At 55.5% G+C, this 114,506-nt stretch overlaps 4 protein-coding genes across 8 annotated transcripts; all 4 read right to left on the reverse strand.

Moving 5' to 3' along the window:
* On the reverse strand, positions 13,773-26,308 carry MEIS3 (Meis homeobox 3). The gene is given in 14 exon segments (XM_021094641.1): positions 13,773-14,235; positions 16,753-16,822; positions 17,385-17,455; positions 17,560-17,631; positions 17,858-17,934; positions 19,135-19,283; positions 19,472-19,583; positions 22,058-22,207; positions 22,386-22,436; positions 23,711-23,761; positions 23,858-24,017; positions 24,270-24,321; positions 24,324-24,450; positions 26,181-26,308. Coding segments are annotated over 13 exon segments (1,134 nt in total). The 5' UTR covers positions 26,193-26,308; the 3' UTR covers positions 13,773-14,235; positions 16,753-16,772.
* On the reverse strand, positions 39,330-74,342 carry SLC8A2 (solute carrier family 8 member A2). Of its 3 annotated transcripts, XM_021094637.1 has the most exons (12): positions 74,183-74,342; positions 71,883-73,106; positions 71,459-71,512; positions 68,738-69,430; positions 62,656-63,320; positions 54,928-55,350; positions 48,841-48,944; positions 48,673-48,690; positions 47,198-47,322; positions 46,820-46,919; positions 42,692-42,970; positions 39,330-41,057 (listed from the first exon to the last, which is right to left on the reverse strand). In XM_021094637.1, exons 4-12 carry the CDS (start codon positions 69,413-69,415, stop codon positions 40,681-40,683), a joined length of 2,769 nt encoding a protein of 922 aa, XP_020950296.1. In that variant the 5' UTR covers positions 69,416-69,430; positions 71,459-71,512; positions 71,883-73,106; positions 74,183-74,342; the 3' UTR covers positions 39,330-40,680. The 3 variants fall into 3 exon arrangements, with proteins under 3 accessions (XP_020950296.1, XP_020950297.1, XP_020950298.1); XM_021094638.1 differs by lacking the exons at positions 71,459-71,512; positions 71,883-73,106; positions 74,183-74,342 and having other exon boundaries at positions 68,738-69,433; XM_021094639.1 differs by lacking the exons at positions 48,673-48,690; positions 71,459-71,512; positions 71,883-73,106; positions 74,183-74,342 and having other exon boundaries at positions 39,702-41,057.
* Positions 76,503-84,311, reverse strand: KPTN (kaptin, actin binding protein). 2 transcript variants are annotated; one of them, XM_003127264.5, is made up of 12 exons: positions 83,433-84,311; positions 82,964-83,046; positions 82,774-82,858; positions 82,633-82,687; positions 81,767-81,842; positions 81,572-81,645; positions 81,052-81,161; positions 80,891-80,968; positions 80,139-80,214; positions 79,251-79,386; positions 78,988-79,170; positions 76,503-76,923 (listed from the first exon to the last, which is right to left on the reverse strand). In XM_003127264.5, the coding sequence occupies exons 1-12, from the start codon at positions 83,653-83,655 to the stop codon at positions 76,795-76,797; spliced, it is 1,308 nt and encodes a 435-aa protein (XP_003127312.2). In that variant the 5' UTR covers positions 83,656-84,311; the 3' UTR covers positions 76,503-76,794. The 2 variants fall into 2 exon arrangements, with proteins under 2 accessions (XP_003127312.2, XP_020950299.1); XM_021094640.1 differs by lacking the exon at positions 83,433-84,311 and adding an exon at positions 83,334-83,403.
* Positions 87,183-113,157, reverse strand: NAPA (NSF attachment protein alpha). Of its 2 annotated transcripts, NM_001244384.1 has the most exon segments (11): positions 87,185-87,949; positions 89,191-89,241; positions 89,940-90,008; positions 91,061-91,165; positions 91,875-91,959; positions 92,046-92,101; positions 92,336-92,413; positions 93,659-93,705; positions 98,798-98,914; positions 101,613-101,692; positions 112,904-113,091. In NM_001244384.1, coding segments are annotated over 11 exon segments (888 nt in total). In that variant the 5' UTR covers positions 113,002-113,091; the 3' UTR covers positions 87,185-87,847.

A 114,506-nucleotide genomic window follows, 5' to 3' on the forward strand; every position in this document is an offset into this window, starting at 1 on the left:
CAGTGGGGCTCGTGCGCAGGAGCTCCTCGGGACTGGGGGAAGCGGAGACCCCATTCTTAAAAGGCGCACACAGACTTTCACGTGCACTGGGTCCCAGGGCAGAGCAAAGTCTCCATAGGAATCTGGGTCAAACCTGACTGTAGTTCTTGGAGGACCTCCTGGGAAAACAGGGGTGAATGTGGCTTGTGGTGAAGGAAGGACATTGAAAGCAAAGCTCTCAGGAATATTCAGCAGCAGTGCCTTTCTCTGGAGGTGGCCATTTGGGGAAAATCTGGCCCCACCCGTCAGAAGCCCCAGGGCAAACAACAACCCAGGTGGGATCACAGCCCCACCCCTCAGTAAACAGGCTCCCTAAAGACCCCCATCCAGAGACTAAGCCCCACCCCACCAGAGGGATTCGAATCGGCTCCACCTACCAGGGGGCAGGCATCAGCCCCTCCCATCAGGAAGCCTACAGCAAGCCCCCATACCGACTTCAGCCACAGGGGGGCAGACATCAGAAGTAAGAGAGGCTACAACTCTATTATCTGTAAAAAGGTCACCGCACCAAAAACCTATAAAAATGAAAAGACAGAGGACTATAACTCAGATGAGGGAGAAAGAAAAAAACCGGTAGTTCCCGTCGTGGTGCAGTGGTTAACGAATCCGACTAGAAACCATGAGGTTGCGGGTTTGGTCCCCGCCCTTGCTCAGTGGGTTAACGATCCGGTGCTGCCGTGAGCTGTGGTGTAGGTTGCAGATGCAGCTCGGAACCCACGTTGCTATGGCTCTGGTGTAGGCGGTGGCTACAGCTCCGATTCGACCCCTAGCCTGGGAACCTCCATATGCCGCAGGAGCGGCCCAAGAAATAGCAAAAAGACCAAAAAAAAAGAAAAAGAAAAAAAAAAAAAAAAAAAAAAAACAGAAAAACAGCTAAGCCATGAGGAGATTCTCAGCCTCCAGGAAAAAGACTTTAGACTGTTGATGCTGAAGATGATGCAAGACATTGGAAATAAACTGGAGGCAAAGATGGATAACTTACAGGAAACACTGAGCAAAGAGATACAAGATATAAAACTTAAGCAAGAAGAGATGCAAAATACAATCACTGAAATAAAAAATTCACTAGAAGCAGCTAACAGCAGAATACAGGAGCCAGAAGAACGAATAAATGAGGTGGAGGACAGATTAGAGGAAATTGCGGATGCAGAACAGAAAAGAGAAAAAAGATTGAAAACAAATGAAGAGAGTCTCAGATAACTCTGGGACAACGTTAAATGCACCAACATCTGTATTATAGGGGTGCCAGAAGGAGAGAAGAGAAGGAGGGAGAGAAGGAGACAGAAAAAATATTCCAAGAGACAATAGCCAAAAACTTCCCTCACATGGGGAAGGAACCACTCACTCAAATCCAGGAAGCACAACGAGTACCATATAAAATAAACCCAAGGAGGAACACCCTGAGACACATACTATCAAACTGACCAAAATTAAAGACAAAGAAAATCTTGAAAGCAACTAGGGAAAAGAAACAAATAACATACAAGAGAACCCCAATAAGGCTATCAGCAGATTTTTCAAAAGAAACTCTGCAGGCCAGAAGGGAGTGGCATGATATACTCAACGTGATGAAAGGAAAAAACCTCCAACCAAGATTACTCTACCCAGCAAGGCTCTCGTTCAGATTTGAAGGAGAAATCAAAACCTTCACAGATAAGCAAAAGCTGAGAGAATTCAGCAACACTAAACCAGCCTTACAACAAATACTAAAGGAACTTCTATAGGCAGAAAAGAACAAGAGAAGAAGGAAAGGAAAAAGAGCAGCAAAAACAAATCCAAAGTAATTAATAAAATGGCAATAAGAATATACATATCAATAATTACCTTAAATGTGAATGGACTAAACGCCCCAACCAAAAGACATAGACTGGCTGAATGGATACAAAAACAAGACCCATATATATGCTGTCTTTAAGAGACCCACTTCACTTCTAGGGACACATACAAATTGAAAGTGAGAGAATGGAAGAAAATATTTCATGCAAACGGGGATCAAAAGAAAGCTGGAGTAGCAATACTCATATCAGACAAAATAGACTTTAAAATGAATATTTTCAGGGACAAAGAAGGACATTACATAATGATCAAAGAATCGATCCAAGATGATATAACAATTTTTTTTTTGTCTTTTTGCCGTTTCTAGGGCCGCTCCCGTGGCATGTGGAGGGTCCCAGGCTAGGGGTTGAATCAGAGCTATAGCCGTCAGCCTACACCACAGCCACAGCAATGCCAGATCCGAGCTGCGTCTGCAACCCACACCACAGCTCACGACAACACTGGATCCTTAACCCACTGAGCAAGGCCAGGGATTGAACCCGCAACCTCATGGTTCCTAGTCAGATTCATTAACCACTGCACCACAACAGGAAATCCATAACAATTTTAAATATCTATGCACCCCACACAGGTTCACCACAATATATAAGGCAACTGCTAACAACCTTAAAAGGACAAATCAACAATAACACAATCATAGTGTGGGACTTTAACACCCCACTTACAGCAATGGACAGATCAACCAGACAGAAAATCAATAAGGAAACACAGACCCGGAATGAAGCATTAAACCAGATGGACTTAATAGATATTTATAGGACATTTCATCCAAAAGCAACAGAATACACATTCTTCTCAAGTGCACATGGAACATTCTCTAAGATGGATCATATCCTGGGCTACAAACCCAACCTCAGTAACTTTAAGAAAATTGAAATCATATCAAGCATCTTTTCCGACCATAACGCTGTATGACTAGAAATCAACAACAAGAAAAAAGCTGCAAAAACACAAACACGTGGAGACTCAACAGCATGCTACTCAACAACCAATGGATCACTGAAGAAATCAAAGAGGAAATTTAAAAATACCCAGCAGCAAATGACAATGAAGATATGACACTCCAAAACCTATGGGATGCAGCAAAAGCCGTTCTAAGAGGAAAGTTTATAGCAATACAAGCCCACCTCAGGAAACAAGAAAAAGCCCAAATAAACAAACTAATTTTACATCTAAAGCAGCTTGAGAGAGAAGAACAGACAAGACCTAAAGTTAATAGAAGGAAAGAAATCATAAGATCAGAGCAGAAATCAATGAAATAGAAACAAAGAAAACCATAGAAAAGATCAATGAAACGAAAAGCTAGTTTTTTGAAAAGATCAACGAAATTGATAAACCCCTAGCCAGACTTATCAAGCAAAACAGAGAGAGGACTCAAATCAATAAAATTAGAAACGAAAAAGGAGAAGTAACAACGGACACCACAGAAATACAAAGGATCATAAAGACTACTATATGCAACATATATATGCCAATAAAATGGAAAACCTAGGAGAAATGGACAAATTCTTAGAAAAGTACAATCTTCCAAGACTAAACCAAGATGAAATAGAAAAGGTGAATGGACCCATCACAAGAACTGAAATTGAAACTGTGATTAAAAAACTTCCAACAAACAAAAGTCCAGGACCAGATGGTTTCACAGGCGAATTCTATCAAACATTTAGAGAAGAGCTAACACCTCTCCTTCTGAAACTATTTCAAAAAATTGCAGAAGAAGGGATACTCCCAAACTCATTCTATGAGGCCACCGTCACCCTGGTACCAAAACCAGACAAAGACTCCACAAAAAAAGAAACTATAGGCCAATTTCACTGATGAACATCAATGCAAAAATCCTCAACAAAATAATAGCAAACCGCATCCAACAATACATTAAAAGGATTGTACATCATGATCAAGTGGGATTTATCCCAGGGATGCAAGGGTTCTTCAATATCCGCAAATCCTGGAGTTCCCGTCGTGGCGCAGTGGTTAACGAATCCGACTAGGAAGGATGAGGTTGCGGGTTCAATCCGTGCCCTTGCTCAGTGGGTTGGGGATCCGGCGTTGCCGTGGGCTGTGGTGTAGGTTGCAGACGCGACTCGGATCCCGCGTTGCTGTGGCTCTGGTGTAGGCCAGCGGCTACAGCTCTGATTAGACCCCTAGCCTGGGAACCTCCATATGCCGCAGGAGCAGCCCTAGGGGAAAAAAAAAAAAAATCCGCAAATCCATCAGTGTGATACACCACATTAACAAACTGAAGAATAAAAACCATATGATCCTCTCAATAGGCACGGAAAAAGCCTTTGACAAAATCCAACACCCATTTCTGATAAAAACCCTTCAGAAAGTGGGCATAACGGGAACCTACCTCAACATGATAAAGGCCATATATGACAAACCCACAGCAAATATCATTCTCAATGGTGAAAAGCTGAAAGAATTCCCGCTGAGATCAGGAACAAGACAAGGATGTCCGCTCTCGCCACTACTCTTCAACATAGTTCTGGAAGCTCTAGCCACAGCAATCAGAGAAGTAAAAGAGATAAAAGGAATCCAAATTGGAAAGGAAGAAATAAAACTATCGCTATTTGCAGATGACATGATACTATACCTAGAGAATCCTAAAGACTCTACCAGAAAACTGTTAGAGCTTATCCATCAATTTGGCAAAGGTGCAGGATACAAAATCAATACACAGAAATCGATAGTGTTTCTATATACTAACAATGAAAAAGCAGAAAAGGAAATTAGGGAGGCAATCCTGTTTACCATCTCATCCAAAAGAATAAAATACCTAGGAGTAAACCTACCTAAAGAAAAAAAAGACCTGTACTCTGAAAACTACAAGCCACTGATGAAAGAAATCAAAGATGACACAATAGATGGAAAGATATACCATGCTCGTGGATTGGAAGAGTTAATATGATCAAAATGACTATACTACCCAAGGCAATCTGCAGATTCAATGCAATCCCTATCAAATTACCAAGGACATTTTTCACAGAACTTGAACAAAATATTTTAAAGTTTGTTTGGAAGCACAAAAGACCCAGAATAGCCAGACATTCTGAAAAAGAAAAATGGAGCTGGAGGAATCAGGCTCCGGACTTCAGACTATACTACAAAGCAACAGTCGTCAAAACTGCGTGGTACTGGCACAAAGACAGAAATACAGATCAGTGGAACAGGATAGAAAGCCCAGAATTAAACCCATGCACTTACAGCCAACTAATCTATGACAAAGGAGGCAAGACTATACAATGGAAAAAGGACAGCTTGTTCAATAAGTGGTGCTGGGAAAACTGGACAGCCACATGGAAAAGAATGAAATTAGAACACTCCCTAACACCATACACAAAAATAAACTCCAAATGGGTGAAAGACTTAGATATAAGACCAGACACTATCAAACTCCTAGAGGAAAACATAGGCCAAACACTCTCCGACAAAAATGACAGCAACATCTTCTCAGATCCATCTATCAGAGTATTGACAATAAAAAGAAAAATAGGGAGTTCCTGCATGGCGCAGTGGTTAACAAATCCAACTAGGAACCATAAAGTTGCGGGTTCGATCCCTGCCCTTGCTCAGTGGGTTAACGATCCGGCGTTGCCGTGAGCTGTGGTGTAGGTTGCAGACACGGCTCGGATCCCGTGTTGCTGTGGCCCTGGCGTAGGCTTGGCAGCTACAGCTCCGATTCGACCCCTAGCCTGGGAACCTCCCATATGCCGCTGAAGCGGCCCAAGAAATGGCAAAAAGACAAAAAAAAAAAAAAAAAAAAAAAAGAAAGAAAAGGAAAGAAAAAATAAAAAGAAAAATAAACAAATGGGACCTAATCAAACTTCAAAGTTTCTGCACAGCAAAGGAAACCTAAACAACACAAAAAGATAACCCACAGAATGGGAGAAAATCTTTGCAAGTGAATCGACTGACAAAGGATTAATCTCCAAAATTTATAAACAACTTCTGCAGCTCCATACCAAAAAAACAAACAAGCCTATCCAAAAATGGGCAGAAGATCTGAACAGACAATTCTCCAAAGAAGACACACAGATGGCCAAGAAACACATCAAAAGATGTTCAACGTCACTCATTATTAGAGAGATGCAAATCAAAACCACTCTGAGGTACCACCTTACATCAGCCAGAATGGCCATCATCAAAACGTCTACAAACAAGAAGTGCTGGAGAGGGTGTGGAGAAAAAGGAACCCTCGTACACTGTTGGTGGGATTGTAAATGGGTGCAACCACTGTGGAAAGCAGTATGGAGAGTCCTCAGAAAACTAAACTAAACATAGAACTACCATTTGTTCCAGCAGTCCCACTCCTGGGCATCTATCCAGAGAAAACCACGACTCGCAAAGACACACGTACTCCAATGTTCATTGCAGCACTATTTACGATAGCCAAAACATGGAAACATCCTAAATGTCCATCGACAGAGGAGTGGATCAAGAAGATGTGGTACCTATACACAATGGAATATTACTCAGCCATTAAAAAGAATGAAATACCAGCATTTTTAGCAACATGGATGGACCTAGAAACTATCATGCTAAGTGAAGTCAGCCATACAATGAGACACCAACATCCAATGCTTTCACTGACATTTGGAATCTGAAAAAAGGACAGACGGAACTTCTTTGCAGAACAGATGCTGACTCACAGACATTGAAAAACTTATGGTCTCCGGAGGAGACAGTTTGGGGGGTGGGGGGATGTGCCTGGGCTGTGGGATGGAAATCCTGTGAAATCAGATTGTTATGATCATTATACAACTATAGATGTGATAAATTCATTTGAGTAATTAAAAAAATGAAAAAAAAGATTAACATTCAGCAATCAGTCACATTTCTGTATACTAATAATGAAATACTAGAAAAGAAATACAAAAATACAATACCTTTTAAAACTGCACCCCCAAAAAAATCAAATACCTGGGAATAAACCTGACCAAGGAAATGAAAGACTTATATGCTGAGAACCATAAAACATTCATCAAGGAAATTAAACAAGGTGCAAAGAAATGCAAAAATATTCCATGCTTATGGGTTAGAAAAATTAATACTGTAAAAATGGCCATACTACCCAAAGCAATCTACAGATTCCAGGCATCCCTATCAAGTTACCCATGACATTTTGCACAGAACTAGAACAAACCATCCAAAAATGTCTATGGAACCCCAAAAGACCCAGAATTGCCAAAGCAATCCTAAGGAACAAAAACCAGGCAGGAGGCACAACTCTCCCAGACTTGAGGCAGCATCAAAGAGCCACAGACATCAAGACGGTGTAGAACTAGTACCAAATCAGACACACAGGAGTTCCCGTCATGGTACAGTGGTTAACGAATCCGACTAGGAACCATGAGGTTGCGGGTTCGATCCCTGCCCTTGCTCAGTGGGTTAAGGACCCAGCGTTGCTGTGAGCTGTGCTGTAGGTTGCAGACGCGGTTTGGATGCCACGTTGCTGTGGCTGTGGCGTAGGCCGGTGGCTACAGCTCCAATTAGATCCCTGGCCTGGGAACCTCCATATGCCGCGGGTGCAGCCCAAGAAATGGCAAAACAACAACAACAACAAATACAGACACACAGACCAACAGAACAGAATAGAGAACCCAGAAATAAACCCAGACACCAAAGAGGTCAACTCCTCTTTGACAAAGGAGGCAAGAACATAAAACGGGAAAAAGACAATCTGCTCAGAAGCATTGCTGGGCAACCCGGACAGCCGCATGCAAATCAATGAAAGGAGCCCACGCCCTGACACCATGCACAAAAATAACCTCAAAATGGCTGAAAGACATCCATGTAAGACAAGACGCCATCCAACTCCCGGCAGAGAACACAGGCAGAACATTCTCTGACATCAACCTTACAAATGTTTGCTCAGGTCAGGCTCCCAGAGCCAAAGAAACAAAAGCAAAAATAAACCAAGGGGACCTAATCAACCTGACTCGCTTTTGCACAGCAAAGGAAACCAAAAAGAAAACCAAAAGACAGAGTTCCCGTCATGATGCAGTGGTTGACGAATCCGACTAGGAACCATGAGGTTGAAGGTTCGATCCCTGCCCTTGCTCAGTGGGTTAAGGACCCAGTGTTGCCCGTGAGCTGTGGTGTAGGCTCGGATCCCACGTTGCTGTGGCTCTGGCGTAGGCTGGCAGCTACAGCTCTGATTCGACCCCTAGCCTGGGAACCTTCATATGCCACACGGAGCGGCCCTAGAAAAGGCAAAAAGACAAAAACAAAAAACAAAAAACAAAAAAAACCCCAAAAGACAACCTACAGAATGGGAGAAAATAGTCTCACATGATGCAACTGACAAGGGCTTAATCTCTAAAATATACAAACAACGCATACAACTCAACAGCAAAAAAGCCAACAACCCAGTGGAAAAATGGGCAAAACACCTGAACAGACATGTCTCCAAAGAAGAAACACAGATGGCCAACAAGCACATGACAAAATGCTCAACATCCCTGATTATCAGAGAAATGCAAATCAAAACTGATACACCACCACACACCAGTCAGAATGGCCATCAGTAGTAAGGCCACAAAGAACAAATGCTGGAGGGGGTGTGGAGAAAAGGGAACCTTCCTGCATTGTGGGTGGGATGTAAGCTGGTACAACCACTGTGGAAAACGGTATGGGGGTACCTTCAAAATCTATACATAGAACTGCTCTATGACCCAGCAATGCCACTCTTGGGCATCTATCTGGACAAAACTTTCCTTGAAAGAGACTCATGCACCCACATGTCCACTGCAGCGCTGTTTGCAATAGTCAAGACATGGAAATAACCCAAATGTCCATGGACAGATGAATGGATTAGGAAGATGTGGTTTATTACACAATGGAATCCTACTCAGCCATGAAAAAGACCAACATAAGGCCATTTGCAGCAGCACGGATGGAACTAGAGACACTCATCCCTAGTGAGTCCGTCAGAACGAGAAAGACAAATACCGCATGATATCACTTATATCCGGAATCTGATATAGGGCACAAATGAACCTTTCCACAGAAAAGGAACCCATGGACTTGGGGAATAGACCTGTGGTTGCCAAGGGGGAGGGAGTGGGATGGACTGGGAGCTTGGGGATAATAGATGCAGACTCTTGCCTTTGGAATGGATAAGCAATGAGGCCCTGGGAACTCTGCCTGGTCACTTAGGATGGAGCAGGATAACGTGAGAAAAAAGAATGCATACATGTATATGTGACTGGGTCACCAGGCTTGCAGCAGAAAATTGACAGAACACTGAAAACCAGGTATAATGGAAACAAAAAAAATTACATAAAATAAAGTAAAAAATTATACATTTGCCAAATATACATAAAGAACTACACATATTACATAAATACATAAAATACATCAAGAACTCTTTCAAGTCAAATAATCCCTTTGTAAGAGGCAAAATACTGAACCTAAACTACAAAAAGTAGATAAACAAATGGTTAATAAGCCCATGAAAAGATCCTCGATGGTATTAGTCATCATGGTCCTGCAGTTAAAACCACAAGAAATATCACTAGAGGGGCCAACATAAAAAGCACTGACAGTCGCAGGAGCGGCCCTAGAAAAGGCAAAAAGAATAAAAAAGCACTGCCAACACCAAGACACTGTGTGGTACAATCAGAGCAGATGTGCTCGGATCCGGCATGGCTGTGGCTGTGGCCTAAGCTGGCCACTGCAGCTCCAATTGAACCCCTAGCCTGGGAACCTCCAGATGCCACAGGTATGGCCATTAAAAAAAGAAAAAAAACCTTCTGAGAAAATGGAATATTATTAGCCTCAAAAAGCAATGAAGCATTGCCAGGACACGGATGAACCTTGAAAACACCATGCTGAAGGAAGGAGGCAGACACAAAAAAGCCCAAATAATTCCATTTGGAAAAAAATGTCCAGAACAGGCACATTCATCAAGCCAGGAAGTGGACTGGAGGTTGCTGGGGATGGGGAATTGGGGGGACCACTAAAGGCTAGAGGGTTCATTTGGGGGGTAATGGAAATGTTCTAGAACTGACTGTGGTGATGGATCCACAACTCTGGGAATATATGTAAGTCATTCGGCCGTACATTTTATTTTATTTTATTTTATTTATTTATTTTTTGTCTTTTTACCTTTTCTAGGGCCGCTCCTGCAGCATATGGAGGTTCTCAGGCTAGGGGTCTAATCGGAGATGTAGCCCCCAGCCTACACCAGAGCCACAGCAATGCCAGATCCGAGCCACGTCTGCAACCTACACCACAGCTCACGGCAATGTCGGATCCTTAACCCACTGAGCAAGGGCAGGGATCGAACCCGCAACCTCATGGTTCCTAGTCGGATTGGTTAACCACTGTGCCACAATGGGAACTCCCGGCTGTACATTTTAGATGGCTGAATTTTATGGTCTGAATTCTATCCCAATATGACTTTTTTTTTTTTTTTTTTTTTTTTGCTTCTTAGGTCCACACCCATGGCATATGGAGGTTCCCAGGCCAGGGGTCGAATCGGAGCTACAGCTGCCCACCTACACCACAGCCACAGCAACGCCAGATCGAGGCCTTGTCTGCGACCTACACCACAGCTCATGGCAACGCTGGATCCTTAACCTACTGAGTGAGGCCAGGAATGGAACCCGCAACCTCATGGTTCCCAGTTGGATGTGTTTCCACTGCGCCACATCGGGAACTCCCCAGTAAAACTGTTATCACAGTTCCTGTCATGGCTCAGGGGTTAGCGAACCCATAAGCATCCATGAGGATGAGGGTTCCATCCCTGGCCTCGCTCAGTGGGTTAAGGATCCAGTGTGGCCCTGAACTGCGGTGTAGGTCGAAGACGAGGCTCGGATCCCACGTGGCTCTGGCTCTGGCGGCCGCGGCCCTAAAAGACAAAAAGACAAAAACAAGAGCAAAAACCACACACACACACACACACACACACACACACACACACACACTCACACACACACACACACCCCAACCCCCCCCACACAAAGAACTTATCAAACATCTTCCCTGGCTCCCCTGCGCCCTCTGGAGGGAGCCCAGGCTCATTGCCGGCCCCATATTCTGATGCATCCCCGCTGGACCACCCAGTTACAGGGCTGTGGATCCGTGTAATTCACAAATGGCTACAAAGCCACACAGAAACACTGCCAAGGACACATACAAGGAAGGCCCCCAGTTATAAAGACTCACTTGGCCACACAATCCCATCTGTTCACACCCCCAGAACAAAGCTATGGACCATACCAGGTGGGCCCGTGGTCTCTACCTTGACTCACCCTCCCAGCCAGACACCAAGGAGGGGATTCTACCACCTACTGAGTAGGTGTATCTCAATGTCTCAGTTCCCCAGAATTGGGGAAGCTACCGAAGAATGGATTCGGGGAGGGGGTGGGGGGCACACAGTGAGGCGGCCTTGAGCTAAAACGCTTTGGCACTTGACCTCCATGAGCCCCCCTCCCCCATGCTGGTGGGCCACAGCGACCTTTGGGGTCTCCCAGCATCGGCATCCATTCAAAGTACGTGTCCGGCAGACCCGGCCGAAAGGTCTGATTAGTTCCTTGGCCCCAGGGCACAGTGACTCTGATCAAAGGCTAGTGGTCCCTTTGGGAGAGACCGGGAGCAAGATGAACAGGACGAAGATGGGGCCTTGTACTGGAGTCCTTCCTGCAGGGGACCCACCTCACCTCATCCAAGGGGTCCCGGGTCTGTACACTGGCTCTGGGCGGCCCAGCGCACCTGCCCCAGATCCTCTGGCCCCTGCAGCGTGGGCATCGCAGTTTCCCCATTAACGGGAGGAGGCACCTCCCAACGTGAGGTCCTGTCTTCAGCCAGGCTATGGAACCAGTGATAAAGACCCACCGTGCCACCCCGTCCCACCCAGAGTCACGTAGTCACAGACACACGCGCACACGGAGACAGTTGGCCTATCTCAAGGCACAGCGGGACAGCCAGAGCCACGACACAGCCCTTCCTTCCTCCGTGACATGCCCCACTCGGAAACAGGCTCGGCGGCGGACACACTCCAGGTGGCACAGACTGTACCCACGGCCCTCCCCGCGATGGCACACGGACTCCAGCAACTTAAGCCCCTGGCCTCAGCAGCCAGCCCCCCCCACACACACACACACCCACTCCGACCCCAAGACCACCCAGCCCCACCTGGGCCACCCTAGGGACCCATCAGGGTCCCCACCTCCCTCGGCCCCCCCACCCCAGCAAGACCCTCTCACCCTCTCGCCACGCAGGCAGGCCGCCTCAGAACTCCTCCGGGTGCAGCTGGTGCCTCACGCCAGGAAGGGGGGAAGTATTTTTAGATACAATTAACCTCCCGCCCACTCCCCCCCCCCCCCCCGCAAGGCACATCCAATTGGCTTCATGAGAGAGGGTTGAGAGGCATTTTCAGTGGCCGCCAGGAGAAGGCGGAGAGGGGGGCAGGAGGGATACCCCCCTCCCCCACTTTCCAGGGTCCCAAGCGCCCCCCTCACCAGCCAGGCAGGGGTGCAAAAATTGGAGAGCGGGGAGTTCCCACTGGGGCCCAGTGGGTTAAAGATGCGGCCTTTGCTGTGGCTGTGGAGTTGGTTGCAGCTGTGGCTCGGATTCCCTCTCTGGCCCCAGAATCTTCCATAGGCCATGGGTACAGTCAACAACCACCACCACAAAAGGAAGAATGAGAGGGCCTTCACTTGAAGAGCAGGCCTCAGCCCAGGCCCAGCCCTGCCCCAGCCCCCATTACCAATCCCCCACCTGCCTTGAATAAAAGGGGAGGGTTGTTGGAAGTCCTTCCTGTTATCTAACCCTCGCCCATCCCACTTCAGTCCCCTGAAGTGTGGGGAGAGACCAACTCTATTCATAATCACTAAAACACTATCTAACCCAGATAATGGTTTGTGGTGGATCTTTCGAAATTCATAGAAATTTAAACATCTTTTAAAAATGAAGCTGGGAGTTCCCATTATCACTCAGCAGTAATGAACCCGATTAGTACCCATGAGCACACAGGTTCGATCCCTGGCCTCATTCAGTGGGTTAAGGAGCTGGTGTGAGGTCTGGTGTAGGTCACAGATGCAGCTCAGATCTGGCGTTACTGTGCCTGTAGCTTAGGCTGGCAGCTGGAGCTCTGATCCGACCCCTAGCCTGGGAACTTCCATATGCCACAGGTGTGGCCCTAAAGAGAGAAAAAAAAAAGGATGAGATCTCAAGAGGCTGTGGGCCTTTCTGTTCTCTGTTCTCTCTTGGAGTCCAACCAAGCCTCTCTTCTATGTGAGCAAACCAGACAGCCCGCTGACAGCCTTCTGCTCAATGTCCCACGTGGCCCAGTCATTCCTGTTGATCCTACTGCCAGCCAGCAGAGCCCCCTCGTTGCCCCGTGGCTGGCCACAGACAAGCAAGAGAGTCGTGTCGAAGCCACAAGAACTGGCCAGCTGAACCTAGTACACCAATCCACAGTATAATGAGCTGAAAATTCAATAGCATTTTAGGAGGTTCCCATTGTGGCTCAGTGGGTTATGAACCCAACTAGCATCCCTGAGGATGCAGGTTTGATCTCTGGTCTCACTCAGTGGGTTAAGTGTCCAGCATTGCCACCAGCTGTGGTGTAGGTCACAGATGCTGCTCAGATCCTGTGTGGCTTTGGCTGTGGTGTAGGCTGGCACCTGCAGCTCCAATGTGACCCCTGGCCTGAGAACTTCCATGGGCCACAGGTGTGGCCCTAAAAAGCAAAAGAAAGAAAGAAAAAAGAAAAAGGAAAATTAATTAGCATTTTGAACCATGAGGCTTTGGTGTGTTTGTTACACAGCAAGAGCTGATACATAAAGAAGGCAAAGGTGAGAGGATGGTAAAGAGCATCAGTTATTCCTATAATTAGTGACTCGTGAGCTGATGGGTATGAATCTTGGAAGAGACACACACTCATGTTGGTGGCGTTTTTAAGACTTTATCATTAAAAAAAGGTAGAAGACAAGAAAGAAGGGAAGTGGGGGAGGGGAGGGGGTGGCCCAGGAGGATGAAGGGAACCTCCCCCAGTGTCGGATCCAGATAACCCTCCTTCCCTGACGGCCCCAGCCCACCCCCAACCCCTTTTCTGCCCTGGGGGGCTGGGGAGCCCCAGCCCCCATCTTCTGAAGACCCAGTCTGGGTGTCAGCTTGGGTTCTGGGCAGAGCTTAGAGCAAAAGGGGGGGTGGTGCAGGGCCTGGAGGCCTTGTCTTTGTCCTTGAGAGACCCTCCAGGGGGCACTCAGGCCCCTCACGTCCAGGCAGGGCCCCAGGGAGGTAGGCGTTGAGTTGGGGGGGTGCGTAGGAGGTGGGGTCCTGAAGCCAGAGGGCCAGGCGTCGAGGGAGCAGGTATGAGCCTGCTGGTCACAGTCCAGAGCTTGGGGTCTGCGGAGAGGGCAGGAGACACCAAGTCAGGAGGCGGGGGGCATGCCGTACCCGCGCCAAGCCCTTCGTGCTGTTCCCGCCAGCCCCACAGTGAGCGGGACACACGGACGGAGACAGACAGAGACAGAGAATCAGAACAGACACGAGAGAGAAACAGATGAAAAAAAAAAAAAAAAACAGAAAACAAAAACAAAGAAGGAGACAGTGGAGAGAAAGAGAAACTAGGAGAGAGACAGAGCTGGACAGAGGAGGATTGAGCCGCTCAGAGGCGGAGACGCCGCAGCAGGAAGAAAGAGCAACTGAATGAAAGGGAGCCAGAAAGAAGCCGGGGTCTAGGACAGAGCAGGGCGGAGAGAGCGCGGGGGACCAAAGGCAGCCCGCTGCAGAGCAGGAGCAGCCTCCCTTCGTGGCTCCTGGTACCCAAGGTCCCCTGATGCCAGACCAGGCTCAGCTGTCTGTGGTCGGTCGGGCAGAGCCGAGACCCCCACACACCTGCCAGGACTTCAGCAAGCCCATCCACCGCTCCTTCCAGGCTCAGGCCCCTGGGGCCCTCCCAGGTCTCCACTCTCATCTCCCAGCCTTTCTCTGGGCTCTGAGTTCTCATCTCAGCCACCTGACTCCCAGCCTCAGCCCAGCCCAGTTCTTCCTCCCCTTTGGGGGAACCTGCATGTGTGGCCTTTGTCTATACTGTTCTGTCGTCTCCTATCTCATGCCTTTTGGTCTCCTGCTCTCAAAGTCCCCTCAAAAAAAAAAAAAAAGTTCCAGTTGTGGCACTGTGCAAATGAATCTGACCAGTATCCATCAGTATCCATGAGGACTCAGGTTCGATCCCTGGCCTTGCTCAGTGGATTGGAGATCTAGTGTTGCCATGAGCTGTGGTGTAGGTCAAAGATGCAGCTTGGATCCCATGTGGCTGTGGTGTGGGCCAGTGGCTGCAGCTCTGATTTGACCCCTAGCCTGGGGAACCTCCAAATGCCTGGGGTGTAGCCCTAAAAAGAAAAAAAAAAGTCCCCTCCTCTGGGAAGTCCTTCCTGGACCTCCTAGCTGGGGGTCTCATGCCCTCTCTGGGCTCCTCTAGTTCCTGGGTTCCCTCATCCCGGCTGTGCCCACAGTGGGTTGTCACGTCGGGAGATGAGTCTCTCTTCCCTCACTGGATTGTGAGCTCCGTGAGGGTAGGACTGGGTTGTCATGGTCACTATTGTGTTCCCAGAGCACCCAGCATGGGGCTAGGCACAGCAGTGTTCAGGGAATACGTACTGAATGAGCAGATGAATGAATGGATGCCAAACTAAGTGTGGACTTCATCCAGAGGGCGCTAGGGAGCCACAGAAGGCTTTTAATCCAAGGGGAGTCAAGATCTGATCTGTGCTTGAGAAACTCCAGGCAGCCTCTCAACCCTGAGCCTTTGCACATGCTGTTCCCTCTGCTTTTCTGAACTGGGTAAACCTATACACACGAACTCCTCTCCCCCCCGGCCTCAGTTTTCTCATCTGTAAAATGAAAATAATAATAGATTCTCTTTCTTGGGGTTTTTGTAAAGGCTAAATGAGGAGTTCCTGCTGTGGCACAACAGGATCAGCAGCACCTCTGGAGTGCTCTGACACAGGTTCAATCCCTGGCTGGCACAGCAGGTTAAAGATCCAGCTCTGCCACAGCTACAGTGCAGGCTGCAACTGCGGCTTGGATCTGATCCCTGGCCCAGGAACTCCATATACCACAGGGTGGCCAAAAAAAAAAAAAAAAAGCATAAATGAGAACATGCTGTAGACTTCAGACCTAGGAGAGTAAAAGAATGAGCCCCTTCCACTTCTACCCAGTGGACTCCTACTCATTCGTCAATGCCCTACTCAGAAGCCACTTCCTTGATATCTCAGGGACAGCTGATGATAGCTGTGCTTTGGTTTCTGATGTCTACTTCCTCAGGAGCCCAGAATCTTCTCAAGAGTTAGACACTACCTGAGGCTCGTCAATATATATATTTGGAGATGTATGGGATATATGAATGGGCCGATGAATAGATGGGTGGGTAGGTGGCTGAATGGATGGTAAGGTGACAAATGGGTGGACACGTGGGTGGGTGGATCAGTGTGGAGGTGAGTGCATGGGCGAGAAGATGGATGATGGGTGGTGGATGCATTTATGCATGATCCATGGGTGGGCAGGCAGGCAGGGAGGGAGGTGGGTGCATGCATGAATAAGTGAGTAGATGCGTGGGCGGATCAGCAGGAAGGTGACGCTGAGTGGGGACGCAGCGTGGACAGATGAATGACTGAGCGGGTGACTATACAGTTGGATGGACAGCGAGTAGATGTGCGTTTGGCTGGACGGTGGGTGGGTGGATGATTAGATGGATAAATACATGGACAGGTGCATCGATGGATGGATGGATGGATGACCTGAAGACCCTCGGTTCAGGGACACTGGCTGACCCTGCTCTGGGTGGGATGCCTCTTGGAGTCTGAGAGGCTGAGAATAGCACAACCCCCAACCCGGTGCCCCCAGACCTAAGACACTCACGCTTCTCCTGAATCCGGCCTCTACGGATAATGCCACTCTCCGTCTAAGTTCAAACTCATGCCCATTGATCCTGGAAGACGAAAGAGGAGTATGAGGGGGCCTTCACCAGACCCTCCCATGGGCTCCACCGGCCCTTCCTTCCCCAGGGGACAACTAACAGGACGGAGTCATGGCTTAAGAGGGTGCTGGTTCTTTAAGGAAAAGTAGGAGCCTTTCAATGGCTGGGCAAAGCCTGGAAGAAGCAAACTCTGGGAGGAAAGGTGGGGACCAGGATATCCGCATTTGCCTCCCGGCTCCCTTCTTATGCAAATGAAGCACAGTATTTTTCAAGAAACTAATCCCAGGAGTTCCCGTCCTGGCTCGGTCATTAACAAATCTGACTAGCATCCATGAGGACACAGGTTCAATCCCTGGCCTCGCTCAGCGGGTTAAGGATGCAGCGTGGCTGTGAGCTGTGGCTATAGCGCCAGTTCGACCCCTCGCCTGGGAACCTCCATATGCTGCAGGTGCAGCCCTAGAAAAGACAAAAAACAAACAAACAAAAGAACCTAATCCCAGAAGGTGGGGTATCTTCCTTTAGAGGAGGGGCCTGTGTTCTGGGGGCATAGTTTAGTTAAGGGAGCAGCCCTTACCTGGAGGCCTGACAGTCCCATGTGGTAGAGTCTCCGTGTAGCCCCCCATGGGCTGGCTCTCTGGACTGAAGCTGCACTCTGGCCTGCTAGGGAAGTCGAGGGGTGCAGGCTGAGCCCCAGGATGCCTGGTCCAGGCTTTGACATTCCCCAGGAACACCACGCCCTCTCTCCCCACCTTCTCCCTGTACCTGTGCGGTTGGATTGATCGATCATGGGCTGCACGATGCGTCTCCGGGCGTTAATGAACCTGGAGGAGGTCGTGGAAATGGGGGGGGGTGCAAAGAGGGAAGAGAAGAAGGGAAAAATGAACACACAGATGGAGAGCGCTGGCAGGAGAGGATGGATGTGGGGTGGCCAAGCAGACACAGGAGGAGAGGCTCCAGGGGCTTCGGGGCCTCCTTCAGCACCGCGGACAGCACCCGGCCTCCCACCCGGGGCTGGCCCCAGACGCCCCAGCCTCCCATGTCACTCACCAGTTGTTGACTTGCAGGATAGTGAGCCCTGTGTCCTGGGCGAGCTGTTTCTTCTGCTCCTCCGAGGGGTACGGGTGCTATGGCCATCAGCAAGAGTCACCCTGCTGCCTGGCTGCCCTCTGATCCCCAGGCCTGGCCCGCCCAGGTCCCCAGGGAGGGGTGGGATGGGTTGGCGAGCCCAGGCTGGGCCAGAGCCGGGAGAGTCAGCAATGTCTGAGCTTCTCCGTGCTCCCGGGAGCCCAATGGAGGGAAGCAGAGCCAAGCTTCTGGCAATTAGGCCGTGGGCACCCCCGCCTCTTCCAGCAATTAGAGGCTAATTGGCCAACACTCATTAGGGAGGTGGAGCTGGGGCTGGGGGTTGGGGGCCGGGCGACTGCACAGATGCCAGGAAAAGAGGCAAAGCCCAGCCAGGGGCCCTGAGCCCATCAGGTCCTTGCGTCTGTCTCTCCTCATCCCACTCTCCATCTTTCTCTGTGGCTCTCCACTGTCTCTCTGTCTCTCCCCCTCTGTGACTCAGTCTCCCCAGAGTCATCTTGCTCTGATTCAGTCTTCCCTGTATCTCTCCATCCCTGTCTTCATTTCAGTCTCTCCCTGTCTTCCTGTTTCTCTCTCTCTCTCTCTTTTTTTTTCTATTGTCTTTTAGGGCATGTGGAAGTTCCCAGGTTACGGGTCAAATCAGAGCTGCAGCTGCCAGGCTACACCGCAGCCGCAGCCACAGCCACACCAGATCTGAGGTGCGTTTGCAAACTACACCACAGCTGGATCTTTAACCCACTGAGAGAGGCCGGGGATCGAATATGCGTCCTCATGGATATTAGCCAGGTTCTTTACTGCTAAGCCACAGCAGGAACTCCTTCCTGTCTCTTTTTACCATCCCTCTTCTTGAGGCCGTGTGGTGCAGTGGGGAAGGCCAAACTACCTGCCCTTGAACCCACTTCTGGCTGTGAGACCTCTGGGCCTCAGTCTCCTCATCTGCAAAATGGAGCTAATAACATCGCCCACCCTCACAGGGTATGTTTGGCTGGGGGGGGGGAATGACTGACAGGTGGGTGAGGGCTTGGGGGGTTGGGGGAGGACTGAATGAGTCAAGAGCCCTTGGCGGCTCCTGGCACACAGGTAACTCGGATGGATGTTTGCTTTGGTCTGTTTCCACCTGCTTGAACTTCTTCTTCAACACCCGCCCCCTATGCCCTGCCTCAGTCTCCCCTCTCCGTGTCTCTCTGCAGACCCGGCCCTTCTCCACCTCCCTCTCTGCCCCCTGCAGCCCAGGGCCTCACCGAGAGGTGCTGGAACAACCACGCCCTCATGATGTTGGTGGCCACCTTGGGGAAGATCCCTCTCTTCTTGTTCCGCCGCCGCTCCTGGTCCAGCTCCTCGTCTTCTCCCCCAGAACTGGGAGAGGCCACGCTTGTGTCTAGTCCGTCCCCTGAGAACAGAGAGAGGCAGGCTGAGCTTGTGGACAGGGAAGGCGGGGGACAGGTGGGACCCAGAACCCGCCCCCAAGCCAGCCCCTGCCCCCCAGTCATCCTCGCCCCTCTGGAAGTCCTACCTGCTGTCTAACTCCCATCCTCAGACTGACTCCCACCTTCCCCCTCTGCCTCTCAAGCAACTCACCTTGGTCGCTGGCGTTGTCCCCACTCTGGGAGGCCAGGCCCCCGCTGGATGGACCTGGGGTCCCCAAATGTACAGACCCGCTGTCTTCGTGGTCTCTAATCCATGTATTATTCTGGAAAAAACAGGAGTGGGGAGTCAGTGCTAAAGCTTGGGGTGCAGAATAGCATGGTGGCTCAGACCACGGGCTCTGGAGGTAGGACTCCTGAATGCGAAGCCTCTCTCTGCCTTTCTTGGCTGTGTGACCTTGGGCAAGTCGCTTCACCTCTCTGGGCCTCAGTCTCCTCAACTGGAAACATGGACAACAAGCATAGCTCCCACCTCACAGAGTGAGGATCCACTGGCTAAATGCACATAAAGGAACACAGCAATCACTCAATAAAGATGAGCCTGCACCTTATCTGAAATCTTTGGGAGCCAGTGCTGTTTCAAAATTCAAACCTTTCGCGTTAATAGACAGTAAACCAGTGCGCGCGTGGGGTGTATTTCCTACCACCATCAGCACGGTCTAGGCCGTAACCTCGTCATCAAGCTCGTTAACTTTTCTGCAGCCAATTGGATGAATATTTAACTAACTGGAATAAATAAAGGCTATAAATAGCCCCTCATTAGTTCAGGTCAGATTTCACTGCTAAATGCGCTTGCCCTAAACTTATGGGGAAAAAAGCCGCAACTTTCCGTTTTTTCAGCGATTCGGAGGTCTCCGCATTGCAGCTCAGGGAGTGCGGGGCTGGGTTTTCTTTATTGGAACCCCAGCAGACGCTGAGGGAGCTGAAGATGTGTTGCACTCACCCCCGCCCCAGCTCGGGGTCCCAGGAGGCTGACCCGTCCCTGCAGACACAGCAAGACCTCTTTGTTATTTGGTCTAAGGTTCTTCCAATTGTCGGAAGGCAGATGGGGTAGAGGTGGGGGTGGAAACAGCCGCCTACTGCTGCTGAAAGCCAGGGGACACCTCCCCCATCCCCCACCCCGCCCCCAGCCCCTGCTGAATGTTCTAGACCCTGCCCTCTGCTTTGGAATCAGTCCCCGCCCCCGCTGCCTGGAAATGACCCAGTGTGGATGCGTCATCTGTGTCCTGCCGGGGCTCAGCCAGGGACAAGGCAGCCAGGAAAAGTTTCCTCCAGGCTCGGTACTTCTGTGTGGAATTTCAAGTTCAAGTGCATGGAGGGTGAGTCGGGTGCCAACTGCAAGCATCACTAGGTCTGAAGGCTTTTGTCTTTTTGTCTTTTCCCAGGGCCACACCCGTGGCATATGGAGGTTCCCAGGCTAGGGGTCAAATCCGAGCTGCAGCTGCCGGCCTACACCACAGCCACAGCAATGCTGGATCCCAGTTGAGTCTGCAACCTACATCCGCAGCTCACGGCAGCTCTGGATCCTTAACCCACTGAGCAAGGCCAGGGATCGAACCTGCATCCTCACGGATACTAGTCAGATTTGTTTCCATTAAGCCACGATGGGAACGCCAACATTTATTTTTCTAAGTTTGTGTCTGTAGTTCTAGGGGTTGGCATCCCATTTGTGGTTTTCCTGATTCCTGCGTGAGTTGGGGGGTGGCTCTGTGACTCTTTTGAGGTGGGTGACGGCCATGGAGTATGTCGGCATCTGTGTGAAGATGCGGAATATGGCGGCGCCTCTGAGGGAGTCGTAACTGATCAGCGCACGCACAGGGTGTGCGGCTGAGCGGATGGTGACTGCCGGCTGTGGGGCAGAGGGTCCTCGGGGCTCCTCTGTCACTGCTGTGTGTGTGTGCTCACATATGTGTACTCGTGGGACAGCTGTGCGCCTACGTGGCACCCACCTAATATGTGGGTGCAGGTGCCGTGTTGCGTAACTGCTGAGTAGGGGACAGTGCGACCTCTTGGTGGGTGTGTCTCGCTGGGATCTGCACGGCTGTTGGGTGATTGTTGTCTGGTTGTTTAAATCTACAAAACTGTAGTCCAGCAGCATCTGAGACTGAATGAATCTGGGGCCACGTCGCAGCTGAGTGCCGCAGTTTGTGCCCACACCTGCTGTAGTCCAACTGTTAACAGGTTAGTGTAGTGAGTGTGTGTGTGTGTGTGTGTGTGTGTGTGCGCGCAGGCACGGTGGTTGCTGTGGGTCTAAGTGTGGCCGTAGCTGAGTCCGTATGGCAGGATCTGGGGCCGCGTGGCTCCAGGTCCAGCTGTGTGCTGTCGTGTGGTCAGGGTTGTGTACTGCATGCATACGCATACTCTGAAACAGCACCGTCTCGATCAGGCGACGTGATGCTGCTACGTCCCTGGGCTGTGTGCGTTTACGTGTGCAGTGTATGCAGTTGCCCGGCCGTGAATGTAACGGTTTGTGTAGCTGTGTGGGAAGCTGCGCGGGTGTATCGGAGTCTATTGGTGGTATGTGCAGCTGTTGGGGGGGTGGGGCACGTGTGCTGTCATCCAGCGGTACTGCGGTCTGTGTAGCTGCTGCAGAGCTGGTGCCTGTCCTGGGGTCAGGCTGTGTCTGATGGTGGCTGCCTGAGGCTGGGTTGTGTGGTGTGTGTGCCCTCAGGCTGCAGCCCAGCTCTCTGGGCGTGCCTTTGGTTGCAGGGCAACGCCGGGTGCCCCATCCCGAGCCCACCTGGTCTGGGAGGCTGGGGCAGGAGGCCGGGTAGTCGTCGAGATCCTCCCTGCAGCCGCCGTCCCGGTCCTCGATGACCAGGTCGATGGGCATCTTTCCCTTGAGGCAGGTGATGTAGCGGTGACAGAAGTTGTCGCACAGGTCGTGGACCTGAGGGGGCACCGGGGTACTGGGGGGGCCACCCGGGGGCCAGCGCTGGGGTGTACAGGGATGGGGGGGCCTTCTGCTCCAACTCTGGTGGGGAGAGAGCCTGAAGGAGGGGTGGAGGGGGCGGGAAGTGGGGGGACGGGGGCAAGCGAGGGCGTGAGGGGAAGTGAGAAGCACTCACCTTCTCCAGCTCCAGCAGGTGGAAGCGGAGCACTTGAATGGCCTGTATCATCTGAAAACAGACAGAGAGGGAGAGAGGGAGGGAGGCAGGGAGAGAGAGAGAGAAGGAAGGGCAGAGGTGAAAAGAGAAGGAGGAAGAGGGGGAAGAGGAGGAGGGAAGGGGAGGAGGAGGAGGAGAGAAGCAGAGACACAGAGAAAATGAGATAAAATGACCAAGAGAAAGCAAAGAGAGACAAAGACAAAATGACAGGGGCAGAGAGAAACAGGGCACAGAGATGGAGAATTAAGGAACCAGGGAGTGTGAGATTGAGATCAGAGACAGAGAAGCAAGATGTGCAAGAGACAGAAGAGGATCCATGACAAGAGTCAGCTGAGGTATGCTATGGTAACAGCACCCCATCTTTTGCGAGCTTGCCCTCTGATCCATTTCCCCACCGTTCACCTGAAAACTACATTTCCCAGAGTCCTTTGCCAGAAGGGCTTGGCCAATAGGAAGCCCCGGTGGGAGCTGACCCGCCAGAGGAAGGGGCAAGTCTGGGCTATCTCTCCCTCCCTCTCCCTCCCCACACCCCACCCCCTTCTCTTTCTCCCTCCTCTCCTCTCTCCTTTGCAGCTAAGCGTTTTCATTCATTTTGGTATGGGCTCATTCTCCCGACTGATAGAACAGCTAACGCTTAACCAGTCCCCACTCTGTGCTGGGCACGGTTCTACATGCCTGACCCCCTTTTAACTCATTATATACTCACAACAGCCCTACGACACAGGAATTAGTACAGGCTACACTTTACAGGCGAGGAAAATGGGGCGCAGGGAGAGGGGGCTACTTTTTTTTTTAGGGCCGCACCCATGGCATGTGGAGGTTCCCAGGCTAGGGATCCAACCAGAGCTGTAGCCGCCAGCCTACACCACATCCACAGCAATGTGGGCTCCGAGCTGCATCTGCAACCTACACCACAGCTCACGGCAACGCCGGATCCTTCACCCACTGAGCAAAGCCAGGGATCGAACCCATGTCCTCATGGATACTAGTCAGGTTCTGGGCTCCTTTCTGCTGCGCCATGATTGATGGGAACTCCGAGAAGGAGCTACTACTTGCCCTGGTTCACAGAACTAGTAAGCATAGAGCTGGGATTCAAACTCCAGCCAGCGCGTCCCAGGTCTCAAACTCTAGGCTATGTTGCATCGTAAATGGGCAACGGTGATCACCGTTGGAGGAGGTGGGTCAGGTGTGCTCCTCTCTGTTCCCACACTGAACCCGAGCCTGTGGAGGGAGGACCAGGAGACCCCCTTGGAAGAGGGGGGTGTTGGGAAGGGGCCAGGTCTCACCAGATTGTCCAGCTCTGGATTGGAGGAGAAGAGGGGTCTCTCGGAGCGGACCTGGGAGAAAGAGAGAGGCCAGGGCGGGCGCATGCTGTCTGCCGCCTACCCCGCCTCACCGGCTCTCCTGGCGCACAGCCGAGGGCGGGTGCCCACCTGTTTGGCAAAGGCTGCAATGTCCTCATTGAAGGAGTCAGAGGAGCATACGTCACCGCCCGGGGGTGTGCCCAGCCCAGTCCCAGCCCCATCCCGGGGCGAGCATGTGGCCAGTTCACATTTCTCAAAGACCAGGGCCAGCAGCGGGAAGAGCGGGTGTCTGGAAACCAAGGGAAGAGAGAGGTCATGAGGGCAGAGCCAGGGGTAGGGGGCGTGGGGGCGCTCAGAAGGATGGCCCAACTGGGAGGTGGACAGGAGACCCAGGGGAAGGAGCTAAAGGGACAGAGACAGAATGAGACAGAGTCAGAGGGAGAGATACATATCCAGAGAGACCAAGAGACAGGATGGTGCGGGGCGGGGTGGGGGGCCCATCCCGAGACCCCACAGAACCCTCAGCCTTGTCCTCACTCACCCATAGATCTCATCCTTCTCTCTCCTCAGGCCATCACTGTCCAAGCCCGAGGGCGGAGGCTGGGGGGCCGGTGGGGGCCATAGGGCCCCGGGGCTCTTGTTGCTGAGGGCACTGCCTCCGAGAAGCCCGCCAGGGCTGCGGTGCTGTCCACGATGCTGGCGTAGTGGGGCAGCTCATCGTACTGGGGGGAGGTGAGAGCAGGGGAGAGCCCCAGCGAGGTGTCACACCAGCCAGAAACCTCCCTACCCTGGCACTCTGGAGATGCCCCTTCTTGCTCCAGCCGCCTGCCTGCCCTCCTGGCCCCAAGCATCCCCGCCCTGCTCCCTTGGGCCCCCAACAATGTCCCATGGAGCTGTCTGGGCGGGACTGAAGGCCCTGGCCCCAAGCCTTCGCTTGGACCTGTGGACTGTGAAAAATGTCCCATCAGAGATTCCCCATGTGTGGGCAGGAGGCTCTGGAGGAGAGAGATTGATTGACTCAGGTCTCAGATGTGAGGGGCAGGGTGGGAGGGTCTGGGATTGGCTGGTGGTAAGTGCCAGCTTCTCACAGAGTGAGGAGGGGACAGAGATACTGAGCGAGGGGGAGACATGTGGGAGACGCGAGAGATGAGAGAAAGAGAGAGAGGGAAGGCAGGATTAAGAGGGAAAAAAAGAGAAATGAAAAAAGGCAAAGGGAGAAAGAAAAGCTAAAGAGAGAGATGCTGAGATAGAGAGAGGAGAGACACACAAAGAAGGTACAGGAGGAAAAGGCAGAGCGAGATGGGGGCAGACAGGGAGAGACGGAGACAGACAGAGGGACAGAAGGGGAGAGAGAAGACGGAGGGAGAGGAGGTGAGTTTCACGCACGGACACTGCCCATGGACGCGGTGCACGCACCGTCTCCCCCGCTTCAGTTTCATCTCCCAGACAAATATGCACATCGGAGTGTGGCTTCACCACCTGTCCCATGCCACACACCATGTGAAGCCACCACGCACGCACACAGACACACAGACAGAGCCAGATGCCAGGCACAGGAATGAATGAATGAGTGAGTGAATGAATGCCTGGATTGAATGAATGAAACATCTAGCAGGCGCGTGCAAGCATGAATGAGGCAGTTAGCACAGGGCCTGGCACGCTTTCAATAAACATGCGTCGAACCAAAGTATAACTGGGCACCACCACACAAACCCACTTGTGCCAACCAGAGAGAAACCGAGAGTGAGCTTTTTGCATCCTGTCAGCAGGGAAGCACACACGCCCGCGCCAGGGAAGTTAGGGGACCTTTAAAGTCACCCAGGTCCAACCTTTTCCGTGGAGATGAAGAAACTGAGGTTCAAAGAGGCAAAGGGACTGGGGGGTGGGGGTGGAGAGTAAGCGTTCCCACCGTAGCTGGTCCTCCACCCCTGGCGGGTATACACCCAGGGCTCCCAGTGTCTCTTTCCTTCTCTCTGCCTTTCACTCACTTCCTCTTCTTCTAAGTTCTCCTGAGCCCTGAAGTTGAATCCAACTGCCCCCCAGAGTTCATCCCACATCTCGGAGGTGCTGGCATCCCCGCCACCCCCAGAGGCTCATGCTCGCCTCTTCGCCTGTCTCTCCATCCCCAGGACCACGACAGAGAGAATCCCTTGGCCCTGCCTGCTGATACCCATCTCTCCCAGCACTGTCCCCACCCCTTAACCCTCCGGGCGACTTGGAACAAAAGTAGACCAGGGAGAAGGCTTGGGGAGGGCAGGGAAGGAAGAAGGGGTAGGTAGGAGAAAGGGCTGAGATGGAGGGGGAGACCAGGGCAGGGAGAGAAGGAGGCAGAGAAAGCGCTGGTGAAGAGGGCGGGATGGCTGATGGGGGCGGAAGGTCCCCAAGGAGGAGACGGAAGGATGGGGGCTGCGACCGCGGGCTGGGGCGCAGGACCGCCCGCCCTCAGACCTACCCTCCGGGCCATGGGCTGATGCCGGCGGCAGCTCCCGGATCTCTCCAGGGCCTGGCCGGCGGGGAGGGCGCAGCCAGGGGCAGCGGCCCCAGATGGCCCGCGGTGCCGACGCCAGGGGGTGGGGCAGGAGGCTGGGTGCCCGGCCCCCCCACCCCCACCGCCGTCAGCGGCAGGCGCCGGGCAGCGCCGAGGCTCCGAGCATGGACCCCCAGCCTCCCGCCCCCGCGGGGGTCACCGCGAGAGGCTCCTGCCAGCGAGGGAAGGGGCGAGGAGGCGGGGGCAGGCCGCTCGAGGCCCCCTCCCCCGGGCCCTCCGGTCCCTCCCCCGGGGCCTGGGAGGATGGAACCAGCCCAAGAGCCACAGACAGAGCGGCGGGGGAGAGCGCGGCGCGGGAGGGCCCGGCCCGGGGCGGCGGCGTCCCGGCGTTGGCGGGCCGGAGGGATGCCGGCGGCTCCGTCTCTCCGTCTCTCCCCCTCTCCCGGTCTCTCCCTCTCTCTGTGGTCACATCCGGAAGTTCCACCGCGGAGATGCTTAACCCACTGTCCGCCGGTGGCTCGGCCGCGGGGCCGGGCGGGGCGGGAGCGTCCGGAGCCTCCTCCCCCCCTCCCCCCGTCCCCCCCCCGGGGGGGCTGCGGCCGCCTTCGGGGGCGGCTCCCCTCGCTTCCCCTCCCCGCGCCTCGTCGGCCCGGGTCCCCACCCAGCCGGCCTCCCGCTCGCCGCCCGGCGCTCGCCGCCCCGCCCCGCCCCGCCCCGCCCGCGCCGCGCCGCGCCGGGTCTTCTCCACCTCCCCCTCCCGGCCGCCCGGGTCCCTGTCTCTCTCTGCCCCTTTCCTGCCTCCCTCTCTCTCTCTCCATCTCCCTGCTTCCCTCTTTTCTCTAGATCTTCAAGTCTTTCGCTCTTTGTCCTCTGTATCTTTCCCTTGCTCCCTCGCAACTCTGCCCCACACATCCTGCCTCTCTCCCGACCGCCCCCTGGGCTCCCCCGGACCCTGCGATCCGTCCCTCTCGCCCCGCCCTTTCCCTGGTCTCTGTCTCTCTGTCTCTGTCTCTCTGTCTGTCTCCTTCCTGAGACCGATCAGAGGGAGGCTGGAAGTAACCAAACCCCATGCTGTAGTTTCTCTTCTTGCACCGACGCCCCCCCCCCAACTTTCCTCCCCTGGGAGACAAGGACGCCCCTGTGCCTGCCTGAAGCCATCTGTGTGTGTGTCCCTGGCTGTGTCTGTGTGTCTGGTTGTGGGATCATGCCTGGGGTGGGTGTGCGCTTTCTGCCTCTGAATGTGGTGACTGTTAGGTGTGTAATTGTGTGTGTGTGTGTGCATGCACACACACATGCACACGCACGTGCACGGTGCACCCCCGGAGGTGTTGCTGCCCTCCGCCCATTTTGACGCTTCCCTTTTGGAAGTTTCTTAGCCTGAAATCCCTTCAATGGCTCCCAAGGAGTGTGTGATAGAATCTCTAAAACTGAGGGTAAAAACGGAGTGCCTGGTGACACATCTGCTTGAGAGCAGGTCCACAGCTTTTCATCTGATTTCTGGCTGTCCCAGGCAGCCTATGCAACTAGTGTTCTAATGAAACAAAGATTTCTGCAACAAATATTTATTGAGCACCTACTGTGTGCCGGGTGGTGTTCTGGAGATAGAGCCGGGAACAGAAGACAACCTTTCCTGGCCTCCTGGCGCTCACAGGCCATTGGGGATGGTGTGGGGGAGAGAATGGTCCAGTAAATACATGTGCAAAGTAGAAAAAAAACCGCCTGGAGGTGTCCAGTGTGCTGAGACAAAGCAGAATAAGGACGGGGGACGACCAGAGCTGGAAAGGGCAAGACCTCAGAGGAGGGGACATCTGAGCAGCGACCTGAAGAAGGGGGGCGAGGGAGCCAGGCTGATGTCTGGGAATATTAGCAGAGGAACTGCAGGTGCAAAGGCCCTGGGGCAGGAATGTGTTTGGGAAACAGTGAGGAGACCAGTGAGGGCAGGAGGGGGCAGGGAGGCGGGGAGAAGGGAGAGACCCTCCCCCCCGGGGTTCAGTCTCTTGCTGGCTTTCTCTACAGTAGGGTCTTTATCCTCTGGTGGCCTCAGAGTCCCGAGAGGATGTAAACCAGGGTGCCAGGAGGCCTGTAAACTCCCTCAACTTGCCTGGCAAACTATGGGCATGGTGTCTATATGTCTTTATAGGGTGATGGCCCATAGTGTTCACCCTATTATCAAGGGGGATACTTTTTTTTTGGCATTTTTTGGGGGGCTGTTCCAGCAGCACATGGAAGTTCCCAGGCCAGGGGTCGGATCTGAGCTGCAGCTGTGCGCCTACACCACAAATAGCAACGCCAGATCTGTGCCATGTCTGTGACCTACACCGAAGCTCGTGGCAACACTGGATCTTTCACCCACTGAGCGAGGCCAGGGATCGAACCTGTGCCCTCATGGATACTAGTCAAGTTGGTAACCCGCTGAGACACATCGGGAACTCCTCAAAGGGGATACCTGAACCTCCCGAAGGGGAAGAGCTCCACAGAGAAATGAGGCACAGATCCAGAGAGAAGGGGACAGAAACGGGTTGAGCAGACAAAGACCCAGGGAAAGCAGGGACAGAGACGGGAGGGGGAGACAGAGTCCCAGAGAGAGAAGCGGGCTGAGAGGGTGGAATGGACCCCCACCCCTGCTGGGCTTCTCTAAGGAGATTTTTATGACCCTCATACACAGCTCGACCTCAGCCACAACCTGTATCTTGTGGAAATGAAACAAAACTGCCCAGGCACGGGGTGTGTGTGTGGGGGTGAGACAGCTGGTGCTACAGCCTGAAGGATGGGGTTAGGACAGCAGCAGCGCTTCCCAGAGGGGGAGGGCTGTGGGGGAGGGGGAGGATGAGGGCCCCGCCCCGGCAAAGCCCCTCATCCAGCCCCCCTCGCCCCACTTCCTGCATCTCCTTCTCACTCTGTCTCATCCAGGATCTCAGGCCCCTTCTTTCTCTCTGTCCCTGACTCCTGTCCTGGGACGCCCTCCCCTCGGCACACTGGCAGCCCTCCTCCCTCCAGGAACGCGGGTCCAGACCCACCTCAGTCCAGCTCTTCCCTCTCTGAGCCTCGGTCTCCGCATCAGTGGGATGAGCTACGGCTTCAGCGCTGGGGCGTGTTGGCAAAAAAATGCTTAAGGTGGAGGGTGCCAGGACTCTGGGTCCTTGGCTGAGTTGGTGTCCTTGGTGGAGTCAGGGTCCTCGCGCCAAGGGGTGCTCCCTCTGAAATTGTCCCACGTGCTGTCCCTTGGGTGATGCTGGCCCTTTAAGGAAGGCAAAGGGGCCAGAGAGAGGCTTTAATCACTGCCACACACACCCCGCCCCACAGATCGGGGTTTTGGAGCAGAAAATTAATTTAAATCACTTTTTAATTAAAGATGCAAAGCTCTCTGTGTGCGCCCCCTCTCTCCACCCCCGACTGCCCTCAGCTGAGGCTTAGGGGAGGGGCGGGGAGCTGGGGGTCTGGGACCCCAGCCTCACTTTAGGTCTTGGGGGATGCTGATGTCCCCTCACCCACGCTGGTTCTGAAAAAGAAGGGTGGCTGATCTGACAGTGCTGGTGGGGGGCAGTGAGGGTGGGGGCGAGTGGAAGGCCAATGCCGAGAAAGACAAGAAACTGGCAGAGAGAGGAGGAGGAAAAGGGGGGCAGACTGGGTTCTAGAGCCAGACAGATGGGGGGGGGGTGCCGGGAGGAGGGAGAGGAGGAAGGGAGATACAGAGACAGAGAGACAGAGAAGACAGGAGGCCGAGATGGGAGGTATTGGTTCCACTGCTCTGAGCTCTCGGTGCCCAAACAAGGAGGAGGAGCTTGGACTCTTGGGCATAAATCTTTTTAATTAAAGAGAAGAGCAAGGGGAAGATAGAAGTGTCTGGGAGAGAAACATGGGGAAGGCGAGGTACTGGACGGGGAGGAAGAGGGAGGCTGGCTTTCTCACTCTGGCCACCCCCCCCCAGGCTGTCTGTCCATCTGTCTGTCTGTCTCACACACACACAGGCCCATCTCTCCATCTCTCTCTAACCACAGGCCTCCTCTGCCGAGCTGTCTCCCTTAGGTGGGATAGACCATGGCTGGACCCTCCATCCCAGGCTGAGGAGGGAGTGGGTGGGTCCAGACTTGGCTCCAGGCCAGCGGGGTGACCTGAGCTTTCTGGTCCCACCTGGACTGCAGCTGTGAGGCGACATTTGGGCCCCTGTGAGCAGGGATCTGGAAGCATCTTCACTGCCCGTGTGCATTTCTCCCTGGGGCATGTGTCTGGGTCTCGTGTGCTTCTTGGTGGAGGCACAGACTCCCAAGGGAGCACCAGCCCTAGGAGGGGGTCTCACCCCCTAGGCTGGCCCTGCCCCTATTTTATTTTTTATTTTTATAAGCTTTTAATTAATGAATTAATTTTGTCTTTTTAGGGCTGCATCTGTGGCATATGGAGGTTCCCAGACTAGGGGTCGAATGGGAGCTGTAGCCGCCAGCCTATGCCACAGCCACAGCAACATGGGATGCGAGGAGCATCTGTGGCCTACACCACAGCTCACGGCAATGCTGGATCCTTAACCCACTGAGTGAGGCCGGGGATCGAACCCTCGTCCTCTTGGATACTAGTCGGGTTCATTAACCGCTGAGCCACAATGGGAACTCCCCCTGCCCCCATTTTACAGAAGGGAAGGGCCCAACCCACTGAAGCCTCCAGGAATAGATACAGGGCAACTCCCAGGTCTCCCCAACACCCATTTTCCCCAGCTTGGCCCCATCCTTTCAGTGGCCAGGCAGGACCTTCTGACTCACTTGGGTCCCCCCACCTGAGCACTGGTCACTGGGGCTGTGCCCACCAGGCAGCAGCCATCCCCAGGGACCCCCAGTGGTCCCCAGAGTCTGCTCTCAGAGGCTGGGGGGCCCAGGGAGTGAGCGAGGGCCGGCTCAGGGGCCCCCATCTTCTCTCCTGGTCCTGTTAGCCCTCTTTTCCATTAGCTGGGTTTGCCTCTCTCTCCTTCCTAGTCTCTCTCTGAGGGTCTGTATCTGTTCTTTTTGCTTTTTGTGGTTGTTTTTAGCCTGTGGCATATGGAGTTCCCAGGCCAGGGATCAGATCCAAGCCAACGTTGCTGTGCTTGATTTGGGTGGGGATTGAACCTGCATCCTGGTGCTGCAGAGACGCCGCCAATCCCATTTCGCCGTAGCAGGAACTCCCAAGGGTCTGTATCTGGACTGGGGGTGGGGGAAGAAGGGGCCCTCTAGGTGTGTCTTTTCTGTCCTGGGTGTCTGTCTCTCCGTCTCTGCCTCATGTGACCCTCCTTCCATTTGTTTTCCTGTCTCTGGGTCTCTTTGGTCTCTGTCTCCAGCGCCCTCTCATTTTCACTCGAGCTCCCACTCCCTCTCTTATCTCAGGGCCCTTCCCTCTCCACCCCCACTCCACCTCTGGGGACCTGTGCCCTTGGCCTCGGTCTCTGCACCTCTTGGCGCCCCCAGCCCATCCCTAGATCCCTACCCCGATGCCCAGGATGCCCAGGCCTTCCACAAACGCAGCCCCCTGCACCCTGCACCTGGCCCAGCTCCATGAGAAGGAAACATTTATCTTGGCGCCCCCTCCCCCAAGCCCGCGCCCGCCCCTCCGCCCGCCGGCCAGGGCCCATCCATCACCGGGGCTGGCGGCTCATTTGTCACCTGCTCCCTGCCGCCCCACCAAGCAATCATACCATTAGCCATGGCTCAGCAGAGGCCACCGGGAGGACCGGGAGGACCGGGGCCTGACCCTGGAGGGGGAGGGGCACAGGGCTTCGACTCCCCTCGCCCCCCAGACTCCCATTCTCGTCTCTCAGGCCTTTCTCTCCTTTTCCTCCCAATCTCCCTCCCTGTCTCCTTTCTGGGTGTCCCCTCTACTCCGCCTCCCCCCCCACTCCGTCCCTCCCAGTCTCGGGTGTGTGTCTGTCTCCCTGTCTCCGTCTCTCCCTCACTGTCCCTCTCTGAGTCTCCATGGTTCTAGGCCTCTGTCTCTCTGTCTCCCTCTGCCTGTGTCTCTGCATCTGGACCCCGCCTCACGCTGCTCCTGCCTCGCCGCCTCTTCGGCTCTGGCTTTCTCCCCTCGTATCTCCAGGCAGCTGCCTGTCTCCGGCTGTGTGTGCTGGTTGAGGGGCTGGAGGATCACTTTCAACCTGGCACCACTTCTGGCTGGATTTCGCTCCCTCTCCCATCTTCCTGAGCGCTGGCTTCCCCCTCTGTCTCATTCTGTCTCCTCCTGTCTGTCCCTGCCACCGCCCCCGCCACGTTCTGTTCTGACCCCCCCATCCCCGCCCTGCACCCCACGGCCCCTCCTCTCCACCCCCAGCTGCCCCTTGCAAGTCCATCCTCCTTGACATCTCCTTCCTTCTGCCTGGGGGGGGGAAATTGTAGGGAGAGGGCTGGAGGGGGTGGGGGTGGGGGAGGAGCAAGAGGGAGCAGAGGGAGTTCCTGTTGTGGCTCAGCAGGTTAAGAACCCGACTGATAGCCATGATGATGCAGTTTCAATCCCTGGCCTCGCTCAGTGGGTTAAGGATCTGGCGTTGCCATGAGCTGTGGGGTAGGTCGAGGATGTGGCTCAGCTCTGGTGTTGCTGTGGCTGTGGTGTAGGCTGGCAGCTGTAGCTCTGATTGGACCCCTAGCCTGGGAACCTCCATATGCCATGGGTATGGCCCTAAAAAGACAAAAGACCAAAAAAAAATTTTTTTTAAATAAAATAAAAATAGATCCTTTCCTGGAGCTCCCTGGTGTTCTAGCGGTTAAGGACTCAGCGTTATCTCTGCTGTGGCTCTATTTACTGCTGTGGTGTGGGTTCCATCCCTGGCCTGGAAACTTCCCCATGCCTCTGGCTTCTCCGGAAAAAAAAAAAATCCTTTTCTATATATCCATCCATCCATCCATCCATCCATCCATCTGTCTACCTATCTATCTATCTGTCCTATTGGTTCTGTTTCTCCGGGGACCCCTACTAATATTCTTCCAAAACCTAAAATGCTATAAGCATGTGAGACATGGCAAAGAAGCAAAAAGAACATAAGAGTTCAAAATGTAGCATCCTTCAGCAGGTGACTGGACAAGCAAAATGCGGTATTTTCCTCTGCAATATTATCCCATAAACGGAATGGAAGGAAGCTCAGATCGAAGCTACCACCTGAATGGACCTCGAAAACATGACTTATGCTGAATGAAAGAAGCCAGATACAAAAGACCACACATTGTAGGATTCCATTCATGTGAACTGCACAGAATAGGGAGTTCCTGCCATGGCTCAATGGTCAGCGAACCCGACTAGCATCCATGAGGATGCAGGTTTGATCCCTGGCCTCGTTCAGTGAGTTAAGGATCTAGTGTGGCTGTGGCTGTGGTGTAGGCCAGTGGCTACAGCTCCGATTGGACCCCCAGTCTGAGAACCTCCATATGCCGCCAGTGTGGCCCCAAAAGACAAAAAAAAAAAAAAAAAAAAAAAAGACAAAAAAAAAAGAAAAAGAAAAGAAAGAATTATCCAGAATAGGCAAATCCGTAAAGACAGGAAGCAGATCAGTGGCTGCCTGGGGCAGGGGTTTGGGGGGTGAGTGGGGGAGTGATGGCTAATGGGGATGGGGTTTCCTTTGGGGGTGATGAAGAGGGCCTGGAGCTAGATGGTGATGATGGCAGCATATGGAGGGACGCACTGAGCGAGGCCAGGGATCGAACCTGCATCCTCGTAGATACTAGTCATATTCATTTCTGCAGAACCATGAAGGGAACTCCAACACAATTTAAAAAAAAGAGTTCAAGATGTAGAGATCCACAGAAACTTTGAGACAAGAGGCAGTGGTGAGCTGGCTCTAAAGATGGCGTATCGTTTCTTGTGCCTGCTGTAACAAATTAATGTGGGAGTTCCCTTGTGGTGCAACAGGTTAAGGATCCAGCATTGTCACAGCGGCGGCTCTGGTTGCTGCTGTGGAGCGGCTTCGATCCCTAGCCTGGGCACTTCCAAACACTGTGGGTGCGGCCAAAAAAAAAAAAAAAAATTAGCATAAACTCAGTGCCTTAAAACAACATAGATTTATTCTGTCACAGTTCCAGAAGCCAAAAGTCCAAAATCAGCCCCAGTGGACCAAGATCAAGGTGTCAGCAGAGCCTCACTCACTCCGAGGTCTAAGGGAGAATCAGTTCCTCGCCTCTTCCAGCTACTGGGGCTGTGGCATTCCTTGGCTTGTGGCCACAGTGCTCCAGTCTTCAAAACCAGCATCTTCAGAGCTCTGCCCCATCTTCAAATGCCCGCCTTGTCGTGTGTAGTATTATCTCCCTCTCCTCCCCCTTCTAAGGATCCATGTGATCCCAGATGTTGCGGGATCATCTTCCCATCTCAATATCCTTAAGTTAATCACACCTGCAAAATCCTGTTTTGTCACAGAAGGGAACACCCAGCTTCCCGGAATTAGGACATAAATATATATATATAGTTTTTCTTCTGCTTTTTAGGGCTGCACACAAGGCATGTGGAGCTTCCCAGGTTAGGGGTCCAATCGGAGCTACAGCTGCCGGCCTACATCACAGCCTCAGCAACATCAGACTCAAGACGCATCTGCGACCTACACCACAGCTCACGGCAATGCCAGATCCTTAACCCACTGAGCGAGAGGCCAGGGATCAAATCCGCAACCTCATGGTTCCTAGTGGGATTCGCTTCCGCTGTGCCATGACGGGAACTTCAGGACGTGAATATATTTTGAAGGCTGTTAGTTAGCCCACCACGAATGGCCACCACCAATCCCTCCCCTCCTTCTATATCCACTCTCCACCCACCAAGAAGTGGCGTCTATTACCCTGCCCCTTGAACCCTGTGACTTGCCTCCACCGGCGAATAGGATAGATGTAGCCTTGCAGCTTTCGCAGTGCACCTCTGGAGCTCAGCCACCAGGGGGCGTCCAGGGGGAAGTGCGGTGGCCCAGTCCACCGACAGCACCCACTGCCAGCCACGAATGAGGGCACTTTGCATATTTTAAGCCCCAGACAAGCTCCAAGAGGAACACAGGCACCCGACGACGTCAGCCAACGTCACCACCAACACACAGAATCGTTAAAATCACTGCTTTAAGCCCCCAAGTTTTGGGGTGGTTTGTCACTCAGCAATAGAGAAGCTGATACACCCACAGAGACACAGACACAGGGGCGGAGGGGCAGTGGGGGGAGGGGGGCGGAGAACTGATATTTGGAAAGAGAAAGAGAAAGAGTGGAAGTGAAGAAGATGCAAATCGGGAAAGCCAAGCAGAGAGATAAAGAGAGGGAGGTGAAATTAAGGAAACGGAGGAGACAGGGTCAAAAAGACAGAAACTGTGGGAAAGAGGAGCGGGGGAGGCAGCAGTGCGCAGACAGGATACAAAAAAGAGAGAAACAGAAATTGTCAAGAAAGACACCGGCTCCTGTCAACAGCCCAGCTAGGCTTTCAGCCACCAGCCAGCCAGCCTCAACTGTCAGCCACGAGACCGAGCTATCTTAGGAGTTAGTCAGTTGCCTTCAGATAAATGCAGCCTCTGGCTGCAATTGTGAGGGACCCCAAGTCAAGCCGCAGAGCCTAAGTGAACTGAACCCAGCCACAAAACGTTTTAAGCCACTATGTTTTGGGTGGGTTGTTACGTAGCAACAGATACCCAGAACAGGATGCTTGGAGCACCAGGAAAATGTGCGCGAGGAAATTGGGGGCGTAGGGAGAGGTCTTAGGCTGGAAGATTTATTTGGAGGAAATAGGCTAAGAACTTGGGGAGCTGGTAGAAAGGTGACGGAGAGGAAATGTGGGTTTCAGAGTTTGGGGAAGGTCAGAGGATGGGGACTGGATCCCACTAAAGACCTTGATCTCCAAACAGGTGAGCAGAGGGTGTGGGCTCTGGGGCGTCAATTGCAGTGATGACGTCATCCAGCATCTGATTGGTTTTCCTCACCATCTACTCTGGGAGTTCCCTCAAACCTTTCTGCAGAAGAGACTGCTCCTGTCCCTCAACATTCAGTCTCCCACTTTTCCTTAAAAATTCTCCATGATTTTTAGCATCATGACTCAGAATTAAAACTACATTTCCCCCAGCTCCTCTGGTAGCTCAGTGTGGCCAGGTGACCCAGGTCTGGACCCTGAGCTCTAGAAGCAAGTGATACCTGGAACACCTGGGGCAAAGCCTTAAGAGGGTGGGGGAGCCGAGAACCTTTCACTCCTCTCCGTCCTTCTGGTTGGAAGATGTTGTCACAGAGATGCGCCGCCTGGGACCAAACAGATGAGGGATCGTGTTCTAGATCAGAGCCACAAGGTAGAAACAGCCCAGGGTTTCTTTTTTATTTTTTTTGGTTTTTTAGGGCCACACCCGCGGCACATGGAAGTTCCCAGGCTAGAGGTCAAATTGGAGCTGCAGCTGCCAGCCACAGCCACAGCCACAGGAATACAGGATCGGAGACATACCTGTGACCTACACCACAGTTCACGGCAACACCAGGTCCCCAACCCACTGAGCGAGGTCAGGGATTGAACCTGCATCCTCACGAATACTAATCAGATTCGTTTCCGTTGCTCCACGACAGAAACTCCCGCAGCCCAGGTTTTTTATTGCTCTCATGAAACAGAATTTCTGGGCCAGATGTGAACTGTTATGCAAGAGAGAATAAACTCTTATTTAAACCACCATTCCCTTGGATCCCTGTTATTCACATTTAAATCCGTATCTAACTGCTACCACTACAAATACAAAGGAGTACCCTAGTGACCTCATGGTTAAGGATCTGATATGTCACAGCTGTGGTGTGGGTTCAACCCCTGGCCCGGGAACTTCTGCATGCCATGAGCGAGGCCAAAAAAAAAAAAAAAGAAAAGAAAAGAAAAACTAGGAAGCTCTTACAAAGGCTTACACACAGCCACCCTCTCCAGGTTCCAGAAATTACCCCCTTCTCTTGCCCGGCAGGCCCCGAGGGGGCCCCACCATCCCTGGCCCGTCTCCCTACACCCTCGCACCTTATGCCTCGTCGACACCCCCTTTAAGACCTGCCTAGTTTACCCAGTCCAGTGCTGTCGGTGTCCTGCTGTGTCCTGCTTCAGAGTTCTTGGCCTCACAAGTGACAATGTGACCACCACTTCTGCTACCCTGTTTGGCACGTGTCCTCCACTGCAGTGTAAGCCCTGGGACAGGAGGGCCCCCAGCACAGCACCAGACGCGGGGGAGGCACCCAGTGGAAACGTGACTTAAAGAATCCCACCCCACTCACCCATTTCTTCTCCCCTGGGACTGGGATTTAACAACTGGGACTCAGGTTGGCAAAGCAGGTTCATGGGAGTTTGCATTTCTCTGTCCTGAGGCTGGCAACCGTGTGTGTGTGTGTGTGTGTGTGTGTGTGTGTAAGCTAGGAATACTTGGAAAGTGTAATTATTTCCATCTAGTGTGCTCTTACTATGTGCCAGATATTAGTCTTAAAAAAGCATGTATTTACCATAACAGTTCTCTGAAACAAGCACTGTCCATCCCCATTATGACTATTGTCCCCATTTTTCAGATGAGGAAATAGAACGGAGAAAACAAATCATTATGCTATGTTGCCTCTCACGACAACTAATTCAAATCGCTCCCAAGCCGAGTCCCCAGGAACTCCCTGGAGTCTGGAGGCGGGGCGGGGCGGGGGGGGGGGGGGGAAGAGATGAAGACGGGACATGTCCACATCCCAAGCTCTGGCGATGCTCCTCTTTCAAGCCTGGACCTTTCTCCCCCGCCCTCCCCTCCACAGACTGACCCCTTCCCGCCTCTACACCTTTTTCTCCCTGTTCTGGGCCCATTCTGCACCTCCTTCTCTGTCCTTCCTCATGGTGAGATTTGGGGCAAGTTGCTTCGTCTCTCTGAGCCTGTTTCCTCACCAGTAGAATGGGGGCGACTTTGATGACACCTGGGGGACCAGACAAAGGGGTTCCCTGGGGGAGCCCAGCACAGTGGGTGCTGCCCAACTGCCCACCAACGTTGACACCTGTTCTCCCAAGCTTCAGGCCCCAGGTGCTCTCCGATGCCCTTGCGTTCAGCACCCTCCTGCTCCACCTCTCCCCACCTCGCAGAAGAAGCCCTCTCATGCTGCATAGCTTCTTCTAGAACTTCCTCTCAAGATTCTCCAAAGCATGGTCTATGTGCTCTGGCTCAGTTTCCCCAACTCCCACCTCCTTCTCAGTCTAGATCAGCCTGACTTTTGCCTCCTAGCCCTCCCTCAACTGCTCACTTAAGGACTTAAACCCTGGGGCGGCCTCCTAGTCCTCATCTTCCTGGGCCCTGTCGACCACGCCTTCATTCTAGAAACTTCTCTCCGCTTCAGGTGCCCCCATCTCCCCGTTTCCCACCTACCTCTCTTCTCCTCCACTGACAGGTCTTCCATCTTCCCCGTGCCCCATAGGTGCTGGGGCTCCTCACGCACTGCTTTCTTCTCACATCACCCTCCCCCGCGGTCTGATGACCCTTCACTGCCAACAAACCCCGACTCTCTCAAACGCGGCCCCCTCTCCCGGGGGCTCCAGGTGACCCTGGACGACTTCCCTCCCTGACGCCTCCTCTAGATGCCCCTCAGGCACCTCACATTTCCTTCCATTTATCCCCCTCTTCGCTCCCCAAGCCCAGGAGAGACCTCACTCTCTGGGCTGGACATTTTCCACCGGGCCCACCCCCTCCCAGCCACTTGCAAGACTGCGGAAAAAGTCAACCCGGAAAGCTGCACACCCCGGCATGGGCTGTGCCCTCTGGCGGGACACGCGCGCGCATACACAGCTCCTGGCATTTCAGGAGTCTGAGAGTTACCTGCTTTCTTGAGGAAGCCCCCATCCAGCCCAGCTCTCCTCTTTTGTGATCCCAGGATATCCTAAAATGAGGAATAGTTTGTGACTGAGGGAACGGGGGCGTGGCCAGGGAGGCTCGGGGGTGGGTGGGCGGGCGTGGCCAGAGGGCAGGTCCAAGGGGCTGGCGAGGGGCGTGGCTAGCGACGCTCCGGGCACTGGGTGGGGGCGTGGCTACGGGAAGCTCCAGGCGGACCTTCAGCGCGGCAGGGGTCCAGCAGAGGATGGGGGAAGCATGGAAAAGCCCGGCTTATCTGGTCTATTTCACAGTTGCCCAAATCTCAAAGACCTCAGTAGCTCCCTCCTCCTGAATCGCAATTTCCCACGGAAAGGCTGTTTTTCAGGCAGAATTTCAAAGTTTTATGGCAACTTTTACAGAAATCACAAAGAAGAGAGACAGCGACGGGTACTGATGAGCTAGGAGTAGAGAAGAGGAGGGGGCAACAGGTCTGGGGTGTTGGGGCTGACGCACAACAGGACGGCAGGACGCTAAAAACCTGTGGGAAGCTGGCTGTTACAGGGTTGCAGGGACATCCTCAGGGTCCCAAGAAGTGGGCAGCCCTCCTCACACCCCAAGTGTGTCCTTTGGGCAGGAAACATCAACAGTAGGAAAATGCAGATGGCAAAACAACAGATGGGTGGCCTCCAAAGTTAAAAATGCCCACCCAGACCCCCTGGCCCTGGTCCCACCCTCCCACCCACCCACCCCTGGTGCCCATCAGGCAGAGATGTGGCAGCATTTGCTGGCTTGTAGCATTGGTCCTCTGGGACCCTCGGTCTCCTCTTCGAGGGTCCTGCCCGGATTGGCTGGCACTGAGGGCAAAATGAGCCTTCTAGATAGTCAGGGAAGATAGGCTGTCCTCCCTTCCATTTCCGGCCTCCTCCCCAAAGCCAATCCTCGTGGCTGGGGGAGTTTGCTGCCCTCTCAAAAGGAAAGTCTGTCATCCCCTTTTTCCCCAAGTCATGCACCCTCCCGCGTTCCCCCTCCCCCAAACACACTATGTACACACAGTGGCCCCTCCCCCCCCCAGGCATGGCTGGGCTCTCAGAGGTAGTGGAGGCAAGTGGGGGCGCTGGAATGTGAGAAGTTACAGATCCAAAGTGTGCCTCCTCCAGCTCCGGAACCCCTGGTCTTCCCTCCTTTCTCCAAGCCTCGAGAAGGAGAATGCGTGTCCTCCCAAGGGCCTGAGCCGAGAAACCAGGGAAGGCGTGCCCCCCATGAACCCCCACCCCACCCCCAGGCTGAGGGAGCTCCCTGAGGGTTGGGGGGAAGGGCTGAGATCTGTGACATCCCAGGACCATCAGCCTCCTTCCAGGGTCCCCCGGGGAGGGGGAGAGGGGCACAGGTCCGCTGGAGGAGGGGGGTCCTCTACAGGAAAGGGGGCTCATGGAGCAAGGATGGGCGGGTGTCTAGGGAGAGGATCCTGCAGAGCATCACAGGTGGGGTGGGTTCCTGCGGAGCAGCCTCGAGGCGGACATTTCTCCCGTCACAGACGGGGCTGGACTGCAGGGGGCAGCGTGTCTCGGCAGGAGGACCTGGGGCGGCTGTCAGTGGAAGGAGATTGCTTCCTAGGAGGAAGGGAGGCTGAGTCCCAGGAGAGGAGGCTGGCCCTCTGGAGGCCAAAGGAGACGCAGTCCAGCGTGATGCAGTGGTCTCGAGGGGGGAGGCCGAGCCTTGGGGGGACCCCTAGAAGCCCCGGATGTGGCAGTAGGCCTCGAGGCTGGCGAAGAGGATGTAGAGGAACCAGAGGCCCAGGAAGAGCGCGGTGGTGGCGAGCTTGGGACCGCGCGGGCCGCCCAGCTCGCCGCCGATGTGCGGCCGGCGCCGGTACAGCAGCACGGCGATGCCCACGAAGGCGAAGACGGTGAAGAGCGTGACGGAGAAGGCCAGCGTGCCGGTGCGCACCTCGAAGGGGCGGCCCTGCACCGCCCAGTACACGGCGGCTACCGACCAGGCCACGCCCAGGCCCAGGAACACGTTCACGGCATTGGAGCCCGTCACGTTGCCGATGGACGCGTCGGCGCACTGGTCCTGCAGCGCGGCCACCTTGCTGGCGAACGTGTCTGCGGGGGCGGAGAGGCTGCGGGTCAGCGGGGCTCCGCGGGCGGGGGGGTGGGTCGCTGGGCGGAGGCACCTGCTGCGCCCTGTCCCAAGGCTCCAGACCCCCTGCCCCAGCACCGCGCAAGCCTCGCCTCCCACTCCTGGGAGTTTGGGGCCCTTGAACCGACACAGGAGGCAAAGTCAGTCGCCAGCCTGCTGCCTGCCTTCTGTGGAACTTGTCTGCATCCAATGGGACCCACCATCTTACTCTCTGGAACTCACCGCCCAAGTGCCTGCTTTCCCTGGAATCCACTGCCAGGGTTTATGAAGTGCACGCCTTCTCTCTCTGAGACCCCCTCTCCCAAGGCCCGTCTCTTCACTGCTGTCTCCCACCCCTCTTTCTATGGGATTCATCTTCCGGTTTTTACCATCTCCCGCACCTTAGCTCTTCCACCTGGTTGCTTTGGGGACTGAAAGCAGTCCTGCCCCCCAGCCTAGTTTCTATTATGCCCCACCCCTTTCTATATTCTATGGAGTCTGCTGCCTGCTTTCTATGGGACTCGTTGCCCGCTTTCTGTGGGGCTCACCACCTGATTTTTGTGGAATCCACTCTGTATCCCAGGGGGCCCGCTGCCTACTTTCTATGGGACGTGCTGCCTGCTTTTGGTGGGAATCACTACCTGTTTCCCATGAACCCTGCCCGTGCTTCCACAGGCCCAAGCACCCCATTGCCACCTGGCTGGACAAGATGAAGGTTAGGTCTCACCCACATGGCCCCCCTTGGTTTCTGTCAGACACACCACCTCACTTCTCTGGCTTCCACCCATTCCCGAACGGCTTGCTAAGGCTGCACGTCCCCAGCATGGGGTTGGGGGGGGAGCAGCCCTCCCAGAACGGCTGCTTTCTACAGGACCCACTCACTTTCTGGGACTACAGCCCACCCCCTGACTCGTGGACACATGATGTGAGAAAGAAAGCTGTCAGGCTCCATGCTTGATCTCCTCCGACTGCAGGAATTAAAGTCTGGGCCACTCTCTTTCTAAGGGACCCTCCTCAGACACGGGGGAAGAGCGGGTCGGGCCATCGTGTTTCAATGGAACATACGCTGTCGTCTCTCGAGGCCTCACTCTCTTATTTCTGTGACATCTCCTCCAACACTACTCTGCCCCTCATCTTAGTTAAACTGCGATTCATTGTCCTGGTTCTTGTCACACCCCTGAGACAGAGGTCTATGGAATCTTCCATCTGGTTTCTTGGTGTGTGTGGGGGGATGAACATCTTGTTTCTATGGGACCCAGGCAGAATGGTTTTTAGGAAGGCACCTTATTTCTATGGGATGCCCCCCCGCCCCGGACCCCAACACCTGTCTCTTCAAAGCCTCGCCACCTTCTCCCTATGGAACCCACGGTCCGGTTTTTACCATGCCCGCCGTCTTAGTTCTTTGGGACATTCCACCTGGTGGAATCCATCCCCCGGCCCCTCCCCCACCTAGTTTCTATTCGAGCCACCTGTCTATTGCCGTAGGACCCGCCATGGGACCCGCCACGGTGGCTCTGGATGATCCCACCACCTGATTTCCACAGGGCCTTTCTCTTAGGCTCCGCCTGCCTGGCTTCTCTGAGACTCTACCCCAACAAGTGGTCTCCCGAGGAGTTACCGGGGATGGAAGTGCCCAGGGCCACGAAGACTACGGCATTGACAGAGTCCTTGAGGCCAACGGTGCAGCCAAAGTGGGAGGCGAGGTCTCCGATGAGGGCGGTGAGCAGGCCGATGACCAGGATGCAGACGCCGAAGCAGGCCCAGCCGTGGCAGTACTCAGTGGGGGGCACGCAGGCGAACAGAACCTTCCAGAACACCGTCAGGAAGTGCATGACGTAGTCAAAGCACGACGGCAGCCGCTCCTCCCGGGACCCGTCCTCCTCCTCCTCCTCGTCCCCTGGGGGCACACGACCCAGCTGGGGCACAAAACCATGCTTCCTTCCTCGCCTGTAGAACCCTTGTTTTGTTCAACTTCCAGAGAGCCAGTCCCATCAAATGAATTACCTTCCCAGAATCCCTTGCAGCTAGGAGAATGCATGGGCCCTGGGAAAAATAGTCACTTTCCAAGAATCACTGGAAGCTAGAGGAGGCAGGTGCCCAGCTAAAAATACTTGTTTCCCAGATACCTTTTGCTAAGGGTGGCCACATATGGACAGGCATATCTGCAGCTAGAAATATCCACTTCCTCTGATTCACTGCAGCTGACAGCAGCCATATGCTCAGCTAAAGGTGCTTACTTTCCCAGAATTCCCTGAAGCTGGAGAGAACCATATACCCAGCAAACGTTAGTCACCTTCCCAGCGCACCCTTGGGCAAGCAACGATGCTGTCCTAGGTGAAACAATATTCACTTTCCCAGAATCCCTTGCAGCAGCAGCCAAGTGACCCATTCTGGCAAGGAGACATAAACAGAGTTTCCGGAAAGCTCTAGCTTTTCAGAGTTGCTTATGCGACCTATGGTGACTGAACGTGACCCACTTTTGACCTGCAGTGACTTGTGCAATAGGAAAGTGTAAGTGAAATGTTTTGCTTTTTGCTTACTTCGCCTGAAACTGATAAGCAGAAAGCAATGAAGAAGCAAGGAACACACCTGAGTGTACCAAGCATTACATCTGGAAGGATGCTAATAAGAAATGCTGTAATCCCTGGCCAGCTGCTCAGAGCACATCAGGGGATAAAAGCCAGACAAGCCAACAAATCATGAAGCCACTTCCCCTGGTCCCACCCAATGACTCCTTGGAATGTCAGGGAGCAGAGGACAGCTGGGGGCCGTGGAGACAGAGAGAGGCTGGTAGATTGGGGGATTCAGATCGTATATCCCTTTTCCCACTTTTCTTGCCTACTTAGCTCCTTGGCTTGTTAATGAAATAAATGCTTGAATGTGTAAATGCTTTACTACTAATATAGATCGTGAGGCTTCTTTGGTTCTGCCTGTTGCATCTCAAAGAACGTTTTTGCTGCAACCCCAAGTAAAAGGGCATTGGAAACTAGAACTGGAAATCAAACTCAGCAGGCACTCTGCCTCTTCCTGCTTCCTCTTTCTTCCTGCCTGGAATACGGACTTGACACCTGGAGGTACAGCAGCTGTCTTGCAGCCATGAGGGCAACAGCTGAGAATAGGAAAAAGAAACCGAGGAGGAGCCTGGGCCTTTAACAACATTACTGAGCTGCTAACTTTTATTCCTCATCATGGCTGCATCTGTGGTATATGCAAGTTCCTGGGCTAAGGGTCAAATCAGAGCTGACGCTGAGGCCCACACCACAGCGGCAACAACACCACAGCTTGCGGTGACACTGGATCCTTAACCCACTGAGCCAGGCCAGGGATTGAAGCCACATCCTCACAGAGACAACATGGGTTCTTTACCCACTGAGCCACAACAGGAACTTCGGGGAGAGGGGGAGGCGCGGTTTTCAAAGATGCTTGAAACCAAGTCCAGCCTGTAAAGAGCTTACCATCAAGAAAGGGAGGCAGAGGAAGTACAAACGCATCTCTAAGTGCAAGTGGGACGTGATTCATCCCTAAAGGAACGAGAACCACTCTTCTCTGCCAGCACCTCACAAAGCTTTGTGCTCACCGGAAGAATCAAAAGGCATTTGTGGAACACAGTGCAAAATGATCCAGCCCCAGCCCAGATACTGGGGATAGAGCCTTAATTCAATGAGTTCATCCCAGGAAATGGACTTCAGAGCTGCCTGATACTCGATCTGTCTTCACTGTCGTCATCATGAGGATTATTCTTACTGTTGCTATGACCGCTACTTCCTCTGATGTAATCATGTGCTTTCTGTGCACCCAGGGCCTTCAAGACCGCTGTCTCGCACCCACAGTTACAGCGTCGTGCAACCCTTTTACCTTCATTAAGCCACTAGAAGGACGGTTCTGACTCCCACTGTTCTTAGAATGAAGCTCAGCCTCCTGAGACCTTGTACCACCCATTTCCTGCCAGTTTTGAGAACCTACACTCACACCCATCCCACCCTCTCCCTCTTCTGTCCACAAGCTCTCTCTGCCTCCAGGAGTTCCCCTCGTTTAAAATGTTCCACAGCTGGAATTCCTGCTGTGGCTCAGTGGGTTAGGAATCCGACTAGCATCTATGAGGACACAGGTTCCATCCCTGGCCTCGCTCAGTGGGTTAAGGATCTGGTGTTGCCCTGAGCTGTGGTGTAGATCACAGACGCAGCTCAGATCCCATGTGGCTGTGGCTGTGGTGTAGGCCAGGCAGCTGTAGTTCCAATTGGATCCCTAGCCTGGGAACTTTCATATGATGCTTGAAAGTAAAATAAAATAAAATAAAATAAAATAAAATAAAATAACATCCAAGCCCCCTCTGGACCCTGCTTACCTCCAGCCTCATCCCTGCCTGAAACAGTCACCCTCCCCAGAGGTGCCATGAGCTCTCATACTTCCAGACTCCCTACTTGGTTTCCCCTCTGCCTGGCTCCCTCCTCTCAGCTACCTCCTATTCCCACTGGAAGACTCAGATTAGAAGCCTCCTCCTCCAGGAAGCGCTCCCTGATCTTCAAGCTGGGTCAGACACCCGATCTGGGTTCCTGTAGCTCCCTGGGGTCCCCCATCTCAGTCCTGCCCACTCTGAGTTGACATTCTCTTGTGACAGGCCTGTCTTCCCCACTGGGCTGTAAGCTCTGTGAGGACAGGGAGGGCCCAAGCTTCCATGGTCATGTCTTTGTCCCCATCCATGCTCCTGCACAGGGCCGGGCCCAGAGAATCCCTCAGAAATAGATGTCAAAAGACTGTGGCTTCGTGGAGTTCCCTGGTGGTGCAGTGAGTTAAGGACCTGGTGTTGTCACTGTTGTGGCTCAGGTTGCTGCTATGGTGCAGGTTTGATCCCCAGTCTGGGAATTTCTGCATGCCATGGGCATGGCCAAAAATAAATAAATAAAATAAAAAGAGTGTGACTTCAGAGGAAGATGCCACTTTGCTTCTATTAGGACTACAACCTGTGTCTCTAGGCCTGCCACCTGGTACTTTTTCCCACACACCAATTTCTTTCCAACAAGTCTTTGTGTGTTTCCCGTTCCCACTAGCTTGGCCCCTCTGAAGGTAACCTAATGTTGTACAAGGGGCAGAAGTCCTGAGTTCTGCCCTAGCACTTTCTGGATTCCCTGCGGGACTTCAGGCCAGTCCCTCTTAGGTCTCCCCCTCGCTTTCTCCAAGACAATCTGTGAATCCAGGTGTCATCATACATGCAGCCACATGGGGGCAGTGTGGGCCTGTCTGAGCCCTAAGTTGGGGGGGCATGAGACCGGCTCAGGTGGGAGAGCTGGGTACCCTGGTGACTGTCTCCATGGCAACAGAGGGGCCCAGGCTGTGTGGGGGAGGCCATGCCTTTTAACCTGTTTCCACCCTCCAGTCACCGGAGGCCAGGAGAAAGCCTGGGCTGAGCCCCTTCCTCCCCACAGCTCTGCCTCTCCACCAGCTTTCTATGTCTCTGTGCCTACCTGCCTCTCTCTCTGACCCTCCGCGTCTTCATTCTCCACATTGTTCCTGCTTCTTCCGCATCTCTGTCCCTCCGGGATCTGGGTGCCTCTGTGTGTCTGTCGCTCCTATTTGTATCTGTCCCCTATTTTTTCCTTTGTCTTTCTGCAACTGTTTCTTGGTCTTTCTCTTTGGGTCTCTCTGCTCTCCTTCCTTCTCTCCTTGTCCATCTTTCCCTGTCTCATTTCTCTCTGTCTCCCCACCCCCTTCTTCTCTCTCCCTGCCTCTCTTCTCCCTCCCCACTTACCTGCGCTCACCGTAATTGCCTCTAAAAACTGCTCTCTCCACGAGTGGGTCCCAATCACCAAAGCCAAGTTCGTTTTCTTGATGAGTTTATCCACCGTGTTCTGGGGATGAGAGGGGGAGAGACCATCGCCCAGATCACCCCGGGCAGCTCCTCCACGAGGGGTCCTGGGGATGGGGGCTCACACCTCATGCTCAAGGGTCCTCAACCTCTGTACCTGGGTCCTGCTGGCAAGAAGGGACACGGGAGGCCTTGCTCTCCATGGTGCTAGTGGAGAGGTCCGGACGATGGCGTCAGACCTTGGTGGCCCTCATAGTGGATCCCCCCACCGGACAAACGACTCAGGCCAGACTCCAGGAAAGTGAAACCCCAGAAAATCACCTTAAAATCATATGACTCCTCAATGATGACCTCCAGCCGGCAGTTTTCCCCAAGAACCGGCTTGCCCATCTCTGCTATCCTCCGAGCCTCTTCCTCCTCAGCCGTTGGTTTCCTGTCCCCGTCGCCTGCGACACGAGGGATGGGAGTTTAGACTCCAGGGAGGCTTACCTGGGCCTGAGATGCCTCTCTTACCTTTTCCCATTGATAAAGAAAACCCTGTCTGCTCTTCTCTAGGACGGCTCCTTGCGGACGCTTCCCCAGCCTGCCCCCCCCCAACCCCCGCCAACCCATCTGACCGCCGTCTTTCCCAATTTGAGACCCGGCTCCCATGGGCTGGTCCACGAAGTTCAGTTGATGGGCTCTGAGGATCATATGGTGGGAGCTGTGTGACCTTGGGCAAGGCCTCAGGCTCTCTGTGCCTCAGTGTTCATATCTATAAAATGGGCACAATAATAGTACCTACCTAGGGTGGTTGTGAGACTTAAAGGCGTTCCTTCCTGTGAAGCGCTTAAAACAGTGCCTGGTACCCAGTAAATCATCCACAGTGTTAATTTATGATTTTCGCCACCATCATTGTCACCATTCAAGCTCTGAAAATATCCTAGAGTGTATCTGAGGTGGTGACGAGGGCGGGGGAGTCCCAATATTGATACAAATCTCTGACCCAGAACCACCTACACCTGCCTCTGGGCTCATTTATCTCCCCAAAGCACGGTGACACTTTGATCCAAGCCCAGGTACCAACCCAATCCTAACTCTCATGAGAAAGCCACCTGCCAACCTGGAACATTCTCAGAAAACCAAGCCTGAGCAAAAGATGACTTTCATTGTGTTAAGCTCCTGGGATCCGGGGGCCCTATTAGTTCCAGCGGCTTGTACTACTTCCACCAGCTAACACAGTCCTCAGTCTCTCCCCATCCGAACCCCAGATCCCAGTTCTGACTTCGACTCCCAAACTGCTCTGTCGCTACCTACAAAACTCCGATCCTAGTCCCAACTCTCACCCCAGTCTCTGACTCTGGCCCCAACTCTCACCTCAGCTCCTTCCAAGTCACCTCACATTCCAACTTCGGCGCTGACCCAAATCGGACCCCAGTTCTAACTGGATCCCGCCGCAAAGCCAGAAACCCATCTCCATCTTAACTCCAGCTTGGACCCAGTCCTAATACTGAGCCCCAAACCCAACCCCGCCCTCGCCCTAATGGGTCCCGAGCCTAATTCCCTCTGATTCCACCCCCAACCCAGACTGGCGGGGTCTTAACTTCCCCTACCTCCCCCGTCTCAGCTACAAATGAAACATGGCCTTGGCCTCCACACCTCTGTCACCTCACATTCACACAGGTCCCCCCACGTTTATCTCACCCCCAACCTGCCTCAAACCAGACCAGGGTGGAAGGATTGAGGCTCTGACTCTCCCCCGAGATCCTCCCTCCTGGGCCCCCCTACCCCCAAAGCCCAGAGGTAACTCCACTCACCTTGACTGAGGAGCAGAGCTGGGGAGAGACAGAGACAGGGAGAATGTCAGCTCGCTTCCCCGGGAAGCTCGGATCCATGAGCTTGCAGATGCTCTCACAATCACGGTTTCAAGGGCACCCCCGCCCTGGACCCCTTACCTCGCCCACAGCCCCCCCAGCACCCCTCACCTGAAATCCCTCGCTTGAGCCACTGCGGCTGGCCCAGCTCAATGAAGAAATTATCCTTCTTCTCATATTCCTCGTCATCAACTATCTTCACCTGGAGAGTTTTCCTGAGCAGGGAGACAGAACACCCAGCATGGGGCCCCCCTCCCCTGAGTCGCCGGATCACTCCCCCATCAGCCACCCAGTTTCTGAAGCATCCGCTTCATCTCAGGCTTTGTAATCTCCTTTAATCCTCACAACACCCTGGGGGAAAGGCTCTTTTATTATCCCTATTTGACAGAAATAAGCTCAGAAACAGCGGCGGAAGTTGAGTTTGTATTAAATGTCAACCCTGAGGGACCCTGATAAAAACCTAAGTTACACTGGGTGCTTCCTCTGCTCAAAAAACTCACATGGCTCCCCTCTTACCCAGAAATAAAAGTCAAAGTCATGAGCAGGGCCCACAGGGCCCCATGCAATCTGGCTCTTTTCCCCCTTCTGGCCTCCCAGCCCTTTCCTCTTCGCTCACTCACTCCAGGAACACTGGCCTCCCTCCCTGTGTCTTGAACATACCAAGCCTGCCCGTACCTCAGGGCCTTTGCACTGACTGTTCCCTCCATCTAGAACACTGGTCCCCCACATGCATTCCTTCCACTCCTCCAGTACTCTGCTCAAACTTCACCTTCTTTTTCAATGAGACCCACTCCCATCACCTTCTTTAATACTGAAATCCAGAGGTCCCATCGTGGCTCAGTGGAAACAAATCTGACTAGCATCCGTGAGGACACAGGTTCGATCCCTGGCCTTACTCAGCGGGTTAAAGAACTGGCGTTGCCATGAGCTGTGGTGTAGGTCACAGACACGGCTTGGATCCCACGTGGCTGTGGCTGTGGCGTAGGCCCGTGGCTACAGCTCCAATTCAGCCCCTCGCCCAGGAACCTCCATATGCCACGGGTGCGGCCCTAAAAAGACAAAAAACCAAAACGAAACCGAAATCCATCCCTGCCCCTGCTCCAGCGAGTTCGGCCCCCTTCCCCTCCTCTTCTTTGTTCCAGATCATCTTCTAACGCACCAGCTAATGTGTTTATTTTGTTCATGGTTTGGCCTTTGCCTCTTCACATTAAAATGTTAAGTTCCTGATGCAAATAGAGATTCTCACACTAAGCGAAGTAAGTCAGAAAGAGAAAGATAAATGCCATGTGATAGATCTCAAATATGACACAAATGAACCCATCTACAAAACAAACAGACTCACAGAGAGAACAGACTTGTGGTGGGAGTGGGATGGATGGGGCGTTTGGGGTTAGTGGATGCAGACGACTGCATTTAGAATGGATGCGCAGTGAGGTCCTGCTGCACAGCTCAGGGAACCGGATCCAATCTCTTGGGATAGAACATGATGGAAGATGATGTGGGAAGATTTTCTTCATCTCTCTGACCTTTTCTGCCTCAGTCTCTCCCCAGCTCTCTGCCAATTTCTGCTGTACAACAAAGTGATCCGGGTCACTTTGCTGCACAGCAGAAATTGCCACAACATTGTCAATCAACTATACCGTAATTAACAAAAGTAAAAAACAGGAGTTCCCACCATGACGCAGTGGTTAACGAATCCGACTAGGAACCATGAGGTTGCGGGTTCGATCCCTGCCCTTGCTCAGTGGGTTAACGATCCGGCATTGCCGTGAGCTGTGGTGTAGGTTGCAGACGCGGCTCGGATCCCGCGTTGCTGTGGCTCCGGTGTAGGCTGGCAGCTACAGCTCTGATTCGACCCCTAGCCTGGGAACCTCCATATGCCGCAGGAGCGGCCCAAAGAAATAGCAAAAAGACAAAAACAAACAAACAAAAAAAACAATGGTGTTCCCGTTGCGGATCAGCGGGTTAAGAACCTGACGAGTATCCATGAGGATGTGGGTCTGATCCCTGGCCTTGCTCAGGGGGTTAAGGATCCGGCGTAGACACAAGCTGCGGCATAGGTTGCATATGTGGCTGGGATCTGGCATTGCTGTGGCTGTGGCACAGGCCAGCAGCTGCAGCTCTGAATGGACCCCTGGCCTGGGCACTTCCATATGCCACCGGGGCAGCCCTGAAAAGATGGTAATAAAGATAAATGTTTTCAACAACAAGAACAACAAAAATGTAAGTCCCCCCAGAGCAGTGATCTTGGTTCGCTTAGGTTCTTTGTTCTAGACCCAATGCCGGGAGACCCTTGGCTTCCTGCCCTCTGTCCTGACCACGTTTGGAGGGGTAACAGAGTGCTAATTGATTTCCTCAGCATCCCTGCTGCCATGGTAACCAGAGGGTGGGAGGGGAGAAAAAGCCAGCAGTCATCTGTCTCCTTCAGGCACACAACCCACCGCCCTAGATTGCCAAGACCCACAACTCCCCAAAGCCCATAGCTCTGCCACTAGCAGCTTTTTCAGCTGTAGGAACCACAAGGCCTGGCCCCAGGACCCAGAAACACAAACACCCAGCCTACACAGTCACCCAGCAGAGGAAGCACAGCCAATCACACCGCCCACACCCACATGCCACCATACCCAGCAGCCATTCCCTATGCAGTGGCAAAATCGCACAGACCAGATGCCAATTAGCACAACACCCCCACCACAGCCTGGGTGACATCGCCAACCTGTAAGACCCCTGCCAGGGCTCCATGTAGACTCTCCTTCCTTATCCCTCACTCTTTGTGCCTCCTGGCATCTGTTTATTCTCTCCGCATTCATCCTCCTTGTCTCTCTCTGCCCATCTTTCAGCATCTCTGTGTCTCCCTCTCCATCTCTCTGACCTTCTCTGTCTCAGTTTCTCCCTAGCCCTCTGCCCCTCTTCTGTGTTCTCTCCCCATCACCATCTCTCAGTGTCCACAAAGCCGAAGAGCCAAAGTCAACACAATCTAAGCAAAAGGGTCTCAATCACCAACTAGTCATTCAACAGACCTAGTTCAACGCACAAACTCGCAGGACACGGGGACACCCATGCAAACACAGAGGCGCACAAGACAGTCATGTGGGGACATACACCCACTTCCACCATCATCCATTCCCGGTCTCAAGATATTTAAACATCTCTGTGGGTGGAAAGAAACGGCGGCCCCTTCCCCTTCAGGAGTGGGCTGGGAGCTGTCCGCGGTGCTGAAACGCCGCAATGAGGTCGGGGGGGGGGTGTCGCCTGAGATGCGCTTCTCACACACCCTGACACACGCAGACAGCTGCTGACACGTTGACAGGGCGATACACACACATCTCCAACGCTCACTCTCCCGCAGACACGCCATGATCCACTGACACACATGACTGACAAGCACATCATCTGGCGCCACGATGGACGCCAGAAGGAGGACCCAGGACCCAGAAGGAGGAGAAACCCAACCAGCGGGAGACAGCAAGAGGGACTCAGGTTAGACAAGGGCAGGACTTCCTGAGATCAAAGCAAGCAGCCTTAGGAGGATGGGATTAACAGATACACAACACTCTATATAAAATAGATAACTACGAGGATTTGCTGTGGAGCATAGGGAACTATATACTCAATCTCTTGTAACAATGAATAATAGAGAAGAATCTGAAAAAGAATACACAGGCACGTAACTGAATCACTTTGTCCTACACTTGAAACTAACACAATATTGTAAATCAACTATCGTTCACTATAAATAAATAAACAAATAAACCAACAGCAACAGCCGTTCTCTCCAGCCTGGCATTTTGTCCTCCTCGAGCCCACCCCGCTTGTTTCCTGGAAACCACACACGGCCACTCCTTGCAACCTCTGATTTCGCACCCAGTCTCTTCCTCAGCCTGTCTCCCGTTCTCTCTCGCTGACTCAAACTCTTTTGTCTCCGCAGCATCAATAGGATCTTTCCAGCAGATCCCCTTGTGGCTCAATGGTAACAAATCTGACTAGGAACCATGAGGTTGCAGGTTCGATCCCTGGCCTTGCTCAGTAGGTTAAGGATCTGCCGTTGCCATGAGCTGTGGTGCAGGTCGCAGACGCGGCTCGGATCTGGCGTGGCTGTGGGTGTGGTGTAGGCAGGTAGCTGCAGCTCCAATGTGACCCCTAGCCTGGGAACCTCCATATGCCATGATCATGGCCCTAAAAAGACAAAAGGCAAAAGACAAAAAAAAAAAAAAAAAAAAAAAAAAAAGGACCTTTCCTTCCCTGAGTCCCACTGAGCACTGAGTTTCCTCAGTGAAAAGAATGTCTCTCTTTATCACCTCTGCATCTTGCTCCTTTTAATCGCCTCCACTGCAGTCTCCCAGTCCCTTTTCCCTTCTCTTGATGGGACCCTGTCACTCAGCTTCCTTCCACATTAGGATCTACCTCGAAGTTTCCGTCAGTCTCTCTCCAGCTCTCTGTCTCTCTTGTTTCTCTCCCTGACTCTCCGTTACTCTGGAGCCGTCTCTCCCTGACTCTCTCTCTCTCTGGGTGCCTGTCCCTCTTTCTCTTGTACTCTCGGTCCCACCACCCCGTCTCCGGGTGTCTCTCTCCCATCTCTGTGTGGATGCTGCCTGGGGCCAACCCTCCAGCCCGGCTGCCTGGAAGCATCTCTAATTAGCGCCTGCCCGTCAGAGAAAGGATGTGTTTCCCTAAACGCTAATTAGCCTCCTGTTCTCTGTCTCAGGAGAAGAAGCCACAGCTGGAAGCTTGGGCCGGGGGCGGGGGACAGAGGGTGTCCAGACTGGGGAAGCCTCGTGGGGGAGGAGAGGGCCAGTGGGGCCCCGCAGCGAAGACGGCCAGAAGGGCTGGAACCAGCAGAAAGTCACCTTCCCCCAATCCCTCTGCCTGGTGGGTGTGAGAGATGGGGCCTGGACTGGTGCCCTCAGCCCCCCACTCCAAGGTCTCAACTCAAGCCAGACGGAGAGCGCGGGAGAAAGAGAGAAGGGTATGGAGAGTCCGGGACTGAAATACAACCCAGTCAGAGAGCGCGTGCCTGGGGACGGAGATCTGGAGATTGACAGAAACCCGGAAAGGGACTGCGGGGAGCGGGACGCCGAGACGCGAGGGGAGAGACCGAGCGCCGGAGGCCGAGCGGCAGAGGCTGGGAGGAGGGGAGGGAAGGGGAGCGCGGCGGGGGCGCTGCCCGGTGGGAGGAGCGTGGGCGGCCGGAGGAGGGAGACAGACGGGCGTGCGGGGGCGGCAGGGAGCGGACCAGGGAGGGGAGGCACCTTCTGCCTCCCAGGCAGGCAGGCAGGCAGGCAGGCGGGTGGGGGATGTGAGGCTGCAGGCACAGGCGGGAGAGACTCGGGCATCTGTGTCAGGGGGCGGCCGGGTGTCTGGGCGTTGACAACAGCCCTGCCCCTGGGACTGTGTGTGTTTGTATGTGCTCGTGTGTGCGTGTTGGTTGTGTCCGTGCGTCTACATATGTACGACTGTGTATGCAGCTCACCTCCTGAGACTCCATCCCATCCCCCCAAATCCCAGCTCTCCAGTTCCCCTGTGGCTCTCCCTAGCCCCCCATCCTCCTAGCTCGGTCTTTTCCCAAAGCCTCGCCCACATTCGCCTTAGGTCTCCAGCAATTTCCTCAGGTCCTTCCTCTACCCGGCAGCTCCACGCCTTTCCCTTCCCCGCCTCCTCAGACCCCCACCCCATCTTGGACCCCGCCCTCTTCCGCCGTCCTTTTCCGGGCGTCCCCTACCCAGGCCCTAGCCTTCTTCTTGGGCCTCGCCTCTTCCCTATTCCACAGACTCGCCTTCTAGTTCCACAGACGTCTTCCCACCTAGCCACCCTCAGGGCACACACTCCTCCATTCTACCAACTGAGCCCTCCACGGTCCTCTCACCAGGCCCCATCCCACTTCGTCTCCTCGCTTGGCCTTTCCTGCTGGGATCCCACCCTCCTCTACCCCAAAACGGCCCAGTTCTCCCAGGCCCCGCCCACGCCCCCTCCCAACACCTTGGCCACGCCCCGTCGCTCCAGTTTCCTCCCTCCTCTCCCTTGTCCCTCCCCCTCTCTGGGCCCTGCCCCACCTCCCCAGGCCTTTCAAGGACACGGCTGCACCAAGGTCGCACCCTTTCCCACGTCCGCCCGAGGCCCACCCACTCCCAGGCCACGCCTATTCCCCAGGCTCCGCCCCACAAGGCGCTGCCCCGCCCCCTGGCCCGCCCGCGCGCTCACATGGTCTCGTCGTCGCCAAACTCGAGCTCGCCGCACGCGTCCTCGTAGTGCACGCCGCCGCCGCGCGCCGTGCCGTCCACCGTGCGGTAGGGGAGGCGCACCGTGCCGCGCGCACCCGAGCTGCGCACAACGCGCACATCCACGGTGCCCATGCACTCGCTCACGTGCAGCAGGCGGTCCTGGAAGGAGAAGATGCCCGCGTGGTCGTCGTCCAGGATGGTGACGGTGGCCAGCAGCGGCGCCACCAGACGCCCCTTGGGCCGCCCGCCGCCGTCGGGTTCGAACATGCCCTGCGCGTCGCCCACTCGCAGGTTCAGCAGCCGCACGAAGAAGTGCTCGTCCTCCTCAAAGATGTCGTCGTCGATGATGCCGATCCGCAGCTCCTTCTGGGTCTCGCCCGGCTTGAACACCAGCGTGCCCTCACTGCGGTGGAGGAGGGGGGGGGAAGAAAGGGGTGAAGGTCGTTCAGAGGCTCAGGGTGGGCTTCCCTGAGGAGGGGGCACCAAGGAAGAACTCACAAGTATGAGGGAGGGCAGGCATTAAACAGACACTACAGAGGGTAAATGAGCGCGGGCTTCTCGGGGCAGCAGGTGCAGCAGAGGAAGAAGACAGAGTTGGTCCCTCCCACAACGGATCCGAAGAGGAGTAGGAGGGCCGGTATTAAACAGTTGGTGATGAAGTGAGGGCAGGGCAGGCTTCGCAGGGGAAGATTTAGTGGGCAGGAGAGCTCCAGGCAGAGGGAACAGCACATGCTAAGTCCCAGGGTGGAGAGGGAGCCTGGAGTGTTCCACAGCCATGCTTCCCAAACCTTAATGTGCAAAGCAATCCCCTGGGGATTAAAATGCAGATTCTGGGTCAGCAGCTCCTGGGTTTCAAGACTGCATTTCTCAGTGGCTCCCAAGGGAGGTGAATGTGGTTCTGGTACACAGACCATGCTTTAAGTAAGGGCCCAGAATTGACCTTGTCATGCTTCTTATAACCATTCTGTGCTTCCAGGTATCCCCAAGAGAAAGTCCACACCCCTTAACCTGGCATCATCAAGTCATTCAGCATACACTCCCTGAGCACCTGCTCTGTACCCTGGGCTGGGCAGTGCTGGGAACATAGCAGTGAACAAACCCTGTCCTCAGGGGGGTCACAACCCCATGGGAGAGCCATATGACAGTGACAATTACGCATCTAGTGACTTAATCATAGCTCCTTCATTCCACAAATATTTATTGAGCATCTGCCGTGTGCCAGGCACTCTTGTTAGTGTTGGAGAAACAGCAGCAAAACCTGATCAGAGAAAAACCCCTGCCCTGGTGGAGCTTCTGTTCCAGAGCAGGAGAGGGATAATGAAACATTTATTACATTAGGTGGTGATGATGCTATGGAGAAAAATGAAGGGTAGAGAGTGAGGCGAAGCAGCTGTGTCAGAGCGGTCAAGGAAAGTATTTGGAAGAGGTGACATCTGAGCAAAGGCCTGAGGGAGGGAGCCACGTGGAAGCTATCTGGGGAAGAGTGTTCCCGATAAAGAGAACAACCAATGCAAAAGTCCTGAGGCAGAAGCTGGCCCCAGAGGGTTTGAGGAACAGGTGGGAGGCCAGCATGGCTGCATCCAAGGGAGCAAGGGGGAGAGGGTGGGAGATGGGGTCACCGATGGGACAGGGATCATGGGGCCTCAGTGGGCCACAGTGAGGACTTTGCCTTTATTCCAAGTGAGATGGGAGCCGTGGGAGGCCTCCGAGGTGAACTGGCTTAGGAAAAAAAAAAAAAGTGTCATTTGTGTAAGTCTCTAAAGCACACACCAAGTGCACTATATCATGGGGGGAGGGGGATGAGACAGTGACATGTCTGGGTGAAATTCTGAAGGGACAGGATGACTGGGCTCTTCCTGACAGGGCTACAGACTTAAAAATGGTTCTGGAGGAGTTCCCGTCGTGGCTCAGCGGTTAGCAAACCTGACTAGTATCCATGAGGATGCAGGTTTGATCCCTGGCCTCACTCAGTGGGTTAAGGAGCCAGTGCTGCCGTGAGCTGCGGTGTAGGTGGCAGACGTGGCTGGGATCCCCAGTTGCTGTGGCTGTGGTGTAGGCCGGCGGCTACAGCCCCAATTCAACCCATAGCCTGGGAACCTCCATATGCCGCAGGTGCGGCCTTAAAGGACAAAAAGACACCCCCCCCAAATGGTTCTGGGATGTTAACGAACATCACAAATCTATAATTTACCCCCATCCCTCTGTGGGAGGGGCAGAAGCGGATGACAACGCCGAGGAGTGGAGGGAAGAAGGGCGGCCGTCAGCTCAGGAGGCACTGCCCATGGTGGCCAAGGCGCCCAGCTGGGTGGGCCCACCTGCTCCAAGCTGGTTCGCAGCCAGTGCCAGCCGAGTCAGCTTGGGCGGTTGGGATTCTGCAGACTCTATGCCTTGGTTCCCTTATCTGTGAAGCGGCGCTAATAACAGTGTCTACTCCTGGCCATGTTCCAGGATGGAGTTAATACAAGGAAAACACTATTTTAGGGGAAACAACCAAAGTTAGCTTGTGATATTTGCACTAGCTTAGTGGTAAATCCTAAAGCAATGAGATGTTAGGAATGAAACCTTAAGGGAGAGGAGACTGTTGGGATTTTAGCCCCATCTTTATGCAGCGGGTAACCGGAATGTCACCAGGAATGGAACACATGGGTGCCACGTGCCTCCCGCTACGAGGGACCCAGGACACAGCTTCGCCCCCACGGATTCCTGCCACGGACATCACCTGTATCGAATCCTGAGGAAATAGTAGACAAACCCGGGTTGAGGGTTGCTCTGGTCTATGGCCTGTCATCTTCAAAAGTGTTGGGGTCACGGAGTTCCCATCATGGCTCAGTGGTTAACGAATCCGACTAGGAACCATGAGGTTGCGGGTTTGACCCCTGGCCTTGCTCAGCGGGTTAAGGAGCTGGCGTTGCCGTGAGCTGTGGTGTAGGTTGCAGACGCAGCTCGGATCCTTCGTTGCTGTGGTTCTGGCGTACCCCTAGCCTGGGAACCTCAATGTGCCACAGGAGCGGCCCTAGAAATCAAAAAGACCAAAAAAAAAAAAAAAAGTGTTGGGGTCACGAAAGCCATGAAAAGGCTGAGGAATGGATCCAGATGCCAGAGATCAAAGAGACATGGCAACCAAATGCGCCAGGTGGTTCTGGATCGGATGGGAAGAGAGGCGGGGAGTGAAAACACAGCCATAAAGGGGGTTAAAGGGTGTTACTGGGACAACCGGGGAAATGCAAACATGGACTGCATGGACTGTAGACTGGCTTCTAATATGGATTCAGTATCGAATGACCAGAGTGAAATGATCGTACTGTGATGACGTGAGGGGAAGGTCGCTATTCTTAGCAGACACACGCTTATGTATGTTGATGGTCAGGCTGCCTGCAACTCACTCTCGTAGACCTCCGTGGTTATTAATATTATTATATATTACAGAGAGAGAGTGAATGCACACAGGACAAAATAGGAAGAATTAGTGAATCTGGGCGAAATTTTTTTTTTTTTTTTTTTTTTTTGCCTTTTTCAGGGCCGCACCTGTGACATATGGAGGTTCCCAGGCTAGGGGTCGAATCAGAGCTACAGCTGCCGGCCTACACCACACTCACAGCAACTAGGGATTAGAGCCATGTCTGCGACCTACACCACAGCTCATGACAACACCAGATCCTTCGCCCACTGAGCCAGGCCAGGGATCGAACCCACATCCTCATGGATACTAGTCAGATTCATTTCTGCTGCACCACAACGGGAACTTCTGGGTGAGGTTTATATGAGAGTTTGCCAGATTATATTAGCAGCCCTTCTGTAGGTGTAACATTTTTTCAAAATAAAAAGTTGAGAAGAAAAAGAACATGGGGATTTAGAAACCAGGTATCAGAATCATAGACGGCTAGGTTCGCAAGACTCACACTCCAACACTGGATGCACAAAACCTGAGAAGATGAAAATCTTAGAACCATCAAATCAAAGACTGATTGGGTTACAGACTAGAATACCAAAGTGTGGGAATTCTGGAATCTTAGAACTTTAGACCCTTAGTGTGTTGGAACTACAGGGGCTTAAATCTCAGAACCTTGGAAGAGCTGTGCAGTTTGGGGTTCTCAGCGAGGATTATTAATTTGCAGAAACTGAGACTACCCGATCACCCTAGCCCACGTGATACCTGTGGGCAAATTAGAAAAAGGCTTTCCTTCTTCAAGACACTATTTCCATGAATCTGGAAACTGTTATATTAAACACAGAAATCTACAATGCCCACTACATGTATAGAGATTTCTTGGACAAGTGGCTCTTATGCAGTGCACAACCTCAACAACTATACATGACAGCCCAGCCTGCCCAGATTGAGGCATGGACTCGCTGAAGGAACAGGAGCCAGGGCTCAGCTCGGACTGGGACCTACATGGCCTCCCTCCCAGTCCTTGATAAGCGATGCCAGGCCTGTGAATATCATTTGTGTTGGGAGAGCGGGGGCGGGTAGGAAGGTGTCAACTCTTCCCAGCTCTTAGGTTCCACCATTGAGTAGCATTTACTCCTTCACTTCAAACATCTCCTTCCTGAGGTCATTTACAGGGGAGAAGGCAGCCTCCGATCCCAGCAGGTGATGCCTGTACTCACTTCTGCAGAGGCTCCAGGCTTTGGTGGGGGCGGTGCAGACCAGAAGTGTGGGTTGAGTGGAACGCCGAAGAGGGCAGCAGACGGAAGGATCCCGGACTGACAGAAGGGGAAGGAAAGACCTACCAAAGTCCAAAGCAGTGGGAAGCCATGTAGACAGGATGGGGGAGAGGGGAGCCCGAGCTACCTGCGGTCTCTGCAGAGGCACAGCGGCAGAACCGAGGGTCTGTGAAACGAGGACCTCAGCCCCGGAAAGACAAGAGTGTGCAGATGAGGACCAGCTGCTGGTGACGGCAGAGCCGGACATCTGTGAGCAGTTCAGCCTCAACTGAGCCGGCGGGACCTGCGGAAAGCTCAGCCTTCCACATGCGCCCTCTCGTACTCTGCTTCATTTTTCTTTACCGCTCTTACTGCTCCCTGACATTTTCATGTATTGCATGTATTCTCTCTCTTTTTTTTCTTTCTAGGGCCACACCCTTGGCATGTGGAGGTTCCCAGGCTAGGGGCTGAATGGGAGCTGCAGCTGCCGGCCTACCCCACAGCCACAGCAACACAGGATCCGAGCCGTGTATTCGACCTACACCACAGTTCACAGCAACACCAGATCCTCAACCCACGGAGCGAGGCCAGGGATGGAACCCATGTCCTCAAGGATACCAGTTGGGTTCGTTATCACTGAGCCACATTGGAAACTCTCAAGGACTTTATGTCTTTTATTCACTGCTGGTCTCCACTGCCCACCCAGATCCATTTCTGGCACAGGGAGAACATATGCTAAGTGTTATTATTATAGGAGACCATGGAGATTTGCAGGTCAGTGAACAAAACATACTGTAAATCTTAATCTTTGAAAGAGTGTGGTGTGGGCTGAAGAACCACAAATACATACAGAATTTTGTGGACGCATGAGGACACAGAAGTCATCTTGTTTACTGTTTGGGGTTTTTTGGTGTCTGTTTGTTTTTTGTCTTTTTAGGGCCACTTCCACGGCATATGGAGGTTCCCAGCCTAGGGGTCGAATGGGAGCTGTAGCCGCCGGCCTACATCACAGCCACAGCAACGCAGGATCCGAGCCGGGTCTTCGACCTACACCACAGCTCACGGCAACGCCGGATCCTTAACCTACTGAGTGAGGCCAGGGATCGAACCCGCAACCTCATGGTTGCTAGTCAGATTCGTTTCTGCTGCACCACGGCGGGAACTCCTTGTTTACTGTTTTCTGTTGAGCCCCTTTAAAAAGCATCTGGCCCTAGCAGGCACAGGAGAGATTGCTGAGCAAGATCAGAAGTCTGCTCAAAGGGTGATGAAGAGACAGACACAGGAAAGAAACTCATGGGAGGTCCTGCTGTGGCACAGTGGGATCGATCGGCAGCATCTTGGGAGCTCTGGGATGCAGGTTTGATCCCCAGCCCAGCACAGTGGATTAAGGATCCAACACTGCTGCAGCTACGGCTTAGGTCACAACTACAGACCTGATTCCTGACTCAGGAGCTCCATATGCTGCAGTGAGGCCAAAAAAAGAAAGAAAGAAAAAAAAACACAGAGAAACTATGGTTGCCAGGGGAGAGAAATAAATTAGGAGCTTGGAATTAACATATATGCACTACTACATACAAAATAAACAACAAAGATTTACTGTATAGCACAGGGCACTCTACTCAAGGTCTTATAATAGCCTATAATGGAAAAGAATCTAAAAAAGAATGGATAGGGAGTTCCTGTCGTGGTGCAGTGGTTAACAAATCCGACTGGGAACCATGAGGTCACGGGTTTGATCCCTGGCCGCGCTCAGTGGGTTAAGGATCTGGCGTTGCCATGAGCTGTGGTGTAGGTCGCAGACATGCCTCGGATCCCGAGTTGCTGTGGCTCTGGCGGAGGCTGGTGGCTGCAGCTCCCTAGCCTGGGAACCTCCATATGCCGTGGGAGTGGCCCTAGAAAAAGGCAAAAAGACAAAAAAAAAAAAAAAATGAAGTCCTACTGTACAGCACAGGGAACTATATCCAGTTTCTTGGGATAGACCACAATGGAGGAGAATATAAGAAAGGGAGTGCATATGTGTGTATAACTGGGTCACTCGTCTGGACAGCAGAAATTGGTGCAGCACTGCAAATCAATTATACTTTTAATAAAAAATGAAAAATAAAAAATTGGTATATATGTATATATGTATGTATGTATGTGTGTATATATATATATATGAGTCACTTTGCTGTACACCTGAAACTAACACAACATGTAAATCAACTATATTCCTTTTTTTTGCAGCGGGGGGGGGGACACACATGTGGCATATGGAGGTTCCCAGGCTAGGGGTTGAATCAGAGCTACGGCTGCCAGCCTACACCACAGCCACAGCAACACCAGATCTGAGCCCTGTCTGACGTACACCACAGCTCAGAGCAACGGCGGACCCTTAACCCATTGAGTGAGGCCAGGAACTGAACCTGGGTCCTCATGGATGCCAGTCGGGTTGGTTAATCCCTGAGCCATGAGAGGAATTCCTATGTTTAGTTTTTATGTTTAATAATTTATAGTCTCATTGCAGCCTGAGGGTAGGGACTTAGCTGTGTTTCCCCCTTTCACCGCTGGCATACAGTAGGTATATGATAAACACTGTTACTTTAATGACGGTGTCTGTGTGGGACCTGTTCTACCAGGTGAGCGAGGCCAGGGATCGAACCCACATCCTCATGGATACTAGTAGGATTTGTTTCTACTGTGCCACTATGGGAACTCCCCAGCTGCCTATAGGAACTCCAGCAGTGAGGGCCAAAAGCCCAGAACAGTGTCTGGTACAAAATAGAGGCTGGAAAGTTGATGAATGGAGTTTCCTGCTGGCCTAGCCATTAAAGATCCCACCTTCTACAGCTCTGGTGACTGCCGTGGGTGGGTTCCATCCCTGGAACTTGCCACAGGTGTGGCCCTCTGAATGACTGCTCCACTACTGCACACCTGCCCATAGCCATGTACGGGCGGGCACCCGAGGTCACCAGGACATCTCCGAGCCTGGAGGCTGCTCAGTGGCAGAACCTATGACCAGAGAACAGCCAGCCCTTGCTGCTCACCCACCCAAGGCTGGTTGGGGAGCCCCACGGGGACCCACCTGTACTCGTAGTCGGAGCCGGCCTTGGCAGAGCCGTCCTCGGTGCGGTAGTCCACGTAGAAGGTGCTGTTGCCCTCGCCGCCCTGGCAGGTGACCGACAGCAGCACGGAGCCACAGTTCTCCAGGCAGTGGTAGAGGCAGGGCTCAAAGAAAATGCGGCTGGCGCCGTCGTCCTCGTCCTCGCCCGGGCCCTCGGCCGGGGAGGCCCTGCGCGAGGCGTCCACGGCGTGTCGCCGCAGCACGTTGCCCGCGCCGGTCATCAGCCGCGTGGCCTGGATGCGGTAGAACGCGCGGCTCTTCTGCTGGTGCAGCAACGCATAGTAGTTGGCGATGCCCACCAGCTGCTCCAGGTCCTTGTCCGGGTGCTTCTGTTTGAGGTCCTTGAGGATCTGGATGACTTCGCGACGGCTGGCGTCCAGCTCCCGGGCCTCGGCGGGGCCCGGGCCCAGGCCTCCCACCTCGCCGGGCACCTCGGCGCCCACGAACGTGCCGTCCAGCTCAATGCTCTTGGGGGGGTCGCCCTCGGCGCCGATGATGATGCCGCTGCGCGGGTCGGTGCGGTAGCGCTTGTACACGTACTTGTAGAAGAGGAGCCGCTTGTCGGCCATCCAGGCGAACACCACGCACACCGGGAAGAAGACGAGGGTCAGCAGCGCCTCCCACACCTGCGGGCGGCCGCGCGGGTCAGGGCCGCCGCGCCGGGAGGGGGCGCGCTCGCCCACCGGCTCCCGGCGCCGGGCCCCTGCCACCACCCGGCGCTCCCCGCGGCCCTCTCCAGCATCTCTCCCCATCGGGCTTTCTGTCTCTGTCTCTCCCCTCGTCCCTTATCCCCCCGCCCCATCTCTTTCTGTCCCTCTCAGGCTCAGTCTGCTCCTCCCTGTCTCTCCCCATCTTTCTGTCTGTCTAGGCCGTTGTCTCCTTTCTCTGCTGCCTCTGTCTCATTCTCTATGTCAGCTGGTGTTTTATCTTTCTTTCTCTGACTCTTCCTTTCTTGTTTCCCCTGTGGCTTTGTCTCCTTGTCTTTTATATCTTTTGTAGGTACCCATCTCTATCCCTTAGGAGATTCTTTGCAGGCCCCACCCCCCTCCTGCCTCCCTCCTCTCTCCCTCCAGGCCTGGGCATTCACCCATCATCCATCCACCTTTTTGTCACGCTGAGAACCACACCCAGCTGCCCAAGTGCCAGGAACCCAGCTTCCTCCCCTGACCTCCTCAGCCACCACCAAGTCAGAGACACGCCCCCACCCTGCCCTCCCACCCTGTCCAGGGGCAGAGCTGGTGTCTCTTCTTGCCTCTGGCTCCATCATTTATTTCCCCCTGCCCCCATGTCCCCTCTGCCCCATGTCCCCTCCGCCCCTCCTCACAGGGGTGCATCCATTTCCCCAAACCTCTCCCATCGTCCAGGGTCTGCTCTCGGCTCACCTCCCCAAACTCCCCAATCCCGCCTCCCCTGCCCCAGGGACTATAGCCCTTGCCAGGTTCTCCATCCTTAGGAATTGTTTGGCCCTTAGGGACAGGATCCTGACTCTAAAAAGTGGCATGAGTTTGGCTCGCTGTCTTACAGCCTCATAAGACGAGTTCCCACGTGTACATGCTACCTCCCCAGAGAGAAAAGGCGAGGCTGAGTTTAGATCCTGGTTCTAGAAGAGGAATGCCTGGCCAGGTCTCTTGTCTGTCAAAGGGGGACACCCCCAAGACTGAATGAGCTTGGGAACCACTTGCAGGTAGCCTTGTTGGTTACTGACAGCTGGAAAATAGGCAACATGTGAAATTAACAGGCAACGTGAAATTAACAGGCAACATGTGAAATTAACAGGCAACATGTGAAATTAACATTGCCCTTCCTATTAGTACCTTTATTAGGATTACTAGACTATTCTCTTGGGCTCACCGGGGCCTGGTACTCAGTCTGCCTGTGCTTTGGCACAGGCCCCAGGCGCATACAGGAAACCTCCACCACACTTGACAGTTCCCCTTGAAATATTCATGTCAAGACGCCTATGTTACCTTCCTCCTTGAAGATAAGGAAGAAAAGATGAAAGAGTATTTACAATCAGGGGGCCCCAGGGGTATCTTTAAAAAGAGCCTGCTAGGGAAAATATCTTTAAGCTCCAACTGGCACAGCCCCTTGTCGCTGTGTTGACTGATGGTTCAGAGAAAAGGCAAGGCGTGGAAATAGGAAAGCCACCAAAGCCACAGGCAGGCTTGTGAAAAAGAGGCTGAATTTTCCACGCAAGCTGTAAAATGAACTCTTGCCCCGCGTTCAGGGAACCGGTCACTGTATACGTTGCAGGGGATTCTGTCTTCATCAGAAGGCAGATCTCAAACACCTGAGCTCTGCTTGCAGCCCTACAGGTAAACACAAGATGCTTCTAGGCGTCACCTCTTCCTCCTGGGGCGCCCCCTGAAAGTGGGCTCATGGACCTGCCCACCCTGGGAGGGCAGTGAACACCTCCAGGTCTCAGTGGACAGAAAATCCCCAACAGGAGGGTATCACAGATCTATGGGTGTTTATGGGCTGCCACCAAAATGGGAGAAGGGGATACCATTCCAGCCCGGTGACCTCGAGCGACTCATGGGAAAGTCCCACACAATATAAGATTGTCCCCTGGAGTTCTCATTGTGGCTCATCAGGTTAGGAACCCAACTAGTATCCATGAGAATACGGGTTTGATCCCTGGCCTTGCTCAGTGGGTTAAGGGTCTGGCATTGCCATGAGCTGCTGTGTAGGTTGCAGATGAGGCTCTCACCCCATGTATGGCTGTGGTGTAGGCTGGCAGCTGCAGCTCTGATTCAGCCCCTAGCCTGGGAACTTCCATATGCCACAGGTGTGGCCCTACAAATGCAAGAAAAAAAATAAAGATTGTCTCACGTCCTGCTGGACTACACAATCTCCCACTGGAGATTCTTTTTTTTTTTTTTTTTTTTTTTTCTTTTTAGGGCTGCACCCGCAGCATATAGAAGTTCCCAGGCTAGGGGTGGAATCAGAGGTGCAGCGGGCAGCCTACACCACAGCTACAGCAACGCAGGATCCAAGTGGTGTCTGCAACCTACACTATAGCTCATGGCAACACTGGATCCTTAGCCTACTGAGCAAAGCCAGGGATCGAACCTGCGTCCTCATGGATACTAGATGCATTTGTTACCGTTGAGCCACAATACCAACTCCTCCCACTGGAGGTTCTCATCAGCAAATACCCTGCTATATAATTGGAGCATAGACAGCACTCTTTTTTTTTTTTTTTTTTTTTCTTTTTAGTTCCACACCTTTAGCATATGGAAGTTCCCAGGCTAGGGGCTGAATCGGAGCTGCAGCTGCTGGCCACAGCCACAGCCATAGCAACCAGGGATCTGAGCCTCATCTGTGACCTATACCACAACTCATGGCAACGCTGGACCGTTAACCTGCTGAGCAAGGCCAGGAATAGAACCCACATCCTCAGGGATAGATACCAGCCGGATTTGTTTCTGATGCGCCATGATGGGAACACCTAGACTCCACTCTTTTTTATCTACATGTGAAGTATTTTCCTGTGTGGTTTAATGTACGCTGAATATGCTCAATTTTAATCTCGTGGCACCTGCTCCTCTGCTGGACTCTGTGTGTGGAATATTTCATTATCTGTAAGTAGGTGCCAGCGTGTGGCTCCTTGAAGGTCATGACTTTGAAGGTATCGGAGCCAAAGCATTTACAGTGGAAATGCAGACTGTCTGGTGGATTACACTTCCCTTTATACTGGAGTCCAAGCCTTGTACTGACTCTGGGGGGGAGCCAACAGTTTGGCAAGTTTGTTAATCAGAAGAGGAAGTCCCATTTCCTCTGTCCAGGCTGGCTGTTCTAAGCCCCTCCCCGTGTCTCAATTCTGTTAATCCTTATACAGCCCTCTAAAGGCAGTCCTAGCATGACCCCCTGATTACAGGTGGGGAAACTGAGGCACGCAGCAGGTAAGGAACCGCCCAAGGTGACGCAGCTCAGAAACAATGGAGATGGGCTCTGAACTCCAGCCTCCGGTTCCAGAGTCCACTCGCCAAACTCCGAGGCTTCAAGACCTCCCTCCTCTTAGCTAAAAATTTCCTACCAGCAAAGTAAAGGGAATAAAACAGAATGTGTTATAAAAAGGAAGGACTGGGGAGTTCCTGTTGTGACTCAATGGTCATGAATCCAACTCGTATTCAGTAGGACACAGGTTGGATTCCTGGCCTTGCTCAGTGGGTTAAGGATCCAGTGTTGCCATAAGCTGTGGTGTAGGTTGCAGACGTGGCTTGGATCTGGCGTTGCTGTGGCTATGGTGTAGGCCGGTGGCTACAGATCCAATTAGACCCCTGGCCTGGGAACTTCTAAAGCACTGCCCTAAAAATACAAAAAAAAAAAAAAGAGGATTGGCTATGAAGGGTCAGGAATCAATGGTCTTGGTCCAACCCCTTCCATGGTTCCCATGTGTAAACTGAAGCCCAGAACGTACGGGTTTTGCCTGAGGTCACACAGCACTTTGGAAGAAAACCCAGAGCCCGGCTGAATGCGTCTAGAAGGAACCAGCATCATCTTTATCTCATGCTGGTTCTTTCGGTTATTTCAGAACAGGTCTCATAAGTCCCATGTGACTCCTAGAGGGATCCTTCGCAGCCACATCTCCACTAGAGCGGCGGCACTTCCCACCGTCTCCCCTACAGCTCCGCCGCTCCTTCTTAGGGGGAATCACCCTCTCTCCTGTTCCATCCCTTGCGTACTTCCCGCCCATGGTATTTAAAATTCTGTTCACAGTTTTGGTGTAAATCCTGGGACCACTTTGAAAACCCAGGTAGGAAAGCATCCTTTTGAATCGTGCCTGAGGACCATGTGAAGCATCGTTCTGTACTTTTCACCGAGGCAGCTGGGAAACTCAGCATTACAATCGTGAGTCAATCGTAGAAACTGTCTCTTTCCCTCTCTCATCCCTGTCTTCTGGTGCCACCATCTCCCCCTTTCCTCACTGTGGTTTCCAAGCCTGCAGTTCTGCCTTCGCATCATCTGCAAAGAAATCCGATACCTCTAACTTTCTTCCTGGAAAGAACTATCACTGACAGGCTCGACAGATACGCATGAGCAGATTACATGCATGTGTGAAGGATGCGGTGTGTATGAACGTGTTAGGCCAGGCCCGTGAATAAATTATGCAAATGCATGGGATCATGGGAAATAAATTAGGCAAATGTTTTAAAGGGAAACTAAGCCGTGTGCGGGCTAAGACACTGGATAAAAGAGAGAGGCAAATGATTATGTGAGGGGGGGGTGTGAATCATGCAGCTGTGGGTCTAAATTTTGTCTCACTCTTGGAATAAATTATGCAAAGTGGTCTCTGCAGGGGGCTGAGTTCACACCTATGTTGGATTGGATGTGACTACGAATTACAGTGAAGTGGCATAAATTATCCTAACATCAGAAATCAATTATAAATAGTGAATGAATTAGGCAAACCGTGACTGCGTATCTGGTGAACACAGAGTGAGTGTCCACAGATGTGAGCAGGTACTTAAGCGAAGTCCACAGGTAAAGTATGCAAATTGCACCAAGTTACCCAAATCAATCAGCACGTCAGAAAACACAAGGCTGGATTAGGCAACTGTAACATGAATTATGCAAATAGGGATGTCTTATTGCAAAAGTGGGAATAAATTATGCAAAAGAGAGGGAGTGGAGGAAAACATGTAAACATACCTGGCAAACACCTGGCTAGAGTGTAGCATGCACTCGCAAAGCCTCTGTCAACACACACGACACCCTTGCGAGAGTTAAGGGATGCCGCTTCTGGATGGGCATGCTGTAAGACAGCAGCCCACTCTGGGAAGACCAGCCCTTTCCAGGGCCCGCAGCACCGGCCACACCTGGCTGGGGAGCACCCACTGAATTCCAGCCCCACCTTATCCCCTCCAGGCTGATGCCTTTGTGCAGTGGGCGACCTGCACAGCCACACCCGGCGGGCCCTCGCGGATGTGAGCACGCAGTTCCGCAAACACAGGAATTGACGCTTGGAGCCCCGGGAGCCACCCCTCTGGGTTTCGCTGACACACCTGCGCCAAGGCAACGGCCAGGGGTCCTGGCTTACCTGGACCACACCGGGGGAAAAGACAGCAAGGATGAGATAAAGCCAGACGTAGGCGAAGATGCTCCAAGAGGCCGTGACGAAGAAGACTCGCAGGTGCTTGATCTTGCGGCTTTCGCCGGCCGGGATGACGTAGATGCACACGGCGATGACCACAAACATGTTGAAGGCGGCGCTGCCCACGATGGTGCCCGGGCCCAGCTCGCCCGCCTGGAAGTTGTGGCCGCAGACCTCGATGACAGACAGCAGGATCTCTGGGGCCGAGGAGCCCAGGGCCATGAGCGTGAGGTTGGACACAGTCTCGTTCCAGATGCGGACGGTGCCCACGCTGGTTTCGCCGTTGGCCTTGGTGATGGTGATCTCCTTCTCCTTGGACGTGATGACCTCGATGGATGCCATGAAGCGGTCGGCGATGATGGACACGCCCAGGAACATGTAGACCATGGCCACGAAGTAGACCACAGCCCGCGCGGCTTTGTCCCCCAGCGACGGGTCATCGGGCTCCCAAACGGGCAGCAGGACCCCCGGCTGGCAGCGGTTGGAGCCCTGGCAGCCCCCTGTACTGCTGGCATCACTGTTATTGGCTGGGGGCGGTGGCAGGGAGGGGGTCGGGGTGGCCGCCCCTGAGCACGGGGGAGTCCCCAGGAGGAGTGCAAACCCCACCAAGGCCAGGGGAGCCATGGAGGGGGCAGGGTCCTGTGGGGGAGGAGGAGGGAGTCTGAGGGAGGGGAGCACACAGCCCCCCACCCCACCCCCATCGCTCCAGAGTCGAGGCTTTTTTTTTTGCCTTTTCCAGGGCAGCACTCGCGGCATATGGAGTTCCCAGGCTAGGGGTCCAGTTGGAGATACAGCTGCTGGCCCATACCACAGCCACAGCAATGCGGGATCCAAGCCGCGTCTGTGGCCTACACCACAGCTCATGGCAACACCGGATCCTTAACCCACTGAGCGAGGCCACAACCTCACGGTTCCTAGTCGGATTTGCTAACCACTGTGCCACGACGGGAACTCCCGGAGTCAAGGCTTTTTGAAGGTAGGGGATGAGGGAGAAGCTGAGGACTCAAGAGGAAGGAAGGGGACTGGGGGAGAAAAAGAGAAACAGAGATTCAAAGACAGAGGGACGTGTAACAATGTAAGTCGACTATACTCCAATAAAATTAAAAAAGAAAAAGACACAGGGACACAGAGACACAGAGAGAGCCATGCAGAGACCAAGAGAGAAAGACACCGAAAGATAAAGACACCACGTGCTGCCGATGGGCATCTAACCACTTCAGGAAACTACAGGTGAACATCATGCATCCTAGGACTCAGCAATTCTGCTCCCAGGTAGGTACCCAAGAGAAGTATTGTGTGTTTGCCAAAAGGCACATACATAAAAAATTCACAGCAGCTTCACTTATAATCGTTCCCATCTTGAAAGCAACCCAGATGCCTAGGAGCAAGAACATGAAGTACAGGGTGGAATATTATACAGCTCTGAAAAGGCGTGGGTAACTGATACACCCGACAACACAGATGAATCTCACAGACGTACCATGGCAGAGTGAAGCCAGGCACAAAAGAACTCACACTGAATACGGTGGTGGGTGAGGCAAGGGGCTGGGGGACCCTAAACTCGTTTGGTGATTCCTATGGTTTCCTACTTGGTGCTCAGAGGGCTCCTGCTTGGGATTTGGATTGTGGTGGGTGCTGGGGTGTTTGTTTGTCTGTCTCAGATGGGGCTGGGGAGGGGCTGTGGAGGGGCTCTCACTTCCCTAAGGTGGTGGCAGGTGTCTCTTGCCAGTATCCCTGGGTTTCTGGCAAGTGCATGGCTCCTTGGAAAGTATGACGTATCAGGCCACGGGTTGAGCTTTTTGCCCCATGGGTGGGGGTGGGGGTCAGGACTTCTCTTCCTGCCTCTGGCCTTGGGGTGAGTGGCTCCTTCTGCGTTTAGGTTTTCTTAAAAAATGCAGATCAGTTTACATCCCTCCCCTCTGCTCAGAGCCTTCCATGGCTCGGGTCTCACTCAGAACTCCAAAATCCCCTCCCTGGATCATAAGGCTGCCCCCCGCCCGGCCTCCTCTCTCTCCCTCTCCCCCTCCCTCATTTGGCCCAGCCGCACGACCTCCTCTTTGTTCCTCACACGCCAGCCCCTATGCACCTGTCGTGCCGCTTCCCGGGACTCTCTTTCCCGCACATCCCTTCCCTCTGCTCAGCTCTCCACTCCGTGTCCCTTTCGCTGACCACTCTATTCCAGAGGACACCATCCCACTCTGGGGCGGCCCCAGCTATTTAATAGATGTGAGAACCAGGCCTCAGATAGGCAACATATTTGCCTAACACCCCCAGCACCCAGTCTTCAGCTCCCAGTTTCTCTAAGAGTGGTCTGACTGCCAGTTCCCCGGACCCATCCTTTTGTTGCCATGGCAACCCAGTAGCCTATCAATACTGGGACCAAGAGAGGGAGGGAGGAACCTCAGGGCCTCCACTGCCTGCCCCCTGCCCCCTTGCCTGGCTGCCAGCCTTAGTTCTCTCAGGAATTTCCATTTCTATCTGAAAAGTTCTTCTCAGAGAGTTCCCTGGTAAAGGAGCTGGCATTGTCCCTGCTGTAGCCCAGGTCACTGCTGTGGTGTAGCTCCACCCCTGGCCTGGGCATTTCTGCATGCCGCAGGCATGGCCAAAAAAAAGTTCTTCTTAGAGTCTAACCCACAGCCTGCCCCCAACACATACCCATGTACTCACGAATTGGGAGCTGGCTCCTCCGGGGGAGGGAGGCAGAATGTTGGCAGAACTTCTCTGAGAAGGAGAGGGTGTGAGTGAGTGTGTGTGTGTGTGTGTGTGTGTGTGTGTGTGTGTGTGTAGGCAGGGGGGAGAGGGGTGATTCTTAAAGGACCACCACACAATTAGCTCCCTTGGCAAGGCCCCTAATGGTACATCTAATTAGCAGCCCCCTAATTAGCAACGACTTAGGCATAATTACAAACCCACCAGGATCCAAAGCAAAGACTCACGCTCTCTTCTCCTTCCCTCCCGCCCCCCACAGCTTTCAGGAGAAATCAGGGCCACCTGGGAGCCCAGAATTCCTCTACAGGAGCCACCCCACCTCCCTCAGGAGGGCCGTGATCCGGGAAGTCCCGCCTCAAGTTTAACCACCTGTCCCTCCCACCTGGGTCCTCAAGGGAGACCAGGGTCCGCCTGTGGGTGCCCGAGGCCCACCCTCCTGGCCGTAGCGCCAGGCAGAGCAGCTGCTTCAGTGCCTTTTCCTGCAGAACCTGGTTTCCTCTCCCTGAAGCTTAGGGAAGGAGTGGGTCAGGGAGAGAAAGCATTAGATAAATATTTGTGAAATGAACCATCAAGAGGTCTGAGCCCTGTCACGGGGGGACAGCTGTCTTCCCTCTGCTGGAGGCCTCTGCCGCTGTGTCTCTGGCTCTACCAGCAGCCCTGAAACCTAAGCTGGGTTTAGAATCCAGGGGCAAAAGGATCAGGTTAAGGCCGGGGTGGGACTCTGGAGGGCAGATGGCGGGCACCATCTCCTGGGAGCATCCCTGCCTGCCCTCATGGGCCACTGGCCAGCTGGGTCAGTGGGAGTGCCCCAGTTCTGCCTCACACACCTCCTGGGGTGTGAGGGCTGGGGCCTCAGAGACCGCATCTGCAGAGTGGGCCTGCAAGCTGGGGGGGCGGGGGCGCTGACAGGCCCTGTGGGACCCCCTCCTTCAGTCCCTCCCTCTGATGCGGCTGGCGGTGGTTCCTGACTGTGCTCACGGCGGAGGCGTGGGGGGCGGGGGTGCCAGCTGCCTGCCCCTGGGATTGTGGAGGTTGGGGGGCACGGCCTTCTAAACATGCACACTTACTGCCCAGGCTCTCCCACCTGCACAGGATGTCCCAGCCTGGAGATTGTACACACACACACACACACACACACACACACACACTACGTTGGTGTTCAGGCTTTCATACACTGAAGCATAAACTGAGGTCTGGAGCCAGAAAGAGCCTGGCCAGCTTCAAGTCAGGGGCAGAGCAGAGCTGGAACCTCGAGGGGTGGGACTCTTACCCTGGTTTTAAAAACCCACCTGGAGCCCCACATGGGCATGTGGACACCTCGCCCCGTCACAGCGTGGGCTATAGGCTCAGCTCCACACTGCTCATCTCGCCTGTTTTCTCTGGGGCCCCTTCTCAATGAGAAGGAAGAGGAAGTATTGGCCAGGGATTTCCAGACTCTGAAGGGCCCCCCCGGAGTCCCCAAGAGGCGGTGGGCAAGCTCTTGGGCTCCATCCCCACGGGGAGGCCAGTCTGAGGCTGGCGCACTGTGAGAGGGATGGAGGGGAAATGGCACCTCTGGCCTGGACTGGCCTGGAGCTGTGCCTGGGGCAGGAAAGGTGCTCAGGAACTGTCAAAAGAAAGAACAAGACAAGAATTGGACCAACAGCCGAAGAGGGATGGAAGTTAGACCGCAGGAAGGACTGGCCAAGTCAATGTGAAGACGAACGAGGAGGTTAGATGAAGACAGGGCTGGTTCGCTGTCCACAGCTAACGGCGCAGGTTAGACTGCAGGCAGGACTGGCCACAGGCTCCCAGAAACAAGGCAGGGGAGCACAGAGGAGCTCAGTCCTCAGGGGAGGATGGGCAGATGCCAGCCCGGAGGATGGGGGGGGGTGCGGCTGAGGAGGGGAGAGGAGTTCGGGGGACTCCGTGCTTTCTGGGGGAGCCCACTCTGCGGGGGGGGATCTTCTTCCTCCAAGTCTCCCCCTGCCAGGGGTGGAGACAAAGGTGTGTAGGAGGAGCATTAACTGGCTCCCGGGAGACAGAGAAAACAGAGGCCAGGTGTCTGGAGACGGAGATGGAGACGAGAGAGGCAGGGAAGAGAGGAAGCCACACTGATGGAGAGAGACAGAGGCACAGAGGAAGCCGAGAAGGTAGAGAGAGACAGAGACAGCGAGAAACACACAGAGATGGTGAAAGAGGAAGGCAGAAGAAACCGAGGGCTTAGAGACAGAAAAGCCAGAACAGACCCAGGCGCAGCGAGACCGAGAGGGAGACAGAGTGAGAGACCGAGGGAGGCAGGGAAACAGATTCGGAGGCAGCCAGACTCGCAGGACAGAGACCCCTGAGAGACGTGGAGACACAGAGAGATGAGACTCAGACACAGGAAGGCGGGGGCGGGGGCCGCGAAGGTGGGGGAGCTGCCCCAGACAGGGTGGGGTGTTCTCATCCCCAGTGCCCAGGAGGCACCCCCTCCCCAGCCCTCCAGGCTCGCTGAAACGCGAGAGGGGCTGAGGATGTTGGCTGCTGCTGGTGCCCCGCCTCCACGTTAGGGCCCTGGTACCCTCGCCCGGGATATGCCCCCTACCCTGTAACCAAGCTCAGGAAGCAGCGGCTCCTCCTGGCTCCTCCAACGCCCCCCTCCACCCGCCTGGGGTAACACTATCCTTCCCCCAAGCACCCCCGCAACTGGGGGTCTCTTACCTGCAGCTACAGCCTCGAGTCGGTTCCCCAAGCACTGGGCTGGCAGTGGTGGGCGACTCCGCCCGGCAGAGAGAGAGAGAGAAAGAGAGAGAGAGACAGATGAGCTGGAGACTGAGAGGGAGCGCTAGGGAGGAGGGGAGGGAGAGGGGATAGAGGGAGGAGAGGGGAGGAGGAGGGGGGAGGGACACGGGGGAGGGGGAGTCGGCTGGAGAGGGAGGAGGAGGGAGGGGGAGAGCGCTGCGAGGGAGGAGGAGGAGCGGGAGAGCGCGAGGAGGAGGAGGAGGAGGAGGAGGAGGCGGGGAGAGGGGGAGGCCAGCACGCGAGGCAGGGAGGGGCCTGGAGAGAGGAGGGGCGGGGGGCGGGGTGGGGGGTGGGGATGAGGCCGCCCAAGCCTCCCGCCCACCCCCCAGGTTCAGCACCACAGACCGGGGACAGCGACAAAGCGTGCGCTTGTGCGTGGGGGGCGGGGTGCGGGTCATTCAGAAGCATCCTCCACACTGCCTCCCCCCTCCACCACACACACGGAGTCTCTGATCCATACAAGGGCCAAAGAGGCAAAACAGCTACAAATAGTTACAAGCTCCCAGAACCGGGGGGAGGGCGAGAATGTTTTTAGCAAGAGTCAGATCCAGATTTCACAGGCTGTGCCTGCAGACAGAACCTCCCCAAGCCAGCCAGAAACAACCACAAGGCACCCATTAATAATAATAACAACAGTTGCCATTCATAGGCCTTTACCAGCCCTTCCCATGCGCCAGGCACGTGCCAGGCCTTGTTATAACATTTTAAATAAGTGCTTGACACATGTTGCCACAACCGACCCTCCTAAAAACCCTTAGAGGGAGATGCTAGTAGGCCCATTTTACAGATGAAGAAACTGAGCCCCAGAGTGGGCAAGCGTGGCTTCAGGTTCTACTCTTAACTGCTACACTGCACACGGTCCGAGACGGAGGGGCTGGCAAGAAGTCAGAAGGTGAACTACAAAGGACTGGGCGGGCACTGGGAACACAAACTCCTGAGCCCTCAAGTGGAAATACACGCACACACAGGCACACACTTCCCAGATCCACATCAGTATCAACTAGGTGCCCCAAACCCCAGGATGGGAGGTGGCAGAGCACTCTGCCTCCGCAGACGGGGAGCAGGGCCCATCCCCACCGCCGGTCCCTGCTGGACGCCCCTGGGCTGCTGCCAGGAGAGGAGCGCACGGGTCCAGTGCCAGCTCCCTGCTGTTTCCCACGCCGGGGCTCGGCTCTGGGGAGGCCAGATGAAGACAGCGTGGCCACGAACTGGTGGGCTCCTGCCTCCTAACAACCTACTGTAGCTTGGTCTTCATTGTCGGCGCAGATGGTCAGACTGAGGGGTGGATTTCAGCGTCAGGTCACCCCCAGAATGACCGTGGCAGCTGCCCCTCTCCCCCAGGAAGCAGGGGTCCCACCCGACCCTGTCCCTCAGTCGGCCCCGCTCAGAGACTACTCCCCAGCCCTCCTGAGCTGATTCTATTCCTGGTAGGATGTCTTCTGTCATCCCCACCCTCCACTGGTCCCTGAGATCAAGGCTTCGAGTCCTCCTTCCGGTGCCGCAGGAGGGGCGATTCCTACAGTCGTGGGCCAGGGACATCAGCCTTCTTCCCGGCTCCCCAGTCCCCAGGGCTTTTCGATGTCCTTGCTGGCACAGTTCATCCTGGTTCCATCCACCGGCTGGTCTCAGGACTCCCCAGCTGGGACTGAAATTCTATCACTTTCTGCTGGGCGCTAACCTGGCAAAGCTCTAATTTTTGCGAGGGTCTGACTTCGGCATTACTCATTGAGGGCCTCGCCTCTGCTACAACCTGACCATGGGTCCCCCATGGCGGTGCCTCCCGCCATATTCCCTCTGATGAGGCTCAGTTTCCTTATCTGCCCACAGAGCCCAGATCCAGAGCTTTCCACTGGGGTCTAACCTCAGGTCACCTGCGGAGGTCTAACCTGACAGACTCTTCCCTCATATTCTTTTTGGCACATGAAAGTTCCCAGGACAGGGATCAAACCCACGCCACAGCAGTGACCATGCTGATCCTTAACCCACTGAGCCACCAGGAAACTCCACCTTTCCCTTGGAGTCTAGTCTCTTCCATGGAGGTTTAACTTCAGACTGACCGTGGGGCCGAGCTTCCTTTCTTTTCCTCGAAATCCACACCACGATCCCACTTCAGTCCTGCCCCTGGGTCCTCTCTCCCTAAAGCCCCCCCCACCCCCTAGGTGAGTCCAGCTCCCGACATTGAGCTTGGCGCACAGAAGACTCTCATCGAACGCTCGTCAAATACAAGAATGAAGACAAGTTCAAGTCTGGCTTCTCTGGACAGAGAAATACTTGTCTGCTGACCAATTCTCACTGCGGGGAGCGGGGGTTGGGTAAGATCATCTCACTTTCAAATGGGGGACACTGAGGCACAGAGAGGGGAGTGGGGTCAAAGGGCACGTGGGGGGTGGAGCCAGAGCAGGACTCACAGATCCACCGCCCTGGAGGGTCTGGGGAGACTCGCGCCCCCATCAGGATGCTTCCCTCGACGTGAAGGGCTGGAGGTGAGGCCTTGCGGGGGCGGGGGGGGGGGGATGTGCAGTGAGTGGTGCTCAGGAGGCAGGGGTCTCGGCAGGCCTGGCACCCACCCTGTCCCCCGGCCTCGGTGGCTGACGTCGCCTCTGCTCCACCTGATGCCGAAGCCGGGTCAGGACCAGTTCTGAGGCCTGGATCAGGCTGTGCTGTGGGGAATGAGAGAGAGGGAGGAAGGCAGGCTGAGACAGAGCTGGAGGTTAGACCCCCTTGGGCCACCCTTGGGAGGTCAGAGAGAGGCCCAGCAGGTGTGGGCTGGGGACGGGGCTCACACTGGGGATGGGTGAGGTCAGATCCAGCGGGACGAGCTTCAGTGAATTTCCAGTGAGAGGGACAAAGCCTAGCCCAGACGTGTGGGTCCGAGATTAGAACTGGGTAGAGGGAACGGGGACAAATCAAAACGTGAACGAGACCTCACATTATGTGGGAGTGGATTTTTTTGTTTTCTTTTTTTTAGGGCTCTACCTGTGGCATATGGAAGTTTCTAGGCTAGGGGTCAAATCGGAGCTGCAGCTACCGGCCTATGCCACAGCCACAGCACCTCGGGATCCAAGCTGCATCTGCGACCTATACCACAGCTCACAGCAATGCCGGATCCTTAACCCACTGAGCGGGGCCAGGGATCGAACCTATGTTCTCATGAACACTAGTGGTTTTGCTACTGCTCATCCACAATGGGAACCTCAGGAGCAAAGTCTGACCACCGGAGAGGCTGAGGTGAGACCACAGCAGGGAGGACAGAGGTGAAAGACCCTGGCAAAAGAGGTTAGGCCGGCAGGAGAGATGAGGAGCAAACCAAGGTGGAAAAGAGAGGACTAGACAGGAGTTCCCGCTGAGACACAGTGGCTTAAGACTCTGACTACAGCAGCTCGGGTCACTGTGCAGGTACGGGTTCGATCCCTGGCCTGGTGCAGTGGGTCAAGGATCTGGTGTTGCTGCAGCTGCTGTGTAGGTTGCAGCTGTGGCTCAGATTTAATCTCTGGACCGGGAACTTCCATATGCCATTAAAGAAAAAAGAGCGTGTGTGTGCAGGAGAGACGGAGCTGGGGTGGAGGGGAGAAGGAGAGAGAGGGAGAGAGGGTCTGGACTTAGACCCTGACAGAAGGGACAGAGAGGAGGTCACAGTGAAATGGCCTGACACAGATCACAACGAGGGAGGCAGGGATGCTGAGACCACAGCAGAGGGGAAGCCTCTTCTCCACGGTGGACCACGGCCCCCTCCTCGCTCCGTCCCACGAACTTTGGTTCAACCTCACCACCTCCCACTGAGGTCCAACCTCTCCGAGGTTCAACCTGGACCATCCCACGGATGAGCGGGAGGAAAAGCCCCAGCAGGGATGCAGAAAGGTTAGACTCCTGTAGAGAGAACGCAGCTTGGACCACTCAGGAGCGGATCCAGAGTCAGACCCGAGGGAGGGGGAATGCAGACACGAGGTCAGGAAACAGGTACACCATAGCTGAAGGTGGGGTGGGCCAGAGGGAAAAGGTCAGAGGTCAGACTACGCCAGTTGGAGGTTAAGTAGCAACGTAGGGTTCCAGGTCGGTTCCTGAAACACTGCAGTGGTTGGACCTTAGGCCGTGAGGTTGCTGTGGGAGGGTGAGAGGTCAAAGTGCAGGAGAGGCTGGACATGAGAGCATGGGTCAAGGGCGCGACCACAGTAGAAGTGCAGAGGTTAGAGCACAGTGGAAGGGTTCGAGGTCAGACTGTCGAGAAAGCTGGCGACTGGCTGGAGGGCAGCCCACGGGCAGAGCGAGGCTGGTCACACGCGTAGGAGGGAGGGGGGCTGCGGTCGGAGGACCACGTTACAGGGCAGCGGAAGGGTGGAGTCAAACCACAAGGCAGACTGGGCGAGGCCACAGGGACAGCGCAGAGCCCGACAAAGCAGGAGGACTGAAGGACAGATGTCCAGGAGGCTGAGGGAGGCCAGGAGGTGACAGATGCGGCTGCTGAGTCCCCTTCATCAGGCTGGTGCCCCCACCCCCACTGTGACAGTCCCCCCAGCCCCAGCCCCTTCTCCTTGCGTGAGAGAAGCCACCTTCCTCCCCAACTGGAGAAACAGCCACTCCCTTCCCTGGGCGGGTGAGGGGGCCCTGCAGCCACCGACCCCCTTGCCCCAAGGTGGGCTCAGGCTGAACTTGAGGGATGCAGCTGAGGCCTGCCTGCCCGGACACAGGGTTGGTGAGGACCCGCCCACCCGCTGGGACCCCGCTACCTGCAGGATGTGCACGCCCTTCAGGGAGACCACGGCCAGCTCGCGCAGTCCGTCCCCAGTCAGGTCCACATGCGCCATGGCCAGTAGGGGGCTGGAGAAGCTCCGCTGCCAGAGCAGGCGGAAGCCGCCCCTGGCCCCGGGGAGCCCGCGCTCCGGGCCGCAGTACTTGTAACACAGCAGCTCCTGCATGGGTGGGGACCCAGGTCACACAGGCTGGGGCTGGGGGCGGGTGGGGGAAGGCAGCCCCACCTCTCGGGGCCCACCTGTCCGTAGGTGGCCACCAGGACTTCCGGCCGCCCGTCCAAATCGATGTCGGTGACCAGGCCGCAGAGGACGCTGTCAAACTGGTCGCTGCCAGGAAGGAGGAGCTGGTCCTCGAGGCCCCGGCTCAGCAGGTCCCTGAGGGTTGAAGCAGGGCGGGGAGACGGCGGTCAGGTGGCAGCGACCGCCACCCTTGGTGGCGCATCCTCACAGGGCTCCCTGTCTCAGGTCTGCACACGCCATTCCTCCTGGGGCCTGGACAACCTTGCCTCCAAGCTGGACATCCTCACACCCACCAAGGGAGACTCAAGGCGCCTCTGATCTGGACACCCACCCTGTCTCCTGGAGGCAGGGCCATCTCACACCCAAGTGGAAACCCACGCCGTTCCTTCCAGTGACCCCCCAGTCTCTAGTCTCGACCCCCACGTGGCCCCCTGTAGCCTAAGGGCTGGGCCCCAGCCCGGACACCTTCACTGCCCACCGGGTGTGCACAGCTGGCTTGCACTGGCTCAAGGGAGCCGACTGGGAAATTTCCAGAAATTTTGCAAGTGGGCAGGCATCACGTGGGTGGCATCGTGTCAGCGGAGTACTGACCCAGGGAAATCGCAGATGCTACACCCCAGGGCTTTCTCGCACACGGAGCCAGTGGTTAAACACATGCCAACATGCCCTGTCCACCTACCCCAGGGGGAGGGGCCATCTCAGTTCCCGCCCCAAGGCCTCGGCACATCCCAGCAAGTTCTAGACCTAAGCACTTGTGCTCCGTTCCCTGGAACACAGACCCCTTTGTCTGCCCAGCCCTGAACCACTGCACCCTAAGGTTTACTTTGTGCAGAGAAGGACAAGGTGAGGCCACGTGCAGAGGCACCCACATGCCCTGGGCCCCTCACCGGTACACCACCGCTGGCTCCAGCATGCTGGCCACCAGCACGCTGTACTCCTCCCGCTCGGGTCTGTCCTCGGCCCCTGGAGCAGGAAGATGAATGGCGGGGAGGCAGGTGTGAGGGGACAGGTTCCAGGCTGCTCCTCCCGCCCCCTTCAAACCTGAGAGGAAGGCAGGTTAGACCCCAGTAGACAGACGTGAGGTTGGGCTACAGCGGGAGGAGTGGGCGCTGGATCACGATGGATTGAGCTCAGACCCCAGGAGGAGGAACGGGTGTTTGTTCCTAAGCTCAGAGTAGAAGAGACAAAGGCTAAAGGATGGCACCCAAGTCCAAGGTTAGACCAGACTGGGAGCCTCGGGGGATAAACCACAGGGGGCGGACCGAGGGAGACGCCAGAGGGGGACAGACCACAAGAAGAGGAACAGGTCAAGTGGGGGACAGAGATGAGTCCATGAGAAAAGCCTGGGTTGGATGGTGGCAAGAATCACACTGTAGAGGCCAGAGCAGGGGGCTGGAAGGAAGGCACAGTGTGAGGATCAAGGTCAGGCCACCAAGGGAAAGGGGTAAGTTCAACACCAAGGTCAGAGCTAAGGTCAGTGGCTGTGAGGGAAATTCAGGAGCCTCAAGGGCAAGTAGGGTGCACTGTGGCTCCAGGGCTGGGGTGGGGCACCCGGGAGGGAGGGACGCTTTGGCAGACGGGTACAGATGCAGTGGGGGGAGCCGAACCCACAGCCATGCTGCTACTGCCTGGAGCTCACCTGCGGGCGCTGAGAGGCTGAACACGGTCACGCGGGAGATGGGGCCGTCCTGTAGGATGGTCCACGTCTGCAGCACCACTGCATGGATGGGGAAGACTCAGGTCCCGCCTCCAGCCCTGAGACACCCCCCTTCCAGCCCCAGCCCCTGCCCCAGACCGCACCTCGACTCTGCCGGTCCACGTGGGCGACACGGACGTAGCCGCTCTGACAGCCGAGTGCTGAGAGTCGCCGGGACGTGCCGGGCAGGTTGTGCACGTCAAGCCAGAGGACGCTGGGGATGGGCGGGTGGACAGAGGGGCCGCAGAGCCATCACCAGGCCCCGCCCCCACCTTTGCCTCCCTTGGAGCGTCCTCCTGCCCCTGGGCCCCCACTGGGCCTGAATTCTTTCCTTTTCTTTTTTCTTTTTAGGGTTGGACGTTCCCAGGCTACAGCACAGCCACAGCCACACCAGATCCAAGCCGTGTCTGCGACCCACACCATAGCTCACGGCAACGCCGGATCCTTAACCCACTGAGTGAGGCCAGGGATCAAACCCACATCCTCATGGATCCTAGTCAGGTTCTTAAGCCACAACAGGAACTCCTGGGCCTGATTCCTTTAGGGGCGGTTCCCACCGCCTGACTGCTCTGGGGCCGGCCGCCTGTCTCGGTCCCCACTGGCCTCTGTCAGGGGCTCTCTTACCTACTGGTCAGGTTCGTGAGCTCTGGGAAGAGGTTTTCCACAGGCTGTTCTTCAAACTGGTGCAGCCCCTCGTTCTGGGGGAACCAAGACCCGCCACTGGCTTGGAGTCAGCGTCCAGGCTCACACGCCCCCGACCCGTGGCAGCCCATGGTGGTCCCAGCAGGGCTCTGCCTACCACACCTCCCCCTGCCTCACCTCTTTGTAGAGATGAATGGCCAGGTCATTCCCACTCAGGAGAAACACGGTCTCCAGCTGACCCCCAATCTGGACCCTGAAAGTAGGAAAGTCTAGAAACCTGTCATGGAACTTGAGCGTGGTAGAGTGTGTGTGTGTGTGTTTTCTTTTTAGTGCCCCATCTGCAGAATATGGAAGTTCCCAGACTAGGGGCAGAATTGGAGCTGCAGCCGCTGGCCTATGCCATAGCCACAGCCATGTGAGATCTGAGCTGCATCTGTGACCTACACAGCAGTTCATGGCAATGCTGGATCCTTAACCCACTGAACAAGGCCAAGGATGGAACCTGCGCCCTCATGGAGAATAATCAGATTCACTTCTGCTGAGCCACAACGGGAACTCCTGGAATTCTTAAACTCTGGGATTCCAGAACATCAGTATACTAGATGGTCTGTGTTCTATCTCCTTGAAATATAGTCATGTTAGGACTCTAATATCACAGAAAATCAGAATCATCAAACCGTAGAACTTTGAGACTCTGAAATCTCAGCGCTAATAATGCTAGGAAAAACAGCATTTTGGGGTCTCAGAATGCTCGTATCTAGCACATTAGAACTTGAGACTTCTATGTATCTGGAACATAATCAACTCTCAGATTATCTAGTTGAGGGACAACAAAATGGTAGCCCATCAACCAAATCTAGTCCATGGCTACCTTATAAAAAAAAAAAAAGTAGTCTGATTGTTTATAGGCAGAGGTGTGGTCTCCAGTGTGCTGCAGCTTCTGCCCTCCCAACACGCGCGCACACACGCATGCACACACACACACACAGACACGCGTGCGCACGCGCACACACCCTACTGTATCACACCTGCAGCTTACTTACTCTGCATGGCACAGCTGGAAAGGAGTGAACTGGAGCTCCAGGTTCAGGCAGCTCTCTGCAGGGGCAGCACAGGCAGATGGGCACACGGAGACCTGAGAGCCGCCACTGCCTCATCCCTCCTTCCACCCCGGGGCCACTTACGGGCAATGGAGTCAAGGTTGTACTCAGAGCCAGGCTCATAGTCACAGTAAATGTTCAGAAAAGGGCTGCCCTTGTCCCCGGAATCCTGGGGGAGGAAAGTGGCCTCAGGGGAGAGCAGGGGCAGCAAGAGGGATCTGGGTCAGACTCAGTAAGGAGGAAAAAACAGGGAGAGGGAGGGGGCTCTGGGTACCTTGATGAACGTGATCCCCACAACCAGGCCTCGCTTTGGGGGCGATTTGTTGAAGGTGTCGATGGAGACAATCTCTGCATCCACTGAGAGAGGACAGTTCAAAGCTGGTGTTTCAGTCAGACTCCTAACCCCAATCTTCTCAATGATGGTGACCTCTGACCTCTAGGACTCAGTAATCTTCTCACTACCGCAAATTATCATGACCTCTGGGTCCCAGTGAGTCCTGATCATCCTCACCATGGCAGGGAGGGATCCTGGTTTCCGCGTCTGGGGAATCCTCAACCCAAACCACTTCAGGCCCCTATTATCCCTGTCCTCTGACCCCAATGCCTGCAGATTATCAGCCCTGACCCCCTTCAGTCACATCAACCTGATCTCATTTTCCCGTCATGGTGATCCAGCTCAGACAGAGCCTCAGAAACCTTCACAACACAACATTCCAGGCCCCCAGCCCCATGGCGCCACGCACCGGGAATGTAATTGAACTGCAGCTCCTTGGCCACGGGCCGGATTTTCTGTCGGAGGTCTTGGTAGCGGAAGCCCAGCACCTTGCCTTTAAGGGTGGCGGCCAGCAGCTCCCCGCGCCCGCCCGCGCCGCCCGCCAGCCCGTATACATTGCTCTGCGACGAGAAGCGCGTGAAGCTGTCCTCGCGCAGCGGACAAGGCCCCGCGGCCACAGCCACCTCCCCCATCACGCCCCTCAGCCGCGCATTCCGGTACCCTTCGCTGCGGTCCGCTCTACCCCATGGAGCGCCAGGCGCCCGCCGGTCGCGCAGACTGATGACGTAGAGAAGCCGTCGTCTCTGCCCTTTGCCAAAATGGCCGCCAGCCGGGCCGCCTGGGCTTCCCAACAGATTTTGTGCCAACGTGCCTGCGCCCTCCTCCCTGTGCCTTTTTCAGGGCCAGGCGACTGATGATGGCCTGCAGATGCGGGCTGAGGTGGTGACCCTTGCTGTGGTCTTGCGGAAGGCAGAATAAGAAGAACTGGGAGTTCCCAGTGGTGTCTCAGTGGTACGAACCTGACTAGGAGCCATGAGGATGAGGATCCTGGCCTTGCTCAGTGGGTTAAGGATCCAGCGTTGCTGTGAGCTGTGTAGCAGACGCGGCTCGGATCCCACGGTGCGGTGGCTGTAGGCCAGCAGCCATAGCTTCTATTCGACCCCTAGCCTGGAAACATCCATATGCTGCAGGTGCGGCCCTAAAAAGAACCATAAAACTCAATATAGCCCTTAGGTGCCATTAGCAGTTTTACACGTTTTCCATCGACGGGTTTACTTAAAACTCACAAGCAGGCTGAGGTAGGTACTCCATGTTTTATAGATAAAGAAATCGAGGCATAGGAGTTCCCGTCGTGGCTCAGTGGTTAACGAATCTGACTAGGAACCATGAGGTTGCAGGTTCGATCCCTGGCCTCGCTCAGCAGGTTAAGGATCCGGCACTGCCGTGAGCTGCGGTGTAAGTCGCAGACGCGGTTTGGACTCCGCGTTGCTGTGGCTCTGGCGTAGGCCGGTGGCTACAGCTCCGATTCGACCCCTAGCCTGGGAACCTCCATATGCTGTGGGAGCAGCCCTGGAAAAGGCAGAAAGACAAAAAAAAAAAAAAAAAATCGAGGCATAGACAGGTAAAGTAATTCATTTAAGATCACAGTCAGTATGAAGCTGTCAGTATTAGAACACAGCAAGAGAGCTCCATGGCTTATTTTAATCACATCACCTTTAAAAAGGTGAAATGCATTCTTCTTACCCCAAGGGAAAAAGATCTAGCTGTCCTGGCACATCACCACCACCTTCTTCACCGAAAGCCTACTTTATGCAGTCACGTTGCCTCATTATCTCATTGAATGCTCACAAGTACCCTGATCTGTTACCCCACATTTATTCAGCATTTACTGAGCAGTCACTCTGTACCAAGACATCCTTTGCAAATTCATCTCAATAAACTTGCAACAACACTGGAAAGAGGTTGACTATTCCAACTTATAGAGAATGAAGTAGAGGCTGGGGGAGATTACGTCCCTTGACTGATATGATAGGAAGTGGTGGATGGAAACAGGATGGAAACCAAGGTCTTTCTGACTCTGAGTCTTCTGGGATACCTGTATATGCCTTTTTTGTCCCTAAAAGGGCACCAGGAGTTTGCGGACTCTCTAATATTATTGCCAGAAGACGAACTGGCCAGCTGTCGCCGGCCACCTTGAGTAATCTGTCACCCCCTTCCACACAGAAAGAGAACACAGACTGCAAGAGCCTCACAGACGGTGACTAGACCTCCCTTGGTCACGGTCAGATCCCCCAGCACCTGGACCACAAGGCCTGACATGGAACATTTAGTAAATACGTTTAAGAACCCAAAACTATGTACCAGGCCCTTTGCCAAGCAACAGGGACATTGCTGCATTAGAGATATGCGTGTTCTCAGAGGCAGACTGGATCTGGAGAGCGGTATAAAGGAGTTTGTGTCAACTTCAGACCTGGCTATGCTGTTTAACGCTGGGGTCCCAGGGTTTGGACCAGGACACGGCACACAGTAGGTGCTTGGTAAATACTTGCTCGGTAAATAGGTGTGGGGTCTGGTTCTGCCACTTCTGAAGAATGTTTTCTTCAGGCTGCTTCTACCTCCCTGGGTAACTGCTAAACCACATTCCCTTAACGTTGTTGAATGAGTGAATACACAAATCAAGCTATGGGTTGGAAAGGAAAGAACTGCCCCGTTCGGGGGGCTTCCAACTCTAGCTGTACATCTGGATCACCCATGGAACGTTTAGGGGGGTTAAAAACCTCTTTAAAACCAAAAGGGTAGGGAACCTCAACGAAACCACAATCTATCACCGTGCCACCCAAGCTTGAACATTTTGTTTTTTATTATTTTTTCTAGCTTTTAAGGGCCACACCTATGTCACATGGGAAGTTCCAGGCTAGGGGTCGAACTGGAGCTGTAGCCGCCAGCCTACACCACAACCACAGCAACTTCAGATCGGCGCTGCATCTGCGACCTACACCACAGCTCACGGCAATGCCCGGATCCTTAACCCACTGCGCGAGGACCAGGGATCAAACTCTTGTCCTCATGGATGATAGTTGGGTTCCTACCGATGAGCCACGACGGGAACTCCCCCTGAGCATTTTAAATATGATTTTAAAGCACAGCCAAGGTTGGGAATCACTATTTAGGTTCTCATACTACTTATCTTTCAGCCTCTGCCACGGCAGATGTTGGTCATCAATCTAAAGTCTTAGGAATCTTCTTTCCTTTTTCTTTTTTTGCCATCCCCATGGCATGTGGAAGGTTCCAGGCCAGAGATCCAATCCAAGCCGCAGGGGCAACCTGCGCCACAACTGCAGCAATGTGGGGTCCTTAACCCACTGTGGAAACTCCAGTCTTAGGAAACTCTTAGCAGCTCTAGGCAGTCATCATCAATGGGCTGGCTGGAGCTGGGGAGAGGCTCAAGGGGCCAGAGGAACAGGAAGGTGTCACAAAGGGGCCACAGTGAACCTGGGCCTTTCCTGAACCTCTTCCAGGCTCAAGGCTAAAACAGTTCTCCCAGGAGCCTGTGCTGATTTCCCAGGCAGCCCCTCCTCTGCGTTACGACTGCTCTGGGCTCCCTTCGTGATGTTACCCCACACGCTGTGACACCGAGCCTGCCTCCAGACACTGCCCCCCACCCCAAGTGGGGAGGGCCTGGCTCAGAGCCGGTGGCAATGCAGACCCAGCAAACTGTCCACCTGCCAGGGCAGGAGGGGGTGGCTGGCTCCTGCCCTCCTTTCCTGAGCAAAGACTCCTGTCGTCTTCTCCCCCACTTCCCGTAGCCACTCAGCCCTTGTACCCTGCCTGCTGAAGCCATGTCCTCCCCATACTTTGAGAGACAGAACGGTGCCACTTGGGCTTTCTCGACCTGGCTGCTAGGGAAGCATGCGCATGGCCTGAGGCTGGAGACTTGGCAGACCTCCCCACCCCTTCTGCTCACCGTTGTGGCAGCCATCCTCCCGCCAGTCCTGAGGGGTGGCCCTGCCACTTGCCGTCCCAGCTGAGGGAACCAAGCCCCGCAGAGCTGAGAGAGCAAGATCCCAAGCCTGTGGCTCCTCCCCCCGCCAGGCTCTGACCCAGCCCAGCCAGTGGGTCAAGCCCGCCCAGGGCCCAAGGGGGAGGGGTGGCCCACAGGGACAGGAGAATGGGACCTGGGCCCTGGGTGAGGCGGACAGCAGAGGTGAGGAGACTCATGCATAGGTGCTGTATTTTATTTCCTTCCTCGGGCAGCTGCAGCTTCCCACCAACAACACCTCGAAGCACAGGGAGGGTGGGTGGGGGGCACAGGACAACCCTTGATCCTCAGAGCGCCAGAGCCTGGGGCTGTCCCCAGAGATCAGGCTGTGGGAGGCAGGAGGTGCCGGGCACTGGTGGGGAGGGGCCCTCTCCAGGGGCAAGAGCAAATCGTAGCGGCTACATGGGCTCAGAGCTCGGCTGGGGGACAAAAGTGGGGAGACAGGTGCCGACCTCTCAACTCAGCTGGTTGGGAGATGGGGGGCCGGATGCTGACCCTGACCCCCGACACCACCCCCAGCGATAGGTCTGGGTCAAAAATTCGGCGCTTCGGGGCAGAGAAGGGCACCTCTGGGGGCTTAAATAAGAGGGCGGGGGGCGAGGGATGCAGTGAGAACAGAGGGTGACAGTCTGGCCAGCGGGCCCAGCCTCAGCAGCCCCCAAAGCAGTGCTGAGCCCAAGCTGCGGCCTGAGGGACCGACTCCTCGGTGGGGAGGATCGGGGGTCTCACAGCCAAGGTCTCGGGCCCCACCTCTCTCTGGGCTCACGCCGTGATCCTCACTGGAGGGCCCGGCTGGGGGAGAGCAGATGGGGCAGGAGGATGGGCGCCAGGGGGCTGGGTGGGGCCTAGCGCAGGTCCTCCTCGTCGCCCTGGATGGTCTTCTTGATGCGCAGCAGCATGGTGGTGAGCCACTGGTCCAGCCGGGAGATGGAGTCGTACTCCTTGACCTGTGGCCCATGGGGTCACGGTGTCAGGCCGACCCTGTGCCTGGTTTGGCTCCTGCCCTGTCCCCCATCCGAGCCCACAGTCCCTCATCCCGGGATCCTCTGGGTGTGTCCCTGTCAGTCTCAGGCCCCGAGGAAGAGCAAAGGGGGGTGCGGGCTCCCGAAACGAGCCAGGGCAGCTCTCTTCTGTGACTTTACTGGTCTGGGCATCGGGCTGCCCTTGGCGGTGGGGGGGGAGGAGAGTGGATTTTTATAGCTTAAAAAAAGAAAAGGGTCCAAGACTTCCTGTTGTTGCTCAGCAGCAATGAATCCAGCTAGTATCCCTAAGGATGCAGGCTGGATCCCTGGCCTCACTCTGTGGCTTAAGGATCCGGCATTGCCGTGAGCTGTGGTGAGGTCGCAGACGTGGCTTGGATCTGGCGTGGCTGTGGCTGTGGCTATGGCCGGCGGCTGTAGCTCTGATTCGACCCGTGGTCTGGGAACCTCCATGTGGCTCAGGTGCGGTCCTAAAGAGACAAAATAAAAGGGTCCAGCTTTCTGGTCTGATGGATGGAAACTGAGGCCTGGAGCTGTGAGTCAGGCTATTCCGAGTGCTGAGGGGAGGGCCAGGGAGAGCCCCCGACTGTGCCTCCTCCTCTCTCCTCCCCCGTCACCCTGGCTGAGCTTCCCAGTGTCTGGGGCAGGATGGACCAGAGGCGGTCAGTCTCTGTCATCACTGGGGGCCCACGGTTCCTAAGGGAGAGACCAGCCTGACAGATGCCTGATGAGGTCCCGAGCTGGACACAGCTGCGGTCCAGCGGAAGAACTGAGTGAGGACAGGGAGGGCCCGCCCAGTGCCGCCTCTCCTGCAGCCCTGGCCCCTCTTCCCTCTGGCTTCCGGGGAGGGATGGGGGCGGCGGGGGGACGAGACTCATCCCCCTCCCCTGCTGCACCTTCTGGGTCACCCAAAGGGCCTGATGAGAGACGCCTGCAACTGCACACCCATGGGCTCTGAGTGCTGCAAAGACCTCGGGCTTCAGGGGCAGAGAGACGTGGGTTCGAATCCCAGCCCTGGTCCCCGGCGGCCTCAGCACCACCACCTCTAAGATGGGAGATGACTGTCTGCACCTCCCCAGGCTCCTTGTGAGGATACTGGGGCCACTGGAGAAAGGAATTTCCAGCCAGGGACCAGGGCCGGAGATGAGAAAGGGTAAAATTCACGGGACCGTGTCTGACAAAGACAGCCACCCCCGCCGGCCACATACCGCCTCAGTGTAGCTGTCCACATTCTGCTCCTCGTGGGCTTCTAGCAATTTCTGCAAAGAAATGGCCAGCAGGGGTCAGGGACCCAGGCTGGCCTGAGCCGGACCTAGTGAGACACACACACTAACTGGGCAGGGGCAAATAGGGGGCCTCCCGTGCTGAGAGGCAGGAAGGGGCTGTGTTCTGTCCCTGCCCTCCGCATCGGAAGTCGCTTGCCAAGTCACTGACATGGCACCTTGCATGCCTGAGTGCCTGTGTTCGGGTGAGATCCTGCAGTCCCCAGCTCTACCCTGAGCTCTGTCGCTGCTTGAATTTTACTTGTCTTGAAAATGGAGACCCAAATGGCAGAAGAAAAAAAGGGAGTTCTTGTTGTGACACAGTGGAAACAAATCCAACCAGGATCCATGAGGATGCGGGTTTGATCCCTGGCCTCGCTCAGTGGGTTAAGGATCCCGCGTTGCCGTGAGCTGAGGTGTAGGTCGCAGACATGGCCTGGATCTGGCGTGGCTATGGTGTAGGCCGGTGGCTACAGCTCTGATTCGACCTCTAGCCTGGGAACCTCCCTATGCCATAGGCGTGGCCCTTAAAAACAAAAAACAACAACGACAAAAAAAAAAAACCCTTGAGAAGTACTGTACAAAAATTGGTACTTGTGCTCACTGGAGCCCAAGTCTGCAGATCCCCCGTGACACACCCTGCTCCAGGGCCGCACTCACACATGCCCACACCCACTGAGCCCCCCTGCACTCACTTTCATGAGCTTGTACTCCCGGGAGTCAGAGAACGCGGGGAAGAGCTCCTCGTACTTCTGGACGGCGAGCTGAGCATCGTCGAGGGTGGAGGGGAGGACGGAGAGGCCAGAAAATATAAAGAACAGCATCGGTGCAGCTGGCCTGGCTGCCGGGGGATCTGGGGCTGCTCTGGCCCCGTGGCAGCTCTCTGTGTCCCCACCACAGCCTCCAGCGACACCTGGCTCTGTGCCTGGAGCAAGCCTGGCCACAGAGACAGCTGCAGGGGGTGGGGGCAGGGCTCCCCAGGCCGGGGCTTGGTGCTCCTTCCTGCGTCCGGCCCACCCAGGAAAGGGGCAATTACGCCACCGCCTCAAAGGAACAGATGCTACAGGCCAGGCCTGACGCCGGTCACATGTCACATTTAACCCTCCTGAGGGCCTGGGTTGGGGCAAAGGATGGTGAGGCCTTTTCAAAAGTGACAAACAGATCTAGAGAGGGCAGTGACCCACTCAGGGCACAGAGTAAGCGTGAGGGATCCGAACCGGTCTGCGAGCAGGGGGGCTCAGACACGCTGTGTGTCTGAGGACAGGGCAGCCTGGGACCCCAGGAAAGCCTGGAGTCCTGCAGAACCCGGCTCCTCTCCCTGGCCATTCCCCAATCCCCCGCCCGGCACGGAGCCCCCTCGTGCCGGGCAGCCTGGAGAACAGGAGGGGGTGGCATGCACGCCATGGTTCAAATCGCCACACTGGGAGTCAGAAAGATCTGGAATCCTGGAGGTGCAGTTTACTAGCCATGTGGCTTTGAACAAGGGACGGTGGTCTCAGCCTCAGGTCTTCAGGTGTAAACGGGGCGGCCAGGGTGCCAACCTCGTTAGGTCAGTGAGGACTCAAAAAGTGCTCCCACCAAAGAAAAAGCCTGGCACCGGGTGAGCTGAGAGTTGGAAACAGGGCCAGGCAGGTGACATTAGTGACAGAAACACACCAGTGAGAACAAGAACTTCCTACCTGAAGGCCATCTGCCAGGGGCCAGATGTGAGTGAGGGGCCTGGCCCTCCTAAGGGGTTGAGAAGTGACGGCCTGGTGACAGACCTGGCACCGCGGGGGCGGTCCCCTGGGGGGAGCTCTAGCGGGCCTGAGCTCACCTTGGCGTTGAGCATGTCGATGCAGAAGTGGCAGAGGGCCGCCTTGAAGAAGTAATCCTTGGCGCTGTACTTGAGGAGTGGGCTGTCCATGGCATTGGTTCCCACCTGTGGGCACGAGAACGTGGCAGCCAGAGGGCTGGAGTCCCTGCCAGGCACTTGGGGGCCAGCTGGGAACAGGGTCTGTGCCCCAGTGAAACCCTGTTCATCCAGGGCCAAAAGGGCAGGGAGGCGGGAGCCCAGCCTGCGGAAGTCAGCAACCGCTCTGCGGGACTGAGGACCAGGGGGGGCCCCGGGCCGAGGCCAGGTGTCGGTGGGCTTCCTGAGATGGCGGAGGGGAGGTGGTCCCACCGTCAGGCCCGACAGGAGGCTGGCACACCAGTGGGCACAGGGGTGGCAGGCTGCGGGAACAGGAGAGGGGGCACCTGTCCCACTCTCCTCCCAGGCCAGCCGCCTGCCTTCCTCCGGCCAGGCTGAACCCCGCCCAGGCCCCACCGCAGAGGAGCAGAGGGGACCCGGGGACCCAGGAGACACGCTCCCCTGCTGGGCCCCTCCCAGGGCCCCCAGCTGCCTTTGGCCGGCCCAGGCCTGGCAATTCTTTCCCTCCTCTCCCTGACTCTGGTTCTCCAGGGTCGGCCTCACCCTGGGGCCGCCTGGGGGATGCCTGTGAGGAAGGGCCTGTCCGGGGGCGGTGGGGGGTGGTCACAGGTGGAGAGTTTCTGTGGCTGCGTAGGAGGTGAGAGCTGGGGGTGATGGAGGGAACGGCGTGGAATGGGGGGATGGGGGGCGCCGCAGGGGGAGCAGGGCGGAGCCCCACCTGCTCGTAGATGTCAATGGCCTTCTGGTACTGCTCCAGCTGCGCCGCGTAGCCGGCCACCTTCAGCAGACACTTGTTGGCCGAGCTGCAAGGGGCAGAGGGGGAGGAGGGAGGTTGGGGGTGGCCAGGCCGGTGAGGGGCTGGGGAGGGCAGGTGGGGCACCCGGGGTACCTGTTGGACTCCTCGCCTTTGTAGTAGTCTGCAGACTGCTCGTAGTGGGCGATGGCCTGGGGAGACACGGGGACGGGGGTGGGCAGGGAGGGCCCAACACAGCCTCTGCCACCCACAAGCCCAGGATGGCCCCAAGCCCTTTACCCAAGCTCGGCCCGGCCCACGCTCCTGTCCTGCTGCTCTGACACCAGAGGACTCCCCGGAGGGGACAGAGAGACAGGCCTCCGGGTCCCAGAGGACAGGCCGCTGCAGTCCTCCCCGCCATGGGCTGGGCCGCAGCCGCCACCAACCTTCTCGATGTCCACCAGCTCCGTCTCGTAGATCTCGGCAATGGAGATGTGGTGCTTAGCGGCGATTGTGAACCGGCCCTGGTGAGACCCGGGGAGGGGCCGGCAATGGGGGTGGGGAGGCCGTCCTGAGGGCCCCGCCCCCCCTTCCTGGTCCCCAGCCACACCCGCGAGGGGACATGAGCAGAGAAGGGTCCCCAGGGGCAGACGGGGCACAGGGCTTGAAGGGGAGGCGCTCGCCTGAGAGGCCTGGGTCTGAGCACTGCCCCGACTGGGTGGCCTGGGTGTGTCACTCCACATCCAGCCTTTGCAGGGCCACAGGCCTGGCCTAAAGACACATCCGACAGATGGTCCAGGGAGGCAGAGGGACCAGCTCAGAGTCACCTAATAATGCGCTGGAGAAACCCAAGGGACAGCCTCCATCTCCCATGTGGCCAGGCAGTCCTCCTCACAGGCCGCCCCCGCCGGCCCCAGCTTCCCCGGTAGACGCCCAGGGCTCTCCCCATGGAGGCCTCCAGTTCCCAGGGGCGCTGAGCCCCTCCCACCCGCCTCCACCCAGTGGGGGTCCAGGTGCCTGGCCCACCACTCTGCACACGGCCTGGGACATGGCCACCTCCCTGCCGGGGGCGGCAAAAAAGGAGCCAGGACCGGTGCTGGGTCTCTGCGACTCTTGCTGGTAGACACACGTCCCCGAGTCACGTCTCTCGCCTGGGACCCTGTTTCCTGACTGTCAAACGGGGGAATGCCAGAGCCCACCTCCCAGGGCTGCTGTGGGGGAAGAGGGCGCCACTCGGCTGAGAGGACTGCCCAGAGCAAAGGGCAGCCGCTGTCACTGCTGGAACCACGATCTACAGCCTCCAGCGGGACCCCTGCTCCCGCTGGGGAGGGACTGGCCTGACGGGCAGTGGGCAGAGGCAGAAAGTGGAGCTGACAGGACCTGAGGCCCGGTTCTGGTCCAGCGTCCCAGCTCCCCAGCCTCTCTGGGCCTCCTGTGTCGGTGGGGATGCTCCTGGGGCAGGGCTGAGCTGACCCTGGGCCCTGCCGACACCTCCCTAGTCAAATGGCCGGGTGGGGATACGTGCTGGACACACGAGGCCCCAGGAGTGAAGACACGATGGCCCGGGGCGGGGGGAGCAGAGGCAGGACCTGGGGAGCGGCCACCAGCCCCTGGGATGTGCTGGGAGCTGCCACCAGAAGCTGAGTGAGCACCCAGCTGGCCCGGAGCAGCTCATTTGACCAACACCCTCCCCCTCACCCCAACTCCCAGGGCTGGGGCGACACGGGAGGGTTTGGAGCTGGGGGACGGGAAAACACGGTGGCCCTTACCATGTCTGTGTAGATCTCGATGGCTCTCATCAAACAGTTAATGGCCTCTGCGGGGAGAGAGGGACCAGGGGAGAAGTGAGAAGGCGAAGCCCTTTGGGCAGCAGCCCGGGAGGGAGCGAGGGGTGGCCAGGGCACCATGCCCGCTCCTGGGCTGGGAGGGGACGGGAAGGGATCCCTGAGCCTCAGAAACCCGGTCAGACTGTGACTTCACAGACTGTGACGTGCTGGGCACCTGCTTTTGGAGGAGCACCGCTGAGACAGCCACCCTCTCCCTCAGACCACCACGTTGCCACCACCTTCCCAGCAACCCCTGGGACAGGGCACAGCCAGCACCGGGCTGGGCTGATGGCCAGACACTGATGGGTGTTCTGAGCCAGTCCTGTCCAAGCCCTGCCCTCAAGGATGAGCTGCTGGCACGACGGCCATGCCTGACACCTGAGGGATGCCCAGGGTCCACCTGGGCTCTGCCAGGCATTCACGGTGGGGCCTTGAATCAGCCACACCCCCTGTACCCTCCTGGCCTCCATCTGGGGCAGAAGGCTGGATGCTGTGACACTGAGGTCCCTGCAGCTGGAAGTCCCCCCCCAACCCCAGCGTTTGGCAGAAACGCTGCGCCCCCTCAGCCTGGCACTGCCCTTGGCTCCTCAGGCCGCAGGTTTGCCAATGAAACAAACACTCCGGGACAGCACTTGAGGTGAAGAATCGGGGTACCTTTGTTGTACTACAGCTTGCAAGATTTTAAATTTGAAAATTTGGGAAAGGCCTTTTTTTTTTTTTTTTTTTGACAAGTTATTTGGAGGAAAGAGAGGCATGAGTGGGAGGCATTTTCTAGCAGATAGAAATGAGCTCTCGGGTGGACTTTTTTTTTTTTTTTTTTCTAAACACCATTTTAATGCATCTCAGGAGGAAAGGGTGTTTGTTGGGCGAGGTGGGGCGGGGCAAGGACAGAGCCTGGGCAGACCACTCGGGGTGGGCTCTGGGCTGGGGCGGGGCTGAAAGTGCACCCTGCAGTCCCGGGCATTTGTAAGGCTCCCGGTCTGCTCCTGGGGTCTCCAAAGGCAGCAGGGCCCACTGGGTGGAGATACTGCAAAGCCCCAGTCCCAGCAGCTGCTCACGGGGCTAAGGGTCTCATCACCCAGGGAGACAGGAGCCGATGCTCTTAGGCCCAGATCTGCGGCGGCTCCTCCCGTAAATTTATAGGCAAAAGGGGGGTGTCTGTCAGCACAACTCTGGGGGCGGGAGAGTCTGCAGGCGGGGTCTAATTCTGAAAGGCCTCTGGGGGCCCCTAAAAGATTGAGAGTAGACACCACTGGATCAAGGTTCTGAGGCTGACAGTGGAAGCCTGAGGCAGTAGGAAAGAGGAAAAGGCCAAAAGGGGGCAGAGGAGGAGGAAAGGGAGAGAGCGCAACAAAAACTCGTGTTTTCTGTTTAACACCAGAAGCAGTGTCACTTCATCACACGTTTTGTGACAGGGTTTCTGGAGGGAACTGAGCAGCCGGCAAGCCAGTGATAAGGACCGTAAGGGGCTGCAGGCCTGCAGAGAACGGATCCCCTCCTGCTCCAGCCCCCACCCCAGGGGGTGGGTGCCACCAGCAGGGGCCCCTCCATGCGACTCATGGGCTCCCCCCTCCTGGAACAATGGGCAAACAGCCTGACACAGGCGGGCAGAGGCGGCAAAGGTTGCTCTGATGAGATGAGATTAGTGGCCCTGGAGGGGAAGAGGCAGGAGGCTCCCCTGGTGGGACAGGCTCCCTGCGGCAGAGCCTCGGCCGGGAGTGTTGTCAGCAAGATGGCCCTTGCTGGCAGCGGGGGAGGAAGGCTCCCCCCTGGCAGCAGCATGGATTCACAGGGTTAAGTCCCCGGGCTCCAGGACGGCTGTCCCTGACAGCGGCAGGCTGCCAGCTGCCACCCAGCAGACAAGCTGCTGACACACTGGCTACAACCAGCTTATCTCCGGTCACTGGGGCCCTGAGGGTGAATGGCCAGCAAACCCCAGCACACCTGTTCCCCAGCATCCACCCACAGAAACTAGGAGCCAGCAAGGGGCTCTGGGCAGGACCCAGCGTGGGAGGGAGTGCTGGGGTGGGGGCGGAGGCCCTGAGAGAGGAAGGCCCTGGCCTAGGGAGACAGGCGATTGTGCAACCAGGGCCACCTCTGCACCCCCCTCCAACACCATCCCCCGCCCCAGTTTCAGCTGCCGTCCCCTGCTCAGTAAGACAAATCGCAGAACCCCACAAAGAAGCAGACCGGGTTAAAGGAAGATGCCACGTGCCTGGTACAGAGCAGGCACCTAGTACCTGGCAGTGAAGCTGTGGGAGCACACGGAGGAGGGAAGGCAGGGGTCTGGCCATGGCCCCTCCCTGGGTGCGCAGCCAGGCATCCCAAGGCCTGGCTCTCTGGTGGGCAGGGTGAGGCGCCTCCTGGCCTGAGTCTATCGGAGCGGCCAGCAGTGTCTGGGGAACCAAGGACAGCTCCAGGCATCACCTCCTGCCCCCTGGCCATCCCGGCCCACACTCAGGGCAGAGAGCAGAGTCATGACGGAGCCATGGCCTTTCCTTCCGTCCTGGCAGCCTTAGGTGCAGGCTTGGCCCCAGCTGCCTGGTGAGCGGTGGGCTTTCCGTGATTCCTGTACCAAGTGTGAGGGCCTCTGTGGCAGGTGAGGCAATTGGCAAGGGCCCAGGGAGCTGGCCACCTGCCTGGAGAAACTGGGCAGGGCCCCAAAGGGGCCCTCCAGCTCTGCTTCACAAGGCTTGCGGCCAAGACGTGGAGGCCAGGGGAGCCCAGGCCAGGCCCCCACCCACTGGGAGCCAGAGGCTGCCCTCTCTGGACATTTATCACACATCAGGTGCCATGCTGGGCACGTTGGTGCTTCATCCTACTGTGGTCTCTGCTTCACGACCAGGACACAGGACACCCAAGAGATCAGGTGACTGCCTGAGGTCACAGGGGGGCAGGCTCCTCTCAGACCGTGCTGAGTCCCGCCCTTGACCGGGCGGGGGGGCAATCGTGCTGCGGTGGTGCTGGGATCCCCCCGCCCCGATACCCCTCCCGGCTCAGCACTGAGAACCCGGGGCCATGGCCAAGGCACCGGCTCCTGCTCTGCCCCAGTTAGGCGCTCCTCTGCTCTAGGAGCACCTGTTCTCTGAAAGCCACCCCCAAGGCCAAATCCACCCCCTTCCGGCCTCAGCATCCAGGGCAGCAAACCAGGATCGCTGACCCCCAGAGAAACCAAGTGGGCCTCTGTGCCCAGGACGGGCACGACCCCACACCTAACTGCTGCTGCCTTCCCATGGGATGCTCAGCCACCCTCCAGGCTCCTGGAGGCCAGGTACAAGCCAGGCACAGGGCCACACCCCCGAGCCAGGCCCCTGAAGAGCCAACACACACCCTGCAGAGTCCCGCTGCCAGCTGAAAAGGCTCTGCTCAAAAGCTAGGAGAAGAAGCGACACTGTGGTGCCAGGTGGGGCCCATCTGCCGGAAGCGCTGGGGCTGGTTTACAGGGCAAGTGGTGCCATGTACATGCCAAGAAGCCTAGCCCTCAGCTCCTGCCCCAGAAACCGGTCCTCCCAGTCACTCTGGAAGAGCAGCTGAAGTCACAGGCGCGAGGGCTGCATCTCCAGGCCGACTGGCTCCCCTGGAGGCAGGGAGCCTCTGTGGTGGGTGCACAGACTTCCCTGGTGATTCAGCTGAAAACAAACCCAAGGTCACCCTGGGTCATCAACACATCACCATGTGGCCTGCCGTGGCCCAACACGCCCAGCTGGGCGTGCCCAACTTTGTGCAGAGTGACAACAGCCCATCCAGTCACAAGCTGCCCCCCGCCCTGGTTCTCGCCAGGCCTGAGCTCCCGTGGGCAACATCGGTGAGACGCCTGGCTGCAGAGGAGCCACCTGTCGCGTCTGGGGAGAGAGAACAGCTATGAGGTCCACAGAGACATCGATCCTGGACTGGGAAACCAATGTCCCACGGCCCTATCGGGGCCTTCGGCGGCAACTGCTGGGTTATGGTGGTGAACCGGTGCTTACAGACCCTTGGAGAGAGCCCTGTGCTCGGCCGCAAAGCGCCCTCTCCTGGGAAGGACAGGCCTTTGTTCCAAGAGCATGCATCTCTCTTCTTTCAAAAAGTTAATATCCATATACTTTCCATTCTCTCTCTCTTTTTGCTTTTTAGGGCCGCACCATGGCATATGGAGGTTCCCAGGCTAGGGGTCTAATCGGAGCTACAGATGCCAGCCTACCCCACAGCCACAGCCACACGGGATCCAAGCCACGTCTGCAACCTACACCACAGCTCATGGCAATGCTGGCTCCTTAACCCACTGAGGGAGGCCAGGGATCGAACCCACATCCTCATGCATATGAGTCGGGTTCTTAACCCACTGAGCTACAAAAGGAACTCCTCCCATTCTCTTATAAGAGGACAGTGACAATAGGTGGAAATTAAAAGAAACAAAAAGTCTTGGCTCGTTAAAATGAAAAGTTGGCTGGCTGTGTCTGGCACCAAGATTTAAAAAAAAGGGAAAAATTCAGTTCCATCAAACCTGAGTCTGGTACCCACTGGGTTGTGCTTCCACTTCAGGATGAGCCCAGGGGGAAGAAACCTGCTTTCTCCCAATGAGTCAGCCCCAAACTGCGCTTCTGTCTAAAACGCTCTCATTTTAAGGACCTGTCCTCTGGCCAGGATTCAGGCTGGGTTCTCTCCCCTCCCCAGCGCCCCGGGGGGAGGAAGCCAGGTCAGGATAATTTCCGCTCCTTTTTCCGGCAGGCAGGGACTCCTACCTGGCCAGCCTCAGAACCCCTCCCGCCCTGTGCAGGTTAATTCTGACAAGCGAACAGATTTCCTTCTCCCCTTGGCACGCGGTGGGGCTGGAATGTAACTCCCACTCCCAAATGCTCCCAGCTGGGGAGGGAGCATCAGCTGCACGCAGAGTAGGAGGGGGAGGCGAGGCCTGGAGCACGATGATGCAAATGGCAACCGGAAGGGAGCCAATCCTCAAGTTAAAGCACCGGTGCCTCCCTGCCAGCCGACAGCGTGTCCTGTCGGCGGCTTCGGGAGGAAACCGGAGCCTCTGGGAAACTGGAGGGCTTTCTCCAGAGGGCTCAGCGGGTGCTCGGGACGGCCAGTCCCAGGGGCCCTCACCTTGGGGATCAGCCTTCTTGAACGCATTGCCGGCGTCCACGAAGCAGGTGGCCGCGTCGTGCTTGCTCTGGAGCTGCAGGTGCAGCTGGGCCGCCTGGCAGAAGGCGTTTCCGGCAGCTGGAACAGAGGAACAGAAGAGTGATCCCACCCTTAGCGGGGCTCAAAGCTGCTCCGTGTCCTGGGAAGCGGTCGGCGCAGAAGGAGTTCCCGAGGGAGGAAGAGACTGGCCTGGGTGAACCGAGGTGGAGGCCCAGACCTCAGGTCTCCTGCCCCCAGGGGGGCCCCCTCCCAGCCCCTGGAGCCCCGAACCAGTCTTCCTTCCGGCAGAGTACAGGCTGGATGGTGGGATGGGGTAGGTGGGGGTACCGGGGAAGGGAGGGGCTGTCAGGATCCAGACACTCCACGCTCCCCGCTTCCCAGTCTAACGCCCCATCTCTGCCTGGTCCACACTGCGGGCCGTGTGGGAAGAAGGCGCTATGCTAACTGCAGGGCAGGAGGCGGAGGCCTCACGGGGGCCGCTCCCTCCACGGCCAGAAAGGGAGACCGAATGTGGAGGCTGAGAACCTGAGTAGGTGGGGACAGATGCCCACGGGGGAGGGAACATAGACCCACCGCAGCCCAGGCTGTCGTCCCCTGGCACAGGTCTAAGGCCACCCCTTCTGTTCCCTAACCTGACAATGGGACCCCTCCTCCTCCAGAGGCGGGGACGGGGCTAACTGGGAATGCCAACCACCGCCTCCAGCTCGGTTCCAAGGCGACTGCCCTTCACTCTCCTGCAGCCGAATCGGAATCACAGACTTCCTGGGCTGGAGGAGGAAGAGAGGGCCCGGTCCCCGTGCTGTACCTTTAGAGCAGGAGGCTAGACAAGCCACGCAGAAATCCTGCGTAGTGGAGGAAATCCTCCACTACGCAGGATTTCTTTCTTATTTTTAAGGCCTCCAACCTTGAGCGCGGAGTTGCCCGAAAAGGTAATATCACTGGGGAAAAGTGGAGGAAAAAGACTGGCCTGAGACTTTTGTTTGCATATTTGGGGGAGGGAGGGAAGTGACAAATTTCAGGAGAAAGGCAACATCTGATTGAAAAGTAAATATTCTTTCCCTAAAGCTATTTGATTAGCTTGGGAACATAAAAATATTCATAGAATCTGGCTCTGTGTATATACATAGTTTGTGAAAGTCCAGGAAAAACTCTTCTAACTTTCAGGAAACCAAAAACCCTTTTTTTTTTGGTGGCAGCACCTGCGGCATGCATAAGTTCGTAGGCCAGGGATCAAACCCGCGTCACAGGAGTGACAATGCTGGATCCTTAACCACTGGGCTACCGGGGGACTCCTCCTGAAAACATTCTTTGAAAATGAGCCTCCACAGCCCAAGTCCAAGTTTCAGCTCCTTTGTGGTCAGGAAGTTCCTCTTTGAGTTTCAAAACGACCTTTGCTGGATTCTCTTTGACCCAATCTTGCTGATGGTTAAAGCCACATCAAGAAATTGGCCCCCAAAGGAATCAAATGGTGGCTTTTCGAGTTTCCCCTCCGAGGTCCTCAGGTAGCTCCCAAACAGATCTTGAGCCCCTCGGACCTCAAGGATTCCCTCTCCACCCGCATCTCTGTGGTGGATGCCACCCAAGTTCCAGCCTCGCCAGAGTCTGGACCCTCCTGGCCAGGTGGGAAGAGCCACTCTGCCCACGAGCGCAGGCTGCGAGTCTCCGGGGGCAGGCGGCTGGGATGCCCTCTTCCGGGCACAGGCACCCCCAGGCTCATATGGTGTCGGTGTGAGTGTCCTGCCCCACCTGGAGTGAGAGCGCGCACAAGGCTGAGGCTGGGGACCTTGGAGGTGCCCCTGAGGTTTGCCGATCTGGTGACCGGCCTCTCAAAGGGCCTTCTCTCCCACTCCAGAGCAGGAGGGCCGGGGAGTGAGAAAGGGAGCTCCCGCTACCACTGTGTGGTGCTGACTGCCCTGCATGGTGGTGGCTGATCCTCCTGAAGCCACGCCACAGCCCCGCAGGGTCAGGGCTGTCACTGCCGTACTGAGGAGGGCACAGTTTCGGAGAGGCCAAGCAACCTCCCCGGGTCACATGGTCAGCAGGAGCAGGGACACAAAGCCAAGCCTTTCTGGCTCCAAAGGTCATGAAGCCACACGGGGCAGCTGAAGCAACCCAACTCCAGAGTCAGCGCTCTGGTTTCTGAATTCTGCCCTAGGCACTTACTAGTCGTGGCCCGTTGGGCAAGGGGCTGGGCCGAGCCTGTTTCTGAATCTGTAAAATGGGGCTGCAGTGAAGGTTCAATGAAACACTGCCTGCTTGGTGCTTAGGAAAATGGTAACCAATGGGGCTGCGATTAACCACGTAAATGTCCTCCGGTTCAGAATTCAGACTGACAGGAGAATGAGGGAACTGCTTCGGGGGAAACCTGAAATTCTGAATTTAAGGAGAAACCGCCCAAAGAACACATCAACCCCCATGGGTCTAATTCAATAATCTACTTATCCCTGGAGATCCCTGGTAGCCTAGTGGGTTAAGGAGCCAGCGCTGTCACCGCTGTGGTGTGGGTTTGATCATTTTTGCATGCTGTGGGCATAGCCGAGGGGAAGAAAAATCAATCTATCCTTATCTTCTAAGCTCTTCCCCCAAGGCCCTGCGACCCAAGCTGCAAAGTAACCAGTGGGCTCAAAAGGACCAGATGGCCAGCCAGTGGGTTTGTGATGCTGGTGGCGGCATTAGAGAGAGGGGGCTGCAGGCGGATCCCGCAGCCAGGCCCTCGGGACAGGAAGCTGGGGGGAAACAGCAGAAGCACAGAGGCGCTCTAGCAAGGAGCACGTACCACTCCAGTTCTTGGCCATCTTGAACATGTTCGCTGCTCTGGCGTAGATTTCACATGCTTCTTCTATTTTGGATGAGCCTCTGGGGAAAAAGAAAGGAAAAAAAGATAAGAAAGCTAGTCTGGTATCAAAGAGAAAGCAGGAGTTCCTGTTGTGGCTCAGCGGTAATGAACGTGACTAGCATCCATGAGGATGCAGGTTCAATCCCTGGCCTCACTCAGTGGGTTAAGGATCCGGCCTTCCTGTGGCTGTGATGTAGGCCGGCCGCTACAGCTCCGATTAGACCCCTAGCCTGGGAACTTCCACATGCCTCGGATGCGGCCCTAAAAAGACAAAAAAGAAAAAAAAAGAAAAAAACAAACCCAAATAGAAAGTAAACGTTCTGCCCAGCCGCAGTCCCACGATGTCCCTGTGAAGCCAGCTTCCAGTCCAGCTGCAGTTCAGGCCTCTGCTCGGGCTCAAGGGAGACTGAATGGGTGGCTCCAACCCCTTACCCAAGGGCTGGGCATGCCTGGGCTGGACCCTTATGGGGGCGGGGGGGAACAGCCTGCCTCTGACGGCCTCCTCCACTTCGGGCTCTGACTGCTCAGTGGTGACCACCAGTTCCTAGGCGCTCTGCAAATCTCTTTTTTTCCCAAGAAGCTGCAAAGCGTTCTGGGGAAAGAGTCCAGTTTTGAATGCCCCTTCCCTTCCTCGATGTATTAACCCTGTGCCATGCACACTCCAGTTGTTCGATGACCTCTCGGCCCTAAAAGCGCGTCACTTGCCAATTCAGGACGAGAAACACAGACATACCAAGAAATGCTGTTTTTATTTTTATTTTATTTACTTATTTATTTTTTTTAATAGTTCTTTCTTTTTTTTTTTTGTCTTTTTGCCATTTTTCTTGGGCCGCTCCCACGGCATATGGAGGTTCCCAGGCTAGGGGTCGAACTGGAGCCATAGCCGCCGGCCTACACCAGAGCCACAGAAACGTGGGATCCGAGCCGTGTCTGTGACCTACACCACAGCTCACGGAAACACCGGATCGTTAACCCACTGAGCAAGGCCAGGGATCGAACCCACAACCTCATGGTTCCTAGTCGGATTCGTTAACCACTGAGCCACCACGGGAACTCCAAGAAATGCTGTTTTTAAGTGTGTACATAAAAAGTTCCCATTGGTGTTGAAACGGAAAAAGAGTGAGAACAGAAACATACGTGTGAACAGAGACTATTTCTGGAAAAACACACACACACAGCGTAGTTACAGTGTTCTTCTCGAAGGTGGGGTCTGGCACTGAGCCCCAGGGTGTGGCAGCCACACTCATCCCCCTCGTTAGGTACTGACTGAATTTTAAAGTCACCTGCACACTTTGCCTAGTCGAGGAAACAAACCATATCTATGCGCTGTCAATATGAGGATCTACCTCGGGTCCTATGGTCTAGCAATGAACTCTGTTTCTAGCAATTTATCCCAAGAAGAGAAGCAGCGCAGCTCTAAGGAGGTTTAGCGCAAGATTATTGAAAAGAGCAAACCCACCCTCAAAAAATCTTACTGTGCAAACAGTACTGGGCTGTGAGGTTCAGGAGAGGGGCATTTAAAAAAAAAAAAAAATCCAGAGCACCCTGTCTGGGGAGCTTTTCTCCAGCTTCCGACCTTCCTCCCCGCAGTACAGACAGGCCTTGTCCTGGACCTGGGCGCCAGGATGGCAAGCACCTCGCCCGTAGTCCCCACCATCCACGAGGCCTGTGGGCTCTGCTGGGGTTGGAACCCCCCACCCACGTAACTGGGAGAGTGAAATCCACACCCACAGGAATCCCACCACCAGGATTTCACATCCTCTCCTCGTGGCCGTCAAGCAGTGCTTGGTTTTGAAGACAGAGAAAAGGCGCGTATTTTCCAAAGAAAAGCCTCACACATGGCCGTCCCTGTCCCACCCCTCACCCATGCCAATGGCCCTGGCAACGCGCGGACACCGGCCGTGGCAGGCACATTCTGGGGAGCTGTGCTGGGAGCAGACCTTCCCTCTGCACTGCTGGTGTGGCAGCTCCCGCTCTCCCGAGCTCTGGAGCCACAGCAGGTGCTGAGAGAACAGTCCAGCTGGGGCCCAGGGCCGCCCTCTCCGGAGATTCCTGGAGTTGGGATTTTTAACAATGGCCCTGGATGATTCATAGGATCCGAAAAAGCTGACCTTGCCCCCCGCTTGGACAGCAGCCACCAGTGAGTGACCTGTCCCAGGCGGGCTGGGAGTGGAAGCCTGGCCTTCTGAATCTAAAAGGCACCAGGGAAGGTTCTCCTCCAGATGAAAAGTTCCAGGGCTGTGCTGACAGGCCACACCCACCCTCTGCTGTCCCCAGAAGTGGAGGTGAGCAACATGCCCCTCCATGCTTGCTCTCCTGGGTCCCACTGTCCCCCTGCCCTGCGCCCAGATGTCACCCCTGCTGGCACAACATGCCTCAGGCCTATGGGCCGTTTATTTTTTTGCTTTTTAGGGGCCGCACCTACGGCACATGGAGGCTCCCAGACTAGGGGTCCAATTGGAGCTGTAGCCACTGCCCTACACCAGAGCCACAGCAACGTGGGATCTGAGCCGCTTCTGCGACCCACACCACAGCTCATGGTGACGCGGGATCCTTAACCCATTGAGCGAGGCCAGGGATCGAACCTGCAACCACATGGATCCCAGTTGGGCTCGTTAAGCACTGACTCACAAAGGGAACTCCTGTGGCCCTGTTTGAAGGGGCTTCTTTAGAACCCACTTCCGGCCCAGGAGAGGGGAGGAACTTTGACATGCTTTGGGCAGAAGAGATTTCAGGAGGGTCCCTTGAGGCCAGTCTGCAAAGCTCCCCAGGGAACCTTCTCTGGAAGGTTCTTTTTAAAAAGGGCCAGATGCGGTTACAGACGCAATCACAGGTCTGCCCACCCCCTGGACCCCTGGCGCATCCATTCCTGGTCTGTGGGGGCAATTCCATCTTCTTCAGACCCAGGCATTCTCTGAAAAAGCTCAGGCCCCCAGATGGGCAGAAACGGCCCATCGCACGGAGAAACCTAAAGCCAGGGGGTTGGCAATGAGCAGAGTCCCCCTCGGCTGGCCCACTGCGGCTCAGGGGCCCAGAGGGGACTCAGAACACAAAGCCTGGAAGCTGCTGGGCTGAAATCCCAGGATCCCAGACTTAGCCGGGCCAACGCTGTGCTGGGTCGACGATTCTAACTGCGGGTGGAAAAGCTGGGGCCACTAACCTCAGCTCAGGCCTCCAGGCCTGCCAGCTCCGTCCCCTCAATGCTTGGGGCCTGGCCCCTCCTATGGCCAGACAATGACAGGACAATCTCTGGAGCTCCACCCTCTTGGTTTAGAGACCCAAGTGGAGTCGCCAAAAGGGAAAGTGACTTGCTTCTGGTCACTGGCAGATCCTGAAGCAGAAGCCATTCGTGTAGCCATTTATTCATCTAAGGAGCAAACAGCTGGGCACTGATTATGTGCCAGGAACTGCAAACAAGAGCAGTATACAAAGGAGAAGAAGGACCTGGCCCTCGGGAAACAGGATGTCACCAAGACCGGGTCAGAGGGACTGGGGGACGAGGGGCTTTGAGTGGACAGCTCAGGGAAAGCTGTTCTGACGGTGTGAGATTTGAGCTTAGTCCTCAAAGATGCTAAGAAGCCATGCATACAAAGAAGGAAGAACATTTCAGACTGTAGTCATGGCACGTGCAAAGGCCCTGAGACAGAAATAAACTGGGCCAGTCCAAGGAAGAGAAGGAGCCAGGCTGGCTAAGGTGCAGGGAGCAGTGGGCAGTGCGGCTGGTGAGGCAGGCAGGGGACCCCAGGAAGAGAGGCTCAGGCCCCATCCTAAGCGAAGGTCTCTGGCGAGGGGAGAATGAGCAGAAGGCAGAAGACCCCAGTTCCTCTGCTCCTCCAAGCTGTTTCCCCACGTAAAGCTGCGGGGTTTCCTGTAGGACTTCCCTCCTGATCGGGTCGGTTCATGTCACTCAACTAAGGGTGGCCGCCTCCTCCCTGGGACCCTGCACGAGGGCCAGAGAAGCTCGCTGGACCAGTGTCTTCTGAAGAGCCAAGAGGCAGAGCCTGTGACAGCTGACTGTTGCCCCCTTCTCCCCACCCTGCTGCCTCTGCTCCGCTCTTGCCATCCCACGGCTCGGAGGCGCGCCGGGAATAGAGGAAACTGGTTTGGGCCGGCCTGGTGCAGGGCTGTCTATAATTACCCATGTAGCTTCACTCTCTGCCCCCTCCTGAGGCGGAGGAAGCAGTCTCAGGTCTCCCAGGCACAGTCACCAACCCCCAGTGACTGCCATATGGAGCGGAGTGAGTGGTGCCAGGACTGCACAGACGGCCCGGTGGGACCAGGGCCAGGGGGTCTGCAGGGCAGAGTCTCAGCCTCCGTCCCTCCTGCCTCTGTCCCCTGGGCACTTCCTGGCTCCCGGAAACAGCCCCTGCCCCACCTGCGGTCCCCTGAGGACCTCAAAGGCAAGGCAAGTAGACGGAGGCCCATTTTAGGCCCTCGACACTTCCCACCTCCCGTCCCTCTGCGGGACACAGACACCTGCCCTTGGTCCCCTCCTCGGAGGGCCGGTCCACCCCACTGTCCGGCAGGGCCCTATGTGGGGAGGAATGGACCCCAGGGCCGGGCGGCCCTCACTGCCTCTCCCTCGCTGTGCCCCCTGGGTCTGGCTACGCAGTCACCCCCCAGGTATCATCCCGGCTTCACAGAGGCAGAAGCAGGGCTCAGAGGGGTTGAGGGGCTGGCAGGCCACTGCTGCCAGGAAGTGGTGGGGCCTGGAAACCTGCCTTGCCTCTGGCTCACTCAGGGACCCGGGAGGCGTCCTTCCCCACGTCTGAGAGTCTTCTGGAAAACGAGGAGGTGGACAAGGTCCCTGCCTGCTCTCGTCTCTCCAGTGCTGCTCAGTTCCCCTCATCTGACAGCAGACGGCTCTCTGACTGCCGGAGCTGTGCTGAGCAGCCGGGAGGGACGAGTTAGGACAGCCCCCGCCGAGCCCTGGCCCACCCGGCAGGCAGAAGGAACAGCAGAAAATGCAAAGCCCCCGCTCCCACGGAGCAGATGGCCCCCAGCCCTGCCCCTCTGCCGATGGCACCCGGATTCCCCAACATCTCCTTCCACATCACTGCGAGCGCTCAGCCCTCGTGGCCCCCCGGCTCGCTGAGGCCCCGGTGACGACGGAGGAATCCAGTGTGACACGCTAACTGCCCAGCTGGGCAAGGGGGGACAGAGGCTGGGGCTTGGGCGCCAAGAGATCGGGGCTCAAATCAGGCGCTCTGCTCGCTGGGCCGCCTTGGGCTAGTGAACCCTGAGCCCCGGTTTCTTCCTCTGTAAACTGGAAACAGGGAGCCCGATCTGGGGGTGTCTCTGTGAGGATGAGACGACGCAGGCGCAGCAACCGGCTCAGAGCAGAGCGCGCCCAGAGCAGGGGCTCTGCCGCGTGCTCTCATGTGAAGGAGGAGGTCTAAGGGCTGCCGGCCGCCTGGCGATGGGACTCCAGAGTCACTTGTGGTGGGGGGAAGAACTGGGGACTGTTGTCAGGCAGGCTGGATGCCAGTGGCAACACATGGCACCCCAGGCTGATCCCTCCTTTATAACTGGGGCTCAGACTCCACACCCCATACGCCTGCAGGTAAGTGCCCAGGAGAGCGCCTGCCACACAGCAGATGCTCAGCTAAGGAGACCATCACTCTCAGGCTGGCGGAGAGAACAGTTTCTAGAAATGTTCGCCTCCTTCTACCCCTCAGGGCGGGCTTTGTCTCCCCACCCCGAGATGGGCAAAGCGGCGCCCCTCCTCCAGCTTCCGCAGAGCCTGTGGTCTCCCCCAGCCCCCCAGGACTGTAAGCTCAAAGGCCTGGCAGGTGTTCCTGTGGTCCTTAAACTGATGCCCTCTGCACCCCAACAGAATTACTTCATCCCATCACCCCAGCCAAGGAACTGACAGAATGTTTCCTTTTTTTTTTTTTGGTCTTTTTAGGGAAGCACCAGAGGCACAGAGATTCCCAGGCTGGGGGTCAAATCGGAGCTGTAGCTGCTGGCCTACACCACAGCCACAGCAATGCAGGATCCGAGCTGCATCTGCGACCTACACCACAGCTCAGGGCGACACCGGATCCTTAACCTGCTGAACGAGGCCAGGGATTGAACCCACATCCTCATGGATGCTAGTCGGATTCGTTTCTGCTGCGCCGCGACAGGAACTCCATGTTTCCTGTTCTTCAGAGCTGTTTCTGAAAGACTCTTGCCTCTCAGAAGCCTCTCGGTAGCCCTCTCCCTGATAGGAGCATCGAAACCTGTGTGTGACTGGGCAGCAGAGTCCCACCCACCAAAAGAGGCAGAACCCTGGACTGCAGCGAAACGATGGCTGGGATCCTTGGGAATCTGTGTGCCCTTAGGAAAGACTTCACTTTAAGCAAGAGATGCCAGGTTTTAAGTTGTGAATCCTGGTAGCTGGCAGGGCTCTGTGAATCACCTCGGTGCCCAGCTAATTGGCAGTGGGGGGGTTCTGCATGCCCTGCAGGTGGAAGCTATCATTCCCACACCACGCTCAGCTAAGGGCCCAGGTGGCTCCTGTACAGGGGATGCCAACCCGGACCTTGGCCTCAATGCTTGCCTCAACAAAGCCAGCCTCAGAGTTCCTGTTGTGGTACAGGGGAAACGAATCCGACTAGGAACCATGGGGTAGCAGGTTCAGTCCCTGGCCTTGCTCAAAGGGGGTTGAGGATCTGGCATTGCCATGAGCTGTGGTGTAGGTCACAGATTCGGCTCAGATCTGGTGTTGCTGTGACTGTGGCTGTGGCGTAGGCCAGCGGCTACAGCTCCGATTAGACCCCTAGCCTGGAAACCGCCATATGCCATGGGTGCAGCCCTAGAAAAGACAAAAAACAAACAGACAAAAAAACAAAGCCAGCCTCCAGGGCTTGAGGGATGGTGTGCCTGCTGGTGCCCACAGGTGGGTCAAGCAGAAATTGTGTCAGCGTTTGATCTCTAGGCTGCTGAGCGTGCCCAGAACACAAACACTCTGTTATCTCTGTTTCTCCCACACCTGCAGCTCACCTTCCAATCCTAATACCTAACAATAATAATAACCACTTAATAAGCACTTACCAGGATCAGGCACTGTGCTCTTAGCATTTCACAAGCATAATCTCATTCTCCCCTTAGAACAACTCTACGAAGTAGGTATTGCTGCAGTTTTCATTTCACAGGTGAAGAAACTTTTTAAACACATTGGTATCCGGTGGAATGAACTTTTTACCTTGGATCGGTGGCGGGGGAGGGGGGGACGTTAGGACAAGAAAAGCCCCATCTGTCCAGTTCCTAAGGGGCGCGGCAAGGTGGTCCGATCCACCAGGAGGCTGGGAGCAGGACGGGAGGACAGTGCACTCCCCTTGCCCCCTCCTTTTCCCCAGTTTCACTGCGTCTGGGCAATTGCTTCCAGAGTAAAAGTCTGGGCTGCTCTCCTATCTTCTGAGCACTGTCTGGGGAATGGGATGGGGGAGGGCAGGAGGGAAGATACAGAAGCAGCTTTGATCTACTAACCAGCTGGTACCGCCTCGCCTCCCGCTCAGGCTGCCGGCGCGTCAAAGCCCCCAGTGTCTGGTGCCCAGAAACAACCAAGAAGCCCTAACCTCCAAGGCCACAGGGCTGCCCCCTCATCCCAGGTGGGAGCCACCCTACTTGGCCTTTTGGACATGAGCAGAGACCTCTCAATTTGGGGTGCTGTCACTGCTGAGGTTCCGGAAAGGGGGAGGAGAAGCATGAGAGACAAGCTGAGCCCTGACACTCCCGCGCCTGGTCCCTGGAAGCCTCAGAGGGCCTCAGAAAAGATGGGCTGTGAAACGCTGAACCCAGGCAAACCCAGCTCCCAGGGTGGAGGAGGTGTGAGGAGTGGTTCCCACCCCTGGGCGGGTCCCCGTGGGCTGGTCTCGCAGGCACACAAGCCATGGGCTGGCCCGGCTCGGTCTCCATGCGTCCCCGCCGCCTGCGCGCGCCTTGCTCCCTCTCCTCCTGGCACCCTGGCAGCTGCTCCTGGAGCTGGAAGGGTCTGAGATGAACACGCCTGCTCTTCTTTCTTTCGGACGTTTGGGGAAAACCACCACATGGGTGGGGAGGATGGGGGATCAGAGGGAGGAGACTCCCCAAGACACCTCGTTTGCCCACGTCCCCCCTAAACGGAGTGCCTAAAAACAGGCCTGAGCCTCAAGGAGAAGCTTCGTGTGGCAGCGAGAGGGCTCTGGGATCAGGTGGGCCTGGGTGGGAACGCCCGTCTCCCACTTACAGGAAGGCTGGGCATACATCAGCATCTCTAAGCCTGCATCCGTCCACCCCGCAGGGATGCTGTGAGGACGAAGGTAAAGTGCCTGGCCCAGGCCTGACTCAATAAACGCTATCAGCTGTCATCACTGTCACTGCCTTCACGCTCCCCCGTGTCAGCTGCTGCAGTCCTATCTAAAAGGTAAATGGGAACCTTCCAGGCCTGGTCCTGCTCTGGCTCCAATGTTTGTGTCTCTCCCAAACTCATGTGTTGAGATCCTCACCTCCAAGGTGATGGTATCTGGAGGTGATGAGGGTGGAGCCCTCACGACTGGGATGAGTGTCCTTATAAAAGGGCTCCCAGAGAGCTAGTTCACCCCTTCCCCAATGTGGGGACACAGGGAACTGACCGCTAAGGGGAAGCAGGCCCTCACCGGACACCAAATCTGTGAGCACCGTGAGCTTAAACTTCTCAGCCTCTAAAACCGTGAGATATACATTGCTGCTGTTTATAAGCCACCTATTCTATGGTATCTTGTGATAGCAGCCTGAATAGAAAAAACAGGCCCCCTTTAAAATCCTCAAGGCTGAAGGAGTTCTCATCATGGCTCAGCCTGATGGAACCTGACTAGGATCCATCAGAATGCGGGTTTGATTCCTGGCCTCACTCAGTGGGTTAAGGATCCGGCGTTGCTGTGGCTGTGGTGTAGGCTGGCAGCTGTAGCTCGGACTCTACCCCTAGCCTGGGTACTTCCATATGCCACGGTACAGCCCTAAAAAGCAAGAAAAAACCAATCAATCTCCATGCTCTTTAGCACCTCCTCAAATCCAAGCCCTTTCTCAAAAGGCCCTCTAGGACTGGACCTGGTTCTGGTTCTGTCTTACCACCCGCTTCTGTCCATTCCTACTTTATGTGCTAACCCCGAACCCCCTGTATCAGACCCTCATACGCCGAGCTTCACGTACCTGGGCCTTGCTCGAGCTCTCTCCTCTGCCTGAAGCAGTGCTCCCCCATCAGAGGGCACCCCTGGGACTCCTGTTCCTCCTCCCAGGTGGAGGCCTCTCCTCCCAGGAGCTGTCCCTGGATCCTGGTCCCCGTCATTTGGGGCAGAACCTCCCCCACGCTAGACTTTTGTTCACACAATCCTGCAGCCCAGAACACCCTCCCCGGCCCGGACTCCCTCAGCATGTCCCAGGGTTCCTTGGGGCCCGGCTCCCGCCTCTCCAGAGCCTTCCTTCAGCTCCTGCAGCTCGCTCTCAGGTCGAAAACCTCACACCAATGGCAGAATGGCACCCTGGAGAAGTCTACTTCACTACCGGTTTAGCGAGTGTTCGTCTTGCCTTCCTAACCAGCTGGCAAATGTCTCAGGCTCTGACTTAGCTGCTCCCTCCAAGCACGGCCCAGAGGTACACTAGTCCCCCGCCCAAAGGGACCAGACACCGAGAGCCACCCAGGAAGACCAGTACTGAAAACTGAGCTCTTGGCCTCAGCCCCCAAGACCGCACTTGAATTTCTCCCTTGCGAGGGAAGAAGAAACACCTGTACCCTCTCCCCGCCCTCAGCCTCTCAAATGAAACATTGCTCACCTCATGGGTACAACCCATCAGGCCCCAGTGCCTCTCCACCCCCAGCTCAATTCTAAGCCCTTTGCCTGCCCTCTTATTCAATACTAGCAGCAAACATCTGAGCTAAATTTCATCACTAAGAGCCTCTGTAATGGGGAAAGTAAAGAGCTTGCCCAAGGTCAGGAAACGGCAGAGCCCACTTCAACCCAGGGCTTTTGACACCCCTCAGTCACGAACATTTCTCAATGGGTAGCCATCAGAAAAGCTTTGATGGGCTGACATGAACTTTATGTGAAAGGCCTGCCACACTGTGGGTGTTGGGTCTGTGGCCCAGCCCCCTTCAGCCCTCTCCTGGGCATGCTGCTCATCCTGCTCGCACTGCCCGCCCAAACCTCACTCAAGGACCATTCAGCAGGCCTTCAGCCCCTTCTGGTTTTCTCATCTCTTCCCTTTTTTTTTTGGGGGGGGGGCTAATCCTGTGGCATAAGGAGGTTCCCAGTTTAGGAGTCTAATCGGAGCTACAGCTGCCGGCCAGTCACAGCCACACGCCAGATCTGTGCCGCATCTGCAACCTACACCACAGTTCACGGCAACGCCGAATCGTTAACCCACTGAGCAAGGCCAGGGATCGAACCCAAAACCTCAGGGTTCCTAGTCGAATTCGTCTCCACTGCGCCACAATGGGAACTCCTCTCATCTCTTCCTTTTATCCTCCCCAGTCCTAAACCGAGCCAGCTCCACTGATTTCCCCCCACGCCCACTTGGTCTCCAGTCTCCCAGCTCAGGCCTCATCAGCCTTCGCTCCATCACCCCAGGGAGGCCTCCGCCCAGATCTCACCCGGGTGTCAGATCCCCTGATACTAGTTCCCGGCAACCAGGACCACACTCAGCCCAGACACCTCACACACCTCAGACCTGGGCTCCTCACTCCCAGGATCACCTAAGCCCTGACCCTGAGTTCACACAAATCCACCACCTCAGGACTTGGAAAGGTGAGGCCCTAGAGCGGGAGAGCTCCTCAGTCCCAGGCCTCAAGACGCCGGTCTGAGATCCTTCAAATAAGTCCTCCTAGAGCTTCAAAAAGCTGCTTGACCTGGCTGCCCTCCCAGGCTCCCTCAATCTCCGCAGGCCAGGTTCCCCGCAAGGCCTCAGACCATTTCTTCACCCCAGCTGCTGCTCTGGCCCGTCTTCAGCCTGGGTCCCCTTGCCGCCTCCAGATGGTGTCACCCTGGCCTGGGTGTCCTCAGCCCAGGGTAATGCCATCTTCTCAGTCTCTCCTCAAACCATGATGCCACTGCCACACCCGGGGCCCCCTAGCCCTCAGCCTCGTCCCCTCTGCTGACTTAGACCATGTCACGTAATCCAGTGACGCCCTCCATCCTCGAGGCTCAAGCCCTTCGTCTCTACCGCCGCCTCAGCCCATGACTCCTGCGTCCTCTCAGCGTAGGTCCCGGCCGACTGCCCGGCGCAGTTCTTACCCAAAGAGGCCCGAGAAAAAGGACTGCGAGTTCTTCACTTTGCGCTCCGCCTCGGCCAGCAGCGCCATCGCTTCCGCTTCCTTCCCGGAGTTGTCCATGGCGGCGGCAAAGGTACTCAGCAAACCGCCGAACCCCAACCCTCGGAGGACTCAGCCGCGGCAGAGCCGCGGTACACAGGTCGGGGGAGCTTAGTGGGCTGCGTTGACGTCGCTCCGGCGCGCGCCTCCTGCGCCCCGGCACCACGTGCTCCGCGCTGGCCAACCAGCGGCCTCGTAGCGCGGCGCGCGCCCCGCGGGCCCCGCCCCCCGCCAGCTGCCTTACACCGCCCCGTGACTCTCAGTTTCCAATCGGCGACCTGGTGCTTGGACGCATGCGCAAGAGTCCGCGCACTGCGCTCGCCTCGCTTCCGGAAGCTCGGGGTGACGGCCCATGTGATTCAACGCCAGCCAATCGTAGTCCTCACCGCCAAGGACCCTTCCTCCTCCCCGCAAGCTCCTCCTCGAGGTGTTACCTGGCTGGATCCGCCTCCACCAATGAGCACCAGACCCTGGCTCCGCCTGTACCTTCCCCGGTGGAATTTATATCCCAGTCAGCTGACCGATGCCTCTCACGTGACAGCTCCTGGGCCGTGCGGGAAGTTACGACCAAACCACGCCTGGGTTTGACAGCTCCGTTGCGCAGTAGTTAGTCCCCGCCTCCGCTCCTTATCTCCTATTGTCCTTCACTTGTAAAGGCGTCTGTGGCGAGAAGGAAACTGGTCTTCTTGTTCTTGCGCCCTCTGTCGACCTATGCTGAAACTGGCTTGGGAAGGGCAGTGAAGAAAGCATACCTCACTTTATTTGTACTTTAATTACCCTTTGCAGATACTACGTTTTGGACGAGTTGAAGGTTGTGGGAACCCTGCCTTGAGCAGGAGTGTCTGCGCTGCGCTGCTTCCCAAACAGCATTAGCTCATTTCACGTCTCAGTGTCACGTTTGATAATTCTTGAACTACTTTAAATGTTTTCATTACTACATTTGTTAGGGCGGCCTGTGAAGAGTGATCTTTGATGTTACTACTACGACTGGCTAAAGGCTCAGATGACAGCAATAAGTACTTTTTTTTTTTTTTTTTTTTTTTTGTCTTCTTGCCATTTCTTGGGCCGCTCCCGTGGCATATGGAAGTTCCCAGGCTAGGGGTCCAGTCGGAGCTGTAGCCACCGGCCTACGCCAGAGCCACAGCAACGCGGGATCCGAGCCACGTCTGCAACCTACACCACAGCTCATGGCAACGCCAGATCCTTAACCCACTGAGCAAGGCCAGGGGTCGAACCCAAACCTCATGATTCCTAGTCGAATTCGTTAACCACTGAGCCACGATGGGAACTCTAGCAATAAGTACGTTTAATTGATATGTACTTTTTTTTTTTTTACACAATACTATGGCACACTAACAGACTCAGGGATAGTGTAAAGGTAACTTTTATATGCACAGGGAAACAAAAACTCCTGTGACTGGTGTTATTGTGGTGATCTGCAACTGCACCTGCAGTGTCTTTGAGATATGCCCATAACTGAGAGATAGAGGCAAAACTGAGAGCAGAGGTTCTAGCTCTGGTTTCAC

Source organism: Sus scrofa, chromosome 6 (assembly GCF_000003025.6).
Source record: "Sus scrofa isolate TJ Tabasco breed Duroc chromosome 6, Sscrofa11.1, whole genome shotgun sequence".
NCBI classification, from domain to species: domain Eukaryota; kingdom Metazoa; phylum Chordata; class Mammalia; order Artiodactyla; family Suidae; genus Sus; species Sus scrofa.

What these genes read in the sequence shown, in the direction of transcription:
- SLC8A2 (XM_021094637.1), bottom strand. Translation starts at nt 69,415, where the DNA reads ATGGCTCCCCTGGCCTTGGTGGGGTTTGCACTCCTCCTGGGGACTCCC. An exon ending in TTTCCCCCGGTGTGGTCCAG is followed by an intron (nt 63,321 to 68,737) that starts GTAAGCCAGGAC and finishes GGCCGCCCGCAG; the next exon opens with GTGTGGGAGGCGCTGCTGAC. An exon ending in AGGAGTCATATGATTTTAAG is followed by an intron (nt 46,920 to 47,197) that starts GTGATTTTCTGG and finishes TCTCATCCCCAG; the next exon opens with AACACGGTGGATAAACTCAT.
- KPTN (XM_003127264.5), bottom strand. Translation starts at nt 83,655, where the DNA reads ATGGGGGAGGTGGCTGTGGCCGCGGGGCCTTGTCCGCTGCGCGAGGAC. An exon ending in GAGCCAGCGGTGGTGTACCG is followed by an intron (nt 79,387 to 80,138) that starts GTGAGGGGCCCA and finishes TTCAACCCTCAG; the next exon opens with GGACCTGCTGAGCCGGGGCC. An exon ending in TGGTGGCCACCTACGGACAG is followed by an intron (nt 79,171 to 79,250) that starts GTGGGCCCCGAG and finishes CCACCCATGCAG; the next exon opens with GAGCTGCTGTGTTACAAGTA.